Source organism: Salvelinus fontinalis, chromosome 9 (genome assembly GCF_029448725.1).
Source record: "Salvelinus fontinalis isolate EN_2023a chromosome 9, ASM2944872v1, whole genome shotgun sequence".
NCBI classification, from domain to species: domain Eukaryota; kingdom Metazoa; phylum Chordata; class Actinopteri; order Salmoniformes; family Salmonidae; genus Salvelinus; species Salvelinus fontinalis.
The window spans coordinates 45,364,542-45,486,437 of NC_074673.1; the positions used below are offsets into that span (position 1 = coordinate 45,364,542).

The window sequence follows — 121,896 nt, forward strand, 5'->3', positions numbered from 1 at the left end:
AACCGAAATTAATAATGAATGTATGTGTGTTACATTAAACATAGAGGAGGGAGTAAAATGTTGGCAAGCAATGAATTATTATCCTTACACTTTCAAAAATACTAGTTGGTTAAGACATGGGAGAGATGACACATTTTGGCGAAGAGATTTAATCATAGACTAATACAAATCGGTAGGAGCTACATGGGCAGCCTCCCAGGAAAGCAACTTTCTCCCCCGGGTGTGGGTGGGCACTGAAGGGGGGGGGGGGGGGGGGGGGGGGGGGGGGGGGGGTCGCCCAAGGCGCCATACCAGCTAGAACCGCCACATACACTTGAAACAAATAGCCAAACCGAAAACTTTTGACATAAAATGCTTTCTGCTACTAAGATCAGTGAAATGTAGGCTAAACTGACAACGGAGTGAAGTGCAGAAATCTCAACTAGCAATCAAGTCGCAGCATTGAATAACGGGAGGGGATGGGGGGGGATGGGGGGGGGGGGGGTTGGCACAACACCGGCAGTGTGAGATGGATTTTGGCCGACATTCTGCTAATGTTCTAATCGATTAAACATTTGATCTCAATACAGTTTTCTTATCGCAAAACTAAAATATGTTACTTACAGAGTGAACTAAGTTTTGTAGACTTTACCCTTTTCCAAAGATTTAAAAAGTTGCGTTTAAGAATGCAAAGGCAAATTGAGTTATTTTCACATGCGTTCCCTAATGGCAATATGCAAATGTTCGCTAGAATTCGCCAATCATGTTACATTTGTGATATAAAAAGGAAGGGGGATTAACAATCCACTACCCCATTCCAGCCCAATGCAAACAGCCTGGGAGGACGGGACACCACCACTCAATGCACCCTGTAACTCTTCTGAAGTCAAATCTCATAAACAGTACCAGTCAAAAGTTTGGACACACCTACTCATTCTCAGGGTTTTTCTTTATTTTTACTATTTTCTACATTGTAGAATAATAGTGAAGACATCAAAGCTATGAAATAACACATGGAATCATGTAGTAACCAAAAAAGTGTTAAACAAATCTAAATATATTTTATATTTGAGATTCTTCAAATTAGACACCATGTGCCTTGATGACAGCTTTGCAAACTCTTGGCATTCTCTCAACCAACAAGTGCTCAGCATATGTAGGGACTCCTTCAAGACTGTTGGAAAAGCATTCCGAATGAGAGAATGAGAGAATGCCACGAGTGTGCGACGATTTCAAGGCAAAGGGTGGCTACTTTGAAGAATATAAAATATATTTTTATTTAACACTTTTTTTGGTTACTACATGATTCCATATGTGTTATTTCATAGTTTTGATGTCCACTATTATTCTACAATGTAGAAAATAGTAAAAATAAAGAACAACCCTGAGAATGAGTTGGAGTTTCCTAACTTTTGACTGGTACTGTACCTAATACTTATCTGCAGCTGCCACCACCTCTATTTTCTGTGATTTAAGTTCCATTGCTGCGGTACAGTTCATAAGCCATTGCTATGAACGATAAGAAGCCAAACTTACTGAAGCATAAATCACTCGTTGGCCTATCCCTTTGTGCTGGCACAAATCTACTCGCACCCTTGACCCATCCACTAATTTCTTCACTGCCTCATCATACGACACCTTCTACACTACTCTGACTCTAGCCACCTCAACCTGCCTCTCTCGCACCGGACACTTCCGATCCCCAGCAACACGAGCACCCCTACTGTTGACACACACAACTTTATCCACCGAAACTACACAATCCTCTATCCCATGCCTTCCTGCACACTTCCCACATATTGGAAACTCCCTCCTACAAACTGCTGCTACATGACTAAGCGTTGCACCTGAAACAGCTCAGTGGATTCGGCACAAAAGCTCTAACAGGATAACAGATATATCCTAACATGACTTTGTCAGGTAGAGACTCTGACACCTCATAAGGACTGCCGGTGGCTCCTCTGTTTCACCACCCTCCCCACCGGGTTTGCGTCGCACCAAACAGCGCGGGCGTCGCACCAAACAGTGGGCGTCGCAAATTCCAAGGATCTTGTACTTCAATTGCTCCACCTTCACATCTAACACTACCCCAGAAAGCCCTGCTTTTAATGATACCCTGTTCCTAAGATCAAAGTAAGAAACAGATCTTGACCCACGTTGTGTGACACGGAGCGCCTGCTCCTTCTGATTAGAAGAAACAAACACATATCACAAGTCCACTACAGGTTACCTTCATTGATTCAACTGCACCCAACTCGTTTCTCACCCACCCTGAAGCCACATGGATCAGCCCACTTTCTCCAAAAATGTCGCTCCTGCTGGACCAGATTCTTCTTTATCATGTCCAACGATGCTAAGCTCGGGTTCCAAGCCCTTCACAACACCTTCCACCTCACTTAACTTACCCTCATGCACTTCTATTGCCCCTCCAGAACTCGGTCCGGCACACGGTTCATTCTGTTTGCACTACACAACACCAATCTTCTTCGACACCCCCATTCATATTTATCGCCGTTTTCCTCAGTTTTAAATCCATCCTCTGCTTTTCATTCTCTTCCTCTTTTTCTGCCTCCATTCCTCCTCAGAAATTCACATTTCTTTGTCCATGCCCCAATATTGCTGCTCTTGTTCCATGATTCCCATGTAGCACCATTCAGCACAAGACCACTTGTTTCATGCCAGCTAACAACCTCAAGATGTCCTCTCCGTCTGAAAAAATGCTTCCCAGGCGACTAACATGTACTTTCAGTTTTTGATTGGCTATTTGGATAGTTCATCCAGCCAGTGATTGGTTAATGTAGCTAAAACAGAAACAAGTTAGAATACACAGTCAACCCATATTGTTGTATTTCCCATGAATGGATTAGGGTCTATATGCAGACTGCGTTTATTACATGCTGCGCCCACTACGTGTCACTTACTACATGCCACGCCCACTGCTATTGAGGCTGTTAGCTAGCTAGGACACTTGCACACACTGTCCTTCGCCCCCGCCTGCCGCGCACTGCTTTCCCGCAGTTATTTTAACATGACGGCGAGGGTAATCACAACCCGGTAGTGTCACGCGGGAGTTGAGTTGTTGACATTAGTTACTTCCCCCATCGTAACTTCCCCCCCAGCTAGTTACTTCCCCCATCGTAACGTTAACAGAACTGCGGGAAAGCAGTTCTTGGCAGGTGGGGGCGAAAGACATTGTACTGGTGTCCCCTAGCCTCGCTAGCTAGAAGCCTCCTTTGGTGTTTTTGTTGGGTGGTTGGCATTGGTGCATTACTGCAAGCTACTGTGCTGGAGTGTGGCCCAGAGACAGAGCTAGCAGCCTCAATGGCAGTGGACACGGCATGTGTCGTGGAAATATTCAGTCAATAATGTTTCTCAAATACCGGAACCTGTGAGTTCAAATAGACTTTATTACAAAGTAACACAAGCCGGGCTGGTTCACGAAGCATCTGCCTTCCCAGCCTTGGCACACACTTTTTATACAGTTTTCATCCTTACGTCACACATACAGTAATGCCTCCTTATGTTAATGGTTCATCCCCTCTGGCATTTAGCCACCATTATCTTTTTTCCTTGTACTAATTTTAGCTTGGTTTCACATTAGGTCATAGATTCCATTGGTGGCGTAACCACAGCGACAGTGAACATTAGGCCATAGCAATGGTATAAAAAGAAACAGACATGCAGACTCCTAAGACAGGTGCATGTCTAATGGTGCTTAATGACATTGACACACATATAGAGTGCACTTATTCTTACTACTCTAAGATGTCACACATGTACTGGAAAGTTCCCAATACTTGTAGTTAGTGAAATATATAGTGGGCGTAACATATAGTAACTGCAGTCTGCAGATAGACATTATTGCATGAATGCCCTAAAAATAACTGAGTTATAACTTCTGCCTGTTTACAGATGGACGGCGACAGTTCAACCACCGACGCCTCTCAGTTGGGAATGTCAGGGGAGTACATGGCAGGAAGCCACTACGTTCTTCAGTCACAGGACGGTAGGTGGTGGAACTCACCTCACAGACTAACCCCCTTAATCAGCCACAGCCTCTTTTCCGACATCCACAATCCCTTGGTCATAATAACTTGGGTGCCCAATGATGCTGGACACAATCAGAGCACCCCTATATAAACATAAAGATACTGACATGGCACTACCACCTTTCACAAGCCCAAAGATGCTTCACAAATAACCAGGCTTACATACTGTAGTAATCATAAATTATCAGGCTTGACATGAACCAAGTCACATGTAGATTTTATCTAGATAGAAGATTTGTATAGACACAATGTGGTGTTGAATAGGGATCTAACATGTTCCTCTCCCTGACAGATGATGGGGATGAGAGCCTGCATGACCATGAGGAAGGCAACGGCAGCAAGGAAAACTTCCGTGAGCAGGACATCTACCTCCCCATCGCTAACGTGGCTCGCATCATGAAGAACGCCGTCCCACAGACAGGAAAGGTATGGATTCAAATGTTATTTATCACGTGGCGAATACAGCTGGTGTAGACTTTACAGTGAAATGCTTGCTTACGAACCTTTTCCAACGATGCAGAGGTTACAAAATAAAATAGTAACTAACACAAGGAATAAAATAAAATACACATGGAATGGAGCTACAGTGGGGAGAACAAGTATTTGATACACTGCGGATTTTGCAGGTTTTCCTACTTACAAAGCATGCAGAGGTCTGTAATTTTTATCATAGGTACACTTCAACTGTGAGAGATGGAATCTAAAACAAAAATCCAGAAAATCACATTGTATCATTTTTAAGTAATTCATTTGCATTTTATTGCATGACATAAGTATTTGATTCATCAGAAAAGCAGAACTTAATATTTGGTACAGAAACCTTTGTTTGCAATTACAGAGATCATACGTTTCCTGTAGTTCTTGACCAGGTTTGCACACACTGCAGCAGGGATTTTGGCCCATTCCTCCATACAGACCTACTCCAGATCCTTCAGTTTTCGGGTCTGTCGCTGGGCAATACGGACTTTCAGCTCCATCCAAAGATTTTATAATGGGTTCAGGTCTGGAGACTGGCTAGACCACTCCAGGACCTTGAGATGCTTCTTACGGAGCCACTCCTTAGTTGCCCTGGCTGTGTGTTTCGGGTCGTTGTCATGCTGGAAGACCCAGCCACGACCCATCTTCAATGCTCTTACTGAGGGAAGGAGGTTGTTGGTCAAGATCTCGCGATACATGGCCCCATCCATCCTCCCCTCAATACGGTGCAGTCGTCCTGTCACCTTTGCAGAATAGCATCCCCAAAGAATGATGTTTCCACCGCCATGCTTCACGGTTGGGATGGTGTTCTTGGGGTTGTACTCATCCTTCTTCTTCCTCCAAACACGGCGAGTGGAGTTTAGACCAAAAAGCTCTATTTTCGTCTCATCAGACCACATGACCTTCTCCCATTCCTCCTCTGGATCATCCAGATGGTCATTGGCAAACTTCAGACGGCCTGGACATGCGCTGGCTTGAGCAGGGGGACCTGATCCATGACGGCGTAGTGTGTTACTAATGGTTTTCTTTGAGACTGTGGTCCCAGCTCTCTTCAGGTCATTGACCAGGTCCTGCCGTGTAGTTCTGTGCTGATCCCTCACCTTCCTCATGATCATTGATGCCCCACGAGGTGAGATCTTGCATGGAGCCCCAGACCAAGGGTGATTGACCGTCATCTAGAACTTCTTCCATTTTCTAATAATTGCGCCAACAGTTGTTGCCTTCTCACCAAGCTGCTTGCCTATTGTCCTGTAGGCCATCCCAGCCTTGTGCAGGTCTACAATTTTATCCCTGATGTCCTTACACAGCTCTCTGGTCTTGGCCATTGTGGAGAGGTTGGAGTCTGTTTGATTGAGTGTGTGGACAGGTGTCTTTTATACAGGTAACAAGTTCAAACAGGTGCAGTTAATACAGGTAATGAGTGGAGAACAGGAGGGCTTCTTAAAGAAAAACTAACAGGTCTGTGAGAGCCGGAATTCTTACTGGTTGGTAGGTGATCAAATACTTATGTCATGCAAATTAATGACTTAAAAATCATACAATGTGATTTTCTGGATTTTTGTTTTAGATTCCGTCTCTCACAGTTGAAGTGTACCTATGATAAAAATTACAGACCTTTACATGCTTTGTAAGTAGGAAAACCTGCAAAATCGGCAGTGTATCAAATACTTGTTCTCCCCACTGTATATAAATCGGACGATTAATCGGTATCGGCTTTTTTTGGTCCAACAAAAATCGGTATCGGCGTTGAAAATGATAATCGGTCGACCTCTAGTTTTGACCTTAACTTCTATAACGGTATTTGAATGTTTGGTTTGTTAAAGATGATACGCCGTGCGAAACGTCCATTTTTATAGTTTACTTGGCTACTTGAGTCATCTCTCTCTGCTCTCTGTCTCCATGCTGCTTTCCACACAGACCTGGCCCCGCCCCATGGTACTCAAGGAGCGCATTTGTTGTTCCTTGGCCACGAGACACTTGCGTTTAGTCTGCATGGTGAATGCAGCACATGCAACAATGTTGAGGACAACTGTTAGGTTCTAAATAGACAGAGTAAAAACTAACGGACAACTAGGAAAAGCTCAAACCAAGTTTATTCACCCAATGGATCAGACAGATGAACAGTGTGGGGGCAATTCTACCTTTAACTAATAATGAGGAGAGGCGAAATCAATAATCAATCAAGGTATTACTTTTATTAAAAACATATTATAATAAGGAGGCTGGTTGCACCACCCACGCAGGTGAAATGGAGTGAGAGCCTCACTGTACAAAGAGTACAGGAGCATTTATATAGTCAAGTTACCCCATGCAAGCATCTGCAAAACACGTGACCCTATGTACGTGTATGTATGTGTGTGTGAGGGGAGACAACTGGGCGAAAAGGTTGCCTCAGTCTGTCGCAACTGAGTGAGGATAATAGTGTCCAAAATGACAGGAAGTCACTCCAGACATACTTCCTCTAACGGTAGCTCAACGGTTCCCCCAAGTTGGGCAAGGAAGCACCTTTGACTGTCGGCCCAGATGATGTATGAGATTTGAGACCATTTCCACACTACACACCATATGGGTAAACAATCTAGGGCTTGTTTTTAATCAAATGTTGCAATTGTGATTTGACTTCTGATTTAGAGCAAAAAACTTGGGTGAACTGTTTGAATCATGAAAATAGAATGATTATTCTGTAAAAACTCAAACGGATGACGAGGAAAATCTAGGTCAAACCGCTGAGAAGATTTTTATCCTCCTATTAGGCAGTTTCGTCCTTGCACAACTAGACAGCCAATACATCTCTGTTGCTAGGCAGGAACTCGGGTGGTGTGTGTCAATCAATCAAATTTATTCATAAAACCCTTTTTACATCAGCCGATGTCACAAATTGCTGTACAGAAACCCAGCCTAAAACCCCAAACAGCAAGCAATGCAGATGTAGAAGCACAGTGGCTCTGAAAAACTCCCTAGAAAGGCCAGAACCTAGGAAGAAATCTCGAGAGGAACCAGGCTCTGAGAGGTGGCCAGTCCTCTTCTGGCTGTGCCGGGTGGAGATTATAACAGAACATGGCCAAGATGTTCAAACGTTCATAGATGACCAGCAGGGTCAGAAGATAATAATCATAGTGGTTGTAGAGGGTGCAACAGGTCAGCACCTCAGGAGTTTATTGGCTTTTGGCTTTTCATATGCGATCATTCAGAGTTAGAGACTGCAGGTGCGGTAGAGAGAGAGTCCAAAAGAGCAGGTCCGGGACAAGGTAGCACATCCAGTGAAAAGGTCAGGGTTCCATAGCCGCAGGCAGAACAGTTAAAACTGGAGCAGCAGCATGACCAGGTGGACTGGGGACAGCAAGGAGTGATCAGACCAGGTCGTCCTGAGGCATGGTCCTAGGGCTCAGGTCCTCCTCCGAGAGAAGAGAGAGAGAATTAGAGGGAGCATACTTAATTTCACACAGGTCACCGGATAAGACAGAAATACTCCAGATATCACAGACTGACCCTAGCTCCCCGACACATTAAACTATTGCAGCATAAATACCGGAGGCTGAGACAGGAGGGGTCGGAAGACACTGTGGCCCCGTCCGACGATACCCCCGGACAGGGCCAACCAGGCAGGATATAACCCCACCCACTTTGCCAAAGCACAACCCCCACACCACTAGAGGGATATCTTCAACCTACTATCCTGAGACAAGGCCGAGTATAGCCCACAGAGATCTCCCCCATGGCACGAACCCGAGGGGGGCGCCAACCCGGACAGGAAGATCACGTCAGTGACTCAACCCACTCAAGTGACGCACCCCTCCTAGGGACGGCATGGAAGAGCACCAGTAAGCCAATGACTCAGCCCCCGTAATAGGGTTAGAGGCAGAGCATCCCAGTGGAGAGAGGGGAACCGGCCAGGCAGAGACAGCAAGGGCGGTTCGTCGCTCCAGTGCCTTTCCGTAAACCTTCTCACCCCTGGGACAGACTGCACTCAATCATAGGATCTACTGAAGAGATGAGTCTTCAATGAAGACCTAAAGGTTGAGACCTAGTCTGCATCTCTCACATGGATAGGCAGACCATTCCATAAAAATGAAGCTCTATAGGAGAAAGCCCTGCGCCCAGCTGTTTGCTTAGAAATTCTAGGGACTGTAAGGAGGCCTGCATCTTGTGACCGTAGCGTACGTGTAGGTATGTACGGCAGGACCAAATTGGAAAGATAGGTAGGAGCAAGCCCATGTAATGCTTTGTAGGTTAGCAGTAAGACCTTTAAATCAGCCCTAGCCTTAACAGGAAGCCAGTGTAGAGAGGCTAGCACTGGAGTAATATGATCACATTTTTGGGTTCTAGTCAAGATTCTAGCAGCCGTGTTTAGCACTAACTGAAGTTTATTTAGTGCTTTATCTGGGTAGCAGGAAAGTAGATCATTGCAGTAGTCTAATCTAGAAGTGACAAAAGCATGGCAAAGTTTTTCTTCATCGTTTTTGGACAGAAAGTTTTGCAATGTTACGAAGATGTATATTGCTGTCCTTGAAACATTCTTGATATGTTCGTCAAAAGAGAGATCAGGGTCCAGAGTAACGCCGAGGTCCTTCACAGTTTTATTTGAGATGACTGTACAACCATCAATTAATTGTCAGATCCAACAGAAGATCTCTTTGTTTATTAGGACCTAGAACTAGCATCTCTGTTTTGTCAGAGTTTAAAAGTAAATAATTTGCCGCCATCCACTTCCTTATGTCTGAAACACAGGCTTCCAGGGAGGGCAATTTTGGGGCTTCACCATGTTTCATTGAAATGTAAAGCTGTGTATCGTCCGCATAACAGTGAATGTTAACATTATGTTTCCGAATGACATCACCTAGAGGTAAAATATATAGTGAAAACAATAGTGGTCCTAAAACGGAGCCTTGAGGAAAACCAACATTTTCAGTTGATTTGTCAGAGGACAAACCATCCACAGAGACAAACTGATATCTTTCCAACAGATAAGATCTAAACAAGGCCAGAACTTGTTCGTGTGGACCAATTGGGGTTTCCAATCTCTCCAAAAGAATGTGGTGATCGATTGGTATCGAAGGCAGCACTAAGGTCTAGGAGCTCTAGGACAGATCCAGAGCCTTGGTCTGACGTCATTACAAGGTAACTTACCACCTTCACGAGTGCAGTCACAGTGCTATGATGGGGTCTTAACTTCTCACGAGTCACCATCCCGGATCCGGGAGCACCCTCATCAGTAAAAAAAGCTGACTAGCATAGCCTAGCGTAGCGCCACAAGTAAATACTAGCATTTAAATATCATTAAATCACAAGTCCAAGACACCAGATGAAAGATACACATCTTGTGAATCCAGCCATCATTTCTGATTTTTAAAATGTTTTACAGGGAAGACACAATATGTATTTCTATTAGCTAACCACGATAGCAAAAGACACAACTTTTTTTTCCCACCATTTTTTTCCTGCATAGGTAGCTATCACAAATTCGACCTAATAAAGATATAAATAGTCACTAACCAAGAAACAACTTCATCAGATGACAGTCTGAACATATTTATTGTATAGCATATGTTTTGTTCGAAAAATGTGCATATTTCAGGTATAAATCATAGTTTTACATTGCAGCCACCATCACAACTCTCACCAAAGCAACTAGAATAACTACAGAGACCAACGTGAATGACCTAAATACTCATCATAAAACATTTATGAAAAATACACAGCGTACAGCAAATGAAAGACAAAGATCTTGTGAATCCAGCTAATATTTCAGATTTTTTAAGTGTTTTACAGCGAAAACACAATACAGCATTATATTAGCTTACTACAATAGCCAACCACACAACAGCATTGATTCAAGCCAACAATAGCGATAACGAATAAACCAGCAAAAGATATTAATTTTTTCACTAAACCTTCTCAAACTTCTTCAGATGACAGTCCTATAACATCATATTACACAATACAAATAGAGTTTTTTTGAAAATGTGCATATTTAGAGGCACATCGTGGTTATACAATGAGAATAGTAGCCAAGCTGCCAACAAAATGTCGGGAGAAATCTTGGGAGAGGCACCTAATCTAATCAATAACTAATCATAAACTTGACAAAAAAATACAGGTTGGACAGCAAATGAAAGATACATTAGTTCTTAATGCAACCGCTGTGTTAGATTTTTAAAATTAACGTTACTACGACATACAGCGTGCGTTAAAGCGAGACCGCACCGAAATTAATGGCGGAATAGTAGTTTGACATTTTTCAACAGAACAACGAATTAACATCATAAATAGTTCTTACTTTTTGATGAGCTTCCATCAGAATCTTGGGCAAGTTGTCCTTTGTCCAGAAGAATCGTTGCTCGGTTGTAGATTGTCGCCTTCAACTTTGGAATCAGCAGTAAACATTAGCCATGTGGCGAAGACGTGCCCAACTCACTATAACGCAGCACTAAGAAAATTCAGAAAATCGCAATATACTGATATAAAATGATATAACTCGGTTTAAAATAACTACATTAGGACGTTTTTAACACCTATATCGAATAAAATCAGAGCCGGATATATCTAAGGCCTATAACGAGAGCTTTCCAGAACGCCATCCTGAGGTCTGTCTTGCGTCATGGCGAATGTTGAAAAGAGTGTACCCCACGTACCAAGACCCTTTATATGGCCTCAGATCTGCCTAGCAACTCCATTCCAATTCTCACTGCTTGCTGACATCTAAGGGAAGGCGTATGCAGTGCATGTCGACCAATAGAATACATGCAAATTAATAAACTGACCCTAGAACAGAGTGCCTGATTTCAGATTTCTCACTTCCTGACAGGAAGTTTGCTCCAACTTGAGTTCTGTTTTACTCACAGATATAATTCAAACGGTTTTAGAAGCTAGATAGTGTTTTCTATCCAATAGTAATAATAATATGCATATTATACGAGCAAGAATTGAGTACGAGGCAGTTTAATTTGGGAACTAATTTTTACAAAGTGAAAACAGCACCCCCTATTGAGAAATTAAACCAGACTGAAGCATTTCGTATACATTGTCTTCAGGAAGGCAGTGAACAGCTTTTTCATTTTTTTTTGAGAGGAATGGGAGACTCGATATAGGCCAATAGTTTTTATATTTTCTGGGTCAAGGTTTGTCTTTTCATGAGAGGCTTTATTACTGCCACTTTTAGTAAGTTTGGTACACATCCGGTGGATAGTGTTGGATTCAGGGTAAACTTTGAACATTGATATACTGGAGACAGGCTAGATCAGAACCTCTTAGGGATCCCTTCACCCCCATTCCCGCTCGAGTCCCGGTAACGGGATTGATTTGACAACATCCAATGAAATTGCAGCGCGCCAAATTCAAAAACAGAAATACTCAATAAAAATTCACAAAACATTCATGTGTAATACATCAAAATAAAGCTTACTTTGTTGTTAATCCAGCCGCCTTGTCAGATTTCAAAAAGGCTTTACGGTGAAAGCAAACCATGCGATTATCTGAGGACAGCACCCCCCCGCATACAAGCACATATAAATTCAAATGCAACCAGCCAGGTGCGACACAAAAGTCAGAAATAACGATATAATTCATGCCTTACCTTTGAAGATCTTGTTCTGTTGGCACTCCAAAATGTCCCAGAAACATCACAAATGGTATTTTTGTTCGATAAATTCCTTCTTTTATATCCCCAAAATGTCCATTTATTTGGCGCGTTTGATTCAGAAATACACCAGTTCCAACTCGCCCAACATGACTACAAAGTATCTAATAAGTTACCTGTAAACTTGGTGCAAACATTTCAAACAACGTTCCTAATCCAAACTTACGTCACCTAAAATGTAAATATTCGATAAAATTTAAGACGGGAAATAGTGTGCTCAATTCCGGACGAAAACAAAGTGAATCGCGTTCCAGGTCGAGCGCTCTAATAGACTTGAGTCCCTTTGTGTGACACATGGAAAGGAATACTTCTTAATTTCTCAAAGGAAAAACATCAACCAATTTTTAAAGACTGACATCTAGTGGAAGCCATAGGAACTGAAAGCATATTTCAATTTAAAAGGGATTACCATAGAAAACTAATGGAAAACACATTGAGCTCAATTTTTTCCCCTGGATGGATTGTGCTCGGGGTTTCGCATGCCAAATCAGTTCTGTTATACTCACAGACATTATTCAAACAGTTTTAGAAACTTCAGAGTGTTTTCTATCCAACTCTACTAATAATATGCATATCCTAGCTTCTGGGCCTGAATAGCAGGCAGTTTACTTTGGGAACGCTTTTCATCTGGACGTGAAAATACTGCCCCCTAGCCCAAAGAGGTTTAAGGAGTGTAAGAGACTGGTTTTTACATCAGAAGTTAATGGTTCTCTGTAGAAAGACCGATGGCTTTGGAATGTGTTGGGTGGACGGAAGGAAGTCACAGGATTGCTATAGGGGAAGTGGATGGACATTTGTGGATTAGGTTGAGGTCAGGAGGTTAGGTCAGATCCCCTGAAGGGAGAAATGATGGTTCATTACCCTATTACCCTCTTCCTGTCTAACCATAAGATGTAAGGATTGGAGAGAGGGAGTAGTGCCTAAAGTGGAGTATATATATTTGTGATGGTGGAAACGTGCTTTTGTTTGAATACAGCTGTTTGGACCATTTGGGAATAATTAAACTTGGTTAAGCTTCTCTAGTGTCCGTGAGTTATTCACTCTGAAATATTAGAACCTAACAATAGGGAGCCGTTTATTATATTCAACATATGAGGGCCAAGCACAGGGAGCAGCTCTTTCAGTAGTTTAGTTGGAATAGGGTCCAGTATGCAGCTTGAAGGTTTTGAGGCCAAGACTATTTTCATCAATGTGTCAAGAGATAATGGTATTAAAAACTTGAGTGTCTCCCTTGATCCGAGGTCCTGGCAGTGTTGTGCAGACTCAGGACAACTGAGCTTTGGAGGAATACGCAGATTTAAAGAGGAGTCCGTTATTTGCTTTCTAATGGTCATGATCTTTTCGTCAAAGAAGTTTATGAATTTATCACTGCTGAAGTGAAAGCCACCCTCTCTTGGGAAATGCTGCATTTTAGTTAGCTTTGCGACAGTATCAAAAATACATTTTGGTTTGTTCTTATTCTCCTCAATTAAGTTGAAGAAATAGGATGATTGAACAGCAGTGAGAGCTCTTCGGTACTGTCTTTCCAAGCTAGTCGGAAGACTTCCGGTTTGGTGTAGCACCATTTCCGTTCCAATTTTCTGGAAGCTTGCTTCAGGGCTCGGGTATTTTCTGTATACCAGGGAGCTAGTTTCTTATGACAAATGTTTTTGGTTTTTAGGGGTGCGACTGCATGTAGGGTATTATGCAAGGTTACATTTAGTTCCTCAGTTAGGTGGTTAACCTCACTAGGGTATGTGGGACGCTAGTAGCGTTCCACCTCGTCAACAGCCAGTGAAACTGCAGGGCGCCAAATTCCAAAACAACAGAAATCCCATAATTAAAATTCCTCAAACATACAAGTATTTTACACCATTTTAAAGATACACTTGTTGTAAATCCAGCCACTGTGTCCGATTTCATTAAGGCTTTACGATGAAAGCACACCAAACGATTATGTTAGGTCTGAGCCAAGTCACAGAAAAACACAGCCATTTTTCCAGCCAAAGAGAGGAGTCACAAAAAGATGAAATAGAGATAGAATTAATCACTAACCTTTGATGATCATCATCAGATGACACTCATAGGACTTCATGTTACACAATACATGTATGTTTTGTTCATATTTATATCCAAAAATCTGAGTTTACATTGGCGCGTTATGTTCAGTAGTTCCAAAACATCCGGTGATTTTGCAGAGCCACCATTTTTCAGAAATACTCATAATAAACATTGCTAAAAGATACAACTGTTAGGTATGGAATTTTAGATCCACTTCTCCTTAATGCAACCACTGTGTCAGATTTCAAAAAAACTTTACGGAAAAAGCACACCATGCAATAATCTGAGTACAGCGCTCAGAGACGAAAACAACCCAAACAGATATCCGCCATGTTGTGTAGTCAACAGAAGTCAGAGATAGCATTATAAATATTCACTTACCTTTGATCTTCATCAGAATGCACTCCCAGGAATCCCAGTTCCATAATAAATTTTTTGTTTTGTTCGATAATGTCCATCATTTATGTCCAAATACCTCCTTTTTGTTCGCGCATTTAGCCCAGTAATCAAAATTCATGAGGCGCGATCACTAGGTGCAGACAAAGTCAAAAATTCCGTTACAGTCTGTAGAAACATGTCAAACGATGTATAGAATCAATCTTTAGGATGTTTTTAACATAAATCTTCAGTAACGTTCCAACCAGAGAATTACATTGACTTCAGATGTGCGATGGAACAGAGCTCCCTCTCATGTGAACGCGCATGGTCAGAGCATGGTCAGGTCATGATAGACCTGACTAATTCCTGTCTCCTTCGGCCCCACTTCACAGTAGAGGCATCAGACAAGGTTCTACAGACTGTTGACGTCTAGTGGAAGCCGTAGGAAGTACAAACTCATCCATATCCCACTGTGTATTCAATAGGGGCTTGGTTGAAAATCGACCAACCTCAGAATTCCCACTTCCTGTTTGGATTTTTTCTCAGTTTTTTGCCTGCCATATGAGTTCTGTTAATCTCACAGACATAATTCAAACAGTTTTAGAGACTTTAGAGTGTTTTCTATCAAATACTAATAATAATATGCATATATTAGTAACTGGGGCTGAGGAGCAGGCCGTTTATTCTGGGCACCTTTCATCCACGCTACTCAATACTGCCCCTGCAGCCATAAGAAGTTAAGCAAACCAGATGGCACCATTTACTTGTTTTTTAAATTTACGGATAGCCAGGAGCACACCAACACTCAGTCAAAATTTACAAACAAAGCATTTGTGTTTAGTGAGTCCTCCAGATCAGAAGCAGTAGATGACCAGGATGTTCTCTTGACAAGTGTGTGAATTGGACCATTTTCCTGTCCTGCTAAGCATCGAAAATGTAATGAGTACTTTTAGGTGTCAGGGAAAATGTCTGGAGTAAAACGTACAGTATTTTCTTTAGGAATGTAGTGCAGTAAAAGTTGTCGAAAATAAATAAAAAAGTAAAGTACAGATACCAAACAAACGACTTAAGTAGTACTTGAAAGTGTTTTTACTTTAGTACTTTACACCAGTGCTCAATTGAGATCATTTCCACACTGCCACGTAGGGCTGCACGATATGGGCAAATAATCTAGGACAATTGTTTAACCAAATGTTGCAATTGCGATTTGACTTGCGAAATAGAGCAAAACTGTTGGAATCATGGAAATAGAATGACTATTCTAATTCTATAGTTAGAATATAATAGTGGGAACTTTGAATACAGTGTTTGAGATGACAACGAATTAAAATGCCAGGCATGAGTTATTTTGAGAGGGTAGGAACTAAGTGTTTATAAGTGTTTCCTAGGGGACCCTATAAGCGTTTGGCTACATTGCGTGTTTTCTCTTAGCTACTTCATGTAGCTAACATATTCTTGCTTTGCATGTTCCTCTTTTATATTCCTCTTTCTTGCTTTGAACATATTCCTCCTCAACTTGCTAAGAAAAGACAAACTAGCTGTTTGCTGATGTAAGAAACACAAACTAATAGTGTCATTATAGAACACTAGTGGATTTATATTAAGAAGCAAAGTGAAAACAGCATTGTTGTCATCAACATTGTAGCATGTGCTGCATTGACCATGCAGACTGAATGCAGTGTCTCGGGGTTGAGGAACATCAAATGCGCTTCTTGAATGACAGGGGGCGTGGTTAGGTCTGTGTGGAATGTGTCACAGAAAGAAAGAGTGGAGAGAGAGGACTCAAGTAGCGAAGTAAACTATAAAAATTGACATTACACATGGCGTATCACATTTAAAAAAACAAACATTCAAATACCGGTATAAAAGGTAAAGTAAAAACCCAAACCGGTCCCTGCATCAATACCGGTATATCATAATATACAGTATACCGCCCAACCCTACATAGACCACATAATCATCATATAGGGCTTCCAACAACCCCTAAATTACTGTCATAACCAATTGGAGGCCATGTATTTTAAAGAAAGCTGGACTCATGCAGTGGTAGAGGAAACACTGAGACTGAGTACTCTGTTCAGCACAGAAGCGCCTGCCAAGGACACACTGTACTTAAAAATAAAAAATAAATGTAATCATTTGTCAAAACTAAATATTCACCAGTGTTGGTGTGTTTCTCCTTTACCATGGCCCAAACACACAGTAGGCTACATGTCCTGTGGTGGAATTATTGTAATCAAAAGGAGGGACTTTTAAGATTTCTTCAAAACAATCAAACTTTATTATTTAATTACTGCAGTAATGGAGCTGGTCGTGATCACTGAGAACTCTACGAGCTGGTTTGAGCCACAGCATTTTATAGCCAAGTCCGTCCTCCTTCAGTCTACACGACACACAACAGATGTATGGAATGGGTCACAAGGTTAAGATTTGTATGAAAGATACTTATATCTTTCATACAAACAGTATCTGCTGTAAAAACATGAGAACCCATTGTGTGGATACCAGTGTCTGCCCCCCCATCTCCATACTAGAGCCATCTCTCCCTGGTACCATATAGAACAGATACATTAACTCTTGTTCTGGAATGCGGAATCCCCAAAAGCATCGTAAATCTTTCAGAGGCCCATCCTCAGTAGAACACATCACAGATGAGAATTCTAACAACCTTTTATTATGTTGCATAAAACAGCCATTTGATGAAATATCAGCATTATAACATAATCTTGTAATTTCCACCATAGTCCTTGAGCCTCCTGGTACTCCCTCGTTCCAGCTCCAGGTGGTAAAGCTCTCGAAGGCTGCTTGTTTGCTGCCTGACTCACTTTGGTTCAGTGTTTTCCCACCCAGCATGGCTTCCATGACTGATTAACAACAACAGATGTGACATTCCACATAAATTGCTCATGTCAGGTTGACCTGGCCGTGTTTGTTTTTCACCAGATGCATTAACAACGCGTCGAATTTGAACACTGATGGGTGGTTTCCCGGACACACTTTCCAGAGATTCTCCAATAACCATGCATTTTTATTAAGGCTGGGAATTGCCAGGGACCTCACGATACGGTATTATCAAAATACTTAGGTGCCGATACAATATATATTGGGATTTTCTAGATTCTAAACTCAGTTAAAAAAGAAACGTCCCCTTTTCAAGATAATTTGTAAAAATCAAAATAACTTCACAGATCTTCACTGTAAAGCGTTTAAACACTGTTTCCCATGCTTGTTCAATGAACCATAAACAATTAATGAACATGCACCTGTGGAACGGTCGTTAAGACACCAACAGCTTACAGACGGTAGGCAATTAAGGTCACAGTTATGAAGACTTAGGACACTAAAGAGGCCTTTCTACTGACTGAAAGACACCAAAAGAAAAATGCCCAGGGCCCCTGCTCATCTGCGTGAACGTGCCTTAGGCATGCTGCAAGGAGGCATGAGGACTGCAGATGTGGCCAGGGAAATAAATTGCAATGTCCGTACTGTGGGATGCCTAAGACAGCGCTACAGGGAGACAGGATGGACAGCTGATCGTCCTCGCAGTGGCAGACCACATGTAACAACACCTGCACAGGATCGGTACATCCGAACATCACACCTGCGGGACAGGTACAGGATGGCAACAACAACTGCCCGAGTTACACCAGGAATACACAATCCCTCCATCAGTGCTCAGACTGTCCACAAATGGCTGAGAGAGGCTGGACTGAGGGCTTGTAGGCCTGTTGTACGGCAGGTCCTCACCAGACATCACTGTCAACAATGTCGCCTATGGGCACAAACCCACCGTCGCTGGACCAGACAGGACCGGCAAAAAGTGCTCTTCACTGACGAGTCGCGGTTTTGTCTCACCAGGGGTGATGGTCAGATTCGCGTTTATCGTCGAAGGAATGAGAGTTACATCGAGGCCTGTACTCTGGAGCGGGATTGATTTGGAGGTGGAGGGTCCGTCATGGTCTGGGGCGGTGTGTCACAGCATCATCAGACTGAGCTTGTTGTCATTGCAGGCAATCTCAACGCTGTGTGTTACAGGGAAGACATCCTCCTCCCCAGACGTGCTCAATAGGATTGAGATCCTCCTCCCTCACCCTTCCTGCAGGCTCATCCTGACATGACCCTCCAGCATGACAATGCCATCAGCCATACTGCTCGTTCTGTGCGAGATTTCCTGCAAGACAGGAATGTCCGTGTTCTACCATGGCCAGCGAAGAGCCCGGATCTCAATCTTATTGAGCACGTCTGGGACCTGTTGAATCGGAGGTTGAGGGCTAGGGCCATTCCCCCCAGAAATGTCCGGGAACTTGCAGGTGCCTTGGTGGAAGAGTGGGGTAACATCTCACAGCAAGAACTGGCAAATCTGGTGCAGTCCACGAGGAGGAGATGCACTGCAGTACTTAATGCAGCTGGTGGCCACACAAGATACTGACTGTTACTTTTGATTTTGACCCCCCCTTTGTTCAGGGTCACATTATTCCATTTCTGTTAGTCACATGTCTGTGGAACCTATTCAGTTTATGTCTCAGTTATTGAATCTTGTTATGTTCATACAAATATTTACACATGTTAAGTTTGCTGAAAATAAACGCAGTTGACAGTGAGAGGTGTAGGAGTAAAATGAGACACATGGATGGCATGTGGAGGCATAGGACAGCTGAACATTGAAGTGGCAGACCACATGAAGAGAAGAGACACATAGTCTGCTGATTCCACTAAAAGCACACATACCAGAGAAATATGCCTAAGGCAACTGGACACTAATGATAGAAGAGACACATAGTCTGACAATTCCAATAAGCACACATACCAGAGAAATATGCCTAAGGCAACTGGATACTAATGATAGAAGAGACACATAGTCTGCCAATTCCAATAAATACACATACCAGAGAACATGCTGAGGCATTGAGTTAATTACAGGGCTAAGTCATAGGCCTATAGGATAGATGGACATATATTATTTTTAAGACAAGCATGGGTCTGGCCACTTATAATCTAACTGAAAGCAGATATGGGCGTTATTGGGCGTGAACAAGTAAGAAGCCTGAACTAAAAAGATAATGATGGCAGGAAGAATTAGGGGAAGTATGCTTATTTGCATATGGGGTGGACCCATATGCTATTTGTGTATAAATGTTGTGGCCGGGGCTGGGAAGCGGGGTGTGTTCCGCGGGACATTCCAGTTGGCTATACAATTGTATTAAAAAAGCATATTTGAGTTCACAAGTTCTTATGAGTGTTATATTTCTGAGATGATTTTCCACGACAGAGGACGTTTCTTTTTTTGCTGAGTTCATATTTATTGCAATTTGATACTGTGTTTTTATTCACGATTTGATGTTCCAAACATATACTATATGTCAGATGCAGAGAGACGAGAGAGCGTGAGGAAACGAGTTTTGATAATTAAAGTGCTGAAAACATTTTGGCTCACTTAAAAAGAGAAGCTATAGGATGAAAAATATCATAGTTTTGGCGCTGACTAGCGCAAGCTAATGCTAGAAAAAACAAATGTATAGTAAAATATCAAAATATCGTTCCAAAGTAATATCAGAATATGTAACTATCGACCCCCCCTGTGTCCAGGAAACCGGCCTTGAATGTAGTTTCCACATGTGCAAAATCAACCTTTTTAGGCTGCAATTTGACACAGATCCACCTTTTCCTATTCATTCTGCCCAGATAGCAAAAGATGCCAAGGAGTGTGTGCAGGAGTGTGTGAGCGAATTCATCAGCTTCATCACGTCGGAGGCCAGCGAACGCTGCCACCAGGAGAAGAGGAAGACAATCAACGGCGAGGACATCCTGTTTGCCATGTCCACCCTGGGCTTTGACATGTACGTGGAGCCCCTGAAACTCTACCTTCAGAAGTTCAGAGAGGTGAGAGGGAGAAGGGAGAGAGAGCCTGGGTGTGCTGTATGGCCTTGACTCAAACACAAAGGGCTTGATGTTGCTGTGTTCTTCCCTTACCTGGCCCTTAAAGGGGAATGGAAACACTTCAGGAAGGAAATCTAAGCAAATAGATTGTATTTTAAATCCACTAATTCTAAACATGTGCATTTAACATAAAAACATATCTATATTTAGTATTTTGATTGTCGACAAGGTTTATTTGAGCTATGATCAGCGCCATTTTAAATTGCCATAGAAACGACTGACGCCAGTGCGTGCGTCACTGGCAGGAATCAGCCGATTGTCTGTGGTATTGAATTTTCGCGCAGAGTGAATCGAAGAGAGTGAGGTTAGGTGCGGACAATGAAGATGGCGACAACAAGTGGTAATTCAAACCAGGCTGTATGAATTGTCAAAAAAAAGAATCCCTCTGTAAATTTCCATCGGCTGCCCAAGGACTTACAACTTTTGAAGAAGTGGCTCCATGTCCTGAAGAGGAAGGATGTGCCAGCTCGAGCTTGCAGGATCTGCAGACAGCACTTCGCGGAGGTAGACTTTGCGATGAAGGGCTAGGCTAGCGTTTGACACTAGATGAAGGTAACAAGCTAATTGCATCTGAAGTGTTTTGTGTAACACCCCCCAGCAAATAACGTTAGCAAGCAACTCAACTGCAACTAAAATTGCAACACAGTTTATACATGTACCCCTGATATTAGGTAACGTTAGTTTAGCTAGCTTCCATCTCAGATAGTCAAGTACTGTAATAGATTTATTTTTGTAATGTTTTGTTAGCTCTGCCTTATTTAGCTAGACTGAAGTTGACATAGCTAATGTTTGCTGAAAAATAAATGCCCCTTTATTTGGTGTGTGTTGACAAAGCATACAAGACAGGAAGCTTGTTAATGCCAACTGATAGATTTGGGTTCAGTTGTCTTAAAAAAACGTAGTTTTTTCCCCCAGGATGACATCTTTATCCGTGAAAATGTTTTCATCCTGGAGGAGACTGTACAGGAGGCAGAGGTGGTACATGCAAATCTGTTATTTCTAAGGCTATTGTTTATTTCAAGTATATGCAGTAATTCTATTTAACTAGCCTAATAGATGCCTTAATTGTTTTCTACCAACAGGAAAGAACGGTTAGTGCAGCATGCCAAACTGACCCCTAGGTGCCAGAGTGTTCCTGTGCTGCGGTGGAGAAGAGGTCCACAGGGACCAGCACTAAAGAGCTCAGGGCCCAGCTAGATTGAGCTCACGACCATCAGTATACAACCGAGTCCTGTCCCTATAAGCCACAGATGGAGCTGACGGAGAGTGAGATCAGTGAAGACCAGAACTCGCTGTATGAACCTGAGAGCTCAGAATCACAATCATCACAGTGCGAGCCAAGATATACTATCGATCACTTTTGGGGGAGCGGGATTGTGTTCCGAAAATGGAGAAGGAACAGGCCATTCAACAGCGAATTCAAAGATACACCCATCCATAAAGGGCATCCGAGTGGAATAGTTTTTCTGCATTTTTTTTTTTTTTTTTACCCTTTTCAATGGATGTGCTACCTTGTCCCAGTTCGACTCTCTCAACATATGAATGCTCAGCTATGAAAAGCCAACTGACATTTGCTTCTGAAGTGTTGAACTGTTGCACCCTCTAACCACTGTGGTTATTATTTTGATGTAAAAAGTGCTTTTGTAAAATATATTTGATTGATTGATTGTTTGCTGTGCTGGATGCTGTGTATTCACTAACTGTCTGAGTGATGGGACATTTTGTATTGTATCTGTAGCATATTTTGGTGTGTATTTAATCTGCATCTTAACTTCATAAAGTGGCAATCAGCAGTAGAAACAATTAAAAAGTGTCTCCCTGCTCCTCTTTCGGTAAAAAGCTGGGGGATGGGGCTGGAGAAATGTAACCACTCTCAAATTCATAGATAGAGCTATAGATGCAAGGACTGACCATCCATGATATCAAAATTGTTATCCTGTCTCTATGATCTGTTTCCACTACTATGTACCCAGTTAGCTTTGGATAAAGGTGTCTGCTCAATGGCATATATTATTAAAGTCTACTTTGACTCTAGCTGCCCAGCTAGCTGCCCTGTTCTAGCTGCCAACTAGCTGCCCAGTGTAGTTACCATTCCTTTCCAATAGAAGTCCGCCAAAGCTAGTTGAAGTCACTACTCTAGCGACAGGGACGGGGTAAGTGCACATTGAAAGTCGTTTTATCTTAAAAGCAAGTTTATCTGGTTACACTTGAACCTGTTGTTATAGTGGACAAGCTAACTAATACTATTTTTACATAAAACCCAGGCGTTAGGTATATGTCTTAGGCTAGGCTAGATTTACGAAATAAAAATAAATTACTTTTATTCAATGCCTTTGCTTCTGGCTATGCGCGACTTGTGGAAGAAACGGCACACGCAGGGATGAGACGCCGTACACCTCGTCCAATTCTCCCTTATGCGGATAGGGTGAACTGGCGATAAGCTGCCAGCCTGTATGCTCTGCAAACACAATCATAGGACAAGTTAGTCTGATACCTAAACTAAATCACAATGTATTTATAATGAGCACACCCCATTATTGGTTAGAATGAGATTTCATGAATCATGATGTCTGCGATTTGAACTCTGGTCATCTAATCTAAAGTAAATGTGTTACCAACGCGCCAAACAGCGCTGATGATAAACATCGTTATAGAACGGATACTATATATATTGGACACCTACCCACTACTGATATTAACCTTAAACAATTGATAATCAAACAAAATTTCACCAATTATTTAACAGGTATATCGGCTGCTGACTGGTCGAGTAACCTCTTCTGCCAGGAAGTCCTTCGTTAGCATTAGTGACACGTTCAATAACTACATCGCCATCCAGACAGACTGACAGGAACCCAGCCACCATCCGCTGGGATTTTGTGCTGTATCGCCACCATCTCTCTACAACACACACACACTCCTACTCTAGCCATTACCTGGCAGCATCCCCACTCACACCAGTTTGTGTTTGCCTACGCAGACCCTCTAGCTGAGGTGTTTCATGCGGCATATCTGTGTTGTTACTGCTACGAGAATAGACTCTTTGATCTGGGGCAACGATTGGCTCAAACATGAACGGCTTCAGTAGGTTTATTGGCTCCCTAACTAGCATTATTTCATTCTCTGTAATAAACTCAGACTCGGAGCTACTCGATAAATTCAGCCATTTTGGGGAGTTACAAAATGTTCTCTCCTGCCAGTGACGCAACAATGCCAATATGGCGGTTTACAGTTAGTTAGTTGGCGTTTGTAAATCATAGTGTTTCCATTCCCCTTTAACTTATCACACGGTTGATGCTGTGGAAATACAGCTCAATGTATAATACTAACACATTCTTAATGTGTATCTGTAGGCGATGAAAGGGGAGAAGGGAATCGGAGGCGTATCTGTAACGGAGGGACTCGGAGAAGAACTCACGGACGACAGCTTCGGTAAGTGGGGCCTGTAAGAATTTCTACAGATTTTTCAGATTTGTAAGAATTTCTAGCTTAAACATATACCTAGCAATGTAATAACCTTATTGCTATGCTGAAGCTGTTATAACACATAGGACTTCCCTATTTTCACAATAGGCTAATTACACACACATGCAGAAGAGACAGATGGCTGGCACAGACCTTTCATAAACACTGATAAGGCAGGAAAGGCCTTGATCCAAAGGGTGCTTGGATCTGCATTTCACGAGATACTAAGACACACACACACCCAAGGACAGAGGGCTGACGTAAACCTTTCATAAACACTGATTAAAACAGGAACATCTACGCACACACAAAATCTCCTGTTTTAGGTGAACATTTGGAAACACAGAACTCTACTACCAGGCCCTGAAGGACGACACCCAGATCGACAGGACCAATCAGAAGACCAGAACTACTAGACTCAACCTACTTTCTTTACTGTATATAATGTTTATGCACTCTGTTATCTGGGCTTTTTCTGCTGGTTCCTTATGAGCTGAATGAACGAGTCCGTATAGGCTTGTACCAGATGTCTTTACTCTTAAATTAAACTGTCGCTTGTCATACAATTTACCACCTTGTCTGAATCGATCCTTGACCGGCTCACCCTTCTCCATGTCCCATTATCAACAGAAATTTGGTAGCAGAGGATGGTTTCGATCCATCGACCTCTGGGTTAAATTTCTGTTGATAATGGGACATGGAGAAGGGTGAGCCGGTCAAGGATCGATTCAGACAAGGTGGTAAATTGTATGACAAGCGACAGTTTAATTTAAGAGTAAAGACATCTGGTACAAGCGTATACGGACTCGTTCATTCAGCTCATAAGGAACCAGCAGAAAAAGCCCAGATAACAGAGTGCATAAACATTATATACAGTAAAGAAAGTAGGTTGAGTCTAGTAGTTCTGGTCTTCTGATTGGTCCTGTCGATCTGGGTGTCGTCCTTCAGGGCCTGGTAGTAGAGTTCTGTGTTTCCAAATGTTCACCTAAAACAGGAGATTTTGTGTGTGCGTAGATGTTCCTGTTTTAATCAGTGTTTATGAAAGGTTTACGTCAGCCCTCTGTCCTTGGGTGTGTGTGTGTCTTAGTATCTCGTGAAATGCAGATCCAAGCACCCTTTGGATCAAGGCCTTTCCTGCCTTATCAGTGTTTATGAAAGGTCTGTGCCAGCCATCTGTCTCTTCTGCATGTGTGTGTAATTAGCCTCTTGTGAAAATAGGGAAGTCCTATGTGTTATAACAGCTTCAGCATAGTAATAAGGTTATTACATTGCTAGGTATATGTTTAAGCTAGAAATTCTTACAAATGTGAAAAATCTGTAGAAATTCTTACAGGCCTCAATCTTCATAGAAAGTATCAACAGTCATTATCTTCCTCCAGCACTCTGTTAAAAGCTCAAGGATTAGGCCTAGATGAAAGGATGAGAAGTGATGTATGTATAAATGTACTCCTTTGTTATTTATTTGACAGGGTCATCAGCTAGTTTATGGTCCAGTTGACTTTCATGGCCTTATTTACTGCAGTTCTTCCCCCCTGGACCCAGGCATAATCCTCCCCTGAAGATCAACAGATAAGAGATTGGCCTTTCATCCTGGTCTCCCTAGGAAAATAGATTACTAGGCAGTAACCTAGAGATTAGAGTGGCCCGGGGCCTAAACCAGAAACCTTTCGGCTGCTAGTTCAAGCTCCGGGCTGGGCTTGGTCTCCCTGGGTAAAAATATTTTAGTTAGTTGTTGATCATTGCTAGACAGCCATTTTCAAGTCTTGCCATACATTTTCAAGCAGATTTAAGTCAAACTGTAACTAGGCCACTCCAGCAACATTCAAATTTAATCTAGGCAAGCAACTCCAGTGTATATTTAGCCTTGTGTTTTAGGTTATTGTCCTGCTGAAAGGTGAAATTTGTCTCCCAGTGTCTGTTGGAAAGTATTGTGGAGTAACTACAGTGTTGTTGATCCATCCTTAGTTTAATGACTGTGATAAGAGAGAACTAACTGTTTTAAAGTCACCATTGGCCTCATGGTGAAATCCCTGAGAGGTTTCCTTCCTCTTCGGCAACTAAGTTAGGAAGGACGCCTGTGTCTTTGTAGTGACTGGGTGTATTGATACACCTTCCAAAGTTCAATGAATAACTTCACCAAGCTCAAAGTGATATGCAATGTCTGCTTTTTTATTTGTACCCATCTACCAATAGGTTCCCTTTGCGAGGCATAGGAAAACCTCCCTGGTCTATGTGGTTGAATCTGTGTTTTAAATTCACTGCTCGACTGAGGGACAGATAATTGTATGTGCGGGGTACAGGGATAAGGTATTCCATGCAACTTATGAGACTTGTTAAGGAAATGTCTACTCCTTAATTTATTTAGGCTTGCCATAACAAAGGGGTTGAATACTTATTGACTCAACACATTTCAGCTTTTCAATTTTATAATTTTGTAAACATTTCAAAAAACAGAATTCCACTTTGACATTATGCGGTATTGTGTGTAGGCCAATGACACAACTTGATTCTCCTTCATTCTATTATATGTTTAGTAAGTCCTCTAATTTATAGGGAGACTGACACAAGGCGGGCTCTAATGGCCGGACAGTGTGACATTAGGAACGACCCGTTGATTAAGAGAACTCAATCCGTTTAATGTTCATATGAGATAAAGCTGAGATTTCCTCATAAGAGTTCAGTTTTTTCTTTCCTGTTCAGAGGACAATTTCTATCCTAAAAGGAAATAGGCTATTCATAATTCTAAACATGACTTAAATAAGTTGCATACATTTTATGTTTATAGTAAAGTACATATTATACTTTTAATAACATAGGAAAAATATCACAATGTATATTGGGTTCATACCAAAACATGTGAGTTTTTCAGTTTAATATATTGATAAGAAATGTTTATGTTCTGGCGTTGGCACCCTTTTTTGCTCTTTGTTCACAAAGATGTATTTTTGACTCTGCAGGGGGCACTCAGGGTTGGAGAGAAGTGGGGGGGGGGGGGGGGGGGGGGAGATGAGCTTTGGTATTTGGTATTTTATTAGGATCCCTGTTAGCTGTTGCAAAAGCAGCAGCTACTCTTCCTTGGGTCCACACAAAACATTAAGCATAATACAGAATTATGTAATACAGAACATCATTAGACAAGAAAAGAACTACATACATTTTTAAAAAGGCACACGTAGCCTACATATCAATGCATACACACAAACTATCTAGGTCAAATAGGGGAGAGGTGTTGGGCCACGAGGTGTTGCTTTATCTGGTTTTTGAAACCAGGTTTACTGTTTATTTGAGCAATATGACATGGAAGGAAGTTCCATGCAATAAGGGCTCAAATATAATATTGCACGTTTTCTTGAATTTGTTCTGGATTTGGGGACTGTGAAAAGACCCGTGGTGGCATGCCTGGTGGGATAAGTGTGTGTCAGAGCTGTGTGAAAGTTGACTATGCAAACAATTTGGGATTTTCAACACATTGACTGCATCACTTCTTTTTATAAGAAACAGTCTCTCCTTAACTCTTAGCCAAGAGAGACTGGCATGCAAAGTATTTAAATCAGCCCTCTGATTACAATGAAGAGCAGAACGTGCTGCTCCGTTCTGGGCCAGCTGCAGCTTAACTAGGTCTTTCCTTGGAGCACTGGACCACACGACTGGACAATAATCAAGATTAGACAAAACTAGACCCTGCAGACCTTGCTTTTTGGAGTGTGGTGTCAAAAAAGCAGAGCATCTCTTTATTACGGCTAGACCTCTCCCCATTTTTGCAACCTTTGAATCTATGTTTTGACCATGACAGTTTACAATCTAAGGTAACGGCAAGTAATTTAGTCTCCTCAACTTGTTCAACAGCCACACCATTCATTACCAGATTCAGCTGAGGTTTAGCACTTAAGGAATCGTCCCTTATGTCCTTTATGGCCCGTCATATAATGAAGCACATTCCGGTGACTCTGGTAACCCATTCAACGGCAGAAAGGGTGACCCTGGTTCCTGTGTTGATGTTTAATTGTAAATCACCCCCGTTGCGCATGTCCTCCTTGTGGGCCCTCGTCACAACACATGAAAATCTTCTGAAGAACTTATAAAAAAAAAAGTACACACCATATAAAGCACTTAAATGTTGCTAAAAGTAATTGGTTAATTGAAAATCTTCTGAAACCGCCGCTCTTTCTCTTTACTGCCCAAATACAGATAGTAAGAACATGAACCAGCAAGCTATTTGATTCTCTATTTTAGGAAACAAATGTGCATAAATTATTTAAAGGTGCAATATGCAGAAATCGCTCCGCCTTTTCCTGGTTGCATGTGGCATTGTGTTGTTGGTTCCACTTTTCTGGGCTCTGTTATTTACTTGACAAATAAGGAACATTCAAAATGTGCACTTATAAATCATAACAATTTTAATCAAAATACAGCTGTAGACAGAAGTCAAAAATCAAACATCAGACGTACAACTGATGTCTCCTGAGTTCTGCCCCCAACAAAAGACAGGATCTTATATACACCTTATGGTGTGATTTCCTATGTCAAACCCTGCATGTGCAGCTAAAAGAACAAATTCTTAACACAAGGTTTCTGAGAACCTGTCTCAGCGGTATGTAAATCTGCCCTTGTTTCAGAGAAAAACAGAAGCTGTCTCTGTGTCTCGCTATCACCCTCAGTCCCTTTTCTCGCAGACGCGGGGCTGCGGGATTTGGCAGAGAGCTAGACACAGACAGGCCTCAATATTCAGCTATACAGTGAGCATAAGTACAATGGCATGTAAGCAAATTAATAACAACATAATCAATGGTGGGGGTCTTTAGAAGACCCCCAGAATCAACTTTAACCCTACGGTGTTGTGTGACAAAACTGCACATTTTTAGAAAGGCTTTTTATTGTCCCCAGCACAAGGTGCACCTGCGTAATGATCACGCTGTTTAATCAGCTTCATGATATGCCACACCTGTCAGGTGGATGGGTTATCTTGGCAAAGAAGAAAATATCACTTAACAGGGAAGTAATCAAATTTGTGCATCAAATTTGAGAGAAGTAAGCTTTTTGTGCATATAGACAATTTCTGGGATCTTTTATTTTTCAGCTCCTGAAACATGGGACCAACACGTTGCATTTATATTTTTGTTCGGTAGACTTTATGGTGTAGTTGCTCTAACTGTCATGATGGCCTTATTTACTGCTGTTCTTCCCCCTGGGCCCCAGGCCTATTCCTCCCCTAAGTTATGGTCCTTTCATCCTGGTCTCCCTGGGGAAATGGATTCTTAGGACCCTAAGGAGCTAGAAACAAAATATGTTTAAAATGTATTCTGTCCTTTATTCATTTTGAACAATGGGTAATAATGAGTGACACAGACCATTGCTTCAGGGAAAATGTGAATCTGAATAATGTTAACCCTTTACACTCATTCCTGTATGCGGGTTGAAGATGGCAGATTTGGGGACTGATAAGGGCCTAAATTGGAACACAGTGGCTGTACAGTAACATGCTATAAATGACGTCAGAGTTCAAGCACTGCGCTGTATGGATTTTGACTGACAGCCGTTCTGAACTTGAGCACTGCACGTAACAAGAAGTTGCCCCCATCCCTCCCGCTAATTGGGCAACTTTTGCAAAATTTTTGTTGTTTTCTGAGTGACGGAAATGCTGTAAAAGAAGAGGGCTCGATGTATGTTGAAAGATAAGATGTTGAGGATTCTAATAAATACCGCTTTGATGTCAGAACCAAGCCAAACACCCAAAGAGTCCAAATTTGCCCATCACATTTCCATATCATAAATCTCATGTCATATACAGTGTCAACGTTTATGATCACTGTTTGACGTACAGTTACAAGATGACCAGGCGTCATACCCTGAGTTGTTCTGAACAGAATGAGCCTATGTTTGTCTATTATGAAGAAAATCCGCTGCAGAACACACACCTCTGCACTCATGACTCCTTGCTATGCGCACTAAAATTACGATCTGTTTCTCTGAATACCCTTGTGAAAGCCTAATACTGTAAGGTCGTATTTTATAACTTAGCTAGCCATGTTGACAATATAACAAGCTTTCAAATTATGCCCACCTGACCTAGATTGTGATTTATAATCGGACATTTTTGGATTGTGTAAACAACAGTAATTGTGTGCTGGCGGGGATTTAGGGTTATGTTCCAAACAAATAAACTACAAGTGAGTCATACAAGTGCATTGAAATGACTTAGGAACGAACTGTGCATATGTTGGAGAGGTGTGTGGCCACTTGGAGACACCAGTTAGTCCTCTCACTCAAACCCTTGCCATTTTTTTGTCAAATGTTACACCTACCCCACATTTTCCAGGAATATTCTCATGTTACTGAATTTATCCAGAGTATTTTCTGATTTTGTTATCAACAAATGCGGCAAAGTACAGTAAATGTAAAATGCATATCAAATCAACAGTAATGTTTTGGATTCAGGTGTCAGGTTAACTGTTGTCCTCATCTTTGGTCTAATAATCTCCCCCTAATCTCCAAACTGTTCCCTTTCAGTTGCGACCATACTTTTGCATATGCTATTCATATTTCAATTGATCTGTTTCCTCTTGCAGCGAACCAGTTGCCTGCTGGAATGATAACTGCTGATGGACAACAACAGAATGTCATGGTTTACACCACCTCGTACCAACAGGTAAGGTTTCTCCTGAGTCTCCATGCACGCTGCTAGTACTCATTAAAGACCAAACACGTGAGAGTGATGAGTTGCACCATCAGTCGGGGCGCTGGTTGCAGTGGCACAGGCGTCCCGTCCCGCACCTCTCTGGGGACACACCCATGTGCACAGGGGCCATCTGACTCACCACCACAACGAAAGTACACACCCACACTCAATTTGTGCACCCGGAAAATGTTAAATCATGATTAATGAATATGTAATAGAAGAAACATCTGGGTAACCCATGGCTTGCAGCTAACCATAAAGAAGTGAGAAACAAAGATCTCTACATGTAAGTTCTGCTCTCGTTCCTCCAGATTCCTGGAGTGCAGCAGATCCAGTTCTCTTGATGAGGTTCCGGAATTCCTCATTCTGAATCAGAACACGTCGTTTGGAATTGGGAGGGGATTACTGCAATACTGAACACTCAGGTCAAAAGATGGTGGTGGGAAGATGGGAACACCCATGGGCGAGTGAGAGGGGAGCATATGCAGAACTTGCAGATTTGGGTTTGAATCAGAATCAGATTGTTTTGGTCATGATAAAGAACCAGACTGGAGCTGATCTGGAGCCATTTTTTTGGGCTGTTTTTCATTAGTTTGTTTATTGGAGATTGTTTTCAGAGTACTTTATTTATTTTTGTTTTCCTCCATGTTGTGTATCATTTTTTGAGTTATCTGAGTTTGAGGGCGGGAATTAATTGGGGGTGGGGGGCGTGAACATGAGAAGCAAAGTTGAAATGTGTGTCTGGGGAATTGGTGACCTCTTTGAAGCAATATAAACAGTTGTTGAACGTTGACTTCTCCACTCTGAACTCCATTGTGAACAATTGTGAGTGGAATTACGTTATTTAAGATTAGATTCATGTAACTCTTTTATAATTTCTGTAAAGTTATTTTGTCAGTCCTTTTAATAAAAATGTTAGCGTGATGCTATTCTCCATTTATATTTTTCCCTGTTTACCCACGATTGCGTGGCCAAGCACGTCTCCAACACCATCATTTAGTTGGCTGACAACACAACAGTGGTAGGCCTGATCACCGACAACAAAAGCCTATAGGGAGGAGGTCCGAGACCTGGCAGTGTTGTGCCAGGACAACAACTTCTCCCTTAATGTGAGCAAGACAAAGGAGCTGATTGTGGACTATAGGAAAAGGAGGGCCGAACAGGCCCCCATTAACATCGACGGGGCTGAAGTAGGGCAGGTCGAGAGTTTCAAGTTCCTTGGTGTCCACATCACCAACAAACTATCATGGTCCAAACACACCAAGACAGTTGTGAAGAGGGCACGACAAAACCTTTTCCCCCTCAGGAGACGGAAATTATTTGGCATGGGTCCCAGATCCTCCAAAAGTTCCACAGCTGCACCATCGAGAACAACCTGACCTGTTGCATCACCGCCTGGTATGGAAACTGCTCGGCATCTGATTGTAAGGCGCTACCGAGGGTAGTGCATAGTGCCCAGTACATCACTGGGGCCAAGTTTCCTGAAATGCAGGACATACAGTGGGGAGAACAAGTATTTGATCCACTGCCGATTTTGCAGCTTTTCCTATTTACAAAGCATGTAGAGGTCTGTAATTTTTATCACAGGTACACTTCAACTGTGAGAGATGGAATCTAAAACAAAAATCCAGAAAATCACATTGTATGATTTTTAAGTAATTCATTTGCATTTTATTGCACCCATGAGGGTGATATGAGAGTGATATGAGAGCACGACGTCCATAGGTGGGGGTTGTGCTTACAGCCCAACACCGTGCAGGACGTTTGGCATTTGCCAGAGAACACCAAGATTGGCAAATTCGCCACTGGCGCCCTGTGCTCTCCTGTGCTCTTCAAAGATGAAAGCAGGTTCACACTGAGCACATGTGACAGACGTGACAGAGTCTGGAGACGCCGTGGAGAACGTTCTGCTGCCTGCAACATCCTCCAGCATGACCGGTTTGGCGGTGGGTCAGTCATGTTGTGGGGTGGCATTTCTTTGGGGACCGCACAGCCCTCCATGTGCTCGCCAGAGGTAGCTTGACTGCCATTAGGTACCGATATGAGATTCTCAGACCCCTTGTGAGACCATATGCTGGTGCGGTTGGCCCTGGGTTCCTCCTAATGCAAGACAATGCTAGACCTCATGTGGCTGGAGTGTGTCAGCAGTTCCTGCAAGAGGATGGTATTGATGCTATGGACTGGCCCGCCCGTTCCCCAGACCCGAATCCAATTGAGCACATCTGGGACATACCATCGCCAGCAGCATACCACCCTGCATACCACTGCTGGCTTGCTTCTGAAGCTAAGCAGGGTTGGTCCTGGTCAGTCCCTGGATGGGAGACCAGATGCTGCTGGAAGTGGTGTTGGAGGGCCAGTAGGAGGCACTCTTTCCTCTGGTCTAAAAAAAAAATATCCCAATGCCCCATTGGGTGCCGTCTTTCGGATGGGACGTTAAACGGGTGTCCTGACTCTCTGAGGTCATTAAAGATCCCATGGCACTTATCGTAAGAGTAGGGGTGTTAACCCCGGTGTCCTGGCTAAATTCCCAATCTGGCCCTCAAACCATCATGGTCACCTAATAATCCCCAGTTTACAATTGGCTCATTCATCCCCCTCCTCTCCCCTGTAACTATTCCCCAGGTCGTTGCTGCAAATGAGAACGTGTTCTCAGTCAACTTACCTGGTAAAATAACGGTAAAAAAAAAAAAAAATTTTTTTTTTTTAAAAACATCATGTCTCGCTCCATCCACCAACGCCACATTGCACCACAGACTGTCCAGGAGTTGGCGGATGCTTTAGTCCAGGTCTGGGAGGAGATCCTTCAGGAGACCATCCGCCACCTCATCAGGAGCATGCCCAGGCATTGTAGGGAGGTCATACAGGCACGTGAAGGCCACACACACAACCGAGCCTCATTTTGACTTGTTTTAGCCATGGTCCTAGGGCTCAGGTCCTCCAACAGAATAGAGAAAAGAGAGAGAGAGAGTTAGAGGGAGCATATTTAAATTCACACAGGACACTGGATAAGACAGGAGAAATACTCCAGATATAACAGACTGATCCTAGCCCCCCGACACAAACTATTGCAGCATAAATGCTGGAGGCTGAGACGGGAGGGGTTGGGAGACACTGTGGCCCCGTCCGACGATACCCCCAGACAGGGCCAACCAGGCAAGATATATCCCCACCCACTTTGCCAAAGCACAGCCCCAACACCACTAGAAGGATATCTTCAAACTACCAACTTACTACTCTTAGACAAGGCCGAGTATAGCCCACGAAGATCTCCCCTATGGCACGAACCCGAGGGGAGCGCCAACCCGGACAGGAAGATCACGTCAGTGACTCAACCCACTCAAGTGACGCACTCCTCCTAGGGACGGCATGGAAGAGCACCAGTAAGCCAGTGACTCAGCCCCTGTAATAGGGTTAGAGGCAGAGAATGCCAGTGGAGAGAGGGGAACCGGCCAGGCAGAGACAGCAAGGGCGGTTCGTCGCTTCAGTGCCTTTCCGTTCACCTTCGCACCCCTGGGCCAGACTACGCTCAATCATAGGACCTACTGAAGATATGAGTCTGTAATAAAGACTTCAAGGTTGAGACCGAGTCTTCGTCTCTCACATGGATAGGCAGACCGTTCTATAAAAATGAAGCTCTATAGGAGAAAGCCCTGCCTCCAGCTGTTTCCTTAGAAATTCTAGGGACTGTAAAGGAGGCCTGCGTCTCGTGACCGTAGCGTACGTGTAGGTATGTATGGCAGGACCAAATCAGAAAGATAGGTAGGAGCAAGCCCATTTAATACTTTGTAGGTTAGCAGTAAAACCTTGAAATCAGCCCTAACCTTAACAGAAAGCCAGTGTAGAGAGGCTAGCACTGGAGTAATATGATCAAATTTTTATATTCTAGCAGCCGTGTTAAGCACTAACTGAAGTTTATTTAGTGTTTTATCCAGATAGACAGAAAGTAGAGCAAATAATCTTGATGGTGACTAAAGAATGCATCATTTTTGGACAGAAAGTTTCAGATTTTTACAATGTTACGTAGATGGAAAAAAAACTGTCCTTGAAATATTCTTGATATGTTCGTCAAAAGAGAGATCAGGGTCCAGAGTAACGGCGAGGTCCTTCACAGTTTAATTTGAGACAACTTTACAACCATCAGGATTAATTGTCAGATCCAACAGAAGATCTCTTTGTTTCTTGGGACCTAGAACTAGCATCTCCGTTTGTCCGAGTTTAAAAGTAAAACATTGGCCGCCATCCACTTCTTTCTCTCTGAAACACAGGCTTCCAGGAAGGGCAATTTTGGGGCTTCACCATGTTTCATCAATGTACAGCTGTATATCGTCCGCATAACAGTGAAAGTTAACTTCTTGACACTAGGGGGGCGCCATTTCGACTTTGTAAAAATTTGTTCCCAAATTAAACTGCCTCGTACTCAATTCTTGCTCGTACAATATGCATATTATTATTACTATTGGATAGAAAACACTCTCTAGTTTCTAAAACCGTTTGAATTATTTCTCTGAGTGAAACAGAACTCATTCTGCAGCACATTTCCTAACCCGGAAGTGGAAAGTCTGAAATCGATGCTCTGTTCTTCTTCCTGCCTATAAATGGGCACAAGACTTATTAGTATACATGCACATCATACACCTTCCGCTGGGTGTCAAGAGGCTGTGAGAGAAGAAATTAGTTGATTATCTTGGTCTGAGTTGGAACACATCATCTTGGAATGACGTGTCCACCATTTTCGGTACTCTGAAGTGCGCGAGCGGGACAATGGAATTGCCTTTTGTTTAGCTGCCGTTATAGGCGACTACAATCTCCGGCTTTGATTTTATTTGATACATGTCACCATATCATCGTAAAGTATGTTTTTTCAAAATGGTTTCATCAGATTATTGAACATTTTTCGGGAGATTTGCCGTGTTCCGTTCTCTTCCGTTTGTTGACATGGAGAGTGTCGTGCTACCCGGCTAGCGCGCTTGCTAAATGAAGAGGGAAAGTGTCCGTTCTGAATCCAAACAACGACTGTTCTGGACAAAGGACACCTTGTCCAACATTCTGATGAAAGATCAGCAAAAGTAAGACCCAACTTATGATGTTATTTCATATATCTGTCGTAGTCGCCGGCGCCCAAGTGTTTCTGGCTATTGTGCTAAGCTAATATAACGCTACATTTTTTTCCCGCTGTAAAACACTTAATAAATCGGAAATATTGTCTGGAATCACAAGATGCCTGTCTTTCATTTGCTGTACACTATGTATTTTTCAGAAATGTTTTATGATGAGTAATTAGGTATTTGACGTTGGTGTCTAAGTTTTATGGCTGCTTTCGGTGCAATTTTTGTAGCTGCAATGTAAACTACACTGCTCAAAAAAATAAAGGGAACACTTAAACAACACAATGTAACTCCAAGTCAATCACACTTCTGTGAAATCAAACTGTCCACTTAGGAAGCAACACTGATTGACAATACATTTCACATGCTGTTGTGCAAATGGAATAGACAAAAGGTGGAAATTATAGGCAATTAGCAAGACACCCCCCAAAACAGGAGTGATTCTGCAGGTGGTGACCACAGACCACTTCTCAGTTCCTATGCTTCCTGGCTGATGTTTTGGTCACTTTTGAATGCTGGCGGTGCTCTCACTCTAGTGGTAGCATGAGACGGAGTCTACAACCCACACAAGTGGCTCAGGTAGTTCAGTTCATCCAGGATGGCACATCAATGTGAACTGTGGCAAAAAGGTTTGCTGTGTCTGTCAGCGTAGTGTCCAGAGCATGCAGGCGCTACCAGGAGACAGGCCAGTACATCAGGAGATTTATACCTGAAATATGCACATTTTTCTAACAAAACATATGCTATACAATAAATATGTTATCAGACTGTCATCTGATGAAGTTGTTTCTTGGTTAGTGGCTATTTATATCTTTATTTGGTCAAATTTGTGATAGCTACTGATGGAGTAAAAAACTGTTGGAGTAAAAAAAGTGGTGTCTTTTGCTAACGTGGTTAGCTAATAGATTTACATATTGTGTCTTCCCTGTAAAACATTTTAAAAATCGGACATGTTGGATGGATTCACAAGATGTGTACCTTTCATATGCTGTATTGGACTTGTTAATGTGTGAAAGTTAAATATTTAACTTATAATATTGAATTTCGCGCCCTCCACTTGAGCTGGCTGTTGTCATAAGTGTACCGGCGTCGGGCGGCAGCCATAAGAAGATATCAAACTTTATTTATATAGAACATTTCTTACAATGAATGCATTTCAAGGTGTTCAGTCGTTGGATGGGGTGTTGTCTGAGTGGGAGCACAGATAATGAAGAGCATGGCATCAAGGCATTCAAAATGGCTACAGTGACTGTGTGCAGGAGTCAGGGCTTTGGGCTTTGGGTCTGGGATCCTGGGTGCCTCACTGGATGGTCTGCCACTAGCACAGTCAGCTCAGCTATCCCCATGGAGACCGTGTCTGTGCCTCGATCTAGGTTGGGCAAAACTAAACATGGCCGTGTTCGCCTTAGCAATCTCACTGGAATAAAGACCTCCTCCATTCCTGTCATTATTGAAAGAGATTGTGATATCTCACATCTCAAAATAGGACTACCTAATGTTAGATCCCTCACTTCCATGGCAGTTATAGTCAATGAACTAATCACTGATCATAATCTTGATGTGATTGGCCTGACTGAAACATGGCTTAAGCCTGATGAATTTACTGTGTTAAATGAGGCCTCTCCTCCTGGTTACACTAGTTACCATATCCCCCGCACATCCTGCATAGGCGGAGGTGTTGCTAACATTTACGGTTAGAAAATTTCAATTTACAAAAAGAAATGACTGCGTTTTCGTCTTTTGAGTTTCTAGTTATGAAATCTATGCAGCCTACTCAATCACTTTTTATAGCTACTGTTTACAGGCCTCCTGGGCTATACAGCGTCTCTCACGGAGTTCCCTGAATTCCTATCGGATCATGTAGTCATGGCAGATAATATTCACATTTTTGGGGACTTTAATATTCACATGGAAAAGTCCACAGATCCACTCCAAAAGGCTTTTGGAGCCATCATCGACCCTACTCACTGCCACAGTCATACTCTGGACCTACTATTGTCCCGTGGAATAAATGTTGTGGATCTTAATGTCTTTCCTCATATTCCTGGATTATCGGACCACCATTTTATTACGTTTGCAATTGCAACAAATAATCTGCTCAGACCCCAACCAAGGATCATCAAAAGCTGTGCTACAAATTCTCGGACAACCCAAAGATTCCTAGATGCCCTTCCAGACTCCCTCCACCAAACCAAGGGCGTCGGAGTACAAAAATCAGTTAACCACCTAACAGAGGAACTCAATTTAACCTTGCGCAATACCCTAGATGCAGTCGCACCCCTAAAAACAAAAAAACATTTGTCATAAGAAACTAGCTCCCTGGTATACAGAAAATACCCGAGCCCTGAAGCAAGCTTCCAGAAAATTGGAACGGAAATAGCGCTACACAAAACTGGGAGTCTTCCGATTGGCTTGGAAAGACAGTACCGTGCAGTATCGAACAGCCCTCACTGCTGCTCGATCATCCTATATTTCTATCTTAATTGAGGAAATTAAGAACAATCAAAAATGTATTTTTGATATTGTTGCAAATCTAACTAAAAAGCAGCATTCCCCAAGAGAGGATGGCTTTCACTTCAGCCGTGATAAAATCATGAACTTCAGTGACGAAAAGATCATGATCATTAGAAAGCAAATTACGGACTCCTCTTTAAATCTGCGTATTCCTCCAAAGCTCAGTTGTCCTGAGTCTGCACAACACTGCCAGGACAGTCGTCTAAAATAAAACTGTGAAGGACCTCGGCGTTACTCTGGACCCTGATCTCTCTTTTTACGAACATATCAAGAATATTTCAAGGACAGCAATATACATCTTCGTAACATTGCAAAAATCTGAAACTTTCTGTCCAAAAATGATGCAGAAAAACTTAGCCATGCTTTTGTCACTTCTAGATTAGAATACTGCAATGCTCTACTTTCCTGCTACCCGGATAAAGCACTAAATGAACCAAAAAATGTGATCATATTACTCCAGTGCTAGCCCCTCTACACTGGTTTCCTGTTAAGGCAAGGGCTGATTTCAAGGTTTTACTGCTAACCTACAAAGCATTACATGGGCTTGCTCCTACCTATCTTTCCAAAATGGTCCTGCCGTACAGTTGTACGTACGCTACCGTCACAAGACGCAGGCCTCCTTACTGTCCTTAGCATTTCTAAGCAAACAGCTGGAGGCAGGGCTTTCTCCTATAGAGCTCCATTTTTATTGAATGGTCTGCCTATCCATGTGAGAGATGCAAGACTCGGTCTCGACCTTCAAGTCTTTATTGAAGACTCATCTCTTCAGTAGGTCCTATGATTGAGTGTAGTCTGGCCCAGGAGTGTGAAGGTGAACGGAAAGACAATGGAGCATCTAACCGCCCTTGCTGTCTCTGCCTGGCCGGTTCCCCGACTGGGATTCTCTGCCTCAAACGCTATTACAGGGGCTGAGTCACTGGCTTACTGGTGCTCTTCCATGCCGTCCCTAGGAGGGGTGCGTCACTTGAGGGGGTTGAGTCACTGACGTGATCTTCCTGTCCGGGTCGGTGCCCCGTCTTGGGTTCGTGCCATAGGGGAGATCTTCGTGGGCTATACTCGGCCTTGTCTCAGGATGGTAAGTTGGTGATTGAAGATATCCCTCTAGTGGTGTAGGGCTGTGCTTTGGCAAAGTGGGTGGTGTTATATCCTGCCTGTTTGGCCCTGACTGGGGGTATCGTCGGACGGGGCCACAGTGTCTCCCGACCCCTCCTGTCTCAGCCTCCAGTATTTATGCTGCAATAGTTTGTGTCAGGGGGCTATGGTCAGTCTTTTATATCTGGAGTATTTCTCGTGTCTTATCCGGTGTCCTGTGTGAATTTGATTTGGATCTCTTTTAGTCCCCATTTGGACTAATCTTCCAAGAGTCCTTAAACATTAAAATACAATTTATAATACGAACACATTTCCACATATAACACACTATTACAAACATACATAATATACTAACATAATGACCCAATAAATACTCAATCTAATAAAATATTGATTCTTCATCTACTATAGTCCCACAACATTTCTATGTATTATATTTAAATCGTTTTAAAATAATGTTTAAATGTATATATTGAAAGGTTTCTCGTTTGCTCAGTTAATTTATTCAATTTCTTTATTGCTCTAAATCTAAATGTTATTTTGCCTATTTATCTTTTCTGTCTGGACAACTCATAGATGGTGGACAATCTATTCCTAGTATTTACAGAATGTCTGTCTCTTACCAACTGAATACCGTTGTGAATAGAACTCAGCCGTTTTAAATTATGTATATTATGAAATAAAATAATCATGTTCCTTTCAATTATCTTATCGATTGATGACCAACAAAGAACATTGCGCATGACTGCAACAGAAGATCCATATCTCCACCTTAAAACAATCCTTGCTGCTTTGTTCTGTGCATTCTGCAGCCTCCTAACTTTACTTGATGATGCATTTCCCCAGACCACAGAACAGTAGTTCACCTGACTCTCAATTAATGCTTTTGTTATTTGCTGAAGAATTTTTCCTGGTAAATATTTAGCAATCCTTCTGATTATGCATGCTGTTTTATTTTATTTTTTACATAGATTACGTATTTGAGACGACCATGATAAGCAGTTGTCTAGCTGCACTCCCAATAGTTTGGTTTCTGCCACTTCTTCAATTTGTACTCCTCCCATACTTAATTGTATCCCATGCTGTTTTGGCCTTTTCCTAGTGGAACAGACCAACATAACTTTGGTTTTCTTGGTGTTTAAAACAAGTTTGTTTTGGCAAACCCACTCCCTAATATTCTGCAAATCTCCTTGTAAAGCTTGCTGTACCTGTTGAACCGATTGTCTTGCTGCATAAATTGTAGTATCATCTGCAAATATAGTAGCTTGAGTTTCAGCTAAGGCATAGGGAAGGTCGTTGGTATATATTAAATAGAGAAGTGGCCCAAGGCAGCTGCCCTGCGGTATTCCACAGTTTAACACATGAGGGGAAGAAAATGAACCATTGATATAGATGGACTGTTTCCTGTCAATTAGATATGACTGAACCCAATTCAATGCTACCTCCTTAAAACCATAATGCATTAATTTTGTCAAAATTATTTCATGATCCACTAAATCAAATGCTGCACTGAAATAAAAAAATAGTACACCCACAAACTTGCCATTATCCATCGCATTGAGCCACTGGTCAGTCATGTCAACTAATGCAGTGTTAGTGGAATGGTTTTTGCGATAATCATGCTGATTAGCTGTAATCAGATCATTCTTTTCCATGTACTCCCATATTTGTCTACTCACAATACCCTCCAATATCTTACTGAGTGTAGGGAGTAGACTAATTGGTCGACTATTGTCAGGAGTAATGGGTTCTTTGCAGTCTTTCGGAATAGGACACAGTTTCGCATGCTTCCATACATTTGCAAACATCCCCTTTTCCAGTGACCAATTAAATATGTATCTCAGTGGAACTGCAATCTGGGGAGCAGCACAGCGAAGCAAAAAATTGTCCATAAGACCATAACCTGTAGATTTACCATCAGGTAATGACTTCAATAGGTTTAACACCTCCTCCACTGACACCGTTTGCAGACTAAAAGAGCAGATCTTGTTGCTCATAATATGATCATCAATCCATTGGACAATAGCTTGTTTGGAAGAATGTATGTTTACATTGTTGCTCAGTAATTGAATTTTCTTTGTAAAAAAATCTGCAAAATGATTGGCAATATCAACTGGTTTTGTTATTATTCTCCCGTCAACCTCCACACTAGATGGGCATGATGAGATAGATGTACCAAGCCCTTAACTGTGTTCCATACCTTTTAATAATCATTTTTAGAATCAATAAAAGCATTGTTGTAAAATAACTTTTTTTTCTTTCGATTCAATTTAACTGCATAATTACGTAATATTCTATAATTCTGTTCATAAATTTCTAATTTTGACTTGGCTGCTAAGACTTTTGCCATATTTCTTTGAGAAAAAGCCTCACCCAGTTCATCAATCCATGGAGATGGTCGAGCACCAACTGTACTCTTTCTTATAGGGGCATGATGGTCCATTACCTCAGTGAGCAAATCAATAAAACATTCTGTAGCGTGATTTAAATCATCCTCTAGATAAATCAGCTCCCAGGGTACAGCAGCCAAATCATTTAGAAATAGCTCATGATTAAATATTTAAAAATGTCTCTTAACCACAATCCTAGGGGGTTTCTTTGGAACCTTGGTGTTCATGGTTATGGTCACAATATTATGGTCTGTCCAGCCCACTGGCATTGATCTGGCTTTTAAGCATTGCAATGGTATATTACAGAAAATCAGATCAATGCATGTGTCTGAACGATGACACAACTTAATTGATGATCTAGTAGTATCATTAACCATTTGTTTCAAACCACAGTTTTTGGCATATCTCATCAATTTTGTTCTATTCAAATTATTATGATCCTTCCAATTTATATTAAAATCACCCAAGATAAATACATCTCTGTTGCTATCTGTGGCCTGGTCAAACCCAGTACATAAGTTATCCAGATAGGACACCTTAGAGCTAGGAGGTCTATACACACATCCTGCCAATATGGGTGCCTGGTGAGGCAGATGTACCTGAGCCCATAGTGTCTCTACTTGACATACATTAAGGTCATCCCTTCTCTTAAAAGGTATATGATTCTGAATGTACAGTGCTACACCCCCACCATTCCTATTCCTGTCCCTTCTCAGTAGACTATATACATGAATGTTCATTTGCCCATCATTTACAGATGCATCTAAATGTGTTTCGGTCAAAGCTAAAATATGAATATTATATATTTTGACCAAGTTAAAAACCTCATGTATTTTGTTAGGAAGGCTACATACATTAACCTGAGCCATATGCAACCCTTTCCTTATCAAGTGAAGATCAGTAGAGCATGTATTTGTTATAATTGAAGTTGTCATGGTACACTACAACACACAAACTCAGATTTGAACATTAAATTAAAATAGCCAGGGAGTTACTCTAGAGTCCTGATACAATTGCCCGTTGATATAAAGTTTATCCATCACCATGGAGACTTGTTGATTCAGGCAACGCTTTTCTTTCATGATGGGATATAGTTTTTTTCTCCTTTCATTGATCTCGGTGGGGAAGTAATCATTCATTCCAAAATCAGTGTTTCTGAGTTCTCTGCCCATGTTCTTCGTCATTTCCTTTTGCTTAAATTTGTCAAAACATGCAATAATAGCCAGTGGCCTATTTCCAGAGGCCTTACATATTCTATGGACTCTAGAAAGTGACATTACGCACAACATCAGTGGGCAGTTTTACTTTAGTTGACATAAAGTCTCGGACAGTGTCCTCACAGCCTCTGCTGTTGTCATTCTCCGTTATCCCTGAAAATATTAGATTGTTCCGCATTGATCGACACTGTACATCAAGCAAGGTTTCTTTCAGTTGTTTCTTCTCCCTTTGCACCACCTCCACCTTGCTATGAAATTAAGTATGTTCTCTTTAATTCTCTCTCTTTTTCTATCTTTCTTTCTTTTTTTCGCTCGGCGGACCTGAGCCCTAGGACCATGCCTCAGGACTAACTGGCCTGATGACTCCTTGCTATTCCCAGTCCACCTGGCCGTGCTGCTGCTCCAGTTTCAACTGTTCTGCCTGTGGCTATGGAACCCTGACCTGTTCACCGGACGTGCTACCTGTCCCAGACCTGCTGTTTTCAACTTTCTAGAGACAGCAGGAGCGGTAGAGATACTCTGAATGATCGGCTATGAAAAGCCAACTGACATTTACTCCTGAGGTGCTGACCTGTTGCACCCTCGACAACCACTGTGATTATTATTTGACCCTGCTGGTCATCTATGAGCATTTGAACATCTTGGCCATGTTCTGTTATAATCTCCACCCGGCACAGCCAGAAGAGGACTGGTCACCCCTCAGAGCCTGGTTCTTCTCTAGGTTTCTTCCTAGGTTCTGGCCTTTCTAGGGAGTTTTTCCTAGCCACCGTGCTTCTACACCTGCATTGCTTGCTGTTTGGGGTTTTAGGCTGGGTTTCTGTACAACACTTTGAGATATCAACTGATGTAAGAAGGGCTTTATAAATACATTTGATTGGATTTGATTTGAAGGTGAATGTTGAACTTTTGTTGCACACATATCCAGATGATGCTGCATAACATTTTGTGTGATCGAGGCATCCGGCTGATCTTAGGCAAAATTTGTACGAATTTGGGAAGACATTTTTGGGGGAAATAAAGGCCAAAACAGACAGACCTGATATGCCCTATAATTCGAAGGCCATGACGTCACGTGCGGAGTGGGACAGAACGCACTGCAACTTCCTGTGCAACGCATTGCTGTAATGCAAATGCAGAGTTCCATGGGAAATCAATGTACTTCTAGTGTACAGAAAAAACTGTCGGTCTAATCGAGGTGTTTTGTTACAACAGAAGTACATGTAACCACACCTGTATAGCATAAGAAAAGCCAATATACAAAGTAAATAGACACACATTGTAATCCAGATGCATGTCTGGATAAGAAATGTCATAATCAATATAATGAATGTACTTATGACTATAGCCTGGTGGGTGCTGATATAATCTATATAATAAATGTACTTGTGACTGCAGCCTGGTAGGGGACCCTATTATTGGACGGTAGCGTCCCACCTGGCAAACATCCGGTGAAATTGCAGAGCGCGAAATTCAAATTACAGTATTATAAATATTTAACTTTCATAAAATCACAAGTGTAATACATCAAAATAAAGCTTAACTTCTTGTTAATCCAGCTGCTGTGTCAGATGTCAAAGGCTTTACGACGAAAGCAAATCATGCGATTATCTGAGGACAGCGCCCCGCATACAAACACATGAAAAACATATTTCAACCAGGCAGGTGCGACACGAAAGTCAGAAATAGCGATATACAAAATGCCTTACCTTTGATGATCTTCTTCTGTTGGCACTCCAAAAGGTCCCAGTTACATCACAAATGGTCCTTTTGTTCGATAATGTCCTTCTTTATATCCATAAAAACTCAGTTTAGCTGGCGCGCTTCAGTTAATTATCCACCCAGTTCCCTCCATCAAAATGCATACAAAATGAATCCCAAACGTTACTAATAAACTTTTCCAAACAAGTCAAACAACGTTTATAATCAAACCTTAGGTACCCTAATACGTACATAAATGATACGATTTAAGACGGAGAATCGTTATTGTCGTTACCGGAGAAAAATACCAAAGAACGCGGTCTCTTCCACGCGCTTGGAAACACTACAGCCAAAATGGGAGCCACCTAGAAAACTAACATTTCTGGCAATTGTTTTCCAAAAAACAGCCTGAAACTCTTTCTAAAGACTGTTGACATCTAATGGAAGCCCTAGGAACTGCAACCTGGGAGGACTTGGCCTTATAATCAAAGTAATAGCCATTGAAAATAGTGGAAGGCTGAAATTGTTTTTTTGGGGGATAGTTTGTCCTCGGGGTTTTGCCTGTTATATCAGTTCTGTTATACTCACAGACATAATTTTAACAGTTTTAGAAACTTTAGTGTTTTCTATCCAAATCTACCAATTATATGCATATCCTAGCTTCTGGGCCTGAGTAACAGGCAGTTTACTTTGGGCACGCTTTTCATCCGGATGTCAAAATACTGCCCCCTACCCAAGAGAGGTTAACAAACTATAGTTTTGGGAAGTCGGTTAGGACATCTGTAAACAATTGTTGGAAAAATTACTTGTGTGATGTACAAAGTAGGTGTCCTAACCGACTTGCCAAAACCATAGTTTGTTAACAAGAAATTTGTGGAGTGGTTGAAAAACGAGTTTTAATGACTCCAACCTAAGTCTATGTAAACTTTCGACTTCAACTGTATGTTCCTTGGACAGGTACATTGGTTAATCATTTATAGGCACCATTAGACATAGGTGCATGTCTAATGGCCTTCACAAGTCCAGGCCTATGGTGCCTATAAATTATTAACCAATGTGCCTGTCCAATGGCCAGAAAACAGCTCCAGACCATTATTACTCCTCCATCAAACTTTACAGTTGGTGCTATGGATTCGGGCAGGTTGCGTTAGTGATAGAAAAATGACATACTTACCTGATTTGTTTGATATTCATAGTAAACGATTATATATTAACTAAGAGTAAGACTGGCCTGCTAAGGCTGAGTTTTTATGGTGTCCACTCTAGCTTCCTGCAGCTAGTCTGGGCACTGAGGAAATGGGTTTTACTATAGGGTGATGAAACTTTACAGACACATTCCATTCTATGATCAGTGGTGCACTGAGGGAGATGAGATGTATTCCATGGACAGGATGTGGGGTGGTTGTAATCGAGATAGAGAGAGCCTGAAGGAACAGAACAAAGGCCTCAGTATTCCTAATTATACTGGAATATGGAAGACAGCACCAGAGGCAGATGAGCAGAGGAGGAACCCAAAGTGGCGTATGGTGCCCCCAAATCTATATGGGAGGGGTGGAACCAAGCACTCTAGATATTAGTTATATAAACTGTGCATTGTCTGTAAAGGAGAGGCGCTCAGCCTAACAATCAAGACTGTTGGGATGACAGTTTCATTATTGCAATAATTCATCGATATTAAATAAAGATGATTGTTTGAAGACCAAGTCTCTCTCAGTACTGAATTTCTACGACACGTTTTCATGGCATCCGCCAAACACAGATTAGTCTGTCGAACTGCCAGATGGTGCAGCGTAATTCATCACTCCAGAAAACGTGTATCCACTGCTCCAGAATCCAATGCTGGCTAGCTTTACACTGCTCCAGCGGACATTTGGCATTGCGCATGGTGATCTTATGCTTGTGTGCGGCTGCTCGGCCATGGAAAGCCATTTCATGAAGCTCCCGGCGAACGGTTATTGTGCTGACGTTGTTTCTAGAGGCAGTTTGGAACTCGGTAGTGAGTGTTGCAACCGAGGACAGACAATTTTTACACCTTCAGCACTCAGTGGTCCCGTTCTGAGCTTGTCTGGCCTACCACTTGGCGGCTGAGCTGTTGTTGCGCATAGACGTTTCCACTTCATAATAAAAGCACTTTAGCTCTAGCAGCTCTAGCAGGGCCGAAATTTGACGAACTGACTTGTTGGAAAGGTGGCATCCTATGACGGTGCTAGTTGAAAGTCACTGAGCACTTCAGTACGGGCCATTCTACTGGCAGTGTTAGACTATGATGATCGCATGGCTGTGTGCTCGATTTTATACACCTTTCAGCAATGGGTGTTGCTGAAATAGCCGAATCCACTAATTTGAAGGGGTGTCCCCATACTTTTGCATAGTGTATGTCCTTGTCCTGTCCTTGGTTGATTTAGGGGGCATCTTGTAGAAAAATAAAACATTCACCATTGAAGTCCAGAACCATAGTAACCAAAATCACTCAATCATCCTAACATAATCCATAATTTAATGGTTTTATTTATCAAATAAGTTTTCAATTTCAACTTAACCATGATCATATGTAATGTTTGTCTTTTCAGGTCTTAAGGTAAGTTAAAATGTATGAACTAATACATTTTGTCCTTACCATCACAGTTCTTTATGGTGGGAATGATGTGTGGTGGGAATACATTTTTTATAGTATTTGGTCATAAATAGAAGAGATTTCTATGTTAACTCCAGTTGAAGTGCTAGCATAGAATGTATCCTAAATACACTATTAAAACATCTTTTTTTTTTTAATCTAGCAATTTGATGACATTATAGCCTATTTGGTAATGACGTACAATAAAATGATTCTCTTCTCAAGTCATTTACCTTTCATTTTTATATAATTTCCCGGGAAATCAAACCTTGAATCTCCCTCCATGACATCCATGTTCCCACTGTCACTATTCATATCCCAATTTGGCCCAATTTGGACATTTTCACTTAGGGGTGTACTCACTTTTGTTGCCAGCGGTTTAGACATTAATGGCTGTGTGTTGAGTTATTTTGAGGGGACAGCAAATGTACACTGTTATACAAGCTGTACACTCACTACTTTACATTGTAGCAAAGTGTCATTTCTTCAGTGTTGTCACATGAAAAGATATACTCAAATATTTACAAAAATGTGAGGGGTGTACTCACTTTTGTGATATACTTGTATAGAATTTCCATTTATTTAACTCTTGTCTTAAACAGGTGCATTAAATATTTTCTAATTAAAGGCCAAGTGCACTAAAAAAATGGCCTTTACTTGTTCTGTATTAGTGGACCGATCGATATACAGTGGGGGAGAAGAAGTATTTGATACACTGCCGATGTTGCAGGTTTTCCTACTTACAAAGTATGTAGAGGTCTGTAATTTTTATCATAGGTACACTTCAACTGTGAGCAACGGAATCTAAAACAAAAATCCAGAAAATCACATTGTATGATTTTTAAGCATTTTATTGCATGACATAAGTATTTGATACATCAGAAAAGCAGAACTTAATATTTGGTACAGAAACCTTTGTTTGCAATTACAGAGATCATACGTTTCCTGTAGTTCTTGACCAGGTTTGCACACACTGCAGCAGGGATTTTGGCCCACTCCTCCATACAGACCTACTCCAGATCCTTCAGTTTTCGGGTCTGTCGCTGGGCAATACGGACTTTCAGCTCCCTCCAAAGATTTTCTATTGGGTTCAGGTCTGGAGACTGGCTAGGCCACTCCAGGAGCTTGAGATGCTTCTTACGGAGTCACTCCTTAGTTGCCCTGGCTGTGTGTTTCGGGTCATTGTCATGCTGGAAGACCCAGCCACGACCCATCTTCAATGCTCTTACTGAGGGAAGGAGGTTGTTGGCCAAGATCTCGCGATACATGGCCCCATCCATCCTCCCCTCAATACGGTGCAGTCGTCCTGTCCCCTTTGCAGAAAAGCATCCCCAAAGAATGTTTCCACCTCCATGCTTCACGGTTGGGATGGTGTTCTTGGGGTTGTACTCATCCTTCTTCTTGCTCCAAACACGGCGAGTGGAGTTTAGACTAAAAAGCTATATTTTGGTCTCATCAGACCACATGACCTTCTCCCATTCCTCCTCTGGATTATCCATATGGTCATTGGCAAACTTCAGACGGGCCGGGACATGCGCTGACTTGAGCAGGGAGACCTTGCGTGCGCTGCAGGATTTTAATCCATGATGGCGTAGTGTGTTACTAATGGTTTTCTTTGAGACTGTGGTCCCAGCTCTCTTCAGGTCATTGACCAGGTCCTGCCGTGTAGTTCTGGGCTGATCCCTCACCTTCCTCATGATCATTGATGCCCCACGAGGTGAGATCTTGCATGGAGCCCCAGACCGAGGGTGATTGACCGTCATCTTGAACTTCTTCCATTTTCTAATAATTGCACCAACAGTTGTTGCCTTCTCACCAAGATGCTTGCATATTGTCCTGTAGCCCATCCCAGCCTTGTGCAGGTCTACAATTTTATCCCTGATGTCCTTACACAGCTCTCTGGTGTTGGCCATTGTGGAGAGGTTGGAGTCTGTTTGATTGAGTGTGTGGACAGGTGTCTTTTATATAGGTAGCGAGTTCAAACAGGTGTAGTTAATACAGGTAATGAGTGGAGAACAGGAGGGCTTCTTAAAGAAAAACTAACAGGTCTGTGAGAGCCGGAATTCTTACTGGTTGGTAGGTGATCAAATACATATGTCATGCAATAAAATGCAAATCAATTACTTAAAAATCATACAATGTGATTTTTTTTTTTTCAATTTTATCCCCTTTTCGCCCCAATTTTCGTGGTATCCAATCGCTAGCAATTACTATCTTGTCTCATCGCTACAACTCCCGTACGGGCTCGGGAGAGACGAAGGTCGAAAGCCATGCGTCCTCCGAGGCACAACCCAACCAAGCCGCACTGCTTCTTTAACACAGAGCGCCTCCAACCCGGAAGCCAGCCACACCAATGTGTCGGAGGAAACACCGTGCACCTGGCTCCCTTGGTTAGCACGCACTGCGCCCAGCCCGCCACAGGAGTCGCTGGAGCGCGATGAGACAAGGAAATCCCTACCGGCCAAACCCTCCCTATCCCGGACGACGCTAGCCCAATTGTGCGTCGCCCCACGGACCTCCCGGTCGCGGCCAGCTGCGACAGAGCCTGGGGGCAAACCCAGAGACTGGTGGCGCAGTTAGCACTGAGATGCAGTGCCCTAGACCACTGCGCCACCCGGGAGGCCCCTACAATGTGATTTTATGGATTTTTGTTTTATATTCCGTCTCTCACAGTTGAAGTGTACCTATGATAACAATTACAGACCTCTACATGCTTTGTAAGTAGGCAAACCTGCAAAATCGGCAGTGTATCAAATACTTGTTCTCCTCACTGTACTGTAACTACTGTCGTTGGATGAAGAAGGAGACCAAGGTGCAGGGTGGTAGGCGTTCATGATTTTTAATAAACTGAACCGCAACAAAATCACAAAGTAGCAAAAAACGAAAGCGCACAGTTCCGTCAGGCAACAAAACAGCTAAACAGAAAATAACTCCGCACAAAACCCAAATGGAAAATGACAACCTATATATGATCCCCAATCAGAGACAACGATAGACAGCTGCCTCTGATTGGGAACCATACTCAGCCAAAAACACAAAGAAATAGAAAACATAGATTCTCCCAACTGAGTCATACCCTGACCTAACCAAATATAGAGAATAAATAAGGATCTCTAAGGTCAGGGCGTGACAGTATCCCCCCCAAAGGTGCGAACTCTGGCCGCAAACCTGAACCTATAGGGGAGGGTCCGGGTGGGCATCTACTCTTGGTGGGGGCTCCGGTGCGGGACGCAGACCACACCCCGCTTTAGGCTCCCCCACTTTGGTGGCGCCTCCGGTGCAGGGATCGTCGCAGGGACCTCCGGACCGTAGATCATCGCCGGAGGCTTTGGACTGCAGACCGCCGCTGGAGGCTCTGGACTGCAGACCGCCGCTGGAGGCTCAGGACTGCAGATTGCCGCTGGAGGCTCGGGACTGCAGATTGTCGCCGAAGGTTCTGGACTGGGAACTCCCGCTGGAGGCTCTGGACTGCAGCTCGTGTGTGCCAAGGCTGGGAAGGCAGATGCTTCATGAACCAGCTCGGCTTTTATTACTTTGTAAAAAAGTATATTTTAACTCACAGGTTCCGGTATTTGAGAAATATTATTGACTGAATATTTCAACGACAAAGACAACTTAACAAATACTACACTAACAACGGTTTCATAGACATGGGTTAAGCCTAGTCCTAGACTAAGCAATGCTTTTTAATGCAGATCTCCATTGACAGGAACTTCTTAGTCTAAGACTAGGCTTCATCTCTGACTGTGTAACCAGCATATAGTGTGTCACAAACAGCTGACTTTTTACTCTACACTCAAACTGTGTGGTTTCCCATTTTTCCTCATGGACCTGTAGCAGCAAGCCCTTACGCTGACCTCTCCTGTCACTTTGTCCCTGTTTGAAACTGTTTGGAATAAAAACAATGAGCAATCATAATGTTAGCTAGCTACTGTAAAAGGCATGTCTTAAACTACGTTACAGCTTTCAGTAAACATCCTTGTCTGGTCTGATAGGCAACTTGGCTATACTTAAGTTACCTTCATAATTGAAAAGGTAACTGGAGACAAAGTTTGAATCCTTTTTCTAACTTGGAGGTCGGTGCTTTGCTACCTGTCTTGGCCAGACGATGTACATCGGTCACTGTTATCTTTGGCAGCTCTTGCAGGTGCCTTGAGTAAAACAGTGCCATGGTTGGTAAGGTAGGGGGGCGTTGGCTAATTGCTAGCCACCTTACTAGTTAGCTAGCTAAGTTAGCTATTAACGCGCTGTGAAGGATGGTTTTGTTCTCTTTTAACATAAATATATGCCTTATAGAAAAAGGACATGTTAATCACAAAACATAGCGTGACTGTAGAAAAGCTGTTGTTAATCTAGGGTGTCGACTGTGCAAACCACAAGGTTGAGACAAGATGGAAAAATGCTGAATAACAAGAAAACAGGAACTGAGGAATGTGTAGGAAAAATGCTGAATAACAAGAAAACAGGAACTGAGGAATGTGTAGAAACCAACAAATCAGCTCAATCTTCACAAACACCATTCAGGACATTTGAATCCTGTGTACTGTGTCTGGGCACCACCGATAGGCTAGCAAGTTTAAACCACGCTAAGCCTCTACTTAGCGTGCTAGCCACCTTACTAGTTAGCTAGCCAAGTTAGCTATTAACGCGCTAAGAGACAAAAGAAGATACAGAACACAATAATCGAATTACAAAAATCACTAACTGAACGCATAAGCAGAATTTTCAACAAGAATGATTAAAAAACACTATAGAAATATTATTATATTAATATACTGAGATGATGATAAAACGAGCGACTTCGAGGCTAGTATGGCTACAAACAGGCTGACAGGACGCGATCGGGACATGAAGCTATGTATCGGTAGGAAGTTGAGCGGAAGTGGGCGATGCTACATTGTGCAAAGGTCTGAATACTAAACGGTGTGGATCATTTACATAAAGAGGAGTGACTATGAATGTTATGCCAGACTGAAGCTGTATATACAGATATATCTGAGTCTGGGACAGGCAGTTGCTCCATGGACCATCTCGGTTTGTTACTTTGTAATTAAGTCTGTACTGAACTCACAAGCTCCGGTATCTGAGATATTATTGAACCAATATTTATTCGACACAACGCGTCCATGCACGATGATGTATACAGGTAAGATGGTCTAGCGTTAGCTAGCTAACGTTACATTTTCAGATAGTACACGTTCTCATTTCGACAGAAAGTGGTTTCATTTCAAGCTAGTGTACTGTTAGCTAGCTAACGTTAGCTGGCTGGCTCCCTAGCTGATGTTATTATACGTTTCCCAGAGCTGTTTGCTGTTCTAGTTAAAGCCTAACGTTAGCTAGCTAACATTGAATATGGTTGGTTAACTCCCGTCACTATGGCATTGTTGGCACTGTTCATTGTTGTTTAACTAGCTAACGTTCGCTGGCTGGCTCGTTAGCTAACGTGATGTGTGTGAACTTACACTTTGTTTACCTAGCTAGCAAGCTATATGTCTTAAGCTAAAGTGTACTGTTAGCTAGCGTTATTATTCGTTTCCCAGAGCCGTGTGCTGTTCTAGTTAGAGGCTAACATTGAACATGGTTAGTTAGCTTCCAGCACTGTGGCATTGTTGCCACTGTTTATTGTTTAACTAGCTAACTTTGGCTGGCTGGTTCGTTAACTAACGTGACATGTACAACACATGTTGAATATGGCCGCTGTCAGTAAACGTCTGCAACAAAGCGTAATGAAATTGATGCCAGCAGAGCTGGTGAGGGTGTGATTTATGCTGAGTGGGTGTAGACAAAGAGCTCTTCACTAGATAGCAAAATATTCAAAGGTGATTTTCTCAAAAGTGAGTTTACAACTTGATCAACTTTCAAAGCAGAATTACTTTCCCATTGTTCCTCAAATGCAGTGTATCTTATACCATTTTGTAGCTCTGAGTCTCTACTTTTATATAATGTAAAAAAAACACAATTTCAAATGTTGCTACATAAGACCGAATCCAGGTAGTGAGTCACAAATTATCAAAACTGTCTAAACTGTTTTTCTTTGTTCTTTATGGGGTATTGTGTGTAGATTGATTTAGAAACATATTTTTAATTAATAATTTTTTTCATACGCTGTAAACTAACAAATGGTGGAAAAAGTCAAGGGGTCTGAATACTTTCCGAATGCAATGTAGGCCTGCCATCTACTGCCGTCGTGCTCTTGAAGGCACTTAACCCCCCACAAAGTAGAACTGCACTGTCAGTCACATGTGGTCAACCCGCCATGCCATCTGGAAAGCTCCTGGGTGTGCAGGCTTGGCTTTTGATCCAGCCCTGAAAAGCTCAAGTCTTCTTAAAACCTCTCTAGGGTATGGTCCCACCTGGCCAACATCCAGTGAGATTGCAGAGCACCAAATTGAAATACAGAAATACTCATAAAAATTCAGAAAACAAAACATATTTTACATGGGTTTAAAGATTAACTTCTTGTGAATCCAACCACGGTGTTAGATTTAAAAAATGCTTTACGGCAAAAGCATACCTTACGTTTATTTGAGAACATAGCCCAGCAGGCAAATCATTACAAACAGTAACCAGCCAAGTAGCAGAGTTACACAAGTCAGAAATAGAGATAAAATTAATCCCTTACCTTTGATGATCTTCATATGGTTGCACTCAGAAGACATTAATTTACTCAATAAATGTTCCTTTTGTTCGATAAAGTCTCTTTATATCCAAAAACCTTCGTGTTTTCTTCAGTAATCCACAGGCTCAAACGCAGTCACAACAGGCAGACAAAAAAATCCAAATTGTATCCGTAAAGTTCATAGAAACATGTCAAACGATGTTTATATTCAATCCTCAGGTTGTTTTTGGCCTAAATAATTGATAATATTTAAACCGGACAATAACGTTGTCAATATAAAAGGTTAACATGAAAGGCACTCTCTCGGTCGCGCGCATGAAAAAGCTCTGTGACACGGCAGGGTCCACGCATTCAGACTGCTCTTACTCCCTAATTTTTCAGAATATATGCCTGAAACAATTTCTAAAGACTGTTGACATCTAGTGGAAGGCATATAAACTGCAATTTGAGTCCTAAGTCAATGGATACTGTAATGGCATTGACTAGAAAACTAGAAAACCAAAAGAAATCCTACTTCCTGAATGGATTCTTCTCAGATTTTTGCCTGCCAAATCAGTTCTGTTATACTGACAGACACTATTTTAACAGTTTTGGAAACTTTCGAGTGTTTTCTATCCAAATCTACCAGTTATATGCATATCATATCTTCTGGGCCCGAGTAGCATGCAGTTTAATTTGGGCATGCTTTTCATCCAAAATTCCGAATGCTGCCCCCTGCCCTAGAGAAGTTTAAGGTCCTGTTGATCAGCACATGTTTAGGCTACAATATGGTTAGACCAGGGCTTGAGAATATGAATATGTTCGTTAACCTCTCTAGGGTACGTGAGGTTCCACCTCTTCAACAGCCAGTGAAAGTGCAGGGCGCCAAATTCAAAACAACAGAAATCTCATAATTAAAATTCCTCAAACATACATGTATTTTACACCATTTTAAAGATACACTTGTTGTAAATCCAGCCACAGTGTCCAATTTCAAAAAAGCTTTACGACGAAAGCAAACCAAACGATTTTGTTAGGTGAGTGCCTATTCACAGAATGACACAGCCATTTTTCCAGCCAAAGAGAGGATTCACAGAAAGCAGAAATATAGATAATGAATCACTAACCTTTGATGATCTTCATCAGATGACACTCATAGGACTTCATGTTACACAATACATGTATGTTTTGTTCGGTAAAGTTCATATTTATATCCAAAAATCTGAGTTTACATTGGCACCTTACGTTCAGAAGTCACAAAACATCCTTTGATTTTGCAGAGAGCCACATCAATTTACAGGAATACTCATAAGAAACATTGCCAAAAGATACAAATGTTATACAGGAAATTTTAGATGCACTTCTCCTTAATGCAACCGCTGTGTCAGATTTCAAAAAAGCTTTACGAAAAAAGAAAACCATGCAATGATCTGAGTCGGCGCTCAGAGCCCAATCAAGACACAAATGTAGCCGCCATATTATGCAGTCGTCAGAAGTAACAATATAAACATTCACTTACCTTTGATGATCTTCATCAGAATGCACTCCCAGGAATCCCAGTTCCACAATAAATGTTTGTTTTGTTCGGTAATGTCCATCATTTATGTCCAAATTCCTCCATGTTGTTTTAGCGTTCAGTACACTTTCCAAACTCACGACGTGCGGGCAGGTCCAGCGGAAAGTACGGACGAAAAGTTAAAAAAGTTATATTACAGTCCGTAAAAACATGACAAACGTAGCATTGAATCAATCATTAGGATGTTTTTAACATAATTCTTCAAAATTGTTCCAACCGGAGTATTCCTGTGTTGTGATGGAACAGAGCTCTCTCTCACGTGAACGCGCATGGTCAGAGCATGGTCACTTCATGGCAGACCTGACTCATTCCTCTTTCCTTCGGCCCCACTAAACAGTAGAGGCATCAGACAAGGTTCTATCGACTGTTGACATCTAGTGGAAGCCTTAGGAAGTGCAACATTACCAATATCCCACTGTATCTTCAATAGGAGCTGAGTTGAAAATCAACCAAGCTCAGATTTCTCACTCCTGGTTGGATTTTTTCTCAGGTTTTTGCCTCCCTGATGCGTTCTGTTATACTCACAGACATCATTCAAACAGTTTTAGAAACTTCAGTTTTTTTTTCTCCAAATCTACTAATAATATGCATATTCTAGCTTTTATGGCTTTGTATCAGGCCCTTTACTCTGGGCATGCTTTTCATCCGGACGTGAAAATACTGCCCCCTACCCCAAAGAAGTTAAGTTAAGATCGGAGACAGAGCCAATCATGTAGGAACCAATCCAATGAATGATGTTTATGTATGTTTTTATGTAGCCGTATGTAAGGAACGCCTTTTTAGAGCTCACTTCAGATCGGTACTTTATGCATCTAAGTTTGACTGTGACCTTGTCGTAGAAATATTCGGCCAATAATATTTCTCAGATACCGGAACTTGTGAATTCAAATAGACTTTATTACAAAGTAACAAGCCGAGCAGTTCCATGGAACAACTGATCTTTTCAGTCTCAGCACTCTCCTTTTATACAGTTTTACCCTTACATAACATACATAATAATTTGCATAAAGTGGAGTGACTTATACTCTTTAGCCTTGGACACCCTTATCTTTTTGCCTTGCACTCATTTTAGCTTAGTTTCCATTCTCTTATTGGCGTAGATTCTATTGGTGGCATGCACTCCTAATGCAGGTGCGTGTCTAATTGTGCCTATAACTGATTAACTAATGTGCCTGTCCAATTGCCTTCACAAGACCAGGCATGACCCAGAATGACTAGGCCTGTGTTGAACCCAGCTCTGCACAATCATATGGATTCTGCTTTCATTCTGCTTACACATGTCTAATGGTTAACCCAATATTGATTCTGCTTACTACTTTTAAAAAAAACAGTATAGATACTGGAAAATACCCACAACCTCTGTCGTGGATATTCATACTGAGAGAGACTGTAATTTCTTCAAACAATCATCTTTATTTAATATCGATTAATTATTGCTATTGTGAAGCCGTCGACACCACACTCTTGAGTGTGTTGCCGAGAGCTTAACCTTTACAGACAATGCAGAGTTCTTATATAGCTGACACTAAAAATGCTAAGACATGACTGGTTCAACCCCTCCAATGCTTATCAGGAGCACCACAAGCCGTCCTGTGGTCATCTGCACCCGGTGCTGTTTCCCAGTTGCAATAATGATTAGACACAATAAGGGTTTTGTTCTATTCCTTCAGGCTATCTCAGTTACAACCACCACATCTTGTCTCTGGAATGTGGTCTTTAGGTTTTATCACCAGGTCAACTGTCAGTTCAAGCCCCAGAGAGCCAACTCAACCCACAGACACAGATGAGAAAGTACTCGTCAAACCTTATTTGACAAATAAACAATATTTTAACATTATCTTGTAATTTTGCTCTTACACCTCTCCAGATTGCTGACAATAAAGAGTGATTCATTTAAAATTGACTGAGTTTAATTTATTTTATTTCACCAGGTAGGCCAGTTGAGAACAAGTTCTCATTTACCACTGCGATCTGGCCAAGATAAAGCAAGGCAGTGCGACACAAACAACAACACAGTGTTACACATGGAATAAACAAATGTACAGTCAATAACACAATAGAAAAAAAGTGTCCCTGTGTTGAATTTCCACGACAGGTGATCTATGTACAGCAAGTTTGGCCAATTAGGCTATTCTTAGAATATTTTTTTTTACGTAGTCGCAATTACATGGCTACTGTTTAAGAGGAATCCCAGCTTTCTAACGGTGTAGATTTATTTAGGCTCTACAGTGCCGGTGGAAAAGCAACAACGACATTAATGCTTAGCTAACTTGCGAGAACTGCTACAAGTTATGTTTTGGATTGGCTATCTAGTTAGTCTGTCGTTATTGTATACCTGCTGCTGAAATGCTGCACTCTCTCCTCAGGCAACCGCCCACTGGCACCCACGCAGCACACACAGACACGCACTGAAGGGTCATTCCAATAATGGCTGATATGTAGCTTTTTAAGTGATTGATTTAAAAGCGTGCCTTCATGAATTACATTAACAAAAATTATATATGACTTTCCATGAACTTACAAACCCTAATTTTACAGTTTGGAACAGCGCATCATGGGCATTGGCTGATGGATTGTCAATATGTGCAATCTCGAACAGCCTACTATCACTCACAGATTCAGACTAGTGGCAAATAAACCTGAAAAGTGGAATCAGGAAATTAATGTCCACTCTCCATTGCTTTTCAATGCAGATCCCGTCTTCATTCCGCTTTGATCAACCTGTTTTGTCTATGTGTGAATCTAGGCCAGCCAAAGGCTACTTTTGTTAGTTTTTATAGAAGAACAAATATGCAATTCCAAAAAAAATTGCCGTGCCAGGATATGGCGCTCTGGCTGACGTCGAGCACTGCTCAGCACTGTAAATTACTCAGGATAAGTTCATACGTTTTCAAACGATACGTTTCATTTGCAACGTATTTCAAGAAACTGGAAAACATATATCAAGCAAGTATTTTTATATTCCACAAGTATTAGCCATTTTGTACAGATAATTATCAGACTCAAGTAACAAATGCTGGTAAACACTCAAATACAAATAGATTCAGTTAACATTTTCTTTCACAAAAGTAGGGCACTAGGCCTTTACTAGTCCTTTGTTAGTGGAAATGTATCAATGTTTTTCAGCATCAATGACAGATTTCTTGTTATCTAGGCGCTAGCCAAACTGAAGCATGCTGACGCCTCAACTCCACCATAGTTCTTTGGACAAAACTTATGAGGAAATGAAGCACAAAGGCTTCATAATTGATAAAGGCCATGTTGACTGACATTATCTCTTAGGAAAAAATGTACAAGATCTCCTAAGCCTGTGTTAACCTTCAGACCTTATTTTTGGCGTTTATCCCAATGCCCTATTAGTGAATTATTTTTTGTTTTTTATTTTTTTGATCCGACACAATGTACCGATGCTCGTTTCAAAGTTGTCACGTGATCAATGACATCCCGAAGCTTCGTTTTGATCAAGTGGTTTTTCAAACTGTGGCAAGATCCCACTGATTTCGCTGTGGTTTGGTGCTTTCTTCGATTCAAAGTGGCTTTCAAACATCGATCCTCTAATGGAGACTGTATAATGTAGCTAGGATTTCTTTTCATGTAGCGTCACCTGAACGATAGCTGAGCAGGTAGTGTGGTGGAAAATCGTCTTACAAATATAACACTTACAAGAACTTGTGAATTCAATAAAGGCTTTTAATACAAACTATCATAAGCCGTGCTGGTCCGCGGAACAACCAACTTCCTTGAGCACTGGCTCTGCTTTTATACACATACAGCATGAGTCCATCCCACATGCAAATGAGGTTACTTCCCTCAGTCCATCTGCCACCATTATCTTTTAATTTAAGCTTCCTGTTTGTTTACGCCCAATAACGCCCATATCTGCTTTCGGTTAGGTTTTAATGGTGGCGGGCCCTTTCATGTCCTAAAAATAATATATGTCCAGCTGTCCTATGGGCCTATGTCTTTGGCCTTTGTACTTATGTTTAGCTTGGTGTGCTCTTTGGTATGTTGCCCTTATTAGGACTAGTAGATTGTGTGTCCCTCTGACATTGGTATGTCCAGCTTATCCTAAACACTTATGGCCTTGGCCATTATACTTATGTTTGTTCCGCTCCATCTAATCTTTGGTATGCTGCCCTTTCCAGAATAGCAAATGCACTTAAGTGTCGCCTTCTCATCACATTACATTTACATTTAAGTCATTTAGCAGACGCCCTTATCCAGAGCGACTTACAAATTGGTGCATTCACCTTAAGACATCCAGTGGAACAGCCACTTTACAATAGTGCATCTACATCTTTTAAGGGGGGGGGGGGGGCAGAAGGATTGCTTTATCCTATCCTAGGTATTCCTTGAAGAGGTGGGGTTTCAGGTGTCTCCGGAAGGTGGTGATTGACTCCGCTGTCCTGGCGTCGTGAGGGAGTTTGTTCCACCATTGGGGTGCCAGAGCAGCGAACAGTTTTGACTGGGCTGAGCGGGAACTGTACTTCCTCAGTGGTAGGGAGGCGAGCAGGCCAGAAGTGGATGAACGCAGTGCCCTTGTTTGGGTGTAGGGCCTGATCAGAGCCTGAAGGTACTGAGGTGCCGTTCCCCTCACAGCTCCGTAGGCAAGCACCATGGTCTTGTAGCGGATGCGAGCTTCAACTGGAAGCCAGTGGAGAGAGCGGAGGAGCGGGGTGACGTGAGAGAACTTGGGAAGGTTGAACACCAGACGGGCTGCGGCGTTCTGGATGAGTTGTAGGGGTTTGATGGCACAGGCAGGGAGCCCAGCCAACAGCGAGTTGCAGTAATCCAGACGGGAGATGACAAGTGCCTGGATTAGGACCTGTGCCGCTTCCTGTGTGAGGCAGGGTCGTACTCTGCGGATGTTGTAGAGCATGAACCTACAGGAACGGGCCACCGCCTTGATGTTAGTTGAGAACGACAGGGTGTTGTCCAGGATCACGCCAAGGTTCTTAGCGCTCTGGGAGGAGGACACAATGGAGTTGTCAACCGTGATGGCGAGATCATGGAACGGGCAGTCCTTCCCCGGGAGGAAGAGCAGCTCCGTCTTGCCGAGGTTCAGCTTGAGGTGGTGATCCGTCATCCACACTGATATGTCTGCCAGACATGCAGAGATGCGATTCGCCACCTGGTCATCAGAAGGGGGAAAGGAGAAGATTAGTTGTGTGTCGTCTGCATAGCAATGATAGGAGAGACCATGTGAGGTTATGACAGAGCCAAGTGACTTGGTGTATAGCGAGAATAGGAGAGGGCCTAGAACAGAGCCCTGGGGGACACCAGTGGTGAGAGCGCGTGGTGAGGAGACAGATTCTCGCCACGCCACCTGGTAGGAGCGACCTGTCAGGTAGGACGCAATCCAAGCGTGGGCCGCGCCGGAGATGCCCAGCTCGGAGAGGGTGGAGAGGAGGATCTGATGGTTCACAGTATCGAAGGCAGCCGATAGGTCTAGAAGGATGAGAGCAGAGGAAAGAGAGTTAGCTTTGGCAGTGCGGAGCGCCTCCGTGATACAGAGAAGAGCAGTCTCAGTTGAGTGACTAGTCTTGAAACCTGACTGATTTGGATCAAGAAGGTCATTCTGAGAGAGATAGCAGGAGAGCTGGCCAAGGACGGCACGTTCAAGAGTTTTGGAGAGAAAAGAAAGAAGGGATACTGGTCTGTAGTTGTTGACATCGGAGGGATCGAGTGTAGGTTTTTTCAGAAGGGGTGCAACTCTCGCTCTCTTGAAGACGGAAGGGACGTAGCCAGCGGTCAGGGATGAGTTGATGAGCGAGGTGAGGTAAGGGAGAAGGTCTCCGGAAATGGTCTGGAGAAGAGAGGAGGGGATAGGGTCAAGCGGGCAGGTTGTTGGGCGGCCGGCCGTCACAAGACGCGAGATTTCATCTGGAGAGAGGGGAGAGAAAGAGGTCAAAGCACAGGGTAGGGCAGTGTGAGCAGAACCAGCGGTGTCGTTTGACTTAGCAAACGAGGATCGGATGTCGTCGACCTTCTTTTCAAAATGGTTGACGAAGTCGTCTGCAGAGAGGGAGGAGGGGGGGGGAGGGGGAGGAGGATTCAGGAGGGAGGAGAAGGTGGCAAAGAGCTTCCTAGGTTTAGAGGCAGATGCTTGGAATTTAGAGTGGTAGAAAGTGGCTTTAGCAGCAGAGACAGAAGAGGAAAATGTAGAGAGGAGGGAGTGAAAGGATGCCAGGTCCGCAGGGAGGCGAGTTTTCCTCCATTTCCGCTCGGCTGCCCGGAGCCCTGTTCTTCTCCTCCTGTGGTCTGATGTACACATGTCCTTGCTACTTTTAGTATTACATCTGTCCCTATATGTAACATTAACTCCCACAGTAGTCAGGAGCTGTGTTCAAATATCCATAATAACATACTGTATATACTACATACTATTAGTTAATTTTAGTATACTGTAAGCAAACAATATTGTTTCAGTTGAGCATACTAGCGCTTCGTCTGTCTACCGGAAGTTGATGCTGTTGCTATGCAACCTCTTGCTAGCTTGTTAGCATAACAAATGACTAGCTAGACATTTTACAATTTTGGGTGTGTTCGAATCTGAAGTGCCAGAGAGCGCTCAGAGTGCATTCATAAATTCAGAGCTTGGTCAGATTGTCCATTCGTAGGGTTGATCCGAGCATTCTGACCTTAGCTTGAGTGCTTGATTGCCATTGTAACTGGCTAATGTTGGCTAGATACTTCCATACACAAATGTGAGAACACTTCACTCTGACCATTTTACTCGCCCTAGCAGAGCTGGTTAGGCTGTTTTCATGCTATCCAGAGCATTGGTGACTGTAATTGTGTTGCTGGCAACAATTTAATCATGCCTTTTTTTGTGATGTTTACTGACACCAGTCATATTCAACGGGTGTTGAGCGTTTGTAAATTCATCAGTTATTCTGTGTTCTGGCACACTCAGACGAGAGTGCTCTGAAATCTGAGTAGATAGCCAGAATTAACAATGTCCATTGAGACCGCACAACAACTATACCGCTTAGCTAAGAATGATGTGAATAAATAAGTCTAAACATTGGGTAGTTAGTTAATATACTCCCTGGCAAGTTCAATGTATTAGTAGCCAACTAACCTTAGGTAACTAGCTAACATACCGCTACATACTGCTGTAATGCTATGCGGTTCGTAAGGATGGTGTAGCTAACAAATTGTCAGGCAACAACATAAAGTGTAACTTAACTTATTTGAAAAGTAATCTACTTTATTACATTGCTCAACGTTTTAACATTTGTCATAATTAGTTAAAGCAATGAATTTGAATTTATCCTCTCTTGTCGAAATCGGCTGCATATTTTCTGCCGTTGTCTTCAAATCTGAAAACGCCAAGCCACGGCCATTTTCTGAATTGCGTTATGGGCCCTAAAAGCACGGCAATAGTGTCCACTGCTTGTATATTTTGTATTTTGACACATTTAAGTACGACATCCCAGAACTTTTGGCATATAAACTATATCCAAACTATGACCAAATAAGCATACTACATACTCAATTTACATTTCAAATAGTGAGGTTAGTTTGAGTATTCAAACACAGCTAGGTACACAGGGACCAGAACTAGGGAACAGGGTCGAATCCTGGCGACGGCATATTATTTAGAAAATCGTTTTGTTAAACCACACTTCCTGCACATTGTTGTTCAAACAATTTAGTTTTATGTAGTCAAGTACAAGTTTCTGTCTTAAGCATCCTAAATAATGACATGGATTCACAGTGGAAGGTGTGAACTTGTTTGGTAACTGATAGTAGGCTACTAAGTAAGACCCGCGACTAGCTGCCGTGCCATGGAGATTTGATGAATATTGTGTAACAAAAACTTCTACATGAACATCACACTGCTTTTCATTGCTGACCAGCACATGTCACAAATGTGCATTGTGTTAAAAGCTCACAGTAATAAACTGTTTTTTGGCAGAATTTGGTAAAAGACCCAAAGGCTTCAGAAAGCCTTGGTTTCCCATCACCATGTCTGGATGAACCAGATAACTAATTTCTGTGTTTTAAGACTACAAGCTGGAGAGCTCTGAAGCGGGCAAGTTTAGATGTTTACATGTGTGATTTACAGATGAGCACAAGATGTGACCGACATTTTTTTTATTTTTAATATCTGAATTAGGCCCACAGAATTATACCTACGGAGGAGCGGCTTCTATGGAAGAACTTTAGTTGGCTTAACGCTGGACTAAAGCTAGCTAGCTAACAAGCTTGTGTGTGCAGAGCAGTACCAGAATGAACCTTTTTTGTTTTGTTAATACATCTAATGTGAAACGAGAACTATAATAACCTGAACTAGCATAGAAAAAGTTAATCCATTCATAAATAATTTAAACTCTCTCTTCTGAATCACGCTTGTAACATCAGTACTGTTGCTTATGCTTCGGGAGGGGCAGGTAGCCTACGCGCGCGCACACTCACAGGCAAAGATTTTCAGCAAACGGGCAGACACTGGAATACATTTCTGATGACAGAGTGCATAGGCGCTTTGTTGCGTTTTTTGTGGGACTTAATAAAAAAATATATATTTAAAAAAAAATATTTGCAGGCTAACAATAAAATATAATTCCTAATGTGATTAGTAACCTAGGCATATGACAAGATTCGGTAACAGAAGTCACTGCAGCCTAAAGTAAATAAATATGAATTTTCCAAAATGGTATAATTAATCCTGTCTATACATTAAATATTAGAAAATATTTCACCAGAGAATATTACTTAGCCACAGAGGATCATTAGCTTCTGTAAAAAAAAAAAAAAAAAATGTGCGGTGGATTGTTTGAAATTACAAGTGTGTAGGCCTATATGCCTAGTTGGGAAGCTGGCAATCTGGGCAGCGCGCGTGGCCTAGATGCGGCTGTCAGTGAAAAGCAATACAGCTCAAATATGTGTACCGATAATGTCTTGAGTATAAGATATTGGCACATCTCTCCAGAATGTGCTCAGCTCTGAGCTGTCTCAGATGCTGAGCATCTTGCGCATTCATTGTGTTAATTGTTTGCCCTTTGATTTGTAATTATAATTTTTTTGTCATTGATGTGTTTGGAGCGCTCCATGTGAGCAATGAGCATGTGTCTGGTTTCTCTGTCTCCTTAATGTTGACAGAGTGCACGTGCCTGAGAATTAGGCTAACTGGCCTGCTGTTAGGTTCTGAACAAAATGAGTAAACTCAAACGGATGACTAGATAAAGCTCAGAAGTTTACATACACCTTAGCCAAATACATTTAAACTCTGTTTTCACAGTTCCTGACATTTAATCCTCGTATAAATTCCCTGTCTTAGGTCTTTTAGGATCACCACTTTATTTTAAGAATGATAAATGTCAGAATATAGTAGAGATAATGATTTACCCCACTGGTAAAACATATCAGCTAGTGTTGTGGAATATTGACTCAGAAATATTACACCTTTACTGGAACTTGTAAATTCACTTTAGACTTTATTACAAAGTAGCAAAGTCGTGCTATTCCATGGAACCTACTTTCTCAGCACAGAGCTTTGCCTTTATAGCATTACATCCTTACATAAAGCATTATGGGTACTCCCCATATGCAAATGAAATGACTCCCCTTGTCCTTTCGCCACCATTATCTTTCAGTCCCAGTTCTTGCTTGTTCACGCCCACATCTGCTTTGAGTTCAATTATAATAGGGGCTGGACACTTTATGTAATACAAAAAAAAAAGACATTTAATGTATACATATGTTTCACGTATTGGTCATTTTGTTACCATCCTGTCTCCATGTTCACCTGACATTAGTATGTCCAGATGTAACAAATGTAGTCATGTACATTAGCTAATGTAATCATTGGCATGATCTCTTCTCAGAAATAGCAACTGCAATTAGTGGCATCGAACTATCTCTCACACTAGACTGTCATAAGACTATGCTGCCAGAGAATATGATGAGGGCTTTGTAGTACCAGATTGCTATACTTTAAATCTAGATATTTTTTTATACTGGCTACGTTGGTTACTGTGTTGCGCTAATCCCCTGTTTATCATGTTTTTTTTCATTTCAGAAATGGTTTCATTCTGAAATACCAAAAGGCAGTAGGCGAAACTGAGGAGACAAGGAGAATGCAGACCTGTACCTGGACCCAAAGTGGACTGGATCGATCCGTCGCTGGACAATCCTCAAGTCCCCAAGTTACCAGTGGTCAGATGAGTGTGATTCCAAGCAGCTATTCTCGTCAATATGGCCCAGTCAGACCAGCTGTCCTGTATATAGAAGGTGGTCAATGCCTACCACACAGCGGACAAGTAACCAGTGGAGGTTACTGGAGTGGACCAACCCTGAATCAACAGGCTTCAATGGTTTACATAAACTCATCTCAGCATTCACCCACCAGAGAGCAAGTTCTAATGGGTACTAGTCCCCTTTTGACATCACCCTGGACTAACAATGCAGCGGCTGCTCAATCAACTAGTGTTACATCACAAAGTGGAAACAATCACACCTTGCCCGGAAGGGTTAACAGTGCAGCTCAACCCACTTTCCAGCAGGGACAGGGGTTTTTGGGTGTTAAAAGTAACAATCCACAGGGGCTCGTAAAGGATGGTCAGGGTGCAACCATTCACTGCCCCCCTCATATTAATGCACCACTGAATACAAATGTTATGTATCATCTAAGCCCAGTGAGTGGCAGTCAGCAGCTTGTACTTGGCAGACAAGAGGGGGCCTCCAGTGGTACCTCTGCTTCTCTTGCAATGAGTAGGAGCCCCAACCATGTAAATCATAAATTGAATGTAGTGAGTGGGCAGGATTCAAGAAGGATAGCAGTTCAAGCTCCTCATCAGGGAAACCCACAAACACCAAACTCTTTGAAAAGTGCACAAAATCAAAACAATGACAGCAGGACTGAGATGAACAGGGTTCAACATGGAGCACCTGTCCACACTGGCTCATCAAAACACAGTCAAATGTATCCCTCTCAACTTCTCACTGGCAGCAACAACCAGGTCAATGTACCAAATGCTGCAGTGGGGCAGTCAATGCCAATGCATAACATTAGCCAGAATCCTCAGTACAATGTTATGTATAACCCTCCTTTTAATAATTTTCCAAGACATGTCCCCAACTGCCCTAAAAGCCTTCCCATCCCACCACAACAGAACAGACTCCCATCTTATTGTGCAAATAATAACAGTCAGGCAGGGCCTATTGGAAGTAATGCACACCATGCCTCTCATTCTAGGTTCCATATCCAAGGCACAGGCCATACCCTACATTACAAACCAGACTGCACCAATGTTCTGGTATCCAACACTGGACCATCTTCATCTGTGCCAAACTATAGTATACAGTCCTCAGTCCAGCACAACCGTGAGACCGCGCCTCCACCATACCCAGGCCAGCACAAGCGTAAGTCCGCGCCTCCACCATACCCAGGCCAGCACTCCCATGGACCCGTGCTGAACAAGACAGAACGTGTGGTTGTGGCAGGAGCGCATTTTCTGCAACACATGCCTAACCAAGGCGCAGCCCCTACCCTACATTACAAGCCAAAAAACAATTCTGTTCAGTTATCCAAAACTGGACCATCTTCATCTGTGCCAAACCATGATATGCTATCTTCAGGCCAGCGAAACTGTGAGTCTGGGACTCCATCACACCCCATAAGACAGGGCTATTACATAACAGTAACAGAGGACGAAAGTGGAAATGGATTTAGAACAGAAAATTGTATTTTCATAGGAGATAAACATAATGAAAGTGCTCTGGTCCCGCAAGGATCATCTGCAAGTAATGCCCCCTCTGTTCTTATGGCACAGAAGGCCGTTGCAGTTGTACAACCACTATTGCAGTGTATGCAGACAAACACGCCTCTAAATGTGGCTGATAAAATCTCCTTGACCACCCAAGCTATGTCTTTCTTAACAGGTGTCGAAAATGTGAGCAACCCTGGGGAACAATCTTGTGTCCAAAGTCCATCACAAGCCCAAACAACCCTTACTCTATCTGCTTCTTTGACAAATGAATCTGAACAAGAGGTCCCCAGGATCAGACTAGAATCAGGGGCTGATAAAACATTGACTCAGGGTTCAGAAACTTCTGATGTTGAAATGACCAATACATATTCATGTTTTAAGTCTCAACGGTCATTATCAAACGGGTTACGTGCAGAGAAATTTGATTCTCAACCATTATCTAATGTGGAATGTCAAGCCACTCAGAGAAAAGAGTTAGCTGACACAGAAATGACCACTCATGTGCATGTTAACCAATTGAGGGAGGAAACGGATGAAAAAGTCGATTCCGATGAGGACATTTTTGAATTGTCCTCCATTCCTGTAATCAAATGGACCCTTGGTAAATTGAAGGAGTTGGTAGATACTGTGCAAAGTCAAAAATGCACTGCCACACCAGTTGAAAGCAAAATACTAAGCCTCTATTGGGATGGAGATGGGCCAAAGCTTATGGATGCTGCAAGATCTGGTATGTTACAAAATATAATGCAAGAGGTTAGATCTGTGTGTGGCGACGATGACGATATGTCATCACAGTCTGTCATATTTTCGCAAGCTAGGCGCAAAAACTGGGGTCAAGTTGAAGAGAAATGTGCCATTCTTAAACATGATTCTGTTCACCCCGAGTTCCCGGCGCAAGAGTCATCATGGTTGAACACAAATAAGCAGCTTGATGACATAGACAAGGAGTTTGGATTCCCATGGTCACTAAGATATGACCAAAAGACTCTTCAAAGAGGAGATGAACAACCAAAACTGATTTTTCCCGAAAATGAAAAATCTGCAGACTCTGCCAATGACATGCAGACTGAGGTGACTCCGGCGAAGAGACCAACACCCTCTGATTCTGATGCTAAAGAAATTCAAGGGTCAGGTTTGGCACACAGTCCCACCCAGACCCTCTCACTGGTTAAGAGAGAAAAAGCAGGTATCATTTTTAGTGACCCATTTTCTTCCTTGGAGATCAACGTGCTGACACCAGAAGAAGCTTTACAGTTTTTCAGTGGGCAGCTACTACAAGATGAAGTGAACGAAGACCTGTTGGAATTGCCAATGGAAATGGATGCGGAGCAGATTGAGTTGAAAGATTACTCAGTGGAGGATAAATCATCTGAGAGGGTAGATGTGAAGTTGACTGATTTAAAACTCGAAAACAAAGGAGATGTCCAATCAGAAGATTACTGTTGCCTCTCTTGTTGGATGGCAGTGTTCAGTGGGTCCACCAATTCTTCGTCCTGCAAATGCCAATACAAGACTAAATTGGGTTCAGCAAAGGCCACTGTGAATGCGACGGCGTTGGTTGAGGTAACATTGTCTGTTGAACCCAGCGCAACAAAAGCAGAACAAAGGACATGCGCGTATTTGTGTAAATCAAATGGCACAGCAGAAGAAAAGAGTGAAGAGAATCCTGTAAAATATGTGAATCCTCAATCTTGGAAATCTACAGGCATTGAAGAATGCCAAACAATTGTCTTGTCTGATAGCAAATCTGAGACTGCTCGCATATATACAAATGGGGTGAAGAGCTTGCCTTTGTCAAAAGCCCCAGCACTGCAACTCCCCATCAACCACACAAACTTTGTTGAAATTGAAGAGGTCTTCTCGCGTTATGAAGACTTAATCAAAGTAGCCACCCCAATATCGGAGCTAGTTTGGGACGATATACAGCCAAAGCAGAAACTACCAGGTCTGTTCCAGAAACATATGGATTGTGTACAAGAACTTTGTGTCATTTTGGAAGAAGGAAACTCTAGAGGTGGTGAAGTCATTCCCACAGTTCCCATTCCTACTTCTAATCTGCAACCCCAACCAACAGACAAAATCGGTTTCCTGACATCACTTTCCTTGGCACAAAGATGTCACAAACATCTCTCTCCTAAAACAAATCATAGCTACAAGGTTAAACAAAAAGGGGTTGGACTCCAGAGAAGATGTGTTGAAAGTCCTCATTCAAATTTGCCTGTCCCAAGAAAGCAAAGGAAAATGAGGGATGGATTAGGTCCCTCCTTTCAACTTGTTCCTGAGGTCAACTTGACTGATGATGATGATGATGATGATTTTGAGCCACCCAATACAACTACTTCTAAATCTTTGGAAGAAGAGAAACATTCAAAAGGTAGCAATCTCCAGAAGCCAACAGAACATGGAATTGGGAACAACATTTGGAGGGATGGCACAGTAAGTCTAGCCTTGTTTGGTTCCGCGCTCCAGAGGAAAAATGGGACTTCAGCAACTGACCAACGCAAGGACCATAATTCTTCTCGAGCCAGACCTTTTGCAGACAATTTTCCAGCACCTCCTATAACCCTCAGTGTGATTGTCAACTCCTGGACAACGGAGCCCTCCGAGACCAGTCCTCCAGTGGAAAGCCCAATCAAACAATGGATCTTAAACGAGTGGAATAATAGTTTTATCCCGACAAAGACAAGGTCCAGGGGCAAAGTGCCAAGACTACAAAACAGAAGAGGCTTTGCTCCAAAGATTATTTGTGCTGAAATGGCCAAAAAGAGTGTTGCCCTCACCAACACAGATAGAGGTGCATTATCCTCTGAAAGGCGAGCCACACCAGAAAGAACTGTAAAGGCCAAGCAGACTTTGCGGCGCATTGAAAAAGAGAGAATATTAAGCGGACTGAAACTCGGACTGAAGAAATCTAGGATTGAGGCAGTGCCATCCGGTATCCCTGATATAGTGGAAAAAAGTAAATATGAGATCGGAAACCCTGCTCCTTTGCCTCATGAGAACAGTCTTGTGTTTAGTGTGCTGCCGGAGTCGTTCAACTTCAAAGAAATCATGGACCCTCCGACACAGACAGGTTCAATGAATGGTAAGTAATACCAACACAGATATGCTTGCTCTTACTCCAGTTAATGTTACCTGCAATTAGACATTTATTCCTGCTCTTTTCACATTGAAACACTTTTTCCATCAGACATGGCTGGTACGGTTGCTGCGAAGGCTGAGAGTCCTAAGACGATAGTCCAAAAATCCCAAGGTAATAAAGCATGCTGTCTATTCAACCATGTGTTGAAAATGTACTGTATGTATTGTGGCCGCTGCCTACATTGCATTTTCCATATCTTTGTAAGGAAAGCATTTCTTGTATCTATTCAGTTTGTTCTCTATCTCCATTTATTCCTTTCTGTCAAATATGAGGATGTAGGTTTTTGTTTTATTTGTTGTAACATTTATTGTAACGAATGAATTATTACTCCATTTAGGTGTATGGTCTGTTGACATTCAGAAGAGATATTGTCCTCTCACCTCTTTGACCACTAAAGTTCCCAAGTCTTCCTCCACCACCTTCCAGTAGTTTCAGAAGAAATTCAAGCAGAAGAAGTAGGCCTGGCAGCGAACCCACGACAAATTGTATTGCTTCCTGTTATGGACTTGGGGGAGTGGAGTGAGGACTGTCGCATGACAATGTGATTCTTGTAATTTGTTTCCCATGGAAATATATGTACAATTTTTGTTTTTAATGACAAATGTTCATAACCAATGTATATTCTTTGGGAATGCAGAAATTGACCTCATTGTGGTAAGGTTGGGCAGCTCATAATACAGTTATTATTTACTGTAGTTAGCGTTTACATTCTTAAGTGTCTGAGAATTTATCTGACAGTGTCCTATCTACCTCAGGCCTGACAGGTGTTGGTTCCACTTTTCTTGGCTCCGTTATTTACTGAACAAATAAGGAACACTCAATGTGCACTTATAAATCAGAACAATTTTTATCAAAATACAGCTGTAGACAGAAGTCAAAGATCAAACATCCCACATACAACGGATGAAATTATCCTGAGTTCTGCCAAATAGGAAAAGTCCAAGTTGCTTTTAATATGCTTGCAGTCAACCCCTAATGATGTAAATGCCTACGTCATCACCTTCTACTCATGAGACCAAGCCCATGCATACACAGCTATACAAAGAATAGTTCCAGTGTTATCTAAAGGCTCAGCAGTAAATGTCCACTCCCCAAGTTGATTTATGGTGGTATGTCTGACTAGTCTCTTATCTCTTTCACTCCCCTGCAGGGTTCTGTGTCTATGAATCTCTTTTAGCCTTGAAGTGCTTTCTCACAGACCTCCTGTTTTGACTGCAATAACTCACACATCTCTCAGGCCGTTTCTTATAAGAAGCAGAGACTAGAAAAGAACTGTGGAACAATATTACACCTTATAATGCATATATATTGTTCATCTGTAGTCTAGGACCCTATAAATGTAAGGGGGATGGGTCTTATAACCCTTCCCCTTCTATTAATACAACATAAGCATAACCAATTATTATAATACATCAAACATTTGGTGCAGCCCCTATCATGACCCCAAGTTGACTCCATCACAGGCAATATTGCGAAACTTCATCTAATTAAAAAACCCTAACTAAAGTTTTGTGTGTCATTGGATGGCTGTATTTTAATGTTTATTTTCTTGTCAGGGTTGTATCTGACATTTTTGGGGGGTAAACAGTATTTTATGCAAACCTCATGTTTACTATATTGAATGTATCACAGAATCTGAACTATGCTAAATTGACTGTGGTTTGTATGGATTTGTAAGATATCATTCTGCCCACCTCTCTACTGTTCCCTTTTACAATCATATAACAAGTGGGTACCTTATCAATAGTTATTTTTCTGGAGTTTAAATGGATTCTGTTTGTTGACACGGGGTGAACAGTATTGTATGATTAGAGATACTAAGCCAGCTGAAACAAGGTTGCTTTGCAGTATTCTGGATGCATATAGCAGGAAACCTGTATGTGTGTAGTAACCACTGACCTGGTGCATTTACATTATATTTTCATATGTTTGTTCTACCTAGTGTTATTTCTTTGTTGGTGTATGTTATTTGTTTCTAAATATTTTTGTACACTTAAAAATATATTGTCAGCAGCATCCTTCACTTGGCTCTTGTTGATTTTGATTGTGCAAAGCACAAGGTTGAGACAAGATGGAAAAATGCTGAATAACAAGAAAACAGGAACTGAGGAATGTATAGCAACCGACAACTCAGCTCAATCTTCACAACAACATTTTCGGACATCTGAATCCTGAGTGCTGTGGGGCTGGGACCAGCCTGGTCACCACCGATAGGCTAGCAAGTTTAAACCACGCTGAGCCTCTACTACAGGCCAACTCTGAAGTTGGAACTACCTCTGTCCCAGTATAAAAGAAGATGTCTGTACTATTCTAGTCAGTTCTCTGCTTTACTCTGCGTGGTGATACAGTGAACCCGTATATACGAAAATTTGCTTTTACCATTTTTTCGCTTGTGTTAAATAAAAATACTTAAAGTATATTCGGTGACTCTGAATCACATTTTATCCTGATACCAGATTCAATTGACGCAACCCTTTACATGGTGACTCTGACGTGATCTGGTTGAAGGACTACGCTGGAAACTGTCCGGCTGATTGGGCATTGCTGTCGTCGGACAGTGTGTCTCACAAACTAGACCGGTCAACTAAAAAAGGTAAGCAGACACCTATTGTGAATAACTAAAGTTCTGCACATTGGCATTATCCAAATGTATTTTGTGAGATACCTGTTTGATGTAAGTAACCACATTTTATTAGTTTATATTGGTAAATGATCATAAGGAATACATAGTGGTGAATGCAATTTTGACTGGCCAGGTATTCTATGATATAACGAACGAATGTGATGTACTCGGTGAGACGCCAAGTGTGTATGATTTAGGGTGAGACGCCCAAGTGTGAGTGTGGGTGATGACTTATATAACAGCGAATGATGTGTACTAGGTGAGATGCCAAGTTTGTATGTGGTAGGTTGAAGCTTACTGGTATAAATGAAGATTTAGAGATGCTCAAATCGTGTGAAAAAAGTACACTTGATATTTCAGTTGGAGCTGGTATCAGTTTGAATAATTTAAAAGGTCCGGGACCTGCAAATGAGACGTCTGCGTTATATGAAGTAGAATTGCCGCAAAATTGTAGTACATTAGATATTTCAGTTGGAGCTGGTATCGGTGAGATTGGTTATAAAAGGTCGCGGACCTACGGATGAGACGTCTGTAACAGAGTTATATCATTGAATATTGAGGTGTGCATGAAATACGGGAAAAGTGAAACAGTAAAGTACATTAAGATTGGCCCTGAATGTATACAATTTATACACTCCCTATTGTGTGTGTCTGATTAATTTGAATACATATTTGATCAAATTTCTTATATAAAGGATTGTTATTTCCATTTAGAAAGAAGTACGATAGTTAAGGAGTTTTTAATTAAAGAGAGCAACAGTGTGAATGTATTAAGTAAGGTACATATTAGATACGGGGGACGTGATACAATTTGTACATTCCCCACTGGGTGTGGCCGTGATTGACGGGTGGATTACCTTATTCTCCCGTGTACAGTTAAATAATTACTGTTTCAGAGATAAGTATATTAATAAAAATAATAGAAAAATTAGTTGAGCCCAATCTTAAGGCTTAAAAATATATTCCTATTTAAACATACTCCAGGAGATAAATAAAAACCCTACCATGGAGCACCAAAATGTTGAAAAAATGTTGAAGACATTGAAATCCACCTTAGAAATAAATGGTGGTAAAGAGGGAAAGGAATGGAAGAAGAGAGGAGAAAACTATACAGTGTCAGGATTCCCAAAGTGGTGAGTGAAGGAGTCAGACGCAGAGAGCAGGGTAGTTCAAAAAGGACGTGGATTTAATATTCCAAAATACCAGAGAGACGGTCACGCCACACACACAAGGGCGCGTAAAGTCCCAGTCCAAACAAACAGGACTAAACAGAATAGGAACAGACACCACAAGAATGAACGAAACACCACAAGCAGAAAAACAAGCCCGCACAAAAGTCGGCGGGCCAACTGGGTTGAAATAGCCCACAATCAAACCTAAACACCAAACAGGTGCAACAAATCAGACACAACTAAATGAAACAGAAAAGGGGATCGGTGGCAGCTAGTAGGCCGGAGACGACGACCACCGAGCGCCGCCCAAACGGGAAGAGGCACCATCTTCGGCGGGATTCGTGACATACAGAGAATGGATAGAGGAGGGCAGCATTGCCGCGCCCACTGGTCTCCCAGTCGACGGGGAGCCTGGTAGAATACTGGAGACTCTGAAACGTAAAACATATAAATCCAGTTCCGAGTGGAAACAAGAGGGAGGGATACGATTAGTTAGTGTTTGTTTAGGATATAAACTGAACGTTTTAATAGCTTGTTGTCACAAGCCGGCTCATAGCCTGTGACAAAAATGAGGGGACACGAACAACAGGTATAGGCCAATTTAAAAGTGTTCTTTATTATAAACAAACTATTAACTTAAACTAAGAAATAGGAATGAGGTGTGGATGTATCATAATGTAAGGTGTATGTAAAGTGCATGGATGTGTGAATATGTGTGTGTGAACATGACTGAGTGAAAACTATGCAAAACTTCAAAGGAACAAACAAATCATGAGCATACCTGGAGGAGCAGAGAGAGAGAGAGAGAGGTGATTAGTAAGCAGTTTTATACCCTGAGCCCAGGTGGCTCCAATCACTAACGACCCTCCTCTGCCTGCAGGAGGAACCGCCCCCTGCACTGCAGAGGAGGAGCCATGACACTTGTTTAGGTTAAATTGAAAGACTAATCCATTCTAAATAATAGCGGGGCGATTTCGATGGAATGCGTTGTCTTGCCTAAATGGTCCGCTGGAACAACGTATTGGGAATGGAGTCGTGTTTAAAATACTGAATCATAGGAGAGTCATTTACCTAAATCTAATGAATTCTAAATAATAACGAAGAGACAATTACGATAGAGTTGTGCCCATCGGAATGTTATTATTCTTATGGATTGACTGACGTGTGATATAAATTTAGCGAGGTACATGGTGTTTTAAAAGTTGGAGTAGAGAAAGTTGGAAAGCATGCGATAGATTTAAAACGGAGCTCGGTTTGAGTAGAGGGCAAATTGCAGGAGGCAGGTTTGGTTGTTGCTAACTAACGTTGTGATATCATTGAGTTCTAACGTAAAACTGTGTCATAAAGTAGAATACACCATAACAGTACTCAAATTGATTTGACAGTTGTTCGGGTACAGCCGGTGGAGCTGATTTTATGTTAAAGGGACAGTGCACGTTTATCACAGGTATGTGTGTCTAATGGCAGGGTATTCCTATCAATCATTTTGGGGAGACTGTTTGAAGAGAGACTGAATGGGTTTTAGATATAACCATTAAGGAAATTTAAAACGAATGATTTGAGGGAGTACAATATAATTATTTTAGAAGTTTTTAGGTTTTGTTTGTAGTAAATGTTTGGGTTTGAGGGGATTTCCATGTTTCCCAGCGAAAAGATATCTTAACCTGTCTAGGATCAGCGTGGCGCTAGCGGCACACCCCCCCCCCCCCCCACTGAAAAACCAGTGCCGCGAAATTCAAAAAAAATATATTTTTAAAATATTTAACTTTCACACATTAAAGTCCAATACAGCTAATGAAAGACACAGATCTTGTGAATCCAGTCAACATTTCCGATTTTTAAAATGTTTTACAGGGAAGACACAATATGTAAAGATGTACATCTATTACCTAAAAACACATTAGCATAATCCACCATCTTTTATTTGTCCACCAACACCAGTAGCCATCACCAATTCGGCTAAACTAAGATATTTATAGCCCCTAACCAACAAAAAAACTCATTAGATGACAGTCTGATAACATATTTATGGTATGGGATAGGTTTTGTTAGAAAAAAGTGCATATTTCAGGTAGATGGCATAGTTTACAATTGCACCCACCATCACAAATGGACTAGAATAATTACAATGAGCAACGTGTTTACCTAACTACTAATCATCAAACATTTCGTAAAAATACACAGCATACACGAATCGAAAGACACAGATCCTGTGAATACAGACAATATTTCAGATTTTCTAAGTGTCTTACAGCGAAAACACAATAAATCGTTATATTAGCATAGCACATAGCACATAGCAGCCCAGCATTGATTCTAGCCAAAGTGGGCGATAACGTCAACATCGCCAAAAATATATTAATTTTTTCACTAACCTTCTCAGAATTCTTCAGATGACACTCCTGTAACATCATATTACACAATCCATATAGAGTTTGATCGAAAATGTTTATATTTAGCCACCAAAATCATGGTTAGACAATGTGAAATGTAGCTCAGCTGGTCAGAAAATGTCCTTGCGCCACTTAGACAGTGATCTACTCTTATACATAAATACTCAAACGTGACTAAAAAATATAGGGTGGACAGGGATTGATAGACAATTTAATTCTTAATACAATTGCGTTATTACATTTTTTAATTTATCCTTACTTTTCAATACAGTTTGCGCCAAGCGAAGCTACGTCAAAAAACATGGCGTCCTAAGCCACTAAAATGTTTCGACAGAAACACGATTTATCATAATAAAAATGTCCTACCTTGAGCTGTTCTTCCATCAGTATCTTGGGCAAAGGATCCTTTCTTGGGAGAAATCGTCTTTTGGTGGAAAGCTGTCCTCTTGCCATGTGGAAATGTCAACTGCGTTCGGGATGAACTGAAAAGCGTGCCCAACTTTTCACATCGTTGCAAAAATAAATGTCCCAAAATCGCACTAAACGGATATAAATTGCTATAAAACGCCTTAAATTAACTACCTTATGATGTTTTTAACTCCTAAAACGAGTGAAAAGATGACCGGAGAAATATAACAGGCTAAACTAACGCTTGGAACAGGTGCGCGCCGGTGTCCTCTAGGCTCATGACGCAGCTCCCAAAGAATGACTAGCTTCAGGGTTTTTTCATTTGTAGGGCCTGTGAACGAGCAATCGACCCCGTTGGAATCGTCATCACGTAAAGGCATCCAGGGGAAGACGTAAGAAGTGTCCGTATAGTCATAGCAACGACAGTGCCCTTTTAAATGACTTCAGAAGAGTGGCCAACATTTCTCAAATCTGACTCCATGTCAGGGAAATTGCTGTAGAATGGGCTCTGTTCCACTTAGAGACAAAATTTCAACTCCTATAGAAACTATAGACTGTTTTCTATCCAATAATAATAATAATATGCATATTGTACGATCAAGGATTTTGTGGGAAGCCGTTTAAAAAATTAGCCAAATTAGCATAAGTAGTCTAAACAGCGCCCCCATCCCCAACAGGTTATTAAAGGGATACACTCACATATGGAATATTAGAAGTTTTGTTTTCTGAGTTTCCACTAAATACGTAAATTTTTTAGATAACGGGTTCTTTATTTTGTCTAATATAGTAAGGAACACTTCTTTGAAGTGGTGGTATGACTTATGACTTCTATCATAACTTTCCGTTGTGGTCTGATCAGCCACATTGGAAAGCCATTTGGATGGAGAATCTAAGGTTATTGGTAATACTGAGTTTAATAATATATATTTTTTTATGTTTTAATATATATATAGCGTTCCCAACTCACTTGGCAGACACGAGTATGGTAACTGAAATGTTAGGTCAAGATATTATCCCTAGAGTTGGTTTCCTAGAATAATAATGGATGACATTCTAACTAATCAGAAAGAACAAATAGAATGACAGAGGTTCTAGCAGAACACATTAGAAGACTGTTTATTAACCAAACCCGTATGTCCAAGATTTTATGCTCTACAGGAGAACTACAGAAGGCGATTACCCACAAGATTGGGCCAGGGGCCTGGGTCTGGGTCCAATCACTAAAGAATAAGGACTGGAAGCAGCCACGGTGGGGGGCCATACCAAGCACTCCTGGTGACTGCCTTCGCAGTGAGAATATCTGAAAGAACTACCTGTAATTAACCATTATTGAAGTTACAGCTAACCAACTCCTGGGATCCGCTCATGACACAGATGCTCGTGACCAACCCAGTAGGAGACAGAAACGTGATGCTCCTTGGTCCGAGGGGACAGATAACATCCACACCGACCTGTTGGGGGTCCCAATAGGGGTCCCTCACGAATTCCAGGCACTAAACCGGAATGATGGCCTGTGGTACTTATTGCCCATTATTGGCCCAGCTATTGTTGATGCTAAACAAACTGCCTGGATCAATTATATCTATTACAATCAGCAACGTTTTGTTAATTACACTCATACTGCACTTACAAGTATGGCTGAACAATTAGAGGCTACCTCTAGGACCGCTAGGCAGAATAGGCTTGCACTAGATATGATCCTGGCCAATCAAGGAGGGGTCTGTAAAATGTTTGGTGAGCAATGCTGTACCTTCATCCCTAACAATACTAGCCCAGATGGAAGTATTTCAAAAGCTTTAAGTGGCCTTGACAAACTCTTGGTGGAAATGAAAGGTTTTGCTGGAGTGGAGGAGAGTGGACTGTTCTCCTGGTTGGGTGGCTGGTTCGGTAAGTACACTGCATTGATGGTTACTGGATTTCTGACCCTCATTGTTGTATTCCTTATGTTGATGTGCTGTGCCGCTTGCATCTTATCTTGTTTGAAGAAATCTGTTACAGATGTGGGCCAGGCTTCAGGTATGATGCCATTGCTTGAGACTCCGGAAGGAGACACTGACACTGAGTCTAACTTCCGGAGAAAAATGGGGCTGACTGAGGATGATCCTTGGTTCGCTGTGGGTGAGGTTGTGGAATGAAAAAGTTGATAATCAGTAGCTTAATGTAACTAACATACATGTAATAACTTGTCCTCCCTTATGTGAAGGTTTAAAGTTCCTGGGTGGCGAGGAGCCGTCCTGGTACAAGATATGTGTAGCAGGGAGACCAGATGGTTTTAATGTTTTCTACAAATATACTCGGTGTGTTTTCTAATATCAATAATGTTGTTTTTGGTGAGTGACACCTCATCCATATCTCGCTGTAATTTCAATGGGAGTTTGGTTGAAAATCTACCAGCCTCAGAAAAAATCCAAACAGGAAGTGGAACTTCTCAGGTTTTTGCCTGCTATATAAGTTCTGTTATACTCACAGACATAATTCAAACTGTTTTAGAAACTTTAGAGTGTTTTCTATCCAACACTAATAATAATATGCATATATTAGCAACTATGCACTCTGTGCACCTTTCATCCAAGCTACTCAATACTGCCCCTGCAGCCATAAGAAGTTAAACACCAGTTTCAACAGCAACAGTGAAGAGGCGACTCCAGGATGCTGGCCTTCTAGGCAGTTGTAAAGAAAGAAAGAAAGCCATATCTCAGACTGGCCAATAAAAATAAAATATTAAGATGGGCAAAAGAACACAGACACTAGACAGATGAACTCTGCCTAGAAGGCCAGCATCCCGGAGTCGCCTCTTCACTGTTGACGTTGAGACGGGTGTTTTGCGGGTCCTATTTAATGAAGCTGCCAGTTATGGACTTGAGGTGTCTGTTTCTCAAACTAGACACTCTAATGTACTTGTCCTCTTGCTCAGTTGTGCACCGGGGCCTCCCACTCCTCTTTCCATTCTGGTTAGAGCCAGTTTGCGCTGTTCTGTGAAGGGAGTAGTACACAGCGTTGTACGAGATATTCAGTTTCTTGGAAATTTCTCGCATAGAATAGCCTTCATTTCTCAGAAGAAGAATAGACTAACGAGTTTCAGAAGAAAGTTATTTGTTTCTGGCCATTTTGAGCCTGTAATCGAACCCACAAATGCTGGTGCTCCAGATGCTCAACTAGTCTAAAGAAGGCCAGTTTTATTGCTTCTTTAAATCAGCACAACAGTTTTCAGCTGTGCTGACATATATTTGCAAAATGGGTTTTCTAATGATCAGTTATCCTTTTAAAATTAGAAACTTGGATTAGCTAACACAACGTGCCATTGGAACACAGGAGTGATGGTTGCTGACAATGGGCTTCTGTACGCCTATGTAGATATTCCATAAAAAATCTGCCGTTTCCAGCTACAATAGTCATTTACAACATTAACAATGTCTACACTGTATTTCTGATCAATTTGATGTTATTTTAATGGACAAAAAAATTGCTTTTCTTTCAAAAACAAGGACATTTCTAAGTGACCCCAAACTTTTGAACGGTAGTGTATATGGATAGAAACATTACCCCCAGGTTGAACTGGTCATCAATAATCTGGTAATGTGAACTTTCCTGGCAATGATTGATTCCCAGTACAATTCTACAAACACTCATCACAAATTACTAAAGCCTGTGTTACTTATGTTCACAGCAGCTATTAGTACAAAAGCAATCTCTACTGAATTTTTTTAGCATAATCCATCATACCAGGAACTTGAATGCTCCAAAAGTGGCAGTATCATTAGATGCTGAAAAAAATATTTGGAGTAGAATGGGTATATGTGGTGGCTGTCTTAAAAAAGTAGTTTTTTTGTCAGTTATTTTGTTGTTGGATTGAGCTATTGTATAATCTGTGGCAAACCTCTTCAAGGTTATGAGCATTTGTCACAAATTAAGTGGGAAACTGTCACCAAATTACCCCAGAATGAGAGTTCTTTCGAACAGGACAGTACCTGTGTGTTTGTCTCTCCGTCCTGGTCCACCCAGGTCGTAGGCAAGGTCAAGGATAGCAGGGTTCGGTACACGAATCGGGTTCTCAGTAGGTCCAAGTCCAAACGCCAACAGGTAAGTCCAAAACAGTCCAGCTCATACACAGTAAATCCAGCCAATATCTATTGTCTCTTTCTCTATGGTTCACAGATCTTTCCAGCCCTCACTTCCTCTTCCTGGTTTTTCTTGACCCTTTATTCGTGTGTTGGCTCCACCTTCTGAGGGTTCCACTTGCTTCTGGGACTTGTAGTTTTGGCAGTCGGCCATTTTGTGATCTGTAGTTCTGATCGGGGTGGCCATTTTAGTGATCGGGCAGAGCCCGTTTATTAGTTCTGCTCTCACCTATCTGCCATTTATCACTCGACCCCCTTCTTTGCCACATATCTCCCCCCCTAGATCCGACCCCCTAGGTCGGGCTACCGCAGCAAAATATGCGTGCATGCGGGATAACCCATCCACATTTCCCATTTCCTTCCCTGCTTTGTGTTTCAAGTCAAAGTGAAACGGTTGGAGACTCAAAAACCACCGCATCACCCGAGCGTTCTTCTCTTTAGCCCTATGCATCCAGGTGAGTGGGGCATGGTCACTGATGAGGGTGAAGTGGCGCCCCAGCAGGTAGTATTTCAGGCTTTCTAGAGCCCACTTTACTGCCAGCGCCTCTTTCTCAACGACCGCGTAGTTGGTTTCCCGTGGTTCCAGCTTCCTGCTTAAAAACAGGATGGGGTGTTCCACCCCTTCTACCTCTTGGGATAGCACTGCTCCCAAGCCGACCTCTGAGGCATCCGTCTGAACCACAAACTCTTTCTCAAAGTCTGGTACCACCAGCACTGGATTACAGCAGAGAGCCTCCTGTAATGTCCTAAATGCTTTGGTGGCCCTTTCATCCCATTTGACCATGTTTGGCCCTCTGGCTCTAGTCATGTCGGTGAGTGGGGCGGCCACTGTGGCATAACTTGGGATGAACTTCCGGTAGTAACCGGTCAGCCCTAGGAAGGCTCGAACTTGCTTCTTATTTACTGGTTTCGGCCATTCTCTAATTGCCTCCACCTTCTTCTGTTGGGGTTTGATTAACCCTCTTCCTACGGTGTATCCCAGATACTCTGTTTCCCCTAACCCCACATAACACTTGGCAGGGTTCGCCGTGAGCCCTGCCTTTCTAAGGGCGTCTAACACCGCCTGTACCCGGGGTAAGTGGGATTCCCAATCAGGGCTGTAGATTCCCACGTCATCTAAATAAGCTGCGGCGTATGCCTGGTGCGGTTTTAGGACCTTGTTCATGAGCCGTTGAAAGGTAGCTGGGGCCCCGTGTAAGCCGAATGGCATGACGGTGTATTGAAACAAACCGTCAGGAGTTGCAAAGGCTGTCTTTTCTTTGGCCCTGGGGGTCAGAGGAATTTGCCAGTACCCTTTTGTCAGGTCCAGGGTCGTAATGTACCGAGCTTTACCAATTTTCTCCAGTAGTTCGTCTACTCGGGGCATGGGGTAGGCATCAAACTTGGAGATTTCATTTACTTTCCGAAAGTCGTTACAAAACCGCAAAGACCCATCGGGCTTGGAGACCATCACAATTGGGCTAGACCACTCACTATGTGACTCCTCGATCACTCCAGCTGTCAACATTTTCTCTGTCTCTGCTCTAATCGCGGCCTGTCGAGCCTCGGGTACCCGATATGGCCTCATGCTCACTTTTCTCCCTGGTAGGGAAACGATATCGTGAGCCGTAACCTCAGTTCGGCCGGGTACCTCTGAAAACACATCTCTGTTTTTCTGGATCAGGGTCTTTACTTCCTGTACTTGTGCTGGGGACAGAGTAGGTGAAATATTTACTTCGGCTGCCTCCTGAGTGTGTGTATGTGACCATTAGTGTTTCTCTCTCTCTCCATGCTTTTAACAGGTTTATGTGATAGATCTGTTCCTGTGGCCGTCGACCTGGCTGTCGGATCCGATAATTCACTTCTCCTATTTTCTCCAGTACTTCATATGGTCCTTTCCATGTGGCTAGTAGTTTGCACTCTACCGTGGGGATCAGCACTAACACCTTATCTCCCGGTTGAAATTACCTCAGGGTAGCCTGCCGGTTATAAGTGTGCCGCTGGTGCTCTTGTGCTTGTCTCATGTGCTCTCGGACGATGGGCATGACTGTGGCTATCCTGTCTTGCATTGCCGTGACGTGCTCTATGACACTAGTATACGGGGTGGATTGGTGCTCCCAGGTTTCCCGGGCGATGTCTAAGATTCCCCGGGGGTGCCTCCCATATACCAGCTCAAAGGGAGAAAACCCCAGCGAGGCTTGAGGAACCTCTCTAATGGCAAACATCAGATACGGCAACATGCAATCCCAGTTTTTCCCATCCTTATCGATTACCTTCCTGAGCATTCACTTCAGGGTCCTGTTGAATCTCTCAACCAGCCCATCCGTCTGAGGATGGTGAACCGATGTCCTCAACTGTTTCACCTGCCACAATTTACAAAGGTCCGCCATAAGGCGGGACATAAAGGGGGTCCCCTGGTCAGTAAGGATCTCCTTTGGAACCCCTACCCTGGTGAACAAGAGCACTAATTCCTTGGCAATATTTTTGGAAGTCATCGTCCGAAGGGGAATGGCTTCTGGGTAGCGAGTGGCATAATCTAGAATGACCAGAATGTATTGGTGTCCTCTGGCGGACTTGGGTAGTGGGCCCACTATATCCATCGCTATCCTCTCAAATGGCGTTTCGATTATAGGGAGTGGCACTAACGGGCTTCTAACAGCTGGTCGGGGAGCTGTTAACTGGCACTCTGGGCACTCTCCACAATGACGAGCCACTTCAGCCTGAATTCCTGGCCAGTAAAACCTCCTTACAATCCGGTCTCGGGTTTTATCGATACCAAGGTGTCCACCCAGAATGTGCCCATGAGCTAGATCCAGTACTGTCCTCCGGTACCGGGTGGGGACCAACAACTGTTCAACCACATCAACCCCTATTTTTGAGACTCTGTACACCAAACCCTTTTTCATAATGAAGTGGGGAAAACTATTAGGCCTCATCCCATCATTTATGGGAGTACCATCGACGACCTGCACGTCTGCTCTGGCTTGCTGCAGGGTTGGATCCTGGTTTTGGGCCGTCCCGAAATTAGTCAAGGACCCTGCCAGGTCTGCTGGTTCTAGATCGTCATCCTCTGGATTCAGATCGACCCTAGCCCCACTAGTACCGGGCTGTTCGTTATCAACGAGGGTTGCTACTTCATCCTCATCCTCCCCTACTAGCACCTGTGAGGTTGGCCCCTGAGAGACCTCTTTTCTTGGCTTTGGTTGAAGACCCCATACTTCTTCCTGCTTGGTCAGGGTTGTTGGCTTCTCAAATATGCCATTCTTTTGGCCTAACTGCGCAAAGTTAGGAAAGTATCTACCCAATATTACATCATATGGCATCTTTGGGACCACGCCGACCTCACAATCCAGCAGACCGTCCTCTGTTTGTATGCTCACCAAGGCTGTGGGGTACAGACGGGTATCACCATGAATGCATGTAACACTGATATCCTGACTTGTATCCAGTTTATGAGTTGGCACTAGGTTTGCAACGACCAGGGTTAGCATACTGCCGGAATCCAGCAGTGCTTCAACCTCTTTCCCTTCAATCGTCACCCTGCACATATGTTTGTTTCTTGATCTTTCAAGTACAGTGGTTACAACAGGACATGCATACCACATATCATCTTCTTTTTCACCGAGGTTACATTGCATTGGCTCTTCTTTAATCGGGCAGTAGGCTGCAATATGTCCTGGTCGATTACAATTGTAACAGATAATAGGGATTCGGAGGGGAGACCCCCTCGACCCCCGGTCCCGGTTTCCGTTTTTTCCCTTAGTGTCTCGGCTCGATTCTGATTCTTTCCTCATGGCCCCACGCTGCTCTCTTCCCCCTCCACCTGTTGGGACAGTCTTACCCTGTCCGCTGGTTCGCCCAGGCCTGGGGAATGGGAATCTTTCCTCCTGTGCCTGCTCAGCTGTTCCTGCCGTACAATACCGTTCAACCAGGCCCACGAGATGGTCGGCGGAAAATACCTCGTTCTGGCCAACCCATCGTCGCACTTCTTGGGGTAGACCTCTCTGAAACTGGTTGAGTACGATGGTCTCGACAATCTCGGCGGAGGAACGGGTCTCCGGTTGCAACCATTTCCGGGCCAGATGAATCAAGTCGAACATCTGTGTTCGGGGAGGTTGTCCAGATCGGTAGGACCACTGGTGGAAGCGGTGTGCCCTCACGGTATCGGTCACTCCCAGTCTAGTCAGAATCTCTCCCTTTAGTTTATCGTAATCCTGTGCATCTTTCAACTCCAGGTCGAAATACGCTTTTTGCGCGTCCCCGGCCAGGTATGGTGCCAGAAGCCCTGCCCATTCTTCTTTCGGCCACTTCTCCCTCTCTGCAGTCCTTTCGAAGGTGGTGAGATATGCTTCCACATCATCCTGTGCTGTCATTTTTTGAAGAAAATTATTGGCCCGCCTCTGGGTATTTGCAGCTGGTAATTGAGCCCCAATTTGGTCCGCTAGCCCCTTTAGGCCTTCTCTTAACTCCCGGGTGTTTCTCTCTTGCTCTTCTCTGAGCAGCTGGTTGGTGCGGTGCTGGGCCTGTAACGTGTCCTGGTATATTCGCATTGCATCCTGATGAGCTATTTGTTGAGCTCTAGTTGCCTCTTGTTGGGTGGCCGCCGCTTGTAACAAGGCCTGTATGACTCCCTCCATACTCATTTTCCTGAGAAACTTTCCTAATCAAACCAAGCAACAACAAAAAAAAAACTTGACTCCCCTTTGGAGTGTTTTTAAAAAAAAAAAATTTTTTTTTTTAACCTAACCAGCGGAATGGTTAGTCCATATGCCCACATTCTCCACCACGTGTGGCAAACCTCTTCAAGGTTATGAGCATTTGTCACAAATTAAGTGGGAAACTGTCACCAAATTACCCCAGAATGAGAGTTCTTTCGAACAGGACAGTACCTGTGTGTTTGTCTCTCCGTCCTGGTCCACCCAGGTCGTAGGCAAGGTCAAGGATAGCAGGGTTCGGTACACGAATCGGGTTCTCAGTAGGTCCAAGTCCAAACGCCAACAGGTAAGTCCAAAACAGTCCAGCTCATACACAGTAAATCCAGCCAATATCTATTGTCTCTTTCTCTATGGTTCACAGATCTTTCCAGCCCTCACTTCCTCTTCCTGGTTTTTCTTGACCCTTTATTCGTGTGTTGGCTCCACCTTCTGAGGGTTCCACTTGCTTCTGGGACTTGTAGTTTTGGCAGTCGGCCATTTTGTGATCTGTAGTTCTGATCGGGGTGGCCATTTTAGTGATCGGGCAGAGCCCGTTTATTAGTTCTGCTCTCACATATCTGCCATTTATCACTCGACCCCCTTCTTTGCCACAAATCATTTAAGTGATCAAGAGAGACAAGGAGGATACTGTCTGTCGTTATCTATTTGCTTTAGCCACAGAACACACAACGCCGCTGTTGCCACCGTTGCAGGAACAATCCATCACAGCTGCTTCCTGCCAGAGGTCAACCAACAGGATACATCCAGAGAGACTGGACGCAAGCAAGAAGACATAGAACTGATAATGGGAACCATTATCTTGGGAATTATGTTATGTGAGATCAAATGCGTAACATGAGTGAACTGGTGCTGATCTCAAAGATATTGAACACATGGAAAGATTCATACATTATTATTTATTTTTTACTTCGACACATGAAATGTACTGTATGCAAAGTAACCATGTGATTTAATAATGCATGTTATCTATATCAGAGGAGGCTGGTGGGAGGAGCTATAGGAGGGCGGGCTCATTGTAATGGCTGGAATGAAATGAATGGAATGGAGTCAAACACATTGTTTCCATGAGTTTGTTTTTGGTACCATTCCATTGATACCATTCCCATTACAATGATCCCTTCCTCCTATAGCTACTCACACCAGCCTCCTCTTGTCTATATCTATATAGCAAGCTAAACATTTCTCCCTACTGAAAAGCAAATTCTGACGTGTTTTATGAAACTAATGAGAATTGCCTCAGGCCTGCGTTGAAACGGCTGCCAGTTTATGCGCATCAAATGCGCATCTCTATTCCCCTGAACACGCAACAAAGCCGCATGCTCACACGACACCCAAACATTAGTTTGTTTATGCTCCAACTGTACCATGGTAATGAATGTGTCCGGAGTCGGGAAGAGACAGACAGGCAGCGTTTCTCAGCCAGTCGAAATCATGAATCTGCTGCTATTATTGTTATGGATATATACAAAGAAATGTCAATTGAAAAAAGTGAAACGAAGTACCGAGGTAAAAGCAGTTTTGAGTTGGATATTCGACGGATATTCGCGCTTTCTAACCTCAATAGCTTTCAAACCACTTGAGCCACAGACTCCAAATAAGTGTCAAGATGTTGGAAAAATTGCGCACAACATTGCACAGGTCTTATTTTCACGATTTGGACATTAATTCGCTTTCCAAAGCTAATCAACGTGGAAATGTGAGCAGCATTTTGTACTACTAGTTGAATTCGTTATGGAGTGTAAAAGTACAAACTTTTTTTACATTCGAATTTCAATAGTACTTGACTCAAACAAGGTTCAGAATGTCCACTGACTACCCTTCTATATTGCACAACCTTTGATTTGTTCATTTTCATCTCACACGTTTTTACATGAATTTGTCAAACTTTCGCATTTCAATAGCTCCTTGGTCATGTGACCTACTGGACTCAAACAAGGTTCAGAATGTCCACTCAGTGGGCCTACACATTGCACATCCTTTAGTTTGTCCATTTTCATCTCAAAACATTTTTACATACATTTTTCAAACCTTCAAATTTCAATAGCTCCTTGGTCATGTGACCTAATGACTTCAAACAAACTTCAGAATGTCCACGGACTAGCCTTATATATTGCACACTCTTGTTTGTGTACTGTAAAATCACACAGTATAATGTACATGTTTTATAGTTTTAAATTTCAATAGCTCCTTGGTCATGTCAATTACACACCTAAGAAGTGTGCAGTGGATATTCACCCATATTGCGTAACCTCTAGTCATGTATCTTCTATATTGTTGTACATTAATATTAGTTTGACAATTAGGGGGTTCAGTCCAGTGTTGTGTTAACCCTTTTCTTTCATATTTATCTACAATAATTGGTAGTTCTATGTACTTATTTTCCCTGTTTTTTTTATTTTGCCACAGTATTTAACAGCGGTACACAATAGGAGAGAGACAGATAATATCTCCTTTCGTCGTTAATATCAACCATAAAGGAAAAGGGCAAAGTACGAGAATCATGCTATTAATTGTCCAAAGCAGGAATGGAGTGAATTAGTGAGGTAGGCTGCAGTGGGTTTGCTGGTCAATACATATACTGAACATGTAATCACAGTAATGGTGGCCAGAAAATCAATGAATAAAAATGGAATATTGACAAATTAAACAGAAATTGTAGACCTTTAATATTTTCCAACATGTCAACAGACACTTAACTTCAATTAAGTATAAAACATTTCAGTGTTAATTTTCTCTTTATCCCTGGTTGATGTACATTTCAGAGCCTCTTCAGTGTGGATGGGGTATAGCATACATTTTCAACAACAAAGACATCACTTCCAGTTTGTGTTCTTCACTCTGAATTCTTTTGTCTTCATTCCTAGGCACAGCACATGGAACCACCGCTGGCATTGAAAACATTCAATCTAAAACAAAACAAAGCGTAACATGTTATAAATTATATTAAACATCAATGCAGTATGACGAATTAGCCATCCATTGTGTTATATCATAAATTGTCTGACATGCCGTCACTGTTGTCAAAAGATTCTAAACATGTTAAATAAAGTTACTAACCCAGTCAGTCTTTGGGCCACATCCAGGTTCTTTATCAGTGGCACCCATGAAGCAGTTGTTGGCTTTGTTGAACTCTGAAGTCATAGGCATGAACTGAACATATGGCTGTCCCACACAACTACATAAAAATAAAGAATTTACATTTACTTTGAATTAAATGTCATTACATACCAGACATTTTTAATATATCCTCAGCCATTTCTTTTCACAGTTGCTCCATGTGTTTTTGTGAAGGTTCTATATCAATTTGGGAGGGGATGTTGGGGAAGTTCTGTGCAACTTCCTTGGCCATCTACACCCCATTTTTATAGAGTTTTTGATCTAATTGTCACATAACAGATAACCATTCATTATTGAAAATATAACTATCAAACCTGCATTACAAAGACCCCTCAGCTGAAGGTGTCCTGCTGCATGGTGTGAGTTATTTCCCTCCTTTCCACTTTATGTCCACCCAGTTGTCTTTTCCATGGCAAGATCTTCTCATTTTGAACTATTCTCTTTTTATGTAAACATAATGGAATTCTGATTAGTTATAGGCAAATGAATACACAGGCCAAAACTGTATGCTGATTTCCTTATCACTATAATCTAGTAGAGGTAATTTCCTTTATGCCCCATTCTACACACAGCCTAAATTATAGGCACTGAACCATTTACAGGAGAATAATAAAGGTAGCATATGGGATCCAACCTTATCACAGAGTGAACAAATGTAGAGCGTTTGTATACTTTAAGAAAAAAATATTAAGTGACAGTTTCATCAGTACGTGCTTAATTAAAGAAAGTCATATCACAAAGATCACAGATGACAGTGCCCATCAAGTCTATGACAATAGAGAATTTATTGTAAGCACCAAAGTGTGTTAAAGTGTGTTTGTCAAAATAATATCTGAAAATGTCAGTTGTTGAACATAATACTTCTATTTGCAATAGCAATTTATGATATATGCAGTTGAGGAATATTCCATGTATCAACACTACATGTAGGACGGACATTCCCACATACAGCATAAACATACATAGAGGCATTTTTCAGCTATGATTTTATCCAGAATGGATATGACAATGGGGTATCACAGGACGTAATACACCCTTACGCCAATCTACTTTTTGATCTTCTTGACTTCTTATCTGGTAAACTGCTACTGTGTGTCACGAAAAGAGCCACAATTAGGGGTTAGTGTCCTCCAGTAAAAAAAGGCTAGTTTAGCGTAAAAACTATTGCCCTGTGTTCATAGGGGCATGAGAGACTAGTCAGTGGTAGAATTGAGTTGGCACTTTATTGGCCCAAACACTCACAGACCCACAAGGTTGAGGTTACTCATGGACAGTAATTAGTAAAAAAAAATGTTTTTGTTGCACTGACGCATTGTGTCTTCTAACTGTCCAAGAATAGGATCCAAAGTGTTAGGAAATATTTGTTCCCACAAATACAAAGGAGGATGTCTCTCCTCATACCTCTGGCACTTTAGTAAGACTGCCAGACTATGTAAAAAGTTTATGATGGGGCCAGCAACGGAGTTCCCATTGACTAAGCACCACGGAGACCAATCAGGAGAGAATACATACAGGTCAAGGGTGCCAATTGAAAGTGAAGGGGTGTGTCTGTGCCTTTTGGATTACTCTCTCTTTACACAGAACCCCTGTGGTTCAAGTCAAGAGCTACCCTTCCCCTTTCAGTCTTCTCTGCGCATGTCTGAAAGTGACAGAGCCAGCAGCCAAGAGTATGTCATTTTTCACAGTATGTCATAAAAAATTATTACACTTATGAATGTATGTAAAATGCTAATATGTATTAGATCCAGTACAATGGAAAAACTATAGTCCACTGACTATATAAGGGTAGTCAGTAGACATTCTGAACCTTGTTTGAAATCAGTAGGTCACATGACCAAGTAGCTATTGCAATTTTAAAGTTAGAAAAATTAATGTAAAAACACGTGAGAGGAAAATGGACAAACTAAATGGTGTGTAATGTGTAGGCCCACTGAGTGTACATTCTGAACCTTGTTTGAAGTCATCTACAAGGCTATGCTAGGTAAAGCGCCGCCTTATCTCAGTTCACTGGTCACGATGGCAACACCCACCCGTAGCACGCGCTCCAGCAGGTGTATCTCACTGATCATCCCTAAAGCCAAAACCTCATTTGGCCGCCTTTCCTTCCAGTTCTCTGCTGCCTGGAACGAATTGCAAAAATCTCTGAAGTTGGAGACTTTTATCTCCCTCAACAACTTTAAACATCTGCTATCCGAGCAGCTAACCGATCGCTACAGCTGTGCATAGTCCATCGGTATATAGCCCACCCAATTTACCTACCTCATCCCCATACTGTTTTTATTTATTTACTTTTCTGCTCTTCTGCACACCAGTATCTCTACTTGCACATGATCATCTGAAGATTTATCACTCCAGTGTTAACCTGCTAAATTGTAATTATTCGCTACTATGGCCTATTTATTGCCTACCTCCTCATGCCTTTTGCACACATTGTATATAGATTCATTTTTTTTCTTTTCTACTATGTTATTGACTTGTTTATTGTTTACTCCATGTGTAACTCTGTGTTGTTGTCTGTTCACACTGCTATGCGTTATCTTGGCCAGGTCACAGTTGCAAATGAGAACATGTTCTCAACTAGCCTACCTGGTAAAATAAAGGTGAAATAAAAAATAAAAAAATATATTAAAAAAAGTCAGTAGGTCATATAACCAAAGAGCTATTGAAATTAAAAAAATGTAAATAAATATTTAAAAATAATGTGAGATAGAAATTGACAAAACAAAGTGTGTGCAATGTGTGTCTATGCCATCGGGTTAGCTACAACCAGTTTAGAAAGTTTTATGAGTAATGGTTTTAAAAAGAGCTATTGAAATTTGAAACATTTGATTTGTCACTATGTTGACAAATGTCACTGTCCCTAACTGCTGTTGGTGGACGTAAGGAAAACTAGCCGAAGATCCGTTGAATATCCAACCTGAAACTGTCTTTACCTCGGTAAACGAAGTGCAGCTAGTTTGCAGTCTTTCCAGCTTCAGTTTAAAGTGATTGTTTTAGCTGTGTTGTTTGCTAGCTTCTCTGAGCAGTGACCTGACGAGTGACCACATTTTCTATGCCAATTGCTCATTGTTGTCGTACTCTAGATGGCACGGTATAATTAACTTGACAATGGAGACTGATGTACTATTACTTTTGGCTTTAAATCTGAAGCATGGTAACAATTAACACTGTGCTCACTTCAAACTGAAAGACCGCTCATTTACATATTCCCTTGACCTTCAACGTCAAGAGTGATACTTATTGGCTGTTAAACATGGGGGTTATGGACTATCAATAAAGGTGTATAGCGCCATATATTACACTTGTGGAATATAAAAATACTTGCTTGGTATGTTGGATGTTTTAAAGAAACACTCCTCGAGATAAGAGTGGAGCTGAATGGAGAGCGAGAACTTTCTCTGCTGAGTTTATAAAACTGTAAAGAGTGTTTTATGTACAATTGTCAACAAAATTAGATAGACTTCACTTTTTCAATAGGAGTAAAATCAATCTGTTCTTTTGGTTTTTGATATGCAGTCTCTCCCTACTCAAGTGCTGATGGGGTATATAAACTACAGAGTCAGAGAATTTATCCCAAGACCATTGCAGTGTGATAATTGTAAAGATGTTGGTCATGTTTGCAGAAGGGAGAAGTAGAGATGTCCACGTTTTGGAAAGGATCATATTATTTGATATAAAAGGGATGAATATGTGACATGTTGCAATTGCGGTGGGAACCACGAAGCCATGTCTTCTGAATGAAGTGGGAGTTTTGTTTGTTATGGCAATGTAGTGTGGATTACGTATGGAATTTTTAAATTATCATTATTTTTTTATTTTTTTCAAACCGTCCAGGTGGTGGCAATACAACGTTTTGGGTGTAGTTTGCCATAAGACCCACAGAAGAAAAGAAGAAGCTCTTCTGTGAGCGTTATTGGTGTAGGAGGAGCTCCATTGAAACCTGTGATACTCTCCTTTCAGTTTCAGATGTTAGAGTCACAGCACCAACAACAGTCTCTCAAGGTAATTTCCATTTCAAACGTACAATAGGTTTTAGGTTGAGAACATTAACAAGTGCTTGTTGCGTGTGATTTGTCTTATAGCCTGCTTCCTGCTTTTGAGAACAATGCCATTTGCTCAAACCATTCATCAAAAGTTCTCACTAGTGTGTCTGTCTCCTCTGAAATGCGAGAACTTCTAGTTGTCATTGATAGATGCTGGCAAGTGTGAAACATTTAATAATACAACCAATCGACAGATGTGACTCATACTAGTGATATGGGGGCTCTGTAGTCCATTCAATAGACGGTAAACATATACCGTCTATTCACGAAGCTGTCTGCCGCCTGAGGGAAATTCCCCGACGCTGCACAAATGCTCTGTCTAAACGTCTGTACGCCTCGCTTGCAATCCACCCAAAAACTATATTTTTGTATTTGTTTCTTTAGTCCGTTGTTGACATAGTCCCAAAATGTTTAGCTTGTCAGCAATCAAGTTTCAAGATATGTAACTTTCAAAATACAGAAATGATCACCTGTGTGTAACTGAAAAATGCTGTCAGCTGCAACTGTGTTAAAACAGTTTACAGTAAGTGTATATTTTGCTTTTGTGAAATACTTTTTGATGTGATATGGAGGTAGAGTAGTTCGCAGAGATCCAGCTGTGGTCCATACGTTCTGCTGAGAACCCAAGACGGAAAGCTGTAACCCCCCTTGGGTTCTCGAGAGCAAGGCAGTCTATTGAAATTAGTTGCTTACAAATTATTTCCTTGTCAGCACTTGTTATTCAGTTACCTCCTAGAGGCAATAGAAAAACAGTTTAGGTTGTAGAATTATACAGTTCTGTGATTTTGGAATGGCTAAGACAGATGCTATTGCTTTGAATGATCCTAAGCAGGGGTTGCCAGCCAACACAAAGGGGTAGCTACTAGCTACATCATATCCATGCCATCACCAGCAATTTTCTCCATTGAATACCCATTGAAAGTGCATTGTAGTCCAGGACTTGGCTTAACCTGGGTCTGGGGAATCAGACCTTATTGTTTGTCATAACTGCTGCTGTTCATTTGTCATTGATTGCTCAACTGAACATTACTTTTAAAAAATTACTTAAAAGGCCAAATGAAATAAACTTCCCTCAGCTTTCACAAGAACTTAAAAACTGCACATTAGTCTCACATCGGATGTGTCTCAGGGATAAGCAAGTTTCCCTTCCTCTACCAGACTAATGTTCGAAAGACATTAACTGACATTACTCAGTGCCAAAGTAGCTATGGAAATAAGAAGTTATGGTTAAACATGACCAGAAAACCTGATGTATCCATTTCGGCTTATATTATTTATGTAATTAGGTAGTAACAATGCCTTCCCTACACACACACACACACAAACACACACACGGCACATATAATGTCTAGCTGAAGTGAGAGAGACGTCTCCAGAACTTGTATGACTGTTCTGATTTTACATTTTTTATTTGTTATATATACCTATGCAAGTCAGTTAAGAACAAATTCTTATTCACAATGACGGCCTACCAAAAGGCCTCCTGCGGGGATGGAGGCAGGGATTAGATATCATTAAAAAAGAAATATATATAAATATAGGACAAACACACATCACGACAAGAGACAACAACACTACATAAAGAGAGACCTAAGACAGCATAGCAAGGCAGCAACACATGACAACACAGCGTTCAACATGAATTATTGAACTAGTTTGGTGCTGTCAACAACAAGGTCAGTTGGACAGGTTAGTATACTGCTACGGTTGATCGACTTTCTCAGAGCTATGGTTTGGGGAAACCTTGCCTAATGCATTTCTTAATCCACTCTTTTCCCTCCAGCCATGGACATCATAGATCCCATCTTGGGCATAGCAGAGAAGCTTTACTCTCTATGTGGTGAAGTGAAAGCCAATAAGAAGCGCTGTCAGCGTTTGGCCCAGCGCATAAAAGCCTTGGAAGAGCTGGTGAGAGCAGTCAAGGTGAAGGGACTGGGGCAAAAGCCTTCCCTTGTGAAGAATGTCCTATGCGAGCTCAAACTCACCTTGGAAAATGCCCAGGACGTGGTTAAGAAATATTCCTGCGCCAGCTACCTGAAGCGCATCCTGAAGGCCTACGACCAGGGAGATGATTTTGGGAGTTTAAATGAGCGTCTGAATGATGCGGCTCAGGGGCTGTCGCTAGCCCTGCAGGTGGATCAGAGTGACGAGCTACTTCAGGAGTCTCGAGAGACGACACGATGGAGAGAGGATGAGGCTGACAGGGAGAGTGATCGTCTGGAGCTGCAGAAATGTGAGACATCTCTACCATGCCGTTTCAGTGCAAGGTCAAAATCAAATGGCCTCTCTGTATGAGCAGGTAGGGAAAGCTCCAGTTGTTGATCCTGTTGACTACTCCAAATGTATTTGTGTGTGTTTGTTACTGTTATGTCCCACAGTGCTACTGTCTCTGGCGGAGGACACGAAGGAAAGTGTGGACACAGTGCATGAGAAAGTGAACTCCACTGAAAAAGATGTGAAAGACATCAAAGCCTTGTTGGAAACCTGTAAGTAAGCCTCTATAGATTAATTGTCATTACAAACTGTACTTGTAACTGTTGCTGTTTCTAATTTCTTACTGATTTCAACCTGCGCCTGATGCTAAAGGAGACTGTGAGTATATCCTATCAGCACAGTTCTGCATCCTACATCAGGCCAGCATCCCATGGCCTCTCCATCCGCACTGTATTTTGCGTGACGATGTGCTGTGATACCTTCAGTTCTCTGTGTTATTGGTTTGATGTGCCTATGTGACTTGCCATCTCAGTGACTTTGTTGTGTGTTTCCCATTGACAGTAATGAAGCCCAGTATTTTTCATGAAGACATCAGAGAGATCAAGCCAGAGGAGCTGATCTACGACGTGCCCAAAGAGCCCTTCATAAAAAATGACAGCTCTGAAATATTCAAAGGAGAGTACAACAAATTCACAGTGGCCATCAAAAGATACGCCTACTCAAGTAGCACAAGCCTGCGGTATGTAGCATAGCATACAAGATGTCTCAGAGAGTTCTTGTAATATCACTTTCGGTGCTAAACATCTATTTGTTTAATGGGTTATGTTTGTCCCACAGGCAGGTGAGAAGCGTCTTTAAAAAGGAAGTGGAGACTATGAAACGCTTTGAGTCACCAAACATCCTGCGAATGTTTGGGATCTGTGTCCAGGAAGAAAGCGGTGAGTGAGCTTCTGTATTTGTTTTACAGTATGTGTAGTAATTGCTGAAGAAATATAAGACGGGATCAAATCACCATGTGATTGCAGGATATTTCAAAATGTGATGATGTGCCGTTGTGTCACAGTTGCGTGTATAAGTGGCAGGGAAGTCAGGCGCAGGAGAGTCAAATAGAGTGTAGAATGGAGTTTTTTAATTATAGTCCCAGTAATCTGCTCCATAACACTCATAGGACAACATAAAACAAAATATGGGTACGATGACCCGTCGCACACCTATACACAAAAAACACAACACTTGACAAATAACAATCTCTGACAAAGACATGAGGGGAAACAGAGGGTTAAATACACAAGAGGTAATGGATGGGATTGAAAACAGGTGTGTGGGAAGACAAGACAAAACCAATGGAAAATTAAAAATGGATCGATGATGGCTAGAAGACCGGTGACGTCGACCGCCGAACACCGCCCGAACAAGGAGAGGCAACGACTTCGGTAGAAGTCGTGACATTACCCCCCCCCTGACGCGCGGCTCCAGCCGCGCGTCGACACCGGCCTCGGGGACGACCCGGAGGGCGAGGTGCAGGGCGATCCGGATGGAGGCGGTGGAATTCTTTTAACATGGAAGGATCTAAAACGTCCTCCACCGGAACCCAGCATCTCTCCTCCGGCCCGTACCCCTCCCAGTCCACGAGGTACTGAAGGCCCCTCGCCCGACGTCTCGAATCCAAAATGGATCGAACAGAATACGCCGGGACCCCCTCGATGTCTAGAGGAGGTGGAGGAACTTCACGCACTTCAGCCTCCTGGAGCGGGCCAGCCACCCCCGGCCTGAGGAGAGACACATGGAACGAGGGGTTAATACGGTAATTAGTGGGTAGTTGTAACCTATAACATACCTCGTTCACTCTCCTCAGGACTTTAAACGGCCTCACAAACCGCGGACCCAGCTTCCGGCAGAGCAGGCGGAGGGGCAGGTTTCGGGTCGAGAGCCAGACCCTGTCCCCTGGTGCGAACACCGGGGCCTCACTGCGGCGACGGTCTGCGCCAATTTTCTGGCGCCTTATGGCACGCTGAAGGTGGACGTGGGCTGCCTCCCAGGTTTCCTCAGCGTGCCGAAACCAATTGTCCACCGCAGGAGCCTCGGTCTGACTCTGATGCCAAGGAGCCAGAACCGGCTGATACCCTAATACACATTGAAAAGGAGTAAGGTATGTGGAGGAGTGACGTAGCGAGTTCTGGGCCATCTCTGCCCAGGGCACGAACTTCGCCCACTCCCCCGGCCGGTCCTGGCAATAGGACCGCAGAAACCTGCCCACATCCTGGTTAACTCTCTCCACCTGCCCATTACTCTCGGGGTGAAAACCTGAGGTAAGACTAACCGAGATCCCCAGACGTTCCATGAACGCCTTCCAGACCCTTGATGTGAACTGGGGACCCCGATCAGACACTATATCCTCAGGCACCCCATAGTGCCGGAAAACGTGTGTAAACAGGGCCTCTGCAGTTTGTAAGGCCGTAGGGAGACCGGGCAAAGGGAGGAGACGACAGGACTTCGAAAACCGATCCACAACGACCAAGATCGTGGTGTAACCCTGTGAAGGTGGAAGATCAGTCAAAAAATCCACCGACAGGTGCGACCACGGCTGTTGAGGAACAGGTAAAGGTTGAAGCTTACCTCTAGGCAGGTGTCTAGGAGCCTTGCACTGGGCGCACACCGAGCAGGAGGAAACATAAATCCTCACGTCCTTAGTTAAAGTGGGCCACCAGTACCTCCCATCAAGACAGCGCATCGTCCGACCTATCCCAGGATGACCAGAGGAGGGTGACGTGTGAGCCCAATAGATCAATCGGTCGCGGACAGTGGGACACCAGCGGGACACTCAGGAGGAGAGGACTCTGCACGTGACGCCCGCTCAATGTCCGCGTCCAGCTCCCACACTACTGGCGCCACCAAACACGAAGCTGGGAGTATGGGAGTGGGATCCATGGACCGCTCCTCTGTGTCATACAGCCGAGACAATGCGTCTGCCTTGACGTTCTGGGAGCCTGGTCTGTAAGTAAGAGTAAACACAAAACGAGTGAAAAACATGTCCCACCTTGCCTGGCGAGGATTCATTCTCTTCACCTGCCGGATGTACTCCAGATTTCGGTGGTCAGTCCAGATGAGAAAAGGGTGTTTAGCCCCCTCAAGCCAGTGCCTCCACACCTTCAAGGCTTCTACGACAGCTAACAGCTCTCGGTCCCCCACATCATAGTTTCGCTCCGCCGGGCTGAGCTTCTTCGAAAAGAAAGCACAGGGGCGAAGCTTCAGTGGCACACCCGAACGCTGAGAGAGCACTGCTCCTATCCCAGCTTCGGATGCGTCCACCTCTACCATGAATGGCAAAGAGGGATCCGGATGAGCCAACACAGGCGCCGAGGTAAACAGAGTCTTCAGGTGTCCAAAAGCCCTGTTCGCCTCAGCCGACCACTGCAAGCGCACCGGACCCCCCTTTAGCAGTGAGGTAATGGGAGCCGCAACCTGACCAAAACCCCGGATAAATCTCCGGTAGTAATTGGCAATCCCCAAAAAACGCTGCACCTCCTTTACCGTGGTTGGAGTCGGCCAATTACGCACGGCTGTAATGCGGTCGCTCTCCATTTCCACTCCTGAAGTGGAAATCCGATGCCCTAGGAAGGAGATGGATTGTTGGAAGAACAAGCATTTCTCAGCCTTGACATATAGATCATGCTCCAACAGGCGACCAAGCACCCTGCGCACCAGGGACACATGCTCGGCGCGTGTAGCATATCAGAATATCATCTATATACACCACTACACCCTGCCCGTGCAGGTCCCTGAAGATCTCATCTACAAATGATTGGAAGACTGATGGAGCATTCATCAACCCATATGGCATGACCAGGTACTCATAATGACCTGAGGTGGTGCTAAATGCCGTCTTCCACTCATCACCCTTCCGAATACGCACCAGATTATACGCACTCCTGAGATCCAATTTTGTGAAGAAGCGTGCCCCGCGCATTGACTCCATAACTGTATTTATCAGAGGTAACGGGTAACTATATTTCACCGTGATTTTATTGAGACCTCGATAATCAATGCACGGGCGTAAACCGCCATCCTTCTTCTTCACAAAAAAGAAACTCGAAGAGGCTGGTGAAATGGATGGCTGAATGAACCCCTGACGCAGGGATTCAGAGACATATGTATCCATAGCCACCGTCTCCGCTTGCGACAGGGGATACACGTGACTCCTGGGATATGCAGCGTCTACCAGGAGATCTATCGCACAATCCCCCTGTTGATGGGGTGGTAATTGAGTCGCCTTCTTTTTACAGAAGGCGAGAGCCAAATCGGCATATTCTGGAGGAATGAAACCCCTAAACACCTACCTGAGCACTCTCGCGACCACCCCGTCAGAGCCCTCTGTGGCCAAGAAACAGTGGGGTTATGACACGCTAACCAGGGTAGACCTAGCACCACAGAATACGCAGGTGAATCAATAAGAAAAAGACTAATCTTCTCCTTGTGACCCTCCTGCGTTATCATATACAACGGTGCGGTGACCTCCCTGATAAAACCTGACCCTAATGGTCGACTATCTAAGGCATGAATAGGGAAAGGCATATCCACAGACACAATAGGGATCCCTAAACTATGAGCTAAATTTTTATTAATGAAATTTCCAGCCGCGCCTGAATCTACTAGCGCCTTATACTGGGAATGCAGGGAAAAATCCGGAAAAGTGACAGAGACAAACATAAGTGCAACAGAGGGCTCTGGATGAGAATGGTGCCTACTCACCTGGGGTGATGCCAGAGTGCCCTGCCTGCCTTCTCTATTCCCAGAGGAACCAACCCGGCACCAACCAGCAGTGTGATCTCTGCGACCATAGATGGTGCTCGAGCGGGCACCCCCTCCGGTCTCCCGGCGCACCGTCCCTCCCAATTCCATTGGTTCGGGAGAGAGGGTGCGGGAGGATGGAACAACCAGACCCCGATCTAGACGTCCACGAGTAGCCAGCATGTTGTCCAGCCTGATGGACATGTCCACCAGCTGGTCAAAGTTGAGGGTGGTGTCTCTACAGGCCAGCTCCCGACGGACGTCCTCGCGTAGACTACAGCGGTACTGGTCGATCAGGGCCCTGTCTTGTATTGAACACCGCCCGAACAAGGAGAGGCAACGACTTCGGTAGAAGTCGTGACACGTTGTTGCATTTAATAGTCATCTTCTCTACCCTTGTTGTCCTATAGGACCCAATCCAAACTTCCTCATTGTCATGGAGTTTTGTGAGAAGGGCAGTCTGAGAGAGGTGCTGGATTCCCAAAGGAAGCTGCCCTGGGACAGAAAGGCTCGCATGAGTCTGGATGCAGCACAGGGCCTCTACAGGTAACAGATTGATGTTTATTGTCATGAATCTGGATGCAGCACAGGGCCTCTACAGGTAACAGGTTGATGTTTATTGTCATGAGTCTGGATGCAGCACAGGGCCTCTACAGGTAACAGATTGATGTTTATTGTCATGAATCTGGATGCAGCACAGGGCCTCTACAGGTAACAGGTTGATGTTTATTGTCATGAGTCTGGATGCAGCACAGGGCCTCTACAGGTAACAGGTTGATGTTTATTGTCATGAGTCTGGATGCAGCACAGGGCCTCTACAGGTAACAGGTTGATGTTTATTGTCATGAATCTGGATGCAGCACAGGGCCTCTACAGGTAGCAGGTTGATGTTTATTGTCATGAGTCTGGATGCAGCATGGGGCCTCTACAGGTAGCAGGTTGATGTTTATTGTCATGAGTCTGGATGCAGCATGGGGCCTCTACAGGTAGCAGGTTGATGTTTATTGTCATGAGTCTGGATGCAGCACAGGGCCTCTACAGGTAACAGGTTGATGTTTATTGTCATGAATCTTAACCTGAAGGCAGTAAAGGTGGGCTAGATGGGCAAGCTGCTTTTTGGTCTTGATTGAAGGTATTTCTTTAGGCATTAGGTTTAGTAGTGTGGTTAAGGTTAGGTTTAAAATCTGATGTTATGTCTTTGTGGCTGTTCAAGCTAGTGACTACTGCAGAGCTGCCTCCAGGGGAAAACTCATGACAATAAATGCCAACCTACCTACAGTTATACAGTACCACTATAGAAATGAATCTCTTTACCTTGTGCCCTACACACATGAAACCAGACACCACCTATTACACATGACATGACGCACGGAGCACCATCTCTATCATATCTTTGCCATAAGTTTTATATTAATACAATTTTAACTAAGGAATCGGTCTATCATACATTTTTTTAGTTGAATAAGTCTTTCTCTTTCGCTTGCTCGCTCTTTCATTCATTCATATACACTACCGGTCAAAAGTTGTAGAAAACCTTCTCATTCATGGGTTTTTCTTTATTTTTACTATTTTCTACATTGTAGAAAATTAGTGAAGACATCAAAACTATTAAATAACACATAAGGATTCATGTAGTAACAACAAAAAGTGTTAAACAAATAAAAATACATTTTAGATTCTTCAACATAGCCACCCTTTGCCTTGACCACATCTTTGCACACTCTTGGCATTCTATCAACTAGCTTCACCTGGAATACTTTTCCAACGGTCTTGAAGGAGTTCCCACATATGCTGAGCACTTGGTGGCTGCTTTTTCTTCACTCTGCTGTCCGACTCATCCCAAATCATCTCAATTGGGTTGAGGTCAGGGGATTGTTGGAGGCCAGGTCATCTGATGCAGCACGCCATCACTCTCCTTCTTGGTAAAATAGCCCTTATACAGCCTGGAGGTGTGTTGGGTCATTGTCCTGTTGAAAAACAAATGATAGTCCCACTAAGCCCAAACCAGATGGGATGGCGTATCGCTGCAGAATGCTGTGGTAGCCATGCTGGTTAAGTGTGCCTTAAATTCTAAATAAATCACAGTGTCACCAGCAAAGCACCCCCACACCATGACACCACCTCTTCCATGCTTTATGGGGGGAATACACATGCGTAGATCATCCATTTACCCACACCGCTTCTCACAAAGACACGGCAGTTGGAACCAAAAATAAATAATTTGGACTCATTAGACCAAAGGACAGATTTCCACTGGTCTAATACCCATTGCTGTGTTTCTTGGCCCAAGCAAGTCTGTTCTTATTGGTGTCCTTTTAGTAGTGGTTTCTTTGCAGCAATTTGACCATGAAGGCCTGATTCACACGGTCTCCTCTGAACAGTTGAGATGTTTGTTACTTGAACTCTGTGAAGCAGTTATTTGGGCTGCAATTTCTGAGGCTGGTAACTAATGAACTTATCTTCTACAGCAGAGGTAACTCTGGGTCTTCCATTCCTGTGGCGGTTCTCATGCGAGCCAGTTTCATCATCGCGCTTGATGGTTTTTGCGACTGCACTTGAAGAATCTTTTAAAGTTCTTGAAATGTTCCATATTGACTGACCTTCATGTCTTTAAGTAATGATATACTGTCTTTTCTTTTTGCTTATTTGAGCTGTTCCTGCTATAATATGGACTTGGTCTTTTACCAAATAGGGCTATCTTCTGAATACCCCCCTACCTTGACGCAACACATCTGATTGGCTCAAATGCATTAAGAAGGAAAGAAATTCCACAAATGAACTTTTAACAAAGCAAACCTGTTAATTGAAATGCATTCCAGGTAACTACCTCATGAAGCTGGTTGAGAGAATGCCAGTGTTTCCTTTATTTTACTATTTTCTAAATTGTAGAATAATAGTGAAGACATCAAAACTATGAAATAACACATGTTATCATGTAGTAACCAAAAAAGTGTTAAACAAATCAAACATATTTTGAGGTTCTTCAAGGTAGCGACTCTTTGCTTTGATGACAGCTTTGCACACTCTTGGCATTCCCTCAACCCGCTTCATGAGGAGTGCTTTTCCGTTGGAAACTATTCATGCAGCTTATGATCCAACTACTTAACTTCTAACCACCAATACTATACAGTATGCTCTGGTGTTTCATCTTCTCTAAAATAGTGGGTACATTGTATCAGTGTTCTGCGCATCTCTCACAAAAGTTCACATAAAAGAGGAAATGTACCCTAATCACTTTGAGCTGTCATGACTAGCGAATCCCCCTCTAATTGTAGATTGCACCAGTCGGAGGAGAAGTTTAAAGTGCATGGATGCATCAACAGCAGCAAGTTCCTGGTAGATACCGGGTACAGAGTGAAGGTATGAGGTTCAATGCAGTCCTCTACACATCCATGTGTGTCTGACACTACAAAGTGATAGAGTACTTAACCTATCTGGATGTAATTTTCGGTTCTTTGTTGTACATGGTTAGCTGGGAGGTTTTGAGCTGGCCAAAACCGAGACGTCATTGAAGAGGACTAAGGACAGCAGTAGAAGCTCTTTATGCTACAGCTCCCCTCAGCAGCTTGAGAGTATTAATCATAAATACAACAAGGAATGTGAGATGTACAGGTCAGCTTCAAGTCAAAATACTACACTCTTAACCATTGAACCATGAATGTAAAATCATAAACTCATTATAGTGCCTTTCAGAAAGTAGTCACATCCCTTGACTTTTTCCACATGTTGTCGTGTTACAGAATTTAAAATGGATTAAATTGAGATTTTGTGTCACTGGCATGCACACAATACCTCGTAATGTCAAAGTGAAATTGTGTTAGAAATGTATCAAAGCTGAAATGTCTTGAGTCAATAAGTATTCAACCCCTTTGTTCAGGAGTAAAAATGTGCTTTACTAGTCACTTAATACGTTGCATGGACTCGCTCTGTGTGCAATGATTGTGTTTAACATGACTTTTTAATGACTACCTCATCTCTGTGCTCCACATATACAATTATCTGTTAATTCCCTAAGTCGAGCAGTGAATTTCAAACACAGATTCAACCACAAAGACCAGGGAGGTTTTTCAATGCCTTGCAAAGAAAGGCCCCTATTGGTAGATAGGTAAAAAAAATGAAACCGAATATCTCTTTGAGCATGAAGTTATTAATTACACTTTGGATGGTGTATCAATACACCCAGTCACTACAAATATACAGGTGGCCTTCCTAATTCCGTTGCCGCGGGGAAGAAAACCGCGAAGGAATTTCATCATGAGGCCAATGTTAACTTTAAAACAGTTGCAGAGTTTAATGGCTGTGGTAGGAGAAAACTGAGGATGGATCAACAACATTGTAGTTACTCCACAATACTAACCTAAATGACAGAGTAAGAAGGAAGCCTGTATAGAATCCAAATATTTCAAAGCATGCATCCTGTATGCAATAAGGCACTAAAGTAAAGAATGTGGCAAAGAAATTAACTTTATGTCCTGAATACGAAGTGTTATGTTTGGGGGCAAATCCAACACAACACATCACTGAGTACCACTCCATATTTTCAAGTATGTTATGGGCAGTGGTTGGACCCAAAAATAATTTTCCAATTGTTTTGTTCTGAACAGAACCATTATTTGTGTTACGTTACCGTTCCGACCAGCAAAATCAAGTTCTGGATTTATTTACATTTTTACATTTAGCTCGACATTAAATTACTAAACCAATCAGTGCGGATAGAGCAGCTTACTATGGAGCGGGTAAACAATTTAGTCTGCATAGGAAAGTTGTTCCGAGCAAATTGTATTTTGCCGTAACATCATGGTTTAATCATAATAAAAGAAACACGCACACTGACATTTTCTAGGAAGCTTGCCTTGAAGCGCTGGGCATCTTTTATTTACTTTGAACTTCCAGGTTGGTTTAACATTAGACCAGAGGAAACGCTGACAGGCTTGTGTGTGTGCAGAGCAACACCATAATTAAAAACAAGTCTTACCTTTCTTGTAGTTAATAAATCCAATGTGAAACGTGATGACTTTAGTATCCTTAACTAGCATTGAAAATGTGAATCCATTCTCTAATTAAACGTCTCTCCCTAATTTTCGAAATCATGCTTATAATGTCATCAGGATGCTATAGTAACCTATGCTTCAGAGGGGAGGCACAGACGGACACCCACTGGCAAAGATCAGCTGGCAGGCAGACGCTGAGTTTCTCAGTAACAGAGTGAGGGCTTTGCATAGGTACTTTGATGCGATATTTGTGGGCCTGGAAAAATAACATTATTAACCGGTTCCCATGCTTTTAAAATAATGGTTCTGTTCCGGAACTGTATAGATCACTTTAGTTTCAGGCTCTGTTCCTCAAAGTTGTTTTTCAGTTCTGTTTCCTGAACTGGTTCCAACCCTTGGTTATGGGTATGCTTGTCATCAGCAAGGACTAGGGAGTAATTATTTATTGTTTTAATAAAAAAAAAGACTAGAGCTAAGCATAGGCAAAATCCTACACTCTTAGAAAAAAAGGTGCTATCTAGAACCAAAAAGGGTTCTTCCTGGACCCAAAAAATGGTTCTCCTATGGGGACAGCCGAAAAACCCTTATGGAACTTTATTTTTTATTTTTTATAGGAGTGTAGAGGAAAACTATTCATTCAGCCTGCTTTCCTACAGACACTCGGAGACAAATTCACCTTTCAGCAGGACAATAACCTAAAACTCAAGGCATATTTAACCCTGTAGTTGCTTACTATGACGACATTGAATTGTCCGTGAGTGGCCTAGTTACAATTTTGACTTACATCGCCTTAAATCTACTTTAAAATGTCGGTCTAGCAATGATCAAGAACCAACTTGACAGAGCTTGAATAACTTTTGAGATAATGTGCAAATATTGTACAATCCAGGTGTGCAAATCTCTTAGACTTAACCAGAAAGACTCACAGCTGTAATCACTGCCAAAGGTGATTCTAACATTGACTCAGGGGTGTGAATACTTATGGTAATGAACTAAAAACATGTTTTCACTTTGTCATAATGGAGTATTGTGTGTAGTTTGGTGAGCGAAATAATATATTTAATCAATTTTGAATTCAAGCTGTAACACAATGTGGAATAAGTTAAGGGGTATGAACACTCTCTGAAGGCAATGCAATTTTTTAAAATGTTGAAATGGTCTCTGTTCTAATGTAGGCCCCTCAGGCCTGAGTGTACTGCAATTTCACTCTGTTTTAAAAGTGTTGTGTTCTTTGCAGTTTTGGCATTGTCCTTTGGGAGATTGCAACCCGCGAGATTCCCTTCAGAGGTGTGTCAATTAGTGACAATGCTGTGTGTAACAAACACTATCAACAACATCAATGACACTGTATATCTGAAAATAGCAATGGTTGGGTTTTCTTTCCCTCCTAAGCATGTGCTTGCTCTGTCATATTTAGAAATGTATCATTACATTTCTGTTTTCTCTTGTACTTATGATCAGACTGCTCACACAAAGAGGTGTATGAGAGGGTGTGTCAAGACAAATATACTGAACCTCTTCCTGAAGACTGCCCTAAACAGTTGGGGGAACTGATCAACGACTGTCGCTCCTATGACAGCTTCCACAGGCCAACTGCAGGAGGTAATACCTTCAACACACACAAATATAATAGGCCTAGATATACAGTGCCCTCCATAATTATTGGAACAGTGATTCCGTTTTTCTTCTTTTGGCTCTATACTCTCAAAGTCTGGATTTTAAATCAAACAATTACTCCCGGGTGTTGGCTTCTAGCTTGAAATATACTTTGTCATGTTACCAGGCTAGAACAATGGAGGATGGATAAGAACTAGGTCTATGGAAAGTTACGGACTTTGACGAGGGAGTGCAGAAAGTTTGCATTCTGTCAACATGTTATTGTTAAATTAATGGCTCCTAAGGATTTAGGGAAAGGGCAACAGTCTGGTTTAAGTCACTGATAAAGTAGGACAGTCGAGGGAGACGCAAAGAATTCGGCCCGAGGTCAAGTCAGATGAAGTGAGAAGGAACAGTCCTATCTCACACCCACATATTTCCACGCTCACAAAGGTTCTAGCATGAGGCAGGGCCAGGACTACACCAGTGAGAGGAACCAATTAAGTTCCTGACTAGCAACCGAGATGTATTGGCTGTCAAGATGTGCAAGGGGTTAACTCCGCCTAGTAGGAAGGTATAAATAAATATGCTTGTGTAACAGTATAACTTTAGTACGTTCCCTCGCCCCGACCTCGGGCGCGAACCAGGGACCCTCTGCACACATCAACAACAGTCACCCACGAAGCGTCGTTACCCATCGCTCCACAAAAGCCACGGCCCTTGCAGAGCAAGGGGAAACACTACTTCTAGGTTTGAGAGCAAGTGACGTAACTGATTGAAACGCTATTAGCGCGTACCCGCTAACTAGCTAGCCATTTCACATCCGTTACACTTGTGTAGACATGTCTTTGCAGCTATATGACCCAGTGGGTGAATAAACTTAATTTGAGCTTTTTCTAATCGTCTGAGTTTTTACTCTGTTCAGAACCTAACGGGTTAAAGTGCAGACTGTCTGTTTTAATTTGAGGGTATTCATCCATATCAGGTGAACTGTTAAGAAATTACAGCACTTTTTGTACATGATCCCCGCCATTTTAGGGCACAAAGTATTGGGACAAATTCACTTGCTGTATGTGTATTGATGTAGTAAAAAGGTAAGTATTTGGTCCCATATTCCTAGCATTCAATGACTTGTAACTCTACACATTTGTTGGCTGCATTTGCTGTTTGTTTTGGTTGTGTTTCAGATTATTTCGTGCCCAATAGAAATGAATGGTAAATAATGCATTGTGGATGCTACCATGATCATGAATTTATCGTGAATAATGGTGAGTGAGAAAGTTATATACCAACTTGATTGAAGACGCACAAATATACCAACTTGATTGATGGATTCCCTGCATGCTATAAATATGGGACCAAATACTTAACATTTTACTACTTTAATACAAGTGAATTTGTCTCCAATACTTTTGATGCCCTGAAATGGGGGGACTATGGGCAAAAAGTGCTGTAATTTCTAAACAGTTTGCCTGATATTGATGAAAATACCATCAAATTAAAGCTGACAGTCTGCACATCCAAACTGTTGGAGTATAGAGCCAAAAGAAGAGAAAATGCTTCACTGTCCCAATCATTACGGAGGGCACTGTAAGATCTACTGTAGGCCTAGATACAATTTCACCTGTTCATATTGATTCCTATTTGTCCTCTCAGTTATCCTTGTTTCTTATTTCCATCCTTATAATCATCATTAAGAGGTGTTTTCATACCCAGGACGGATTGAGTAATCAAGTTTTTCTGTTCCACAGTGTTAGTGGACAAGCTCCGCAAAGTGGTTGAGCTGCTAGAGGAGGACTAACAAACAGAGGTTTCCATCCCCAGAGTACTCCGAAAAGAAGAAAACCAAGAGCGGTTATCAACCCCAGGTCAAAGGAAGACCAATTTACTGTCTCAAATTCTTTATGGGATTAAAACTTCTTCTGGATCGGTATCCCATCCATGGGACCGTTGCGCTAATGTAGGCTAATGCGATGAGCATGAGGTTGTAAGTAACAAGAACATTTCCCAGGACATAGACATATCTGATATTGTCAGAAAGCATAAATTCTTGTTAATCTAACTGCACTGTCCAATATACAGTAGCTATTACAGTGAAATAATACCATGCTATTGTTTGAGGCGAGTGCACAATTTTGAACAAAGTTATTAATAAACAAATTAGGCACATTTGGGCAGTCTTGATAGTTAAATTTGAACAGAGACAAAATGGTTCATTGGCTCAGTCTGAAACTTTGTACATACAAAAGTACATACAAAATCTAAATTGCATGCGATGGCCTTTCTCTTGCATTTCAAAGATGATGGTGCAAAAAAAATATTATCTTTTACCAGATCTAATGTGTTATTCTCCTACATTCCTTTCACATTTCCACAAACTTCAAAGTGTTTCCTTTCAAATTGTATGAAGAATATGCATATCTTTGCTTCAGTGACGGGGCTATAGGCAGTTAGATTTGGGTATGTCATTTTAGGTGAAAATTCACTTGGAAAAACAAGAAAAAAGCATTATGCACACCTGCATCTCATCACCTGGACTTCATTACTCCCTTTACTACTCACCCTTTTTATATAGTAATCTTCTGTTAGTAGTTGTCATGTAGTATTGTTTATGTTTCCATGTCAGGTGCTTCTCTTGTTTTGTATTGTTCATTATTATTAAACTCACTAACTGCACGTGTTTCCCTACTCCTTGTTCGTACGTTAGAACTTACTCAAAATAGTCAGAATTAATCTAAGATAACTCAAGAAATCTGTCATTAATTTTGAAGTTTTTGCTGAGGAGATCTTAGTCACGCAATTATACATCTAACGAATACGTTTGGTGCAGTATTTCTCAATGAAAACATTAGCAAGAAAATGAGTCGTCTCTCATTGAATGACAGACTTTATCGAAGAATCCCTACTGTTAACCAATCAACGATGAAGCGGCGTAGACTTCGGCTTGCCTCCAGAAGAAATGTTGTGTTTCCGAACAGCTGAAGAAAAAAAACTCACCGAAGTTGCACATTTGTGGCCTGCTGGAAGTCATTTTGCAGGGCGCTGGCAGTGCACCTCCTTGCACAAAGGCGGAGGTAGCGGTCCTGCTGCTGGGTTGTTTCCCTCCTACGGCCTCCTCCACGTCTCCTGATGTACTGGCCTGTCTCCTGGTAGCGCCTGCATGCTCTGGACATTACGCTGACAGACACAGGAAACCTTTTTGCCACAGTTCGCATTGATGTGCCATCCTGGATGAACTGCACTACCTGAGCCACTTGTGTGGGTTGTAGACTCCGTCTCATGCTACCACTAGAGTGAGAGCACCGCCAGCATTCAAAAGTGACCAAAACATCAGCCAGGAAGCATAGGAACTGAGAAGTGGTCTGTGGTCACCACCTGCAGAATCACTCCTGTTTTGGGGGGGGTCTTGCTAATTGCCTATAATTTCCACCTTTTGTCTATTCCATTTGCACAACAGCATGTGAAATTTGTTGTCAATCAGTGTTGCTTCCTAAGTGGACAGTTTGATTTCACAGAAGTGTGATTGACTTGGAGTTACATTGTGTTGTTTAAGTGTTCCCTTTATTTTTTTGAGCAGTGTATATATTTTATTTTTGCATTTTCCAATTAAGAACATTCAAGACAAAAGTGAAAAGATATTAGACAACAATAGGACAAAGTGACAGTAATAGACGAGCGTAACAAAGAAAAAATAAAACTAATTATAACTATATATACAAACATACAATAAAAAAAAAAATGAGACATTGGATCATATGGTCATCTGCCGTAGGCTACATATTATACATTACGTGTGAAACATTATGTAAGGATTATATAGAGATTCAATCAATGTGATGTGGGGGGAGATTCTCCATATAGTCAATAAAAGGTTGCCAAATTCTGTAAAATGTCTTTAACTTATTCTTCAAGCGGTAAGTAATTTTCTCCAGTGGGATACAACTATTAACTTCCGATATCCACATTGCAACTGGCAGGGAGGAATCCAATTTCCATTTCAAGGCAATACATTTCTTGGCAATCGCTAGCAATATTTCTGTTAACTTTATAGTATGGCTTTGCCTAAGATTGGTGTTAGTAAAGTCGCCCAGTGGACAGACCTCCGGGTCTAAAGGGAATGCAACCCCGTGAATTGAGGATATGGTATCGCATACCCCCTGCCGGAAACCGTGTAGTTTTGAACACTGCCAAGTGGAATGGAGAAATGTTCCTTCATCTAAGCCACATCTATAACATAGGGAGGAGATATCAGGGTTGAACTTGTGCAGTCTAGATGTGGTGATATAGAGCTGATGGAGGAAATTAAACTGGATCAGTCTGTATCTGGAGTTCAATGTGGATGTAACACCATCCCTGCATAGGTCACTCCATAGACCCTCATCAAGATCAATACCCCGATCTTTTCCCATCTAAGTCAGGGTTTATCTAGCCCAGGCAGTGTTAGTCCTGACATAAAAGCATCGTAAACACGGGAAATGATCTTGAACAGTGGTTGGTCTGCGTGGCAGAGTTGTTCAATAGGTGACATCTTAGGTAGGTTCCATTGTCCCTTGAGAGTCACCCTAATAAAGTTCTGTAGTTGTAGGTAGCTAAAGAAGTCCCTGTTAGGCAAGTGGTATTTCTGTTTCAGTTGATCAAAAGACATAAGAACTCCCTCCTCGTAACAATGTTCCAGAAGAGTGATCCCCTTATCAGACCATGGTCTAAAGTTACTTTTCTGGAAAAACATAGGAATCAATCTATTGTTCCATAAAGGGGTTTTAGGGGAAAGGAATCCCCCTCGTCCGAACAGCTCATGCAGTTTGCACCATGCCAGGACAGAATGTATGATTAAAGGGTTGTCTGTGATGGTTTTTATAGATTTTCTGTCCCATTTGTAAAATAATTCTGCCCCAGTGTCATCATTTATCTCAAGCTTTTCAATGTTCAACCATGAGGGAGAGGGACCATTGTCAAACCTCTGAGCCAGAAACCTAGACTGTGCAGCCCAGTAATACATTCTAAAATTGGGGAGGTTTAAGCCCCCTTGACTGTAATCAAGGGTCAGCTTATCCAGGCCAACCCTAGGGGTTTTACCGTGCCAGATAAACCGTCTGGTCAGCATGTCGAGAGAGGAAAAGAATGCTACGGGAACAGGGATAGGGAGAGATTGAAGCAGATATAGAAATCTGGGCAGGACATTCATTTTAATTACATTGATTCTACCCATTAGAGTGAGAGGTAAGTCCATCCATTTACTAAGGTCACCCTCCACCTTTTACAACAAACTGGCCAGATTAAGTTTATAGAGGTTGTTCGGATTACCATCCACCATTACGCCCAAATATGTGAAGCCCATAGGCGACCATCTAAAAGGAAATTGTGCTTGATGGTATGATGGTCAAAGACAGACAACGGTAAGATTTCGCTTTTATCTAAATTGACCTTATATCCAGAGTAGGAACTATAACACTGTAGTAGGTTCTGCAAGTGAGAGGGAATGTTCTGGGTTTGTTAGAAATAAGATAAGGTCGTCCGCAAAGAGTGATAATTTATGGGTATGGGGGCCCACCTCAAAGCCATGTATGTCAGGGCACGTTCTAATAGCCTCAGCCAACGGTTCGATGGCGAGGGCAAAGAGGTGGGGGCTAATTGGGCAACCTTGTCTGTTCTCCCTATAGAGTGGGAAAGAGGAGGAAGTAATCCCATTGGTAGCAATCCTAGCTTTAGGAGACTTGTAGAGTGATTTTATCAAATTTACAAACACGGTACCTAAACCAAACTTTTCCAAGACGCGAAAGAGGTATGGCCATTCAACCCTATCAAAGGCCTATTCAGCGTCGAGGGAGACTGCGACACTAGGTATTTTGTTTTTGTTAGCAAGGTGAATTATATCAAAGAACCTTCTGAGATTATTGGAGGACAATCTATTAATTATGAAGCCAGTCTGATCTGGGTTGACCAACAGGGGAAGACATGACTCCAGTCTCCTAGATAGCATCTTGGTGACCAGTTTACAATATGTGTTAAGGAGAGAGATTGGTCTATAGGAGGCGCACTTTAGCGGGTTTTTCCCTTTCTTGTGGATTACAGTAATCACTGCTTGAGAGAAAGACTCTGGAAAGCAGTTGTCTTCCCTGGCTTTTTTAAGTACCTCCATAAGATAGGGGACCAACAGCTCCCTAAATTCGTTATAGAACTCTGGAGGGAAGCCATCCTCCCCAGGAGATTTATTAGAAGGTAAGGATTTAATGGCCTCCAACAATTCAGGAACTGAGAAGTTTTCACTCAGGCGCTCGCTGTCTTCCCCTGACAGGGATGGGAGGTTGAGAGAGGAGAGAAAGGAGTCGATCTCTGATAGATCATCGCTTGATTGGGAAGTGTAGAGGTCTTCATAGTATTTCTTAAAAGTATTATTAATTTCACTAGGGTCGAAAGATATCTCATTAGTAAGCGTTTCTATAGCATTAATTGTCCTCTTACTTTCCTCTGCTTTCAGTTGCCATGCCAAGACTTTGTGAGCTTTCTCTCCAAGCTCATAATAACGCTGTTAATAATGTGTTCAAAATATTATATTTCATTTTTTTATTTACCAAAAGCCTGTATAGTTATTTAGTCGGGCCTCTTTGGTAGGTTTTCTCTAGCTCGGAGATTTCAGATTCAAGGGCACTCAGTTCTGCACCGTGTTTTCTCTTCAGGCCTTTAGTGTAGGAAATGATCTGTCCCCGCACCAGCCCTCCGGTGGCAGCCCCCCAAACCAGGCTGTCTCTCTGTCTCCTCACTACAGGTGCTCCCGTCTGTCCAGCGCCACCTGAGTCTTCCATCTGTCCAGCGCCGCCAGGGTCTCCCGTCTGTCCAGCGCCGCCTGAGCTGCCCGTCTGTCCAGCGCCGCCTGAGCTGCCCGTCTGTCCAGCGTCGCCTGAGCTGGCCGTCTATCCAGCGCCGCCTGAGCTGCCCGTCTGTGAGCTCTGCGAGCTCTATAAATTGAAAACAAGCGTTGTGAATAGACATTTATGGCTGAATATTTACTGCCCACGGTAAGGGCTGCTTGAGTCTTTTTTCGAAAGATTAACATAAATGAGGGGGAAAGCAGTGGGCCTAAACCCACTTATTTGCTTCGCCCAGTAGATATGGACTAAACCAAAATATACTCTCCTGTAAATGTAATAGAACTCACCCCGGAAAGATACGGTTAGTTGAAAATGTACAAATCAATTATAGCGACCGGAGGATATCAGCGGTTCAGCCCGGATAAGAGAAAACAAACAAACTGCATCTTATCCCCCAAAGAGACCGTCCTGGCTCAGACGTTGCTCAGTTCTTTGAGAAAAGTGTACACTTCTCCCGGTGTGTTGAAGAGATGGCTTCGGCCTTTGTACTGAACTTTCATCCGTGCAGGGTGGATGAGGTAGCCGGTGATGTTCTTCTCCTTCATTGCTTTGGCGTCAGGTCTGAACTGCTTGCGACGTCTGGCGAGATCCGCGCTCATATCCGGGAAAAGGCTGACCCTCTTGCAATCGATGGTGATGTCCCCGTTGGCTCTTGCGAGTTGCAGTATCTTCTCTCTGTCTTGGAAACGGAGGAACCTGATCAGGACGGCCCATGGGGGCTCATCTGGCCGGGGTTTCGGCGCTGATGTTCTGTGGGCGCGTTCGATTTCCAGTGGCTTGGTGAAGTTGATTATGCCTAGGACATCCGGGATCCATTGAGTGAAGAAACGGACCGGGTCATGGCCCTCGCTGTCCTCTTTCAATCCCACCACACGGATATTACTACGTCTGCTCTGGTTCTCCATCTGATCTACCTTGTTTTTGAGGTAGGCATTGTCCTTTTGCAGTTGTATCAAGACCTGGTCATGTCGAGCGATGGTATCTTCAACTGTGCTTATGCGCAACTCTGCCTCAGTTGTTCTCAGTCGTCAATGGAAGAATGGAGTTCAGCCGATTTCTTATCAATTTTCATAGAAAGACCTTTGTTACCATCCTGAATTTCCCGGAGGAGAGTAGCCAGCATGTCAGTCTGGAACTGTCGTCTGAGTTATGAGGGCTAATGCTAATCTTGCTAGCTGTAGCGTTATCGTTATCTTGGGAATCAACTACGTTTTGGTCGTCCTTCTTGCCTCTCGGTCGGAGGTCCATGGCTCTTTGGGAAGGTAAGTATTTGACAATTTATCAGCCGATGTTCGAATATTGTTTCAACGTTGTTATTTAGGTAATAATAGAATAACTTTGAAGAGCTCGGTTTGTCAACGTCTGCTCAGCTCCACGGCATCACGTGCTCCATTATGAGACTTGTTAAATAGATCTTTACTCCTTAACTTATTTAGACTTGCTATAAGAAAGGAGTTGAATATTTATTGACTTGACACTTCAGCTTTTCATTTTTCAAATTCCACTTTGACATCATGGGGTATTTTGTGTAGTCCAGTGACGACAAAAATCTCAGTCTAATCCATTTTAAATTCAGGCTGTAACACAACTAATTGTGGAAAAGGTCAAGGGTTGTGAATACCTTCTGAAGGCACTGTATCCCATTCTCCCTGAGACACACTCGGAGATGAGTTACGGCCAGGGTATGCCATTCAATTGCAACCCTGGAGCAATTATGGTTAAGTGCCTTGCTCAAGGGCACATCAGCAGATGTTTCACCTTGTCAGCTCAAGGACTTGAACTAATGACCCCGTTACTTGCCCAACATTATAATTGATAGGTTACCTGCCACCCATATCTATATCGGAGGCTTAGCCTCATTGCGAACCAGGCTTCTGTGATAACAATGTGAATTTGGAGGTGTGGCAACGCAATACTAGCTGAGTCTCCGAGCCACACACCAGATCTTAATACTGTCCTGCCCTGTGATACTCCAGGGTTACTCAAGATAGCTTGCTGGAGAGAGGAGGTGGGTTGAGACTATTGGGTTATTAGTTGTTATTAGAGGATGATGGCACTGTACTGTATGACTGGAAATCAAGAGGGGAAGGGGTATGTATCTTCATCAACAGAAAATGGAGTGCTGACTGTAGCGCAGTGGAAGTCTTGACCCATTGTTCACCCATTTTGAAATACCTGATGGTCAAATGTCGACCCTTCTACCTCCTGAGAGAGTTTTCATCTGTTATCGTGACTGCTGGCACTTAACTGTACGAGGCTATAAACAATCAGGAAACCATGCACCCGGAGGCAGCTTTCCTCGTTGCCAGTGATTTCAATTCCACGTCATTAAGACATGTTATGCCCAATTTCCATCAACACGTCTCCTTCACCACTAGGGGCGATAAAGTCCTAAGCCCCTCTTACTCTACCCACAAGCAAGCATACAAGGCTGTCCCTCGTCCCGCTTCTGCAAATCAGATTATGTCTATATCTATACTCCTGCTTCCTGTCTAAAAGCAGAAGCTCAAACAGGAAGTAGCCGTGACGGGCTCCGTTGAGAAATGGTCCTCCGTATCGGAGGCTATGCTACAAGACTTCTTTTCTAGCACTGACTGGAATATGTTCCAGGACTCTGCCGATAGCATCGATGAGCTAACCACCTCCGTCACCGGCTTCATTAGGAAATGCATCGGCGACATTGTCCCCACAGTGCAGGTTTGCTGCTTCCCCAATCAAAAGCCCTGGATTAACACTGAGGTTGGCGCTAAGCTAAATTGCAGGGCTACCGCAAACAGGACTATCGCCGCCAACCCCGAGGATACGGCTGAGGACACAAACAAGTACAGGGAGTTCCGCTACGACCTCTGCGGAGCCATCAAGCAAGGAAAAGGACAATCTAGGAACAAAGTGGAATCTTATTACACGGGCTGCGACGCAAGAGACAGTCCATTATGGGTTATAAAGGAAAAACCAGTCGTGATCTGCCCAACGATGCCCCTCTACCAGATGAACTCAATGCTTTTTATGTATGCTTTGACAAAAACAATACCGAGCCGTGCACAAGGGCAACCGTTGACCCAGGGGACTGGGTGATCTTGCCCTCCGAGGCTGACGTGAGTAAGGTTTTTAACCTTTCACGTGTGAGTTCCAAATATCTCTAACGGTCACCCCAGTGTGAGTTGTGATTGTTCTTCAACAGGACAGTTTACCCACGCTGCCCTCCAACCAAGGCACACTGCCTGTTAGACTATAGATAGTTATGTTTCAACTTGTTAGAATTATTTTTGAAATTGACAAGTTTTATTTTCTAACAGTTTGAATTGAGTTGTTCCGCTTCCACTTGAATTCACATAAAAGTTGTCCATTTCACTTTTGCAGAAAAAAGGTTCTCTCTTCAGCGAGAACCCAAACACTTCCCCAGTGTTTCCCCAGATCCAGTATGCAGGCATTTGCACATCTCCAGTCAGAACAGAACTTACACAAACTTTTCCGCACTGGCACATTTTCCGGCTAGCGCCCGCATTGCATTCGTTATTGTTTTTCTTACTAATAATAACTTTGGACATGTGTGCATTCCTATCAAAGTAAGTGCCTTATTATGTTTATGCCTTATTATGTTTAGCTTTCGCACTACGGTTAGGCTAGGCAGTAGGCTTGCATTTGGGGTGATTGGTCAACTGTAAACGACTTGTCAAGTCGTGTGCTCCGGCTCATGTATACACTGTAACAGGGAGGGTGCTAAGCTGACATATGTAATTATTTTAAGGGGGTCATACTATGGATAATTTAGCTATTTGATTTGGAATTTTAAGAACCCTTTAGATATAAAAACATATAAAAAATGATTTGAAAAAATATAGATTTTGGCCTTTACTACTAAAGCTCACAAAAACGCATTAATAACACATTCATAAATAGCAAAAAACACAGTAAAAAAAAATAAAAAAAATAATCACAATCAAAAAATACAAAAAAACTCAATAAATATATATATATATATATATATATACAGTTGAAGTCAGAAGTTTACATACACTTAGGTTGGAGTCATTAACTCGTTTTTCAATCACTCCACAAATTTCTTGTTAAGAAACTATAGTTTTGGCAAGTCGGTTAGGATATATTTTTTCAACAATTGTTTACAGACAGATTATTTCACTTATAATTCACTGTATCACAATTCCAGTGGGTCAGAAGTTTACATACACTAAGTTGATTGTGCCTTTAAACAGCTTGGAAATTCCAGAAAATGTCATTGCTTTAGAAGCTTCTGATAGGCTAATTGACATCATTCGAGTCAATTGGAGGTGTATCTGTGGGTGTATTTCAAGGCCTACCTTCAAACTCAGTGCCTCTTTGCTTGACATCATGGGAAAATCAAAAGAAATCAGCCAAGACCTCAGAAAAAAATTGTAGACCTCCACAAGTCTGGTTCATCCTTGGGAGCAATTTCCAAACGCCTGAAGGTACCACCTTTCTATCTGTACAAACAATAGTACACAAGTATAAACACCATGGGAACATGCAGCCGTCATACCGCTCAGGAAAGAGTTCTGTCTCCTGGAGAGTACTTTGGTGCGAAAAGTGCAAATCAGTCCCAGAACAACAGCAAAGGACCTTGTGAAGATGCTGGAGGAAACAGGTACAAAAGTATCTGTATCCACGGAAAAACGAATCCTATATCGACATAACCTGAAAGGCCGCTCAGCAAGGAAGAAGCCACTGCTCCAAAACCGCCCAAAAAAACAGACTACGGTTTGCAACTGCACATGGGGGCAAAGATCGTACTTTTTGGAGAAATGTCCTTTGGTCTGATAAACAAAAGTCGAACTGTTTGGCCATGATGACCATCGTTATGTTTGGAGGAAAAGGGGGGAGGCTTGCAAGCCGAAGAACACCATCCCAACTGTGAAGCACGGGGGTGGCAGCATCATGTTGTGGGGGTGCTTTGCTGCAGGAGGGACTGGTGCACTTCACAAAATAGATGGCATCATGAGGGTGGGAAATTATGTGGATATATTGAAGCAACATGTCAAGACATCAGTCAGGAAGTTAAAGCTTGGTCGCAAATGTGTCTTCCAAATGGACAATGACCCCAAGCATACTTCCAAAGTTGTGGCAAAATGGCTTAAGGACAACAAAGTCAAGGTATTGGAGTGGCCATCACAAAGCCCTTACCTCAATCCGATAGAAAATTTGTGAGCTGAACTGAAAATGTGTGTGCGAGCAAGGAGGCCAACAAACCTGACTCAGTTACACCAGCTCTGTCAGGAGGAATGGGCCAAAATTCACCCATCTTATTGTGGGAAGCTTGTGGAAAGCTACCCGAAATGTTTGACCCAAGTTAAACAATTTCAAGGCAATGCTACCAAATACTAATTGAGTGTATGTAAACTTCTGACCCACTGAGAATGTGATGAAAGAAATAAAAGCTGAAATAAATCATTCTCTCTGTTATTATTCTGAAATTTCACATTCTTAAAGTAAAGTGGTGATTCTAACTGACCTAAAATGGAATTCTTACGAGGATTAAATGTCAGGAATTGTGAATAACTGAGTTTAAATGTATTTGGCTAAGGTGTATGTAAACCTCCGACTTCAAATGTATGTGTATATATATAAATCAGACCTCAGGATAAGACCCCGATGCAGACAGTGTCACGCCCTGGCCTTAGTATTCTTTGTTTTCTTTATTATTTTAGTTAGGTCAGGGTGTGACATGGGTAATTTATGTGGGTTTTGTAGTGTCTAGGGTGGTTGTAAGGTTTAGGGGGTTTATTTAGAGTAGTTAGGTTTATGTTTAGTATAGTTGTCTAGCTGTGTCTATGTTGTGTGTAGTTGTCTAGGTTAGTCTATGGTTGCCTGAATGGGTTCCCAATTAGAGACAGCTGGTTTCTGTTGTCTCTGATTGGGAGCCATATTTAAGGTAGCCATAGGCTTTAGTTTGTTGTGGGTAATTGTCTATGTCTAAACGTTAGTAGCGTGTGTGTGCACTTTCGTTTTGTAGCTTCACGGTCGTTTGTTGTTTTGTTTCGTTTTTCCTTCTTCAAAATAAAAAGAAGATGTCTTATTTTTCACATGCTGCGTTTTGGTCCGTCTCTCCCCCACACGATCGTGACAGAATTACCCACCAACATCGGATCAAGCGGCGTGTAAAGCGGCAACAGGACCCACCTACACAGGATTCTTGGACATGGGAGGAGATACTGGATGGTAAGGGACCTTGGGCACAACCGGGAGAATATCGCCTCCCTCATGAAGAGCTGGAGGCAGCGAAAGCCGAGAGGAGGCGATATGAGGAGGCAGCACGGAAGCAAGGCTGGAAACCCGTGAGTAATACCCAAAAATTTCTTGGGGAGGGGCTCATGGGGAGTGTGGTGAGTCCAGATGGGAGATCTGCGTCAACTTCCCGTGCTACCCGTGAGGACTCTAAGAGGGAACCTGAGCCAATTGGGCTGATATTGGAGGTGAGCAATGGGAATGATACAGAGACTGTTAAGAATTTATTGGGGAGGTTGGAAGAGAGTGAAATGAGGGAGCTGCTGTGTTGGTGCGTGAGGCACAAGATCCACCCGACAGAGCGTGTGCGGGATGTGATGTTACCTGAGTCAGCTCTCCATGCTCGTCCTGATGTGCGTGCTAACCGTCTGGGAATGACAGTCCCACGAACCAGGCCTCCTGTACGCCTCCCTAGTCCTGCACCTCCTGTATTAGCCCCACGTACTAACTCTCCTGTGACAGTCCCCAGCCCAGTACCACCAGTGCCTCCTCCACGCACTAGCCCTATGGTGCGTGTCTCCAGCCCTTTACCACCAGTGCCTAAACCACGCACCAAGCCTCCTGTGTGTCCCCAGAGTCCTGTGCGTCCTGTTGCTGCTCCCCGCACTAGCCCTGAGATGCGTGTCCCCAGCCCGGTACCACCAGTTCCGGCACCACGCACTAGGCCTAATGTGCGTCCCCAGGGTCCAGTATGCCCTGTTCCTGCTCCCCGCACTAGCCCTGAGATGCGTGTCCCCAGTCCGGTACCACCAGTTCCGGCACCACGCACTAGGCCTAATGTGCGCTCCCAGGGTCCAGTATGCCCTGTTCCTTCTCCCCGCACTAGCCCTGAGATGCGTGTCCCCAGCCCGGTAACACCTGTTCCGGCACAACGCACCAGGCCTACAGTGCGCCTCAGCCGGCCAGAGTCTGCAGTCTGCACAGCGATGCCTGAACTGCCCGTCTGCCAAGCGCCATCTGAGCCATCCGTCTACCCAGCGCCATCTGAGCCATCCGTCTACTCAGCGCCATCTGAGCCATCCGTCTGCCCCGAGCCATTAGAGCCGCCCGTCTGTCCCGAGCCGTCAGAGCCGTTCGTCAGTCAGGAGCCGCTAGAGCCATTCGTCAGACAGGATCTGCCAGAGCCGCCAACCAGACAGGATCTGCCAGAGCCGCCAACCAGACAGGATCTGCCAGAGCCGCCAACCAGACATGATCTGCCAGAGCCGCCAACCAGACAGGATCTGCCAGAGCCGCCAACCAGACAGGATCTGCCAGATCCGCCAGCCAGCCATGTGCAGCCAGATCCGCCAGCCAGCCATGAGCAGCCAGATCCGTCAGCCAGCCATGAGCAGCCAGATCCGTCAGCCAGCCATGAGCAGCCAGATCCGTCAGCCAGCCATGAGCAGCCAGATCCGTCAGCCAGCCATGAGCAGCCAGATCCGTCAGCCAGCCATGAGCAGCCAGATCCGTCAGCCAGCCATGAGCAGCCAGATCCGTCAGCCAGCCATGAGCAGCCAGATCCGTCAACCAGCCATGAGCAGCCAGATCCGTCACCCAACCATGAGCCGTCCAACCAGGATCCGCCAGAGCCGTCCAGCCAGGTTCCGCCAGAGCCGTCATCCAGCCAGGATCCGTTCCTCAGTCCGGAGCTGCCGTCCCTCAGTCCGGAGCTGCCCCTTATCCTGGTGCTGCCCCTTATCCTGGTGCTGCCCCTTATCCTGGTGCTGCCCCTTATCCTGGTGCTGCCCCTTAGTCCGGAGCTGCCCCTTAGTCCGGAACTGCCCCTTAATCCAGTGGGGTTAATGTGGAGGGTGGCCATTTGGAGGAAGCTACGGAGGCGGGTAGTGACTGTGGTGGGGTGGGGACCACGACCAGTGCCGGAGCCGCCACCGTGGAAGGACGCCCACCCAGACCCTCCCCTAGACTATGTGCTGGTGCGCCCGGAGTTCGCACCTTAAGGGGGGGTTATGTCACGCCCTGGCCTTAGTATTCTTTGTTTTCTTTATTATTTTAGTTAGGTCAGGGTGTGACATGGGTAATTTATGTGGGTTTTGTAGTGTCTAGGGTGGTTGTAAGGTTTAGGGGGTTTATTTAGAGTAGTTGGGTTTATGTTTAGTATAGTTGTCTAGCTGTGTCTATGTTGTGTGTAGTTGTCTAGGAAAGTCTATGGTTGCCTGAATGGCTTCCCAATTAGAGACAGCTGGTTTCTGTTGTCTCTGATTGGGAGCCATATTTAAGGTAGCCATAGGCTTTAGTTTGTTGTGGGTAATTGTCTATGTCTAAACGTTAGTAGCTTGTGTGTGCACTTTCGTTTTGTAGCTTCACGG

The 121,896-nt window shown here is 42.7% G+C and overlaps 3 protein-coding genes, 1 long non-coding RNA gene and 1 other non-coding gene across 8 annotated transcripts in view; all 5 read left to right on the forward strand.

Moving 5' to 3' along the window:
• LOC129862684 (nuclear transcription factor Y subunit beta) overlaps positions 1-31,561 on the forward strand; it is a 32,741-nt gene extending 1,180 nt beyond the window's left edge. For both annotated transcript variants that reach the window (XM_055934574.1, XM_055934575.1), the window contains exons 2-7: positions 3,892-3,985; positions 4,321-4,454; positions 20,242-20,439; positions 23,850-23,928; positions 30,528-30,607; positions 30,949-31,561. In XM_055934574.1, coding sequence (XP_055790549.1) covers positions 3,892-3,985; positions 4,321-4,454; positions 20,242-20,439; positions 23,850-23,928; positions 30,528-30,607; positions 30,949-30,981 — 618 coding nt within the window. In that variant the 3' untranslated portion in view covers positions 30,982-31,561. The remainder of the gene's footprint in view (positions 1-3,891; positions 3,986-4,320; positions 4,455-20,241; positions 20,440-23,849; positions 23,929-30,527; positions 30,608-30,948) is intronic.
• Positions 30,664-30,777, forward strand: LOC129863054 (small nucleolar RNA SNORD67). The gene has a single exon (XR_008760919.1). It is a non-coding gene; the product is annotated as a small nucleolar RNA SNORD67 (small nucleolar RNA).
• Positions 31,562-51,844: 20,283 nt separating the features above from the next.
• On the forward strand, positions 51,845-75,752 carry LOC129862685 (uncharacterized). Of its 2 annotated transcripts, none has more exons than XM_055934577.1 (4): positions 51,845-52,413; positions 65,469-70,243; positions 70,349-70,411; positions 72,757-75,752. In XM_055934577.1, the coding sequence occupies exons 1-4, from the start codon at positions 52,394-52,396 to the stop codon at positions 72,795-72,797; spliced, it is 4,899 nt and encodes a 1,632-aa protein (XP_055790552.1). In that variant the 5' UTR covers positions 51,845-52,393; the 3' UTR covers positions 72,798-75,752. The 2 variants fall into 2 exon arrangements, with proteins under 2 accessions (XP_055790552.1, XP_055790551.1); XM_055934576.1 differs by lacking the exon at positions 72,757-75,752 and adding an exon at positions 70,638-72,719 and having other exon boundaries at positions 51,853-52,413.
• A 1,591-nt stretch (positions 75,753-77,343) lies between these two features.
• On the forward strand, positions 77,344-88,911 carry LOC129862686 (uncharacterized). 2 transcript variants are annotated; one of them, XR_008760804.1, is made up of 3 exons: positions 77,344-79,014; positions 79,100-79,193; positions 86,363-88,911. It is a non-coding gene; the product is annotated as an uncharacterized LOC129862686 (long non-coding RNA). The 2 variants fall into 2 exon arrangements; XR_008760803.1 differs by having other exon boundaries at positions 77,344-79,193.
• Positions 88,912-92,704: 3,793 nt separating this feature from the next.
• Positions 92,705-109,133, forward strand: LOC129862690 (mixed lineage kinase domain-like protein). The gene is made up of 11 exons (XM_055934582.1): positions 92,705-92,827; positions 94,652-95,101; positions 95,247-95,354; positions 95,644-95,821; positions 95,920-96,020; positions 100,281-100,416; positions 103,146-103,230; positions 103,343-103,482; positions 106,099-106,148; positions 106,323-106,463; positions 108,209-109,133. Exons 2-11 carry the CDS (start codon positions 94,654-94,656, stop codon positions 108,256-108,258), a joined length of 1,437 nt encoding a protein of 478 aa, XP_055790557.1. The 5' UTR covers positions 92,705-92,827; positions 94,652-94,653; the 3' UTR covers positions 108,259-109,133.
• Positions 109,134-121,896: the final 12,763 nt, after the last annotated feature.

Excerpts from the sequence above, each read along its gene's own strand:
- LOC129862690 (XM_055934582.1), top strand. The coding sequence starts at position 94,654 with ATGGACATCATAGATCCCATCTTGGGCATAGCAGAGAAGCTTTACTCT. Across the intron at positions 95,355-95,643 it reads CAAAGCCTTGTTGGAAACCT|TAATGAAGCCCAGTATTTTT; the intron begins GTAAGTAAGCCT and ends TCCCATTGACAG. Across the intron at positions 103,231-103,342 it reads ATACCGGGTACAGAGTGAAG|CTGGGAGGTTTTGAGCTGGC; the intron begins GTATGAGGTTCA and ends GTACATGGTTAG.
- LOC129862685 (XM_055934576.1), top strand. The coding sequence starts at position 52,394 with ATGCACGATGATGTATACAG. Across the intron at positions 52,414-65,468 it reads ATGCACGATGATGTATACAG|AAATGGTTTCATTCTGAAAT; the intron begins GTAAGATGGTCT and ends TTTTCATTTCAG. Across the intron at positions 70,412-70,637 it reads GATAGTCCAAAAATCCCAAG|GTGTATGGTCTGTTGACATT; the intron begins GTAATAAAGCAT and ends TACTCCATTTAG.